This window comes from Pezoporus flaviventris, unplaced genomic scaffold, assembly GCF_033815535.1.
Source record: "Pezoporus flaviventris isolate CSIRO_AGI_PZ_B2104156 unplaced genomic scaffold, CSIRO_AGI_Pfla_v1 ptg000007l, whole genome shotgun sequence".
Lineage (NCBI taxonomy): Eukaryota > Metazoa > Chordata > Aves > Psittaciformes > Psittacidae > Pezoporus > Pezoporus flaviventris.
In genome coordinates this window covers 89,105,012-89,222,052 of record NW_026892555.1, presented here as the reverse complement: position 1 = coordinate 89,222,052, position 117,041 = coordinate 89,105,012, and the positions used below count along the sequence as shown (strand labels likewise).

The 117,041-nt window shown below is 44.6% G+C and overlaps 4 protein-coding genes and 2 long non-coding RNA genes across 18 annotated transcripts; 4 read left to right on the top strand and 2 right to left on the bottom strand.

Moving 5' to 3' along the window:
• Positions 1-6,974: 6,974 nt before the first annotated feature.
• Positions 6,975-36,369, top strand: MAK (male germ cell associated kinase). 7 transcript variants are annotated; one of them, XM_061449447.1, is made up of 16 exons: positions 6,975-7,102; positions 8,267-8,384; positions 12,121-12,456; positions 14,174-14,228; positions 15,154-15,275; positions 16,314-16,393; positions 18,066-18,198; positions 18,288-18,459; positions 21,600-21,767; positions 23,490-23,810; positions 24,788-24,978; positions 25,524-25,654; positions 27,382-27,513; positions 29,431-29,505; positions 31,815-31,943; positions 34,865-36,369. In XM_061449447.1, the coding sequence occupies exons 3-16, from the start codon at positions 12,356-12,358 to the stop codon at positions 35,014-35,016; spliced, it is 1,962 nt and encodes a 653-aa protein (XP_061305431.1). In that variant the 5' UTR covers positions 6,975-7,102; positions 8,267-8,384; positions 12,121-12,355; the 3' UTR covers positions 35,017-36,369. The 7 variants fall into 7 exon arrangements, with proteins under 7 accessions (XP_061305431.1, XP_061305432.1, XP_061305433.1 ...); XM_061449446.1 differs by having other exon boundaries at positions 7,016-7,126; XM_061449448.1 differs by lacking the exon at positions 8,267-8,384 and having other exon boundaries at positions 6,988-7,102.
• A 2,259-nt stretch (positions 36,370-38,628) lies between these two features.
• On the bottom strand, positions 38,629-42,330 carry LOC133267269 (transmembrane protein 14C-like). The gene is made up of 4 exons (XM_061449453.1): positions 42,018-42,330; positions 41,555-41,656; positions 39,655-39,739; positions 38,629-39,429 (listed from the first exon to the last, which is right to left on the bottom strand). Exons 1-4 carry the CDS (start codon positions 42,313-42,315, stop codon positions 39,372-39,374), a joined length of 543 nt encoding a protein of 180 aa, XP_061305437.1. The 5' UTR covers positions 42,316-42,330; the 3' UTR covers positions 38,629-39,371.
• A 5,987-nt stretch (positions 42,331-48,317) lies between these two features.
• GCNT2 (glucosaminyl (N-acetyl) transferase 2 (I blood group)) lies at positions 48,318-67,563 on the bottom strand. Its single transcript, XM_061449444.1, has 3 exons — positions 66,407-67,563; positions 49,354-49,446; positions 48,318-48,915 (listed from the first exon to the last, which is right to left on the bottom strand). The coding sequence occupies exons 1-3, from the start codon at positions 67,326-67,328 to the stop codon at positions 48,725-48,727; spliced, it is 1,206 nt and encodes a 401-aa protein (XP_061305428.1). The 5' UTR covers positions 67,329-67,563; the 3' UTR covers positions 48,318-48,724.
• On the top strand, positions 57,889-59,515 carry LOC133266427 (uncharacterized). Its single transcript, XR_009742403.1, has 3 exons — positions 57,889-58,663; positions 59,005-59,153; positions 59,233-59,515. It is a non-coding gene; the product is annotated as an uncharacterized LOC133266427 (long non-coding RNA).
• An 8,305-nt stretch (positions 67,564-75,868) lies between the features above and the next one.
• Positions 75,869-81,221, top strand: LOC133266426 (uncharacterized). The gene is made up of 3 exons (XR_009742402.1): positions 75,869-77,986; positions 78,660-78,807; positions 79,756-81,221. It is a non-coding gene; the product is annotated as an uncharacterized LOC133266426 (long non-coding RNA).
• Positions 81,222-88,627: 7,406 nt separating this feature from the next.
• TFAP2A (transcription factor AP-2 alpha) lies at positions 88,628-109,140 on the top strand. Of its 7 annotated transcripts, none has more exons than XM_061449442.1 (8): positions 88,628-88,824; positions 96,778-96,835; positions 96,937-97,212; positions 100,166-100,217; positions 102,031-102,262; positions 103,244-103,362; positions 105,670-105,811; positions 107,347-109,140. In XM_061449442.1, the coding sequence occupies exons 1-8, from the start codon at positions 88,751-88,753 to the stop codon at positions 107,633-107,635; spliced, it is 1,242 nt and encodes a 413-aa protein (XP_061305426.1). In that variant the 5' UTR covers positions 88,628-88,750; the 3' UTR covers positions 107,636-109,140. The 7 variants fall into 7 exon arrangements, with proteins under 7 accessions (XP_061305426.1, XP_061305423.1, XP_061305422.1 ...); XM_061449443.1 differs by lacking the exon at positions 88,628-88,824 and adding an exon at positions 91,693-91,983; XM_061449441.1 differs by lacking the exon at positions 88,628-88,824 and adding exons at positions 94,261-94,391; positions 95,135-95,439 and having other exon boundaries at positions 96,778-97,212.
• The last annotated feature ends 7,901 nt before the right edge of the window (positions 109,141-117,041 follow it).

Sequence of the window (117,041 nt, the reverse complement as noted above, 5' to 3'; positions counted from 1 at the left end):
AGAGACTGTAGGGGAATAAGGCTGAACAAAATCATTCAAAAATCTGGAAAGATTCACAGCAGATGCAGAAGTCAAAACTTTCAAGCAGGAAGTTGCTCCATTTTATATTGTTTTTAGAGGAGTTACACAACAACTCAAGCTTCAAGTGTATTAAAACACTCGGACAAGCTGTGGGGGTTTTGTGCTGTTAATATTGCTCATATAAAATGAAACTTGTCACTGTAACTGTATGCTTAAATCATTATGCTATGCTTTTAAACACAGCCTTCTAAGCAGAACCTTGTGCATCAATTAAGAAAATGCAACCAGTTGTGTTAAGATGCTACTTTCTGGGTGTGGATTTGTTCCTAATAAAAATGACAGCTGCTTAAGCACCGTAAAAAGCTATGGTAGCAATTGCCTCACTGCATCATCTGCAGCACTAGAGCAAATAAAACCACTTTAAAGGTTATTCCAGCCTTTCTTCACTTTGCTCCTTTCATTCATAAGTGTCTGGGACAAGATAGCTGGATGTTACCTTTGTCAGATAAAAGATCAGATGGGCAAAGTGTAGTGCTCTGCATAGTTTTCTCTTCAAAAAATATATATGTAAAGGTAGTGTGAGTTTGTGTAATAAAAAGCCTGAAATTGAAAGCCTCCTTGCTGGTTTATATAGCTGCAGAATTGACTTTAAAAGCATGTTTCTCAAGCAAAACAGTATTCTGAAGAAAGATGTGTTCCCTTTGGTCCCTGAATAAGCAGCTTCTCTTCCATTAATTGTCCCCTTCAAGCACATGAGAGGAGCCCCTTGCCAGCCCGCATCCTGTACTACAGCAGACATCTTCACCTAACAAATTCCAGTTGTTACAGTGAAGCCACGGAGGAAGGGGGAAAAAGGCGCTTTCAAACCTTGGCCACCTGTGGCTCCAGGTTCATAGGGACTACAAGGGCCCTACTGAGGTAAAGGGCCATCTGTTCCCATGCTGAAGCTGCCCTTTGTACTCAAAGAGCAGCTTCTCAGTGGCAAATCTTAAAAGCACGAGTGTTGAATGGATGCCTCCCAGAGACAAGGGGCCATGTGAAAATGTTTTTGAACTGTGTACCTACCAAATGCAGTGGTATGTCACACATCTGATGAGTGCAACTACATGCGGCCATCATCTTGTGGTTCCCATCTCCTCGTGCTTTTAAGGCACAGCTTGGCACACTATCCTTCTCCACAGCCACCTGTGTCCACCCAGTCCTGACAAAGACCTCTTGAGAGTCTGAGCAGTTTGCTTACCCTTGCTCCTCTTCTGAAAGCAGGTTACCTCTGGGCTTCTCAAATACACCAAAGCCTACAAACAAGGTATGCAGACACACAGCTGGTTTGGCTTTACTGAACTTGAAGTAGTTGATCTCCTCATTTTGGGGTGCAGATTTTATCATTTTTAAAGGCAGAGGCAAGCTTTCTCCCAAGTTCTACAGGTGGAAATGAGAGCTACCCTACAGATGCTGATAATGCAACAAAGCAAAATATGGCAGGATATATCCAATTTGGTGGCCTTCATAATGGGGCTGTGGAACTGATAGACAGGGGCAGAGCAGTTGATGTCATCTACCTGGACTTGTGCAAAGCACTCGACACTGTCCCACACAACATCCTTGTCTCTAAATTGGAGAGACATCAATTTGATGGATGGACCACTTGGTGGATAAAGAACTGGCTGGATGGCCGCGTGCAAAGAGTTGTGGTCAATGGCTCAATGTCCAGCTGGAGACCAGTAACGAGTGGTGTCCCTCAGGGATCGGTGTTGGGACCAGTCTTGTTCAACATCTTTGTCAGTGACATGGACAGTGGGATTGAGTGCACCCTCAGCAAGTTTGCTGATGACACCAAGCTGTGTGGTTCTGTTGATACGCTGGAGGGAAGGAATGCCATCCAGAGGGACCTTGACACACTTGTGAGGTGGGCTGATGCCAGCCTCATGAAGTTTAACCATGCCAAGTGCAAGGTCCTACACCTGGGTCAGAGCAATCCCAGGCACAGCTACAGGTTGGGCAGAGAAGAGATTCAGAGCAGCCCTGTGGAGAAGGACTTCGGGGTGTTGGTTGATGAGAAAATGAACATGAGCAGGCTTCAGTGTGCGCTCATAGCCCAGAAAGCCAACCATATCCTGGGCTGCATCAAAAGCAGCGTGACAAGCAGGTCAAGGAGGTGATCCTGCCCCTTTATTCTGCTCTCGTGAGACCTCACCTGGAGTATTGTGTGCAGTTCTGGTGTCCTCAACATAAAAAGGACATGGAACTGTTGGAACAAGTCCAGAGGAGGACCATGAGGATGATCAGGGGACTGGAGCACCTCCTGTATGAAGACAGGCTGAGGAAGTTGGGGCTGTTCAGCCTGGAGAAGAGAAGGCTGCGTGGAGACGTCATAGCAGTCTTCCAGTATCTGAAGGGGGGCTATAGGGATGCTGGGGAGGGACTCTTCTTTAGGAACTGTAGTGATAGGACAAGGGGTAACGGGTTAAAACTTTAACAGCGGAAGTTTAGATTGGATATAAGGAGGAAATTCTTTCCTGTTAGGGTGGTGAGGCACTGGAATAGGTTGCCCAGGGAGGCTGTGAATGCTCCATCCCTGACGGTGTTCAAGACCAGGTTGGACGAGGCCTTTGGTGATATGGTTTAGTGTGAGGTGTCCCTACCCATGGCAGGGGGGGTGGAACTAGATGATCTTAAGGTCCTTTCCAACCCTAACTATTCTATGATTCTATGATTTCTAAGATTTTGGTTGGTATTTTTGTTTGTGTTTTGTTTGTTGTTTTTTTAATTCCTGAGATTTTTTTCTGGTTTTCTGGTGTTTTTCTTTGTGTCTTTTTGGAGGAAGCTATCTAATACAACTGAGCTATACCCATTCACAAAAATAGATCATGTTTCCTGAAAGACACCATTTAGCAGGATGCACAACGCAGTTCTAGAGGTGCATCTAGGAAAGTTTGTGTCATTCCCAACCTTATCAGTAGAAGTTACATGCAGATAAAAGGGGAGGAACTGGGACATTTAATGTTGGAGTAGTTCCTCCCAACACACAGAGTAGAAAGTTAGATGAGGCCTGTTAAAAACCCTGCCTGAGAATTAATGAGAGCAGTGTAAGGTGGTGTTCCATGTCTGGCATAACGGCCTTTGGTGTCCTAGCTGCATAAAGTAAATATCTGCCTGTCACTCACAAGCAAAGGGAGGGTGAGCCAGTTGCTGTTTATGTAGTGCTACAGTTGGGATTGTGCAAAATAGAGAGTGCATTGCAGCACAACACCTCTGTAGGCTCACAGGCAGCACAAACATCAGTGGGACAATTCAGGCACAATCACGTATCACACAGAAACATCACTCATTTGGCTGAAACTCATTCAAACAAACAGAAATCAAAGATTACACAATCCCCATTAGCTTCAGTGTGCAGGCTGGCACTTGTGATGGTGTTTGAGAGAAGCCAGTTTCAGGTACTTAGGCTGGCATTTGAGCAAAGCATCAACACCTTTAAGGACCACAACCAAAGAAGGTTCTTTCAACAGAAAACCAGCAGTGGGTCTGCTCATGTTGTTGTGTAAAACGAGCAGGGAAGCAGGTGCATGAGGATGTTCTTGGAGGTCCTTTCGCAAGGCTCACAAACATCACTGCAGTTCCTGGGTCTCTTTGTTCGAGCCTGTTGCCTTCCTTTCAGTTTCCTGGTTCACAGCAAGAGCACAGCACAGCACCTCTCCCCTGTCTTTATGATAAAATGAAGTGTTAAGTGACTGGGTTGCAGTGCTCGTCCTGCAACTCCTCACCATGTTGCAGTTTAGCTTAAACACTGGCAAGTTCTGTCTGCAACCTTTCTGTCTTAATGCATGTGAAATGTTGGGGAGAATTTCAGAAAGTACCAGCAATTGACAGACACAGGTGCACAAATCCATGAGACCTGATGAGATGCATCCACGGGTCCTGAGCGAACTGGTGGATGAAGTGGCTAAGCCACTATCCATCATATTTGAGAAGTTGAGAGAGTCTGGTGAACTTCCAACTGACTGGAAAAGGGGAAACATAACCCCTATTTTTGAAAAGTAAAAAAAGAAAGACGCAGGGAACTGCAGGCTTGTTAGCCTCATGTCAGTGCCCAGCTAGATCATGGAGCAGATTCTCTTGGAAACTATGTTAAGGCACATGGAAAATAAAGTGATTGGTGACATCAAATATGGCTTCACTAAAGGCAAATCATGCCTGACAAATTTGGTAGCTTTTTATGACAGGGTTATAGCATTGGTGAATAAGGGAAGAGTGACTGACATCATCTGCTTAGACTTGTGCTAAGCAGTTGATGCTGTCCAACATGACATGCTTGTCTCTAAACCGGCAAGACATAGATTTGACAGATGGACCACTTGGTGTATAAGGAATTGGCTGGATAGTCACATTCAAAGAGTGGCAGTCAACAGCTCGATGTCTAGGTGGAGGCCAGTGACTAGTGGTGCTCTTCAGGGTGGTGGGGACAGTATTATTTAATATCTTTGTTGGGGACAAGGACAGTGAGATTGAGTGTGCCTTCAGCAAGTTTGCCAACAACAGCAAGCTGTGTGGTGCAGTTGACATACTGGAGGGATGGGATGCCATCCAGAAAACTTTGACAGGCTTGAAAGATGGGCCCAGCTTCCTGAAGTTCAACAATGCCAAGCGCAAGCACATGAGTTAGGGCAATCCCAAACAAACACAGGCTGGGCAGAGAATGGATTCAGAGCAGTCTTGTGCAAAAAGGACTTGGAGGTGTTGGCTGATGAGAAGCTCAACATGAGTGTACGTTCACAGTCCAGAAAGCCAACCGTATGTTGGACTGCATCAAAAGAAGTGTGATCAGCAGGTTGATGGAGTTGGCTCTCCCCTCTACTCCACTCTTGTGAGACCCTGCTTGGAGTACTGGATTCAGCTCTTGGACCTCCAATGTAAGAAGAATGTGGGCTTATTTAAGCAAGTGCAGAGGAAGGTCATGAAGATGATCTGAGGGCTAGAGCACCTCTCCTAATAAGACAGGCTGAGAGTTAGGGTGGTTTGGCCTGGAGAAGAGAAGGCTCTGAGAAGGCTCTTATAGCAGCCTTCCACTACTTAAAGGGAGCCTACAAGGAATCTGGAGAGGGGCTTTTTACAAGGACAAGGGGGAATGGCTTTAAACTGGAAGAGGGGAGATTTAGGTTAGATATTAGGAAGAAGTGCTTCACTATGAGAGTGGTGAGGCACAGGAACAGGTATCCCAGAGAAGTTGCAGATGCCCCATCCCTGGCAGTGTTCAAGGCCAGGTTGGACAGGGCTTTGAACAACCTGGTCTAGGGGGAGGTGTTCCTGCCCATGGCAGGGGGTTTGAACTGGATGAGCTTTAAGGTCCCTTCCAACCAAAACCATTCTATGATTCTGTGAAATTGGGTGACAGCACCATCATGGGAGTGCCCATCACTGGGAAAGAAGGGCAGCTGTGGGACAAAAATAAGCTGTAGAGAGGGAGAGGAAAGAACAAAAGAGCAGGGAAGGGACATCACAGGACAACTGCTGCACCTTTTCCACCGATGGTGGAGAGGTACTTCTACACACGTAATGCATACACTTAATAGGGTTCAAACGCATCCACACTGGTGAATCTATGGTTCAGTGCTTTGCTATGTATGACCAACTCCTCTTGAATCTCTGCCTGAATTCTGCCTGTGTGGGTGATGATACCTTCTGCCTTTTCACATCCAGGCCTTACCTTTGAACTTCATTTTACCCGGGAGGCATCTCTCATGTTTTATTTCATTAAAGGAAATGGGCATATTCTGTTTCAGAAAACATAGTGTTGTTTTTTGTACTTTCATTTCAGCAAACTATGGTCAAATCTTTTGGATTCCAGAAAACCGATTCCCATAGCCCCACCTTCCACCCACTTGACTTGAGGTAGAACCAATTAATCTGTCATCGGTGCTTAAGGCATCACAAAGTCACAAAGTTACCACACCAGTTAATGTGGAACAGGGAGGCAGGGAGGAAAAAAGGTATAATTAAGACAGCTTCCCGTTTTCGCTCTGCAAGCTTGACCCTCAGCTTGATGATGCAGATATGAATCTGAATTTCTAAAACAACTTTCTGCTTTTTCCTCCATGGTGCCAAGTAGTTGTTACCATGTTGAAAAGATCTCCCCCTTTTCTTGCCCCTCGCTCTCAAAAACATCAAGAGGTAGGAAGGTCAAACTAATGTTGAGAATTAAAACCTAAAATGAGACTTCACTGACTTTGACACTGAATATGCCACTTTTATTAATCATGCCTTTTGAAGGCACTGGAGGCATGCAGGTTACAAGAGATTAACGTTTGTTTTTACAACAGAATTTCGAATGCATTTTCCACCCCCACATCCATATTAGCAATGTGCATTTTAATAAATTGCTTACAATAAAAAGAAATTGCTTTGAATATTCCTTACAATGATAATAATTTAAAAAAGCTGCTAGAGGAAAAACAACCTCAGGCTTCACTGCAACTGTCAGTATTACAGAGAGGAGTTCCTGCGCAAGTCCAAAGTATGCGGTGGCTTACCTAGTGGCTGCATTTAATATATCAAGGCCAGGTTGGACAGGGCTTTGAGTAACCTGGTCTAGTGGAAGGTGTCCCTGCCCATGGCAGGGGGTTGGAACTGGATGATCTTTAAGGTCCCTTCCAACCCGAACCAGTCTGTGATTCTACTGACCATTAACAATAACGGCAATAAAGACACCCTCACGCCGATCTGGTGTATCACGGTGCCACCTCTAGGCAGCGTGCGAGCTGGCTCTTGCTCCTGCTTCACACCACTCGCTTTCGTACCGCCTTTTGGCCGGTCACCGCCTCCCGTCCCCTTCGCTGCCCGGCTCCTAACACCCTCCTGGGCAGCAACAATACCTGCCCGCCCGCACGCACGGCCCTGCACCTACTCATTCTACCTCACACACGCTCCCCGCAGCACCCGCCCGCCCCCCGCCATGGGCCACGTGACCGTGGCGGGAGGGGCGGGGCCACCGGCAGGCCCCTCTCTCCCCGGCAGCCCTGCCCTGTTGTCCCGGCGACGCGGCGGAGACCTGGTGCCGGTTGGCGGCTCCTCCCGCAGCGCCACTGTGAGTGGGCAGCCGCGTTCGGGGGTAGGCGGGGAGGGGAGGGAGAACCTGGGTTGGTCCTTGGTGGGCGTCGTGAGTGGGTGTCCCCCGGGGTCGCGCCGACTGCGATGGGGGATGCGCGGGAGTGAAGGAGCTGCCGGTGTAGGCTGGAGCGGGAGCAGCCCGCGGCCCGACATCCGTCCCTGAGCAGAGTGGCTTCTCCCGCCTCCAGGGATGGTATGGGCTGGGTCACCAGAGCTCTGGTGCTGTGGGAGCTACTCCCCTCTCCAGGGCTGGGCTTGGGAGCGGGAGGTTTGGGTGTGCAGTGTGTGGAGATGGGGTCCTGCCTGCTTTGGTTTCAGGAAGGCCGGTCCAGGCCTTGGCAGCCCGAAATGTGCAGGTTTATTGAAAGGAGGTGAGTCTTTATTCATGAGAACCAGGGTGGAACTTCCAGGGCAGGCAGTCTTGACTTTCGTGGCCTGAATAAGCAAGAGGAAGGTTGTGCTCCCCTTTCTGCCATGAGTTGGTATATAGTTACCTGCACGATTTTGAGAGACAACTGAGTGTCATCAGGTGAAACTAAAATTGGTATGGGAACGGGCATTTATGGAAATTTATAGTGGTGCAGGGACATTGAAACACGAGAATAGTCCCTGTTCCTTTTCCAAGGCACGATGCTGGATAGTCCAGCAGCAGGTCTCGCTGAAACCATGACTATCCTGAAACTCACTGTGCCGCACACTGCGGTGCAGAAGGAGGTTCCACAGGGTGGGCAGAGGTAACCTTCTTGGCACAGAGTGGCACCATCCAGGCAGGTCGCTGCTGAAACATTCTGAAAGAGTTGGTGTGTGTCACTTTGGTTTGAAACTTGAGCTGCTTCAGAACAAACCAAGGGAAAATGTATTCAGCAAACTGGAGTTCCGCCTTTTCAATATGTCCCATCCTGAATGGGGCATACCAAAATACATGCAAGTGTTTCACAAATAAGTGAAACAACATATTAGATTTTCAAAAATACCTTTTTTTGGGGGGGTGGGGGGTGTTTTTTTTTTGTTTTTTTTTTTTTGTTTTTTTTTTTTATATTTAACGCAGTATATTTGAAAGTACAACTTTTTGTCAGTGTTATTAATTCTTGCTTGCAGCGGAGCTGTCATGCTTTTAAATAACCACTCATCTTTTGATTAGAGTAATGGATTTGGGGTTAATCTCAAGAATTGGATCCGCCTGTCAAGAGGCCTGATTAGCGTCAGCTTTAGCGATACATAGTCACTACGAAGAAGGTTCTTGTGGCAGCAATTTGTTGGTTGTTTGGTTTAATTTTTAAAATCTGTACAGTACATGCTGTGCTGTGCGATGCTGCCAGATTTGACCCTTGAGAGTAGTACCATGCTCTGTGAATGGTTTTGGTGATTTCAGCACTTACTGTAAACAGGTTGGTGAAATTGGGTTGAAAGTGCTTTGCTTATCTGTGTGGGAGGTCTTTATTGAGTCATGTATCCTAGTTTGTATTTCAGTTTGAGGGTAGCCTGTTTACCATGCAAATGTAAAACTTTTGGTAATGCCTGATACTTGTGTAGCAGAAATGCAGATGATTTGCTGTTACCCATTATATTCTGAAATGCAATTCAGACATTAAAATAAATTGAAGTTGCTGCTAGTGCTTAGAATAAACCAGCAGTAGTACAGTAAAAGTAAGAACTTGCTTAAATTATTTAGTACTTGTTCAGATTTTCTAAATTTACACCGATAACTAGATTCTTTCAAGCTATTGTATTTTGTCCTCTATTTGTCCCCTACTTTAATTCTTCTTTAATCCTGTGTGAAGAGATTATGGGCAGTATGTCATTAAGATTATCAAACAAGCTGTTGTTTACCGTAGGATTTCTCTTTTCAGTTTGGTAGCTGGCTATTATGACAGTTTTACATTTCAGAGCTTCATATCACTGAAGAGATATCATCATATAAGCTTTAGGATGGGAAAGACCACTTCAGGGACTTGTGTTAACCAGAAAAGGTAGATTGACCCATTCCTTTTCCCCAGGTTGGTCCAAAAGAAAAAACTGAACTGCAAATCTGAAAAAAATAGAGACCCCAGAGAAAAATATTGCACATCTGAGATGAGTACGTGTGGTGCAAAGTATGAAGTGTGCAGAAGTCTGTTGTAGCGAAATGTGAATCCCTAGAGCATTTACATTCTAACTCCTCATGCACTGTAATTCCAGTAAGAGTAGAATAAGCCCTGATCCTGATGTCGCAGGAGGCTGATAAAAGCAAGTACTTGTCAACATCATTATTCTAATATTAGTGAGTAGTAGAGTCTTGCAGGATCCAGTGGTATGCTTCTTGGTCAGCAAACCTCTGTCACCCCACAGCATTTATTTTGGGCTACTGCATGCCATAGCATTGCCATAAAATTGATCATTTACTTGTCCACAGAACTCAATGCTTGTAGATATTTCTGTATGAAGGATAAATTCTCAAAAAGAGTCACACGTGATACCTGCAGTCCTTTTTTCACTGCATTTGGTTAGTTTTCAGTTTATAATGTCTCATTATAAGAATTCCCTTGTTTGTTGTTAACTGTAAGTGACCTAGATAATTCTTTCGTAAGAGTCATCGGTGGAATATCCTAGCATGGATCTGTGTGGTGGTGAGTGTATGTGATGTATATGGTGGTACATAGATGTTGTTGTTGGGGTAGGTAGTTTTCACGCCTGGTTTTGTGCATTTCCGTAGAGTGAATTTGACGCTTCCATTTGACTGTCGAAAGAACATGCTGACATTTCTGCACTTTACTTGACCAAGCTTTTTCATAGCCTAAAAATTACAACGTACAGCAGAAAAGGAATAAGGTAATAAAATGTATTACAGAACAGACAAAATGCATAATCGTGTGTGTGATGTGTTACATTACATAGGACAACTGGAGGGAAGAAAAGCTGTATGTGTTGTTGTTTCAGATGCACATGCTGAAATAATAGAATTGGACAAAAGGAATAATTGTAAAAGCATGTGATTAATTTATACTCCAAAAATAACTAGGAAAGCTGATAGGATTTAGGCACCAAATTAGATGACTTAAAGGTCAAAACTTGAGGTTTGTGTCTAGATCTGGATGTATTTATTGCAAATACAGAAGTTCTCATCTTGACATTTTGGCTCATTAGAGAGCAAAAGGTTAGGCATGAAATGCATGGATGTTCTCCAAATTTTTTGTATGTGTAACTCTAGGCTCAGGCTCTCTTTGGCTGATATTGCTGAATCCCCTCCGAAAACCGTGTCTTAAACAATGTACAATGACATTTGTTGAAACAGAGAAACACAGGCACCCAAATCCTGTTAGGTTTAACTTTATGTTGTATGAAAGTGCAGTTTAGAACTCAGTCATAATTTGACTTGTCTATGATTGTTACGTGTTAAATCTGTTTTTTAGCTTTGTTATAGAACATGCTGTTAACCAGCTATCTAATTTTACTATAGTGATAGTTTTTTGGGAGGGAGTGGATAAAAAGTTCTTTGTTTTTCACTGCCAAACTGGTGGTTGTCTGGTGCAAAGATTATAAATTGAGATGTCTACTAGGTCACCTGTTACTGGCATATTGACATGGAGTATCAAGGTATATGTTGCAACTTCTCCAAAGAAGCAGCATTTCAAGTAATAAGATCTTAGAAACATCAGTGTATTGTCAAGGCAGATGTTCCCTTTACGCAGCAGGCTAGTCTGCCTGAGAATGCTGCATTCACTCTTGTAAGAGGCCAATTTTATTGTTGAATTTTGCCAGGCCTGTAAATCTCAGGCCTGAGGCTTGTTACTAGCTGAATTTGAATTCCTTAATCTGTTTGGACAGCCTTACTAGCCTGTAGCTAGTTCTGGTGTAAGGATAAGGACAGCAGAGTTGCATGCTGAATCCTGCATCTTCTATAGAAGTAGGCTAACAGTGGATGCCAGTTGATTTGAGCTTTATTTTGCATTTTGAGACAGCAGAGACAAAATGTAGCAATAAGTCTGGAATTTGTTTAGCAAGCCATGGTTTGTTTGTGCTTAAGCCGTTTGGGTTACAGTGAATAAATGGTACAGTGATTGGTTGCTATTTTTTCCTAGGCCTGGATAAATAAGTGGATGACTATTGTGAGTTTGCTTGAGTACCATAACAACAGTTTTAGGGTTACATCTAGTGGTCAGCTGGTGCTAAGGTTAGAATTGGGATTTGTACATAGGACTGATGGGAACTGGCCTTCATCTGAAGTGGTGACAGATAGTATTGTGTATAATGAAAGTTAGGGATCAGATTCAAGTTTGGATCAGGATTCAAATTAAGGTTTACATATATTTGAAGACAAAGATTCAACATTGATTAATACAAATTCTTTTCCAAATGACAGTTCACATCTAGCCTTGCATGCCAGTGCATGTGAGCTTTATACTTCATTCTGCAGGCCTTGTAAAATTAAACAATAAATTGAACTCTTCAGCCACTGCTGTGCCTAATCCTAACTATAGCTATAGATTAAGAATTCTGTGCCTTCCAGAGCAAGGTATCCAAGTACATTTAAAACAACTCAGTTTATGTTGGTGAAGAATGCAGTGTTTATTTTGCTTCTTCCCTAACTTCACACACAGCAAGCCTGCTTACGCTACCAATCCAAAACACAGCATTCAGCTCTAGGTTTACCACAGCACCCTGTGCAAACTTCGGGTTCTTCTGTTTGTTTTCCCAAACTTCAGACCTGCCTTCATTACAGATTAGGAACCTGCTGCTGTCTGCAAATCAATAATAAGTTCTGTTAGAAGGCACCAGGCTTAATCACACTTCTCTGGTTCTTGGGAATTATAACAGTAATCTTGATTCTTCAGTCTCTGTTTACTATAACCCTAATCCTAGACTGAGCACCTTCTGTGATTTGAAGATTTTAAAGGAACTACTTGCTTTGAAGAGTTATTTAAAGAAATGGGGGTTGTTATTGTTGACAAATAGTAGACTCTCTTTCCTAAAATACTGTAAAATTACTTACTAGCCCTTTTTGTTTGTTTGTTTTAGGATCTATATAAGAATGACCATGTTCTTCTGTCTCTTGAATTTTACATCTGGATCTCAAAGTAACTGTAATTTGGAGAAGACTAGTGAATATCCTGTACCATTATGAGAAGATTTTCACCAACCTAAGACAGTCTGGAAGAAAATTTCTCTAAGAAAATCAAAGATCATAGAATCCTTTGATAAGACAGAAGATATTTAGAATTTATAAGGTTTTGGTTATCTAGGTCTTAAAAAAATGAACCGTTACACAGTCATGAAACAACTAGGTGATGGCACCTATGGCAGTGTGTTGATGGGCAAGAGCAATGAGTCAGGAGAACTTGTGGCTATCAAAAGGTATGTGACATCTCAGTTCAGTAAAGGTACTTGCCAAAGCTTAAATATTTTCGCTTTTAACTTTATTGTTGTCTCCATCTGTGTAGAATAGAAAGAAATGTCCTTTTTAAGGAAACTAACATAACAGAATTATTTTTTTAATTAAGATACTTAATGAGGTGATTGTGGGTCAGCTTTCAGCTAACAGATCAAGAGAGAGACTCATTAGTTTGTATAAGTTACTGATTTATCTTGGCTTATAAAATTGCATGCTCCTTTTGTTCAGTCCAGACATACTTTCTTCTAAAAGTGGTATTGGTTGCTAACACAAGAGGAAAAGCAAAACTGAATGTGCAGTTGATTAATTAGGGTGTTTGTTTATTCACATGACTTGTAAGAATAACCATCTTAATGAGTGGATCTGAAAGGCCTTCCCACCCCCAGAGATCTTTTTAGGTGCTGCAGTACATTTGAGATACTGTTACAATGATAAATGCCAGGTGACAATCTGGTCAGGTAAACAAAGGCTGTCTCCTTGGATCCAATAAGGTTGTGTTATGCGTAGCCATCAGCATTGTCATACTTGTTTAAGAAGATTTTTACAAAACGACAATAATTGTACTACAGGAATGGGGAGTTCCCCTTATATTCCTACAGAGCTGCAAGTTGAAATATCGGAAATTTTTTTTTTTCTTCTCCATTTATGGATTTATTGCAGAAAAATAATTGTAATATAATTGACTTCTGTTTTAAGAATTTCTGAGAGTTTCAGGTTTCCCCGTATACTGCTAGTACTATTAGTGAAGTTGTTAATATTAATCTAAGCTAAAAAAAACCCTGAAATTTATTATTTTCATTATTTTTAGGCAGAGGGAGCAACACTTTGAGAAGTGTTTTTCATTCTCATGATTTCAGGATTTGGAGTTCTTTTGTGTGATTTTTAAGTCTGGAATTTGAGGGGGGTCAGTTTTGATTATTTTAAATATATATTATATATATTAATATACAATATGTTAAATATACATTATATATTTTAATATATTAATATAAATATTTATATATATTTATTTTTAGATATGTTTATTTTAAATTAAAATCATGGGTTTAAATCTCTTCACTCTAGCCACTAGAACTTTACAGCAATACAGCAACCCCATCCCAAGATCTCAGCAACACCGAGTATCTATGTTTGCACCTATACAAGACTTACAAATAAATGTGTTGCACTGTTATATATTAGACTGTTGTGTGTATGAGTATTGCTTGATGCTTGTAACCATTTCTGTTTTGTATTTAATACTTTGGAACAGGTTTGTAAAAATGATTGAGTCAGATGCTTAATTATAATGTTAAGCAGTCAAGATACTTTGCAGATTTCAAAAATGTAATTCTCCTGTTTTCATAGAGTCTGCATCTTAAGCACAAAGAAGTGACTTTTCTGGTTTGAAATATCTCTCTCTTATGTGCAGTCTCACTCTTGCTCTCATTATTAAGAGCACAATTCAAGTAATACAAAGGGATTTGGTGTCCCTGATACTTTGGACTATCGTGGTTTCCCTGGCTCTACTCCTCTAAAACAATGTTTGCAATCATCAAACACATTTCTAGCAACTCTCAGAGTTGAGTTTGGTTTTAATTATGTTGCTGATGGGTATTCTAGAGTGTTTTAAATTAAGTTCAAAATACAGCTAATCTGTGCGGCTCACTTAAAGTATTTTATCTTGGACTTGTATTTCAGAATGAAAAGAAAGTTCTATTCATGGGATGAATGTATGAATTTGAGAGAAGTCAAGGTAAAATGGTGAACATAGCGCACTTAAAAATACGTGTTTGGTTGCATATGCGTGAAGGAAAAGGGCATCTAAAATGTCCAAGCATAAGGCCAAACTTTGTGAACTCTTTAAATGGGGGTGACAGATTCCACAAACCACAAAAACTCCTAGAGCTCCTGCCACTTTGTGAAATATCCCACTGTTCTCAAGCAGTGGCTATGTCTCATACCCAACCTCTTCTCTTTGAGAAAAATAAAGAAATGGATTCTCTGTGTGTGTTTTTGAGTTTTACCATCCAGCTCTTTCATTTTACTAGCAGATTTTCAGGTTATATATCCAGTCCTTATATCATGTATTTGGGGTATTTGTAAAAAGCACTGTGAGTTTTGGCTAGCTGAATGACAGAATAACACTTGAAATTCAGGGCTTAAATTCCAACTCATCCCATGTTTCAGGCGTCTGATTTTCTGTATGTATAAAACTCCCTAACAAAGGAGTTAGGCATACATAGTTTAGGTTTAATTTATTGGAGATGCACATAATTAGTATCTCCAAAAAGAACACCTGTAAGAGAATCTTTGTTCCTTGAAGTTTCATAACAAAAAAATTGTTGGGTTTTCTTATTCAGTTCTGTGAGCAAGAGCTGTTAGAGCTTCAGAACTGTCTTTGACTGTAGGGAATTAGGCTTTTGTGTTAATCACTCCAGCTATGGTAAAATCCTTAGAAGGTTTAAACTACTATTAGTATTGTTACTGTTTTGTTTTGAGATTAATTTTAAATGCTATTTGGTTGTTCTTTGAAACAGAGATTACAAGATAAATATGGCCTGTCAGAGGGACATGTTTTGTAAATTCTGTTCTAGAAACTTCCACGTTAAAAATCTAGTTCTGCTAAGGAGTCAAAATCACTGTTGAGTTACCTGAAGCCATATTTTACTCTGTTACAGTCTCTGAAGAAGCTAAATCATGCCAATGTAATAAAATTGAAAGAAGTCATACGAGAAAATGACCACCTTTACTTTGTATTTGAATACATGAAGGAAAATCTTTATCAGCTAATGAAGGACAGGTATGTCTTTTTCACAAAAAAAGTACCATGCCATCATGTTTTATTCAATTATTGTTATACTGCCTTGAAGAACACATTGGAATTTCTGGGCTTGGCTCTTGTTGCAGCCCCACTGATGTGAACAGGAGTTGCTGCACCTGCAAAAGTCTAAGGGTAGAATTTTGTAATGCTCTTGGAAATAACAGTTAGTTAGGTTGTTTACAGGGTAGTTTGCATATCTTTGGGTGTAGAGCCATGAGAGAAATTCCAAGTACTTTTTTTTTCTTTTTTTTTCTTCATTAGTCTTCACTTTAATATATGAAGGATTGGATGAGCACTGTTCTTTCTGCTTTTGCTCATGGATTTGGCTTAAGGTGGGGATTGTCATATGCATGTACCTGCATGCACACTCGTAAGACCTATTTACAGACTATGTGGTGTTGCAATCTTGGACAAACAGTACCTAGCAAGGCTTGAAAGGTGGACTTTGGAATAGGACCAGCATTTTCAGTAGCATTTTTCTTTGTTGAATTCTTTTGCCTTTAACCTCTGTTTCCTTCAGACATTGTCATGACTTTTTATCTCTTTATGTAGAGAGCTCTTAGGTTCAAATCCTGAGATAACCAATAGCAATATTAGCACCATGTCACCCACAACTGGGAAGCATTGCTCTCAATCAGGGTTCCTTTAAGGCTACCACCACTGCGTGACACCCCTATCACAGTTCTGCACTTTGCAGTCTCTTCTTTGCTTCATTACTGTGCATTCCATGTTCATCTGGTCAAGCACACCACTGGCCAGCCGGCTTCTACAGAGAGGTAGGATCATGAGCCTCTCTGCAGAGAAGTTCCTCTGCAGCACTTGAAGTGAGTGAAATTAAGGCCTGGCAGCAAGTGAGTTTTGAGATGAGGGCTAGTTGTATGTCTGTCATTGTGCACAAGACTTGATGGGTCCATTTTCATCTGTTCACAATGTGTTATGCAAAATAAGAAACATGTATGTTCTGAAAATACATTATTCTTCTTAATTACATGATGTTGTTAATCTGTTTCTTCACAGAAACAAGTTGTTCCCTGAGTCAGTTATCAGAAACATGATGTATCAGATACTACAAGGGCTAGCTTTTATCCATAAACACGGTAGGTTTTGTGTTAGTTTAACTGTGTAGCAGTTTTTTAGAATATAAGATAACGCACAGCAATAACATGAATAAAAGTATCTAGCAAAGGTTGTTAATTATCTCAAAAATTACCTATTTCAAGTATGGTACATTTTTAAACTATATCTGAAGTTACACTTTGTTTTCCTATAATCAGATTTTCTTTTCTATTTGTAAGTACTGGATATTGTTCATGCACTATTGAGTACTTTTTTTCCCATCATAGTTACCAGGTGAATAAACAAATTAAAGAATCTTTTACCGTGCCATACTATGCATTTCTGTTTCCTCAAAAATATCTATTTATGGACCATTGACACTTTATTATAGCTAATATGATACCCTACATCTAAAAGAATTCTTAAAATAATTTATTCACTAAAAAATTCAAATGGTATCAACAGTTACAACCTGGATTTAAATATTTTAAGATGTGTTTTTTCTAGGAATTATAAACACAGACTGAGTAAGAGGTTCTGTGTGCTCGCAAAAACAACAAAAAGTTTCACAGCATTTACAAAACTTTTAATGCTCATGTTTAATATCTGTCCACAAACTACATTCTGAAATACTGGTATTAAGCTCATTTGCGTTTAAAAACTCGCATGCTCAACTCTTATTTTGTATTTGTCCTTCATAACATATTTCCAAATACAATGAAATGTTAGTTGAAAATGAAACAAGGAAGAGTGTTCCCAGTAATTGCTGACTTGTTTTCATGCCCCCTGATGAGGCTTGTTGATGAATTCAGATGATAGCCAAAAATTGTAATTACATGTCTTTCTGTTCAGGATCATAAATAGTTCTCTAATCAGTAGCATTCTCTTCCTCTTTTCTACATGAAATGAATAAGAAAATTAAAATTTAAGAAAAACTTCTACTTATAGGTCAGAATATTAGTATTTTGGCTTGACTGTAAGTGTTCAGGAATGACAGGTATGATAAATTTGAACATTTACACTTCACTGGAATAATTTCAGCCAATTTCTTGCAGTGGTTGTCAGTTTCTGCATGCAGAAATTGAATGCTTTATTGTAGCAAGTGTATTTCAATCAAATTGATGTATAGTATAGCAAATTGCACGTACCAGTTAAACAGCAGAATTGATTTGCTTAGTGATATAACCACTGTCCAGGTATGTAGGTGCTCAAGCCAACAGCAAGTAATCAAGAACCTTTATTTTGATATCTTTTGTATGTCTGTATCTGCAAGTTGTTGTCGCAATGATAAATAAACTAGTTAAAATTGTTTAGGGAATTATGTTAACCAAGTAAGTGTGTCAGAAGCTCAATTTTCCATTATCCAAAACTGACAAAGCAGTTGTAGTTTTTGCAACAGATTTCATTCCGATATTCTGAAATTGATTTATTTGTTAATGCTGCAATAGCCAATTCATTTTCTTCAATATGTTAATGAAAGTTTACATTTGTTAATTAAAGAATACTTGGTGTAATAATCACTTGGGGGGAAAATACATGTGCTTGTTGGGGGGAGGGTTGCCATTCTTTTCTGTTGAATTAAAAAAAAAAAAGACACCAAAAAAAACCCTATATTCTTCCAAAATATCCCATTTAGATTACTCTATTAAAGGTTGCTGTTTAAGAAGTGATGATATAATAGTTCACTGTTCTTTTCCATCTGGTGTTCTATAGGTTTTTTTCATAGAGATATGAAGCCTGAAAACCTTCTCTGTATTGGACCAGAACTTGTGAAAATAGCAGATTTTGGTTTGGCTAGAGAACTAAGATCTCAGCCACCTTACACAGATTATGTTTCTACCAGGTGGTAAGTATATTAAGTTAATACATTATTCTAACTAATTAGCTTTCTCTTACCATTTTAATTTATCTGTTATTTCTTTCCATCCTTAATAGGTATCGTGCGCCTGAAGTTTTGCTAAGATCATCTATCTATAGTTCACCTATTGATATGTGGGCAGTTGGCAGCATAATGGCTGAATTATACACACTAAGACCTCTTTTCCCAGGCACAAGTGAAGTAGATGAAATCTTCAAAATTTGCCAAGTATTAGGGACTCCAAAGAAGGTAAGACTCAAAAAAAAATGCACACAATTGTATTTAAATAAATTTTTAAAAATATTATAAAACATTGAATGTTACCTTTCTTTTGGAACATCCATATTAATTATTGGTTTAGTAAGTTTCCTGTAGACATAAGGTTTTATCAACTGTGTGTATCTTAAACTTCCCTTAAGTCATGTAATGCTAGTCTTTTGTTGTGTATCAGTATCTGATATATGTCATACTATTATGTGTAGGCTTGCTGTCCTCTAATGAAAGCGAGATAAAATTGTTTAGTTCAGTTATTTAAAGCTATACATACTGGAAAGAACATCGGAAGTCTCCTAGAATTCCATATAGTCAATTTGCTTCCCTTTCCTGAAAGTGTAATTCTTCTAGGCTGGCACCTAGAATTTAGAGCTTGTGGAAGATACCATAAATAAGATAAATTATGCTTTTCTTAATACTAAACCATAAAGGAAGCATTTGATCTCAAACACAGATCTCTCATAAATATTATTAGCAATAAAATGTAATGGAGGAAAAATGTGCAGTATTTTAGAGAAGAAGCAAATATTGTCAGTTATTTCTGAACAGGCTAAATACTATTTAAAATTACAAGAAACATTTGGGTAATGCATATAAAAATATGTAATTGTATTTACTGCAGTTAAAATGTTTTAACAAGTGGGTATATAAACATACAAGGAAAGAATAAGCTTATTTCAAAATACTGAATAAACCGAAAAAAGACCATATGAGTTTTGGGTTGTTTGGTTTTGTTGTTTGTTTTTGTTTTAAATCAAATAAGATATAGCAGATGTATATCGTTATTTTATGGGTGCAAACAGAACTCAGTGAGATAACTGACTGAACAGAGTCTCTAGGTGTGGAAAATGTATGAGTGGGAGAGAAAAACATCAATTTCATTAGTGTTCTACTGATTATAAAATATAGCATAATTCTTGACCAGTAAAGGAGCTGTTATCAATAGAGAAGTAAGGAACAGAAATGGATTAAACTACCAAGGAACATGCAAAGCTTGAAGTGGTGGAAAGACATCCAAGAGAACATACTGAGAAATAGGTGCAAACTCGTGACAGGTCAGAGAGTAAGAGGTTAGAGATAGAGAGTTATAGATGATATGTTGGGGAAATGAAAACGGAGTCTAGAGGAGTAAGTGCAGATTGCTATGATATGTAAAACAGTGATTGCTATGACAGTTGTGTGTCAGAAATAATGTTTAATGTGAACAGTATTGTAAGACTCAAGTTTTCAAACACAGATGGTAGGTTTCTTAAGCAGCTCGGAAGTCTTGGATAGCAAGAACAACATTTTGGTGGATATCAAGAGTGAGAAAGAGAGCAATGTAAGATCTTCTGGAACATTTGCAAAGTATAGCATAAACAAGTTCTGGAAGTGCAGGCTATGGGATCGAGAAGCTTCAATTAGTTCCATTGTGCCCCTGTCATCTGGTGGGCAGACTTGGGAATTTTATCTCCTTACAACAATGCAAAGACATCCCCTCTTTAGGGAGATTGCTGTAGGAAAAGAGTACTTAAATATTAAGTTATTGGAATGATCACAACAAATGATGTGTTTGTCACAAATTGTTCAATTTTTACAAATTCATTACATTCTGCATTCTGAAAAACATAACCTGTTATTTTCAGAGTCTGGTTTTGCAGATAGTTTTACAAACATGGATTTTTTTCAAATGTACATTTTCATTTATTCCATTTTCCTGCAATAAGGAATTACAAGATTTATGCTCAGAAGCTATCTTCATTCCAATTTGCCTTCCTTTGTTTAAGTCTGTAATACCATGCTAATGACATCTGTGAGTTTTTTTTAAATAGTGACATGCAACTGTTTTGCTTTATTTAATAAATGGAGTTGCTTTATTTATAAAGTTTTGGTTTATTTATTTTATAAATAAAACAGTAAGTTGTACCATTCAAGTACTGGCAGTGATGGTGCATTTGTACTATGCCAGTTTAATGAAAAAGCTGATGACAGTCTGAAAAGGAAAGATGAACTAAATGCATTTTCATTAGCTGAAGGTTGGCAATGGCACTTTCAATAATTCCAAATGATTTTTTTTTTAATAAATTGAAATGTATTTTTCATTTTTGCACTTGTACTCTTTTCATCCTATCCCTGCACTTCACTAGTTCAATGTGCAACCCTTGCTACTTAATTCTGATTGTTCCTTTGTCACTATCTCTGGCAGACAGAATGTCATCAAATCCAGTAAGGGAGGAAAAAAAATACCTTTTAATGTATAAAAAGGCTGGTTTAGAGAGAAGAAATAAATGCTCCTTCTTGGTATCATCTGATGATAGCACACTCAGCAACGGTCTTTTATAGTCATAAGAGAAACCTGCATTTTTCTATCTTGAGGAGAATTAAGCTCTGGAAGAAGCTGTTCAAAGCGGTTGTGGAATGCCACTGGAAGCTTTTTGAGACTAACACCTGGCAGGAAGGGACAAGGGCATGGATTAGATGATCTCTTGATGTCTTTGATAATCTAATGGTTCTATGTTCAAACAATGCAATTATCAGGCAAGGAAGGACTTTAGTGTTTACTTTTGGAAAGTTAAAACACTCAAAAAAGAAAAAAATTCTCATGTTTTTGGTTTGTTGTGTTTTGTTTTTTTTTTCATGCTGTAATAGTGTCTAATTGTAATTTAATCATTGACTATCTTAATGGTGGAATCAGTGGTATAGTATAGGCTACACCACCATTACACGACCATGTATGCTGGGTGGAAGGGCCTCACCTCTACTGTTCCCATAAAGAAGGTATGTTGAAGTCAGGTGTTTGAGCTCATATCTGTGGTAGATGGGAGGTTCAGTACTGCTTCTGGTACTGCTGCACTCTCTTCTCCTTCAGGTAGAATATGTCCAGGTGTGGTACCCCCAGTTATGGTTCCACCTTTGCCTACAGGAGAGCTTGAGAAAAACGACCACTGGAGACTGATGTTGAGATCACTGGTGTAGTAACTGTAATGGAAAATAGAAATGCCTGTTTTCCACTGTATGGGAAGGAGCTGTACAAACCAAGATGACTCAAGCTGCATAAAATTAAATTTGATGTGGTAACTTAAATATACATAGTCTTTGTTCTTTTTTGGTACTGATTTTAATTTTCTTTGGAACAGAGCGACTGGCCAGAAGGATACCACCTTGCTTCTGCCATGAATTTCCGCTTCCCACAATGTGTCCCCATAAGCCTAAAAACTCTCATCCCAAATGCAAGTAACGAAGCAATACAACTTATGAGTGATATGCTGAACTGGAATCCAAAGAAGAGGCCTACAGCAAGTCAGGTCTGAGCACCTGAATGATTAAGATTGAATTTGTTTGTTAAAAAGTTATAAATTTAGAAACGGATTCATTGCCATAATACTGATGGCCAGAGAAATGTCTCCTCATTTTGAACACTTTGGTGAGAACGAATCTAGCAGTGAGAAAGTTCTAAACCTTACTCAGCAGACAGCATTAAACTCTTTAGCTGTTCCTGCTATGTTGTTTTCTATATTGGCATATTCTAAAATGTTCTCTGTACAGGATAGAGAAAAATCTGAGCTGCAAGTTTCCTCAATTGTAACGATGTCACTTCTGCTGCCTGTTTTTTCCTCCTCCATCTGTACAAAGAGGGGTATTTAAAATTAACTTTTGTGAAGTTGCAGATGGAATGCAGTATGGAAGAGCTAAGAAAATAAGACTAAGAGCTATTTTTAGTTGGAAATGGGATGTAAACCGTACTAAGTGCTAAGAACTTTGTGAAGAACATACCAGTTGGTCACAAAGGTTACTGTTTTTCTACAAGTTACTTTTAAAGAACAATTTCAAGTACCAAACATGGTTATATTCTCCCGATTTTTCTTTTTTTTTTCAATCCAATATTCATACCTAGTGCAATCCTATTTAGAAGGTATAAAAGGAAAATACAATAGGGAAAGGAAAAGGGCATTTTGCAAGTTATCCTAGGTGGATGTAATGTGATTCAGAAGTGGTTAAGCAGATGGTACCAAGTAAAGCAACCCTTTCTCTCCACTTTATAAAGCATATCTATTGTTACAGTCACTAAGATCTAAATCTAGTCCAGTGCTATATATCGCTGTTCAGAATACTGCATGGTGCTTTATGAAAGTAAACAACCAGCTTTTGCCCAAGTGAGTTATCAAGGAAGCAGCTGCAGCATTTGTGTAATCCACAGCCAAAAGGAGAGTTTAATGTATATACATTCAATTGTGTACAAAGGTAGCAATTCTCAAGTGCAGCTGAAGCGAAACATCTCTTTGAGAACTAACAAAGAGTAGGATCATACCCAGAAGGAGTAGCAGAGTGTGTTGTTTTGACATAGGAGGAGCTGTGTTTCTAAGGTATGTCCATGCTTTTTGTCTAGAGGTGGACATTAAAAGATCAGAGAAAAAGAATGAAATACACATCTGCCTGAAGACAGACACTGTGTTCCTGATAAATACCATGAAAGCACAGCAAACACAGTGACTGTACTTCAAAGCAAAACAAAAACAAGGAAAGCTAGTGATAAGAAAATGAAGGAAAAACTTTAATTGTAAAACCCGTACATTAATGTTAAATGGCAATCATCACAGTTATGGGGTTCTGGTGTTTTGTTTGATTTAATCTGTTCATCAAGTTGCCAAAACATACTTAGCAGTGGAAACATGTAATAATGCATGTGGTAAAGGTAGTAGAGACTCCCTTGTCTAAGATTGACATTTGTTGCTGCATGAATATAGAATGGTGTTGAATGTAAAATGCATGGCAAAACACAGATTCTGCAAAACCTAGAAGAGGAAAAGAAAGGAGGTGACTGCTGTTAACATGTTACAAGTGGACCCATCTTACTAAATTATAAGATAGGAAGAGTTTAAAATACAGAATTATCAATTCATGCTGTTTACACATGATCTCACTATGCATTCGTCTTGCATCTCTGCCTTATGGCTTGCTCAAATGCTTCAGGAACCTGCTTAAAGTAAGCTTTTTGAAGTAAAATTAATATGTTGTATCTTCTTCAGGCTTTGAAGTACCCTTACTTTCAAGTTGGACAAGTTTTAGGACCTCCTCCACAGTATCTGGAGAAGCAGACTCCTATTAAAGCAGTTCAGCCAACAGAGCCAAAGCCAATTTTACCTAAACTGGAAGCTATATCCAAGCCAGAACCTCTGTCTTCACCAGATGTACCTGACAAAACACAGCCACAGCCCTTGTCAAAGGTTAACCACCAGCCTCTCCAGCAAATTCAGGTGCCTCAGAATACTGCTAACCAGCAAGTACCAAAACAGCAGCAGCCACAGGCACAACCATTTTTACCAGCTATCAATAAAAACTCATTGCCAGTAAGTTGTCTTCAATAAATATTTAGGTGGTTTTATTAAAGGTTCTTACTATATTTAGCCAGGCAATCCCTTGAAAATTGTCAGACATTTTATTAGAGGAAATATAGGCAGGTCGCTAGGGACTCATAAAGGATACAACTGGCAACTTACTGAAATTTCACAGCAGATAAGAATAGATTGCTTCTAACAACAGTGTATGTTTATTTAGAATAGCCTTTACTGTCATGCCTGTGCAGTAACAACAGCTAAGTAGTTACAATAGCTATCGTTTACTGACCTTTGAGAAACAGTTCCCAAAAACAGTGTTAGTGTATAATAGAGAAGTGGAAAGGGAGAACTTTGCTTGCTTCAAGCAGTAAAATATCTGAGAGTTCATCCAGTTACTAAGCTTGTAAGAATTTATCAAGGAAGTTTTTTAGCAAGATGAACGTTAAGCTTCGTAACCTTTGTTTTACTTTCCACTTATACTTGCTGAAATAAAATATGGAGTATGTTATCAATAATAGGTATTCAGAAAATATAGGAAAGCAAACTACAGTCATACAGTTTTAAAATCTAGTAATTTATTTGGAAAATAGTGTTAAAGAAAGGCCTGATAACTTTATTTGCTGTATTTACTTTGGGGCCACTGCAACTGGCATGCCTAAACCCTGAGTATAATTGCTGTGAATGTTCTGCACTAGTGTGCTCTACTCCTTGACAGTTCATCTATATCACTATTGAGAGCATGAGTTCAGCAAGACACAAGGAGTAGAGGCTGAGCACTGAACTGGGTCTGCAAGTTGAACATTAACTTTGGTATTTCAGTAGATTTGAGAAGGATGACAGTCTAAATGAGCTACACTCAAAATACTTGCCAGCATTATTGTTATGTTTTCTGCTTAAAATCATGCCCTCAAAGTTCACAAGTGTAGTCGGGAAGTGAACTAGATGCAAAATATAGAATTGAATTGAAGCTTTTTTCGTATTTAAAATAGAAACAAACAGCTAATGGCCCTCAGAGTGGTGCAGTAGGTCCTAAAAGCTGCAGAAGACGATGGGGTCAGACTTTGGTAAAGGCTGTGGATAGCTGGGATGACTTGGATGACACAGAATTTGGAATGTCATGTTCAAAGAAACCTAGCATTGCGCTGTTAAAAGAAAAGAAAAACAAGGAAAGTCTTTTTAGGTAAGTCCTGTAATTGTAAAATCACATTTTTTAGTAAGCAATATCCAGTAGATCTATAGATTTATTAAGAAAAATCTGCTAAAATATAACTCGCCAAACTTCTGCAGGAACGCAGAGAGCTGTATAAGCAGACTAGCTTTGGGTGTGGTGTTGAGATAGCACCAGTAGTATCCAAACTGAGTCAGATTTGTTTTCAGGGACTGTATGGTTTAGGTGTTTGTCATGTTATTAAGAAACAGTGTGTTTTACTAAAATCAGATATACTAACTTCATTTCTTTTGTCCATTAAGTGTGGCTGTCAGCTCTGCCACTGTTATCCACATTTACCTGAATTCCATAGTGTTGGATACGCTTTTTTCTTTGTCCTAGGTCAAACTCCCACGAGGTATGAGATTTGGCTGTTACTTTGTGGGAATCAATTTTACTGATGAAAGTAGGGTAAGAGAAGAGCACTGTACTCTTCAGGCTAGGGTCAGCTTGTGGTGTTCTATGCTGGAGTTGTTGGTCATATCTTGATTTTTGTTTGAACATCTTGATTTTTTCAGTGTGCCAGAACCAAAAACTTCATTCTCTATCCAGCCAGGAGGGGAAAATAAGGTTCTGATGACAAATGATTCTGGAAGATTAAATACATCAGCAAAACAGTACTATTTAAGACAATCAAGATATCTACCTGGTAAGGGTAAAAGTTAGTACATATGGAAAATACAAGTTATGAACACTCCAGGTACACTACATTAAAACTTCAGATTTCACGCTAGATAATTTTGTTGTTCATAACCAGGCTAAATTTTCAAGTTTTGGTCTAAATGCTTTTCCCATAATGTCTCTCATCATAATTAATACAGAAGTTCCTGGCCATGTGAATGTGGAAGGGAGCTCAGTGCTGCTTGTACACTACAAAAGCTCACAGGCCTTCTTATGACTACTAACATATAAACCCCTCAGTAATACGAATCCAGTGTCTCTTGGATTCCTAGGGATATATCCTGATTTGACCCATAAGCAAATGTATCTGAGGACTAAAGAAACTACATATATATATATATATATATATATATATATATATATATATATGAAGAGAGAGCATAGTTCTCAGTTGTCAGGAGGTTAGCATTTTTTTTAATTTAAAGTTCTGGTAAGCACAGTTACCCTTGTGATAGGAAGTGTTTAGAAATACCAGCTACTCACATGCTCATTTCCCTTCCCAAGGCAGTCATCTTCTTTAAAAATTAATAGCTTAGTTTAAATCTGGGTGATTTTATAAGGAAAATAACATGAAATGATGAAATTGCTAGGAAAAAGAATGGGAAGGAGGACGACAAAAAAAGAGAATGTGTCCTTCAGTTAGTATTCTGCATGTGTTCAATAATCAAATTATTTCCTTGGTGTTCTCTTGGTGGTTTTTTTATTGTAACAACGGTTTGCACAGTTACAGTAAGTGTATCTTGACATCTACTGTAACCCATGTATGAGATTTTAGGTGGCTCACAGAGGTATTCCTGATTGTCAGACAAGTTTTGTGACAATGTATCACTAATTTCTCAGGAATTCATTAGGCCAGTGATGATTTCTGAATATGAAACCACTTCCTGAATGTTAAATAGGATGCCCAGAGAATAAACAGCTTAAGTCCAAAAGAAATAAAAAAAGGGGGAGCGGGTGCAGCTTCCCTGTATAAAGGAAACATAAATGGAAAGGAAAGCTCATCTTTATTTCTTATCTTTTTTTAAGTGTGCTTCTAATGTCTCTCTGGTTTTAGTAGAACTTTCAATGATAAAGGCATAGATGTAAAAAATAATTTCAGCACTTAAGAAAATGATACCTCCAAGGAGTGCATTTGTTATTTAGGCGTAGTACTGTAGTTCTGTTACCACTAGATCTGGGAGCTGCTTTCATGCTGTGTAATCCTATTAACTCTTGTAATGTTTATAACACACTGAGGTGACAAGAACCTCTGTGTTCTACTTTAACTTATTCCTTGAAGAAACAGCTTATTTTCAGCCTTGAGAACCCTAGTTTTTGATAGGCATTTTTAATCTGTGTTAATTGTTTGAGAGTCAAAAATATCAATAATGAGACTATGGATTTATAGAAATGAAGTAAGTGTACTTAAAAGGCTTTTAAAAGTTATCTTGAAAGCACAAAGGGAATTGTTCTTAACAATTAGCAATGTTCTTAACTGTGTTCCTAGTTTTCATGGTTTGGCTGAAAAATCTAACCTAATCGATGGGCATTGTTGTTTAAATTAGTGGTAGCACTGTTGTTTAAATTAATGGTGTTTACATTATACCGCAAACAATTCAGTGTTGTTCTACAGTTCTAGAAATGTCCATTTTTCATTGGTTGAATTATATTTGAGAATTGATATTTATAAAATTTTCTCTATTTTTTTTTTCTAAGGCGTAAACCCTAAGAATGTCTCCTTAGCAGCAGTCAGTAAAGAAGGATTACATGGAACCTGGAACAACCAGTTGTACTCTAAACCACTGGCACATGCTCGAGGAGGAATGACTTTCAACAGAAATACTACAGGTAAAAGTGTAATTAAAAGTGATTACATTATATCTCATCATACTTTAATTAATTGAGACCATCCAGTTTAACTTCCGTTGTCAGGCTTAGCTTCTAGGTCGATCATTTTTTGTCTTCTTTTAACAACAGACAAAATAACAACTTCTTCAAATGTAAACTAAGTATTTTGCTTTCAGATCATAAAGGAAATATAGACCAGCCCCTATTATAAATTTGTGTCAAGATAAATTTTGTTCATAACCCTTGTAGACCATTATTTTACTGTGTTAATTTAAGCAAATAGTTTGACATCATTACTGCCTGGGCAATGTGCCATGAACACTATCAAACAGTAGTCTTGCATATGAAAACAAGATGGTGAGTAGCGTGCTCATGCAATAAAAGTACTGCCTAATATTCTAAACTTGTCTCTTAACAATCTACTAGCCTTGTCCTAAATGCTTTGCTGCATGAAAAGTCCCTTTATTTTCAGCAAGGAACTTTCAGTAAGGTGCCTTTTGGTATTGCATTTTGTGAAGAATGCCATTATCAATATTTTATAGAGTAGGACTAGTTAAAAGGTTTACCTAGGATTTGACTGAGGAAAGCATCAGACTCAAGACTAAAATCTATCTTCCGACCACTAAGCCCTGTACTTTAAGTATACAGTCACATCACCGTGTTATGGGAGGTTACCTTATTAACAACTTCACAGTATTGTCCATCTAGCGTGAGTCACTCCCAAATACTTTAATGCCAATAAATTGCCTAGCCTTACATGCTTGTACAGAAAGAACTTCAGGTTTGTTTACACACAGATGCTGCACCTCTAGAAGTTTAGTAGCCATTCTGCAATGTCAGCAAACCTGATTTTCCCTCTGAAGGTCACGTGAGCTGTAAGTTGTTCATCTGAAATTATGTGAAAGATTTTAGGAAGTGGAAAAATGACAGCACCTGTGAGAATTTTGATAGAATAAAACAGCCTTTTTTTTAAGCAATCATCGTATGTACCTTTTTGTTTTCCAAAATATAGTATCTGGATGCCTCAAGATTAATTAATATATTCATAACATAGTCGTGCAAGGGAATAAGACATAAAAAGGCCAAGAACTGTTTCCAAAAGTATGCACCAATAAGCTGGACATCTGCCTACTCAATAGCACTGAAAATAGAATGAAGGTGCATGCTAATGGTAAAAATCCTGCATTTGTCTCACTGGCTTACTTTGTGTATCTGTCAAAAGTCTGAGGGAAAATAAATACTGAAACTGATTATTTAGTGTGGTGTGAAAATACCTGGTATTATTTCCAGCAGTATTTTAATTTGCATGTGATGTTTCATGTGCTGGGAAGCAGCAATATTTAAGACACACATGAAACCAGGATAGCTGGAGCACCAATCATGGAAATACAACACACATAAATTATGTATGTGTTCTTTTTTCATATTGGCAGAACCAAAAGTTGACACTGTGCTGGTTACTGTTTAAATAACCATGTTTAGTTTATTTAAGTCATTCTTTTTTTTTTGTTTGTTAACTCATCCACAACATTGCCTTAAGGTGAATAAGATAAAAGGAAATAGTTATAAATTTTTTATGAAGAATTGTAAGGTTATGATCAGTCAACTTTGGAGATACACCTGAGTGCTTAAACTTGTGATTTATGTATTTGTGTGACTGGAATGTGATTGCACTGTTGGTAAAAACATTTTTATTTTATTATTACAAAAGAACCTTGTTACTCTAACAAGTTATTTAACATTTCCTGCTTGGAAAAAAAAAAAAAGTAGGAATAAGACATAGTTACAGAGATGTTAGATATTTCTTCTTTCTTGCTTTATTTTCCCTCATTTCTTTTATATCGCCTAACCACCATACACTTTTTCTAAAGTTCTGTGTTTCCATCTTTCTCTTCCTTTCATTTTCCCTGTCTACAGATGAGAACTTAATTATACCTATTGAAAAGCTATCATGCAAAGAAAGTTTGAATGAAAAATTAGAGGATCTGAAAGGTAATTAATAGCAATTATAGGCTGGATCTTTGCATGTTTCCTATTTATGTTTTACATTTCCTTGTAAAAATTGCACGTATAATGCAGATTCCTGGTGATCATATACTTTATTTTCAGTTGTAATCTGTTTTGTCAAACCTTGTTGTCTTCATTGTGACTTCTGGACTCTTGACACTGACTGTGCTTTAAAAGACAGAGAATGTTTTATCACCCTGGTTATAATCCACAGCATATCGTTGCACTGTTGATGGATAAGGGAGAAGTGATCCTAAAGAAGTAGCACATACATCTCTCTTGAAGGACTGCTTGTCTGTAACAGCACTTGGAACTTGCACCACTGACAGCATTCTGATTCCGTTAACACTGATTTTACAGAGCATAGATTTTTTTGTGGAGTTACGTTAGTGTAGGAAGGTAGAAACTCAGGTTTCCAGGAGTCTAAACACACTGCTCCAAGAATTGTAAGGCTGCTAGAATGTGTCACCCCTCCCCTAGGTCCTGGCCCTTCTGGTGTGTACTGCCTGTGTGATGTGTTTCATGGCAGCTATTCATAGGGTTTTTACACTCGCTACCCAACTCAAATGATTCAATGACTTCATCATTATGAATTATCATAAATTCTTCATGAATTCTTCAATTCTTGATGAATTCTTCATCAATTATTTGTTATGAAGAATCACATATGTGTTGTTTGAGGTAGGGCATACAGCCTGGGACACACACTTGCTGACATCTTGGCTAGGAATGCTTGTCTGTACACCTGCTGCCTAACCTCCTGGATGCCTGATGGATGAATACTTCTACAGCAAGAATCCTTTCTTTTGTACAGGAATGGTCAGAGGTAAGAACTGTGCTTTTCAACAAGATATTTTATCTGTCATTAGTCTGTTATTGTATACTGCTTTTTTTTCTTGTAATTTTTTTGTTCTTATCCAAAAACGGATCATCCCTGCAGACCTCTCTGATCCACCCACACTGTTTCTCCTGGCTGCACATTTCCATTTCCTGCAGAAGGGTTCGTAAAGGACACTGGACATTAAAAGGTAAGGAGAACCAAATAATAGTCGAGCAATTTTTGACAGGATAGGCAGCTTTGCTGAGCTGTAGGTAAGAAGCAGGCAGAAGTAGTCTTTCTGAGATTATATAAATTAAGACCTGTCATGTTCTTATCTTCAGGCCTCAGAATTTTAAAGAATGCTACTGAGCTGTTAGAGCTATGAACCACTCTCAGTGAAATAATTAGGAACTGAGGGAATAACATTCTCTTATGTGTGTGTGTGTGTGCATAAGCAGGTGAACAAACCACTAAAGTTGTGTTATTTTGTTTTTCAGGCAAATTCCTGAAATGGAAGAACATCTTAAAGACTACAAGAAAGTTCATTTTTCTTAGAATACTTTTATTAAAGTTCTATTTTTCACCAAGGCTTTTGTGTCATTCTTCATTATGCTGGAGACTGGCATCAACTGGACACAGGGAGCCTACATGGAAGCCCAACTATTTGTGGAACTGATAAAAGTAACACCTGGGAGAGGCTGACGAAACTGAGTTAGCTAAATGTTTTTTGTTGCTGCTCTTGAACAGGGAGATATGCAATATTACATAGCTGTAATTAGTTGCGGATACCTTTTTGGGTTTGCAGTTGACCAGTTTTACAGCTTATAGATCCACTGCTCTAAGCTCTGAAATTATCACAGAAGACTGGGAGTGTTTGTGTGATGAGAAGCATTTTGGAATTGCACTGAGGCCAGAGACTGAGGAGGCAAAAAAGGCCATTAAATCAGCAATTACCAATGAAACTGTTCTGAGTACTAGTATGATAAAAATGCTCATACTTGATAAAGGTCAAATTAAAACTACGGTGCATGGCCTTGTAGTTCACAGATTTAATACTAAGTACAGAACCACACCACTAGATAAAAGGGCTTAAAGCAGCTTTCAGTAAAGCAAGCAGCTATAAGCAAAAGGTAAGATCCTACCTTTCTCTAAAACTCAGTGTAAATGTTCTACATGGTCTAAGTTTAATGAAAGTACTAATGAAATGTTTGTCATGCTCTGTTGTCTTTATTCCCGCTGAATTGCAGATCAGATGTACTGGATCTGCAGCTTAGCAAGTCTCTTAAATGCTGTAAAACGTCTAATACACAAAGCAAAGAATTACGTACGCTTTTTTTCCAACAGACAAGTACTATGGAACTTTTAAAGAACATACTTGGAAATCTTGTGGTACTGCAAATATATTTTGACTTTAAAAAGTAGGCAAGGTTTTCTGAACCTAAGTGAAAATATTAAACCTCTGTAATGTCAACAGGAAATCCTGGCTTTGTAAGTGGTGCTGCTTTCAACCCATCAGGAGTATATACCTCTTCTTTTCATAAAAAAGAAGTTGGATCAGCAGGACAACGGATACAGCTAGCTCCTCTTGGTGCACCTGTATCAGGTAAGAAACATCCTTTTTCCACATGTATCCAAGACAAAGAGAAGTGTCCATTTCCCACACTCCCTAAACTTATTCCTATAAATTTAGATTTATTAGCCCTTAGTAAAGTTTTCCTCAAGTTTTGTAAGTAAAATTCTTGGGCATAAATCATTCTTAACATAAGTGAATGTAGATGTCTAGAGGCAGTCCTGATAGCTGAAGAGATTATAGTCACTGTTATTTGTTAGGTAAAAGAGAAAATAAAGGTGCAATTGAATGATGCTGATCCATGCCTACAGTGGCCTTAACAGTTTCAAAAAAGTCAAAGGACTTCATCAAGTGACTTAGTAAATTCACAGATAATGTTACAGTTCTGGTATAACCAGTAAATTAAAATTATTTTCTCTCTTACTTACTGGCCTTATCGAGTTGGCCTGTGGTTTCTGCAGTGGTCACACAGGCAGTTTTTCACTGTCTTCATCTCACTGTGCTGGCTATGTAAGTCTGTGGATACTGAGATGACACTTCTCTTGTACCCATGAAATATCCCAAGAGTGCTTTGTGAAGTCAAACTTACAATGTTGCTACATTATACAAGGGAAAAGACAAGAATGCAAATGACAAGTTCTTAATAGTTATGATACATTATGACATAACTGTACATTACTGTACATTAAAAGCCTGCTTTATAAAAACAATGTGAAATCCACTCTGAACGTAACTGTTACCTTGGATCCTCTACGGTATGGATGACATTCTGAGCACCTTCCTTCCCGGCATGTTTCCAGTTCAGAGGAGATGGGCAGAAGTGCTCAAGTATGCAAGAGAAACTGGTTTGTGAATGAAGATTTAGACCCATTCTCCAAACCTAACAGTACGCTTCACTAGTTACTTCCAAGGAAATAGCAAGGACCTAAACTAATCAGAATTGTTTAACTAAAGGGCCTATGGCAGACCAATCTGATATGGTCCTGCCTAATGTTGTGTTTTGCTGATGTGCTCTTTTTAGTTACCTGTTCCCCTTAGACACTCGCAAGTAACCTCTGAAAAGGAGAGAGGGAGGGAAGAGATGGCATGCATATATCAAATATGCTTAGATATATGCATATTCTGAGTTTATCAGAAGCCCATCACAGAAGGCTGGAGCTGCACTTCATTATCTTATCAACTCACAGCTGAAACACAACAGCAAGAGTTTTGATTTGTCACAGTGTGTTCACAGGACAAAATCTGCAACTATCTCTAGACTGCTGTGAATAGCAAGAACGAAAAGGAATTACATGTGGTGATCCAAAGGGAAATAAATTCACTGTTAATCTGTAATTAGAAATTGAAAATGTGTAGTAAAGGCCAGAAAGGCTGACAGATGTAGGTCAATTAAGAGACCCTTCCATGTCCCGGAGAAGAGCAAGAATCCTATTGCTTAACCCCCTCGTATTTATCCTAAACTCTGCATACTTGCACAGAAAGAGAGATAAGGATGAAGCAAATGGCAGGTTTTATCTCCTATCTGTCAATATTTGAACATTAGCATTTTTGGTGACCCTTTGCTTTGTATTATCCAAACTGAAATAAGTTATGCTCTCAATTGTTTTTATTCTGTCCTCATTTGTTAAATTTTTAATGCCGTAATTTAAATAATTTAATGTAGCAGAGAAGATCAGTTTCTCTGAGGAAAATGCTAACACCCAAGAAAAATGACCTTTATTGCCAAGAGAGGGTAGGCTGGAATTATACTTCTTGATGAAAGATAGGGAATGCCAGCCTACAATAAAAAGGAACAGTACTGATTTTCAAAGAGATAGAGACCTGACGCACCATTTCAGTTCCCTGAGATTCCTCTTTACATATCTTGATCCTCACCTGGCTCCTTAATGGGTTCAAGACACTGTTGAAAAATACCACAAAAAAATAGGTGGTTTTCTATAAGAAAAAGAATGATACATAGGCAGGAAAAAGAGAATCTGTAACATGGTAAATTTAAAAATAAAAATAGTAGTATCTAATAGAAGATTAAAATATGAAAATAGAAATGGAAAGGGCAGGATATACTTTGGGAATGCTAAGGAAACAATAGTAATGTATAGTAGGAGTCTGGATAAGAGAGATCCCAAATGACCGACTTTAAGGGATTGGGAAAATGGCAGAATTGGTGAACATGAGAAAAACTATGAGCTGTCAACCCCTGCAGCAGGACAGTTACTTTAATCACATGAAGCTTGGGGTACAGGCATCTATCTGAAATGCCGGAACAGGAAATCTAAGTAGGAAGGCGGGGAATACAGTAGTGCACATCTCAGTGCCTGACAGTAGGTGGATGCCAATATTAAGAGAATATTAAGGGATTAAAAAAAAACAACCAAACAAACAAAAAAAAAACCAAAACCAACTATACACTTGGACAGATCCAACAAAATCAATAGAGAAACAGGAAATGGAGATGAAGAGGACTCACCACCAGGTACCAGGAGTTCTTAGCTAAGGAGGAAGGAAATAAAAGGCATAAAATCTCAAAAGGAGCAAGAGGATCTCCAGAAGCTGTCCTTCAGTCTAGGCTGTTTGGGTCTTAATAATTTTACCAAAGTTCTAATTACATGCTTTTTAAAATATTTGAGATAGAGGAAAGAACACTTCCATTCTGTAGCAGTTTTGTAATAGGTGATACAGACTTGTAAACATACACATCAAGTTTTCCACTGAATTTCAGTCTTAATGTTTTCTTAAGGAATTGCTGCAAAAAAAGTATCCATTGGATGAGAATTACTAATAAGATACACAAATTATAAAAGACATTAATGTCATCTATAAACAAGCATAGGCAGCACGTCAGAGAACAAAGCATCCTGCTGTGTTAGCATCCTTGAGCACAAATTGTCTTCAAGCCCTTTAATTTGTGAAAAATACCTGAGTCATAATTAATTCTGAGTTCTTGTTCCTTTCAGATTATTCATGGAAAACCAAAGCTGCTCGTGCTCAGTTACCAGGTCCTACTTTCAATTCAGCAGCCAAAAATTTGAATATCTTAACTCGCCCACCAATTCAGCCAGTACATGGAAGAACAGACTGGATGGCCAAATATGGAGGAAACAGATAGAAAATGCCATCCTGTATAGATGTCAGCTATGTTCAGCTCTGCACTGGAAACCTGAAATGCCTATTTGCTCTAACTTGTCCTAAGACTATGCAGTGGTAAAGAAGGAAAAAAGACCTTGCGTTCTATTACCTGTATATGATACATGTAATACCATATAAAATAGTGTCAGTAAAGTAGGATTTATTGAGGTATTGTATGACACATATTGCCAAAACTGCAGAGAAGTAGATTTCACTTGACACCTTTCTAAAGATGGATCTCGTCATACTCTTAAAACAACTGCTATGGTTGTTCGCCCAATGCAACATCCACTATTGGCATGTGTCTGAAATACACAGGCAGCTAGAAGCAGGGCTATAGCAGAGCAGCACCATGCTTTCAGGTATTCAGCTGGTTCCTTACCTGAAAGATCAGAGTGAAAGCACAGATCGGGCTTTGTGAAGGGCACCAGCCTCTCCTACAAGGATTTCGGAGCTCACCTGTACTTAAGAGTTACTTAGGGTTTGTAATGTGCAAATATTCATAATAACAATGAGAACTTAACTTTTGGTGGTAGGATATACACAATCCACTGATAAATACTACACAACGAAGGTCTAAAAACAGCCCTTATATGGCTATGGAATGATATCGCAATACTGCAAATAGCTAAACAAGTACTGGATGCTAGACTTACATCGCCAAGCAGTAGTGAAGCCTGAAAATTAGAGTCTACTGTTATAATAAGCTTATTACCATTTTTGGTCAAAGATCTGTGGAGATTAATACCTATCCTGTCAAGGGGGTGTCACAGTGACATTTTAAGGAACCCGAACCACTGCAGTCTGTCACTTACTTTAAAAGTGACTTAGTCAAAAAGGCATGAATTCTTAGTAACCTCCTGTTTCCACGTCTTTATTGGGTGATCCAATTAAACAACACAAGTTGAATAAGCTATGTGAGGGAGGATATTGGGCTGTTCTTCAAAACCACTGATTTCTGGTTTAGCTCTTAGAGGCTAACTTAGGTACCTGAAAGCACACAAAAACTTTAATAATGCAATACCTCACTGTTTATATTCTTATTCGGTACTTTCTCTGGCTTCCATGCTAAGCTTTATAGTAATATCCTGCAAAGGACCTTGCAATGTACAATAAATTATTTTTAGAGCGTAGGGCTAGGCTACTTCTGTTAGCAACTGCATTTAGAGTAGATGCTTGAGGCCTAGTAGTTACATTAAACCTGCCATTTTAAGTACAAAATGAGTATGTTCTTTAAAGATGCAAAGCTGTTAATGATTACATTAAGCATTGTAAAAAATGTATTTGTATGGCTTTTATAACTGCATATAAAAATTTAAATTCCTGTTGTTGACCTGATGCGTTATAATATATGGGTTACATTAACTTCCTGGAAATAAATTTAATCTAAACCAGTTGTATTAAAAAGTCAAATATTTTGTTATGAAAATTGCACCTAAAGAAAATGCCCCTTTCAGTACTGGAAGACCTAGATAAGGATATCTGCTTAGTAATGCACCAGACAGTTTAATTCAATTGCCATTGGTCTAGGCATAACTGTCATTTCCTTATGCTATTTAAATGCATCTGAAGTTATCTATAAAGTATACCTGTAACTGGCTGTGGCAATGAAGGACAGCCTCAGACTTTCAATTAACAGGCATAAATGCACTGGTTTTGTAATTAAAAAAAAACAACAAACACGAGAAATGAATCACTTATCTCTAGTACAAGATGCTGTGATTTAGTTGAAAGCACAGTCTGGTCAAGGAATTGACTAATAACATGTCCATAGGTCACACGTCCATAAGTCACGTAGAGCAATAAACCAAACAGCTACTATTTATGGCACTAAACATAGCTAGAAGAAACATGCTGTCCTTACCATATGGAACAGCTTTGACATAAACTGTAACAGCCTTTACTTGTCTGTAATCAAAGCATAACAAGCGTTCAGAAATTCTTCTCACAAACAGCAAGAACAATCAGCGGTAAGAGTAGATATGCTTTATATAGTCGTTTTAACTCCGATTCATTGATACATGTTGAACTGTTAGTGCAGAAATACCATCAAATGCTTAAGACATTTAATATATATCCTGATGAAGTTCCAAGGGGGTAAAAAATATGTAAAGCTTTTCTCTCCTCCCTGGTTTACTGCTGTTTCTCCTGAACATGGAAAGCAGTAACAAAAGTTCTACCAGCTGTTCTGAATTCAAGCTGCTCATTTCCAAAACTCATGAAACAGCAGCAAGTCTTAAGAGTTTGGTCTAAGAGTTTAAAAGCTTATCAGTCTAATTCCCTGCTTTCTGTTGTCTTTATTCCATTGAAGGACAGTTGCAACCCAAATGTGAAGTTACCTGATAAGAGACCAGCATTATAGAATTAGAAAACTGCTGAATCGTGGCTGTTCTCAATTTACTGCAGATGTATTTATGTTTGCACCTTACTTCCACAGAAAAGAACTACTTCAAAAGCAATATGAAGAGGCAAATAACCCATACAGTAGTTTAAAGAGAAGTGGCTTAAATTTTAATGTCTGGCTTACGAAGCTTTCTGAGCTAGAACAAAGGTTTTCAGATACCTGCCCACCAATGCTGGGTCCATCCTGGAATTAGGCACTTAAAAGGATGATTTACAAACAAAATCATCTGCTGTCCTGCACACCCTTTGTTTCTGTGCAGAGAGGAAAGAGGTGAAAGTGAGCACGAAAAGCTGAACTCTGCAGGATGATGAATACCCTAGAAAGGTGTGCAAGTAGTTTCCCCTCAAGAAATCTCACTGCCTGTGCTCAAGCCAGCTCTTACCCAAGCTGTGTGGCCTGGGACCAAGGCTGCTGAGACCCATGGCTTGACCTCAGCCCTGCCTCACCACTGCCACTTGTCTGGCAAACCACTGTGTGGGTTGGAGAGCCTGGCTACCACCACAAGCCTAACTCTGTGTCTCCTGCCCCGGTAGCACCAGATCACTGCCCAGCCTGTTTTGCTGTGTCAGGGAAGGAAACCCACAAGATGTTACCCTCCTGCTAAGGTACTGGCCTGATATCTAGAGAACTCTGAGCAACTCCAGAGGCTCACCAATCTAATGCACCAACCCCACTGCTTCCATTTCTCTCAGTACCAGCACCAACGAAGAATGACTGAAGAAAGCGAAGCTCAGAATCTGCGCAAAAAGGGACATAAGCTAAATGAAACCAGAAAAGGGATACATTACCATCTACATGCAGCGTCCAGGCTTATTTCTGTATGGCAGGTTTATATTTCAGGCATCAGTGGAATCGACTGAAGGCAAAGATTGATCAACTTCAGTCTTTAAATAAACTTTGACAGAGCAGTTTTCAAATCTAAACTAGAGGATTCCTCCCAGAAAGAAAACAAAATAGGAACCAAAACAACTTTAACAGAACACTTGTCTGAGTATGTGGTCTGCATGCTTTTGTTCTCTACATCTGCCCCCCAGTTCATGGGATTTTTGTATTTACAAGTCACTAAATTCATGGAATGGAGTAAAGATTATTTATATAATTCATGTTTGCAAATCCAGCCACCCTGCAGAAAAGGTACCGAAGTGTACCAATGCAGATAAAACAAATAATTGTGTAGAATGCAAAAGCTTGTAATAATAATTTGTTGGTTTATTTAGAATAACATTCTAATGCTCATTAAATGCCAGAGCTGTGCTAGCAGTTCAGCATTATCTAATAAAGCGTATTTTCTGGTTTATGAATAGTAATCGTAAAAATGAAACAAATTACATTTAGCTGGGCACTTTTGTTTACAAGTAATTGCAAATAACAGGTTTGCATTCATTGCATTGACAGCTTGCTCCATGACTGTGTTTTGTGGGACCTGGTTCTAACACACAGTGCTGGAAGAACAAAGTCCCTGGCTGACAAACATCATGGCTGGATGAACAGAAAGGGAGAAGTAACACAATAAGCACATTTGTTATGTTAGTTACTAGTGATAAACTGGCACCTCTTCCCCCACTGGTTTAGGGGTATAGATGATTTTAGAATTGTAAGTCCAGATAAGTACATTAAAGCTTCAATCCTGCAACCGTCTTCGTGCGAGTGCCAAAAGATCTTTGCCTACAGTAAGCTGCAGGACCACAGGCTAACCTAATGCTATAATCAATCATATTTTCTTGCTTCAAAGAAGCAAAGAAGACAAATACTAGTTTGGAAAACATAACAAGGGTTCTGAATGCTTGCTCTTTAAAAAGACAACCCACATGGTAGGATATAAAAAGTACAGTGCACAGGTAGCCGTGCCTTTCCCACTTTTGTGTAGCACGTTTAGGCAGTTGCATTTTCAGGCTTCTCAATCACATATCTTCAAGTGACTTGATGTAGACTTATGGCTTAAGAGGCTTTTCCATGAGCTGCAGTCCAAGCCGTCCAACCATCAGTAAACTGTTGAATAGAATAGTTAAGTAAATAGAAAAAGTAAAGGTGGTGGAGGTAAAAATCCCGTAAGAAACAACAAGGAAGAAAACATTTACATGATTTCATTTAGCAGAACTTCAACAGAAGATTTCATTTTCACCACACAGAATTTTTAAAACAATATAATCCACAAATAAGTCAAATAAAATGCTTATACAAAGATACAGGCAAGAACAAAAAAGAGGTGACTACCTGGCACCAGCAACTATCCCAGGCATTGGTTTTCTGGAGTTGTAAAATCTCATTCCCATAACAGCAGACAAGGTCCCAGATGCCACTGTTGAAAAGAAGCCCAGTCAGAACAGAAATAGCAGTGCAGTGCTGCAACACTTGGACATTCAGCAGCACCAGCCCAACAGGCTTATGTCCACAGACAGGAATGCCTCCCTCTCTCCCTCCTCTCCCTAGGGAAGCATATGCAAACATTTTATTTATTTGTGTTGAACAGCAGAGCTGTTGCAAGCTTCTCAGCAGCGTTAGTAAGCTCCACTGCTCAGCAGAAGCCTGCAGACCTCATCAGGGCTGAAGCTACTGTCTACCCTCCGATCCTCTGGGCAGATCACTATCTCTCCCCACTTTCTCCTTATTTGCAGAAGAACCGTTATTTCCTTGAATGCAGAGAGGCTCAGAACTGCCAGAAAACTGGGATGGTGACTAAGATCACTATGTGGGAGGCAAACATTACTACGGTTCCCATTTCTCTGTGACATTCTGGTCTGGAACATAGCACTAAATACTACAACTAGAAATTAGCAAACAAAAAGCCATCCAGGGATCAAACTGAAATAGCGACTAATATTTTAAATGTTACTCCAAATTATTTAATCTCCAAATCTGGAAAAAAAACCACCATCAATATTCACATAAAGTTACAGGGCCCTTGTTTCTCTGAGGAAGAAAGGCAGGTAGAGGTGTCATATACCTTTTCCAAAGCTTCAGGTTTGTTTGCACCAGAGAGAGCAAAAGACGCTCTAAAGACATCCTGGCAAGGTTCTTTTTCTGTATTTCTACCTAAAGCTCAGTGGAAGACACAACTGCACATCACAGCAGGGCTGAGGTGGAATGGATGAATAAAGAGTTGCGCTACAATGGGACATAACACCACTTTCAAGAGGTCTGCTTGAAAGCACTACATCAGGATACACAGAAGCTGCTCAACTTTCTGTCGTGACACTGCTGACACTTGTGCTGGAGATGCACAGCCATTCCCACAGCATGCCAGAGAGGGAGAGACAGTTCACAAATAGAAATTCTGACTCACATTAAGCTGTGTTTTACATTTCACCCCTTACTGACAAGACAGTCTGGGCTCTGCAGTATCTACCAGGGGTTGTTTCATAAGGCCTCTCAGCACGTTACATGATCAAGTCCTATAGTCTTAAATCACTGTGATGCTAGAATATCATAACACTAGTAATAATACGACATAGTTACAGAACTAGAAGGAACCTCAAGAGGTCACCTAAGCTAACCTGGTGCCCAAGGGGAAGACCAATCCCTGACAGATACTGGTTTAACCAGGTATTAAAGTCCTGTGGTGATGGAAGTCCCCAAGGTCCACCTGACCTCTTCCAGTACTTCATAATACTTTCCACTGTCATTTTATCCTTTACCTGAAGGATTAACTGCAAGCCAACCCACCACTTCTAGCAGAATAGATCCTTGCCTCCTTTCTTTTATATACTCCAAACTGTTTCTTCCACAGCATATGATGCTTAAACATGCTCCACTCTTCTGAGATACTTGTGCAAACCGCTTGTCACAGTGCTGTCACTACTGAAAAAACACTGATTCTATGACCACAGGAAAATACTGTTTCACAACCATTTTCCACATGTTTACTGTGCCTACATTAGTTTAAACAGTACCTGATCTGGCAGAGGAGACAGGTATTTCTCACCAACTCTGGCTTCAAGGACAACCTAGGTTTTAGAACCCGGTACCACGCTCTTATACAAATATCTCCTGGCTGTGGGCAGGAGGCCCTGCCACCACTTAAAGCATTTGTATAAATAAAAGGGCACGGATCAGCTGAAATGTGGTAGAAAGCAGGCTAACAACCATGCTTAGCACTCAGGTGCCGAGCACTTACCAAGGGAAAGCCACACACTCTTTGGATCTTTGGACTGCTGGTAAGCTCCTAGCCCTGCTAAGCCACCGAAGAGAAGACCAGCAGCTAGAGAAGGGACGCTGCCTTGAATAAAATGAAAGATAAAGCAGTCAGTAAAAGAACATACACACAGCTGATCCTGGCAGGCCTCGGCCGAGCACCGTGTCTATGCAACAAGGACTCAGCCCGGCCTAACGGGGTCAGCCCCGGCTCTCGGCCGGCACACAGTGCCGGAGCCTCCCGCGGGGCCCTCAAGGGCAGGGCCGACACCCCGACGGCTCTCCGGACGGCACTCTAGGCGCTGAGGTCCGCCCAGCGATGACACAGCCCTTCCTTCCACCAGCAGCGCTCCAACACCCGCCGACCCGGGGCCGGCCGGAGCGGAGGCTGCCTACGGGCAGGACCGGGACACCCCCCCCCCCGCCCCGCCGGCGCTGGCACCTACCTGCCTTGGCGTATCCAACGACGCCGCCCGCCGCCACCAGCGCCGCATAGCCGAAGCCCAGCCAGTCGTACTCCATCGGCGGGCAGCGGGCAGCGCCTGGCCTGGCCCCGCCGCCCCGCGCTCCGACCTTGGGCCGCCCTCCCCGCGGCCTCGGCGCCGCCTCCCCCGGAGATCCCGCCCGCCGGCCGTGACGGGCAGGCGGGGAGAGGCCTGGAACGGGCTGCAGGCAGTAGCGGTGCTGGGTGCGGGGGCTGCCGAGAGTCCCAGTGCTGCAGTTCCTCGGGAGCAAAACTGCCATCACCGGTTACCGATGGGGGTAGAGCCTGCAACAGAGCAAGATAAAACCATCTCCTCCTCTTCTTCCAGGGTTCAACATCGCGCCGGGCTCCCGGCGGGTGGCGGTCAGTCCATAAAGGCGCTTCTCCGTTACTCCTTCCTCCTCACACTCTTGCCCTGCTCCAGCATGAGTCCTTCCCGTGGGCTGCAGTTCTTCACGAGCTGCTGCAGCGTGGGTCCCCCGCGGGGTCACCAGTCCTGCCGCAAACCTGCCCCACGACCGCTTCTCTCTCCATGGTCCTGCCAGGAGCCTGCTCCCACAGGGTCACAGCCTCCTTCAGGCATCTCCCTGCTCCTGCGTGCGGTCCTCCATGGGCTGCAGGTGGATCTGCTCCAATATGGACCCCCGCGAGCTTTAGGGGCACAGCCTGCCTCGCCGTGTGCTGCAGCGAAATCTCTGCTGTGGTGCCTGGAGCATCTCCTCTCCTCCTTTGCTGACCTTGGTGTTTGCAGAGCTGTTTCTCTCACATATTCCCACTGCCTTCTCTAGCTGCAGTTGCTCTTGTGCAGTTTTCTTTTTTCCCTTCTGAAATACGTCATCCCAGAGGCACTGCCACCATCAGCCAACAGTGGGTCAGCCTTGGAGCCAGCTGGAGCTGGCTCTGCCCAACATGAGGGCAGCTCCTCGTGTCATCTCACAGGTGCCATCCCCGCAACCCTCCCATCACCACAACCTTGCCACGTGAGCCCAATACAGATGTCAAAAGAAGGCAACTGGCTTCCCCAGAAACTCTGCTGAGGACACAGTGCACATGCTGGGTGACAGTGGTGATGTGCTACAGGGCACAATCCCCAGCACCATGTGGAGCAGCTGCCCCAGCACTGTACGGAATACAGTCCCAGCTCCTGAGAGAGGGTGCAGCTCTCCCTGGCTGGGGCTAGCACTGCAGAGGTGCTTGGGACTGATCACTGCAGAGCAGCTTTGCAAGAAAGGCCTTGGGTATCCCAGGGTGTCACAAGAAGTTGACCATGAGGCAGCAACATGTCCTTGTAGCAAAGAAGGTAGATGGCACCCTGGGTTGCAATAGGCAGGTTGAGGGAGGTGATCCTTCCCCTCTGCTCAGTGGTGAGACACAGCTGGAGTGCTGGATACAGTTCTAGGCTCAAAGAGCAAGGCAGAGAGAGACATACCACAGCAGGTCCAGTAAAGGGCTATGAAGATGATTAGGGGTTTAGAGCATCTTTCATACAAGAAGTGGCTGAGAAAGCTGGGACTGTTTAGCCTGGAGGAGTGGAGGCTCAGGGGCAGGCATCTTATCAACGTGTAGAAGTATCTGATGGAGCACAGTAAAGCAGATGGAGCCAGGATCTTCTCAGTGGTACCCAGTGACAGGATGAAGGGCAATGGACACAAGTTGAAATACAGGAAATTTCATTTAAACAGAAGTAGAATACTTTGTGCTGTGAAGATGACCAGTCACTGTCATCTGTTTGACACTGTCATCTGTTTGACACATTTGTGTGTCAAACACAATGAACTGTCTTCCACTCTTGCCTCCATAAAAGACTCTAAAGAAGTGTTCAGGCTAGAACTTTGTTCTGTTGTAAATGAACACTTAAGAGACTAGGACAAACATATTCTGCCCAAAAGAAAGTTACTATGGTTGTCAGGCTTTCACTAAACAAAACAAAACCAGAAAGGGCCGCCTATTGCAGTTTTATGAGCTCTATGGCAAACCAGAGTTTCCCCCAGGTTATCTGGAAAAGAAGGATTACAATGAACAAATGACATTTACCAAAACAGTATTTTTATTCCATTTAACTTATCAGTTTTTCACATTCCCAGTTCATTCTCCCACGTGCTGTGTTTACCTTTTCCCATCTTTGTTTTCCTTCTACCTCCACCCAACCTTTGTCCTCAGGCTTTCTTTTCTGTTGTCCTCCTCTGAGTTCTTGGGTCCCACTTACTCTGAGCTCCTATTTCCTCTGAATACCTCCTTGACTGCCCTTAATAGTGGGTGCATGAAAAAGGCTAACACTACAGACCACATTTGATGAAACTTCCTGCCTTTTGTGGAGGCGATTTGCATTTTTGTGCCATTACATGGGATGCAAATGTTTGGTTTAGGCACATAGGGTTTTCCGTGGGGCCTGAAGCATCTAGCCAGTATAGTGCTAATGGCTGTCTGCATGACTTGCTGATCAAAACCAGGAAGGCTCCTTTGTTTAAAGCAGGACCTTTACTTTTGGTTTGACATATTTGATCAGATTAGATAGTAAGGTTTACCCGTTACCTACTTAATGCCATTGTTTCGCCTTGATTGCCTGTTTCTCCTGCCAATTTCCAGCCTCTTTGGGTGCTCCACCCAGAAATGACATTCACACACCAGCCAGTTGTTTTATCATTCCTACCAGTGAGCCTTTCTGCTCACATAGCAAACCACCACCATGGCAAAATTCCTGCTGGTAGTCAGGAGCCATGAGCTGGGAAAATTTGCTAGGCAAAGACCTTTCTTGAATGGCCCCTTGTTAGCAGAGTTCTAACTCTTCCCTGGCTTCTCTGGCATGGGGAGAGGAAGGAGATGGCAAACAAAACCGTAGCTGTAGTGTGGCACTGTGAATCTGGAGCAATGAAAATCCACCTTCATACAGATCTATTAAGAATGGATTTATTTGCAGAGGGCCAGCAAAAGTGCCTCTCTGCTGTGACATAATGCCAATAACTCTTTTTTTAAGCCTTATGTCAAGACATAGATATTTGCATGTTGGCAGGCTGGTTCCTGGTGGAAGCTGAGGACGTTACTGTATTCCTGCGCTTTTACAGCATAACAGTGTCTTGACCTCTGAATCAGTGTGTGCTAATGGGCAGATCTTGACACCACCCCCCATGTTTGCAGTACCCACAGTTTCTACTTCATTCCTTGTTTGGTGATAACTGATGTCACTGCTGACTTCACAGCTCACAGAAGTTAGGTCCACCAGCATCTTTGGCCCTTCAACTGGCTCAGAAATCAGTGAGAAGACAGTCCTACTGGCTACTTTAGTTTTATCCCTCCTGTGGCTATGCAGTTATTTATTCCTGTGCATCAGAACTTCCATCTTGCAGTTGTGAGTGCCAAATGGTGGGTTTGCAGTAGCTGTGGTGCCCACAAATGGTGCCCACAAATTAAGTGAGACACAGTTTGCAGAACAAGGCTGTGTGTACTTTAACAGAAGAGTGGGATATTGCAAGAGAGAAAACCAAACCAGACCACAAGCACATTAAGGCATGTTTGGCTTTTGCTCCCTTCAATAATTTCAGTGTCACCTTTCCTTTCTTTTATACCATTTCTGTTATTCATTTGGAGTGAGGGTGGTTCAGTATTGGACCCGTATTATCTAGCTACTATATGGCCTCTAAGGTGATGTGTAATAGCAGAGGTAAAACTGAAAATATAAATACATTCACATTACTTCCATTGCTTAAGTGAATGTAAAAGGACACCTGCTGCCAAACATCGAGCCACAGGCTAGGCCTAGAACTTGCCTTCCCTTCTCTTCAAAACATCGAGGGAATTTTTTTCAGGCACCTAAACCAGAGCCCTAGAGCAGCATTTGTGGTGTTGTTAACGCAAGTGAACACAAGGAGGCACAGAGCTGTATGTTGCTTTTCTTGAACCTGCTCTCACAACTGTGTTCCCAGAGACTGTTGCGCAGTTGCTGCAATCTGGCGCACAGTGACAGACATTTTTGGCTGCTACATATTCCTCCAGTGTTGCTGGCACACACAGATTACACATCTTCTTAGGGGTGGGGGATCTTTGGAAGTATTTGGGTGTGTTCAGCTGAAAGGGAAACAGTGTGAAACTCGCCAGTTACTCACAACAGGGAACAGCAGACCTGTGGCCACCAATACTGTATAAGACCGAAATTGCAGCTCCTGCTGATGTTGGCTGGCTCTGGGAAATGTGTGGCCACAAGGTCTCCAGTGGAAAGTCTGACTTACTTGGAAACCTGTTAGAGAGCATGTCCTTTGCGTGCCCTGTCCCGATCAGTGAGAGACTGAACAGAGCTGAAAACTTTGCTTCTCTGTTCCTACTGATTTCGAAGGTAGGAACTTGCTACAAATAGCACTGGGAAAGAGTTCACCGGTTTAGTGCCTTGCCATAATTGTAGAAAACAAGGTGGTGCAGGGAGGGGTTACTCAGAGGGCAAGCTCCCTCTATGGAGGTACACCACAGCTGCTAAACGGAATCACTGTTTTTACCGTTGTGCACAGGAGTCTAACCCTTCTTAATGTCCTCCCTACCAGCCATCTCCTCCAGTTTTTCGTATTTGCCTGTATTTTATTGCTGTGCCAAAGTACCGATAGATCTCATTGGTATAGATGCGTTTCTGAAGCTCAGCTGCCGGAAATTGTTCTTTTCTCTCTTTTATAGTGATTAACTGTAATGGTCTTTGTTTAAAAAAGAAAAAAAAAAAGAGTAGGCTGATGAGGCAGGTATTGCACACAAAAATCAGTCACACCATGAAAACATATTCATTTACTTACAGAAAAACATAATCTGGAGTAGCATTCATGAATAAACAAACATCCTAAATCACAGCTGGACAGAAATCTGTGATGTTTCTCTGTGTTCTTACTTGAACAGGTAATATAACCCAGAATTAAAATATCTCTGTTTGATCAGGCTCAGAGTACAACATCTTTTTTATATCCAGAGTTTCAAACTGCCAAGCTTATTGCTTCTGTGGTTGGGTGATATTTTGTCATTCACCTGTGGAGTCTGAACAATGAAATATCATCTTGTTTGCACTCTCAGCAAAATTTTAAATATTTTCACAAAACACTGAGAATGCCTTTATCTTATTTGGGATGTTTCAATTTGGGGGCAATTCATCTTCTCAGAGCAAATGGGAGCTACTTCCAGACCTCTCTTGAGTTGGACATCCTAAAACTCACTCTTTAGAAGAATTACGCCCTCTGAAACACTTCTCTCTCCAGCTGCGACCATGGCAGCAAGTTAGCAAAGCCCTTTTCTTCTTCCTTCTCCCAAAAAAACCTGAACAGGATTTTCACTAAAGTTTTGCTCCTGCGGTAAATTCTCCGTGCTTTTCTGCAGAGATCTGCATTATTAGGTGTTGGCAGCTATACTTGCGGAAGAAGCTGACTGATGCAGAACCTGCTTCCTGAGAACCTTCCCTGCAGGTTGCTAGCCATGCTTCAGGACATCTAAATATGATGCGTTGCCATTTCTGAACTGCTGCAGTTTGCAATCCAGTTTATTAAAAGACCCTGAAATCAGCAATGGTACACCATATATACAGCATAAAGTTGCTATTATCCAAGAGGTACCCTGTGAGCCACGATCGTTTGTTTAGAAGAAAGACAGGAGGGCAGCACACCCCCTCCTTACATTCAGGCATCTCAGTTTATCCTGCCTTCATGCTGCTGGTTTTGTCACTCAACAGTACTGCTAACATGCCATGTAAACACAACCATCAGTTACAGGAAGAAGCATTCATAGTTTTACTTCCTTGCTTTGTTTTTTAGGACACCATAACCAATACCAATAACTTTTACCTTCTGTCATGCTAAAACATTCCCAAGCACTGATTTTTTTATTTGTGGCATGCCTGGTCTGCTGAGATTTTGTGTGCCTTACAGGGTTATGCAGACTTCGAAGGGAAAGTCTGCTCAGATATCTAATGGCCTCCCTCTAGTGGCTGTTACTAGGGAATAAAACTAGGGCTGCGAGGAAGTGAACCCCAAGGTTAAGTATGTGCATTAACCACTGCATGAAGATGAAAGGAAGTCAGCTTGAGAAGAAGGCTTATGCCATGTCCAAATATGACACAGAATTACTGACTTATTGCAGAATTACTGACTTATTGCCAAAGTTCAGTTATTGCTTTTTCAGTCCTGAAAATATCTATCTTGCTACTTCCTTTCCCGCCTTCCATCTCTCCCTCTGTGTCCTTACACATGACGATTTAAGGACAGCGGTGAGCCAAAATCTGCATGTAGAGAGTTTTTTGTTGCATTTTTGCATACCAAATGTACACACTTGTCTTTTAGATGGGAAAAATGCTGGGGATGCATGACTCTGTTTATATTTTTATAGAAAAAGATAGCAATGACAGTGTAGCAAGACAAAAGTTTGGGCTGGAAAACAGCCCATTAAAAATGGCAAAAGGTCAAAGCTCCTCTGGCTGCAAGAGGACCTTTGGCCTGGTACCTCTTTTTGTATCTCCTGCACTTCAGCTTCTGGGCATTAAGTGGAAGGTGAGCTTTGCAGGCTGTGTGAAATAAGCTGACCTGAGCTACATCTGCAGAATACACTAAAGAAACACGTCTCTTGGGTTTACGCTTCTAGCACAGCAAAAATAAAGACTGCTGCAGCTATTCTCTTGACCACCTTTATTGATGTTGTAGCTTGGGGTGTTGCTAGCTAAAAATACCAACTGGGTTCTACCTGAACCTCACTCTGTGACAAGGTTCTCTGCCGATGTCTCAGCTCCAGGCACTCCACAGTCAGGGGGTACGTTTTAAGCTCAAACTTATTTGCGAACATACAGGTGGAGTTAAAAAGCCACTTGAGGTCACCTGTTCCATATACACAAATGCCTCTGACATAATGGCCTGACAAAAGAAAAAGGAAAAAAGCAATGTCAGAATCAAAATCCAAATAATTTTGAAAAGTTTTATCTGCAAAGCCACTATAAATGATCTCCAATGGAACAAACATGCTGAAAGGTCTATTGGATGTGCAGTGGGAGTAAGCGTGAACAATGGGATGAAATGAAGAAAGTTACTTCAGAATAAATAATGAGCAAAATAAGGAGACAGAGCAGAAAAGAGTCATTACTAATTCAGACTCTTTTTCAGACAAGACTAAGACACAGCAAAGGGGAATTTCCTTCTGTCAGTGAAGAGAAACCGATACTTTTACTCATACTAGATTTTCCACTAGGTGATTCTGAGTAATATTGGTGTAATTTCACTGACTACAATGTAGTTATGCCCATGTGAAACTGCTATAACTGAGGAAGAAGTGACGGAGAAGCATGTACACATTACCATGACAACCTCCATGTGCCTTTTCCATATCAATCCACTTCACTGCTTTCAAGTCACCTTCCCATGATGCATTGGGCATGGAGCCTGGGACACCTGCAATTAGGTAACAGAATATCAAGTAATTAGTCCTTTTAACATCTGTGCGTTCAGGCTTATGTCCACTCTCTACGACCTTTCTCCACAGAACTAGGATGAAATACTTAGGAATATGCATCAACACATGCCTGGCTGCTAACCTTTTTGTCAAGCTTCTTCACAAAAAGCAGCTTTTGTGATATAAATAAGATGTCAGCCCAAGAGATCTAAAAACTTCACTTCAGAAATAAGCCTCCACTTTTGCAACAGCCTCAGTAGGATGCATGTGTGTACAATCACTCATAGAATCATAGAATAGTTAGGGTTGGAAAGGACCTTAAGATCATCTAGTTCCAACCCCCCTGCCATGGGCAGGGACACCTCACACTAAACCATGTCACCCAAGGCCTCATCCAACCTGGTCTTGAACACTGCCAGGGATGGAGCATTCACAGCCTCCCTGGGCAACCTTTTCCAGTGCCTCACAACACTCATAGTAAAGAACTTCCTCCTTATATCCAATCTAAACTTCCCCTGTCTAAGTTTTAACCTGTTACCCCTTGTCCTATCACTACAGTCCCTAATGAAGAGTCCCTCCCCAGCATCCCTATAGCCCCCCCTTCAGATACTGGAAGGCTGCTATGAGGTCTCCACGCAGCCTTCTCTTCTCCAGGCTGAACAGCCCCAACTTCCTCAGCCTGTCTTCATACAGGAGGTGCTCCAGTCCCCTGATCATCCTCGTGGCCCTCCTCTGGACTTGTTCCAACAGTTCCATGTCCTTCTTATGTTGAGGACGCCAGAACTGCACACAATACCCCAGGTGAGGTCTCACAAGAACAGAGTAGAGGGGCAGGATCACCTCCTTCGACCTGCTGGTCACGCTCCTTTTGATGCAGCCCAGGATACGGTTGGCTTTCTGGGCTGCAAGTGCACCCTGCCAGCTCATGTTCATTTTCCCATCAACCAACACCCCCAAGTCCTTCTCCACAGGGCTGCTCTGAATCTCTTCTCTGCCCAACCTGTAGCTGTGCCTGGGATTGCTCCGACCCAGGTGTAGGACCTTGCACTTGGCATGGTTAAACTTCATGAGGCTGGCATCAGCCCACCTCACAAGCGTGTCTAGGTCCCTCTGGATGGCATTTCTTCCCTCCAGCGTATCAACAGAACCACACAGCTTGGTGTCATCCGCAAACTTGCTGAGGGTGCACTCAATCCCACTGTCCATGTCAGCGACGAAGATGTTGAACAAGACCGGTCCCAAACCCATCCCTGAGGGACACCACTCGTTACTGGTCTCCAGCTGGACACTGAGCCATTGACCACAACTCTTTGTGTGCCGCCATCCAGCCAGTTCTTTATCCACCAAGTGGTCCATCCATCAAATTGATGTCTCTCCAATTTAGAGACAAGGATGTCGTGTGGGACAGTGTCGAATGCTTTGCACAAGTCCAGGTAGATGACGTCAACTGCTCTACCCCTGTCCATCAGTTCTGTAGCCCCATCATAGAAGGCCACCAAATTGGTCAGCCAGGATTTCCCCTTAGTGAAGCCATGCTGGCTGTCACCAAGCACCTTGTTGTTTTTCATGTGCCTTAGCATGCCTTCCAGGAGAATCTGCTCCAAGATTTTGCCAGGCACAGAGGTGAGACTGTCTGGTCTGTAATTCCCCGGGTCATCCATTTTCCCCTTCTTGAAAATGGGGGTTATATTTCCCTTTCCCCAGTCATTGGGAACTTCACCTGACTACCATGATTTCTCAAATATGATGGCCAGCGGCTTCGCAACTTCATTCACCAGCTCCTTCAGGACCCGCGGATGGATTTCATCAGGACCCATGGACTTGTGCACATTCAGGTTCTTAAGATGGTCTTGAATCAGATCCTCTCCTACAGTGGGCAAAAGGTCTTCATTCTCACAGTCCCTGCATCTGCCTTCCAAGACTTGGGTGGTTTGGTCAGAGCCTTTGGCAGTGAAGACCGAGGCAAAGAAGTCATTTAGAACCTCAGCCTTCTCCAAATCCTGCGTAGCCAGTTCTCCCGAGAGCTTCCGGAGGGGGCCTACATTCTCCCTAGTCTGTTTTTTATTTGCTATGTACTTGTAGAATCCCTTCCTGTTATCCTTAATACCCCTAGCCAAGTTTAATTCTAACTGGGCCTTAGCTTTCCTAACCTGGTCCCTAGCTTCCTGGACAACATCCCTGTACTCTTCCCAGGCCGCCTGTCCTTGCTTCCACTTATTATAAGCATCTTTTTTCATTTGAATTTTCCTCAGGAGCTCCTTATCCATCCAAGGAGGTCTCCTGGCCCTCCTGCTGCACTTCCTTCTAGTTGGGATGTAACCTTCCACCTTCCCAATCAGCAGTACCCTCCTGGTGCTATTTGAACGGTAGGCTACTGACACATAATAGCTTCACATGAATATAGGCTCTGTGTAGCACTGCTCAACAACGAGAAAAACGTCCCTGAATTATCAATACTGTTTCTAGCACAAATCCAAAACATAGACCTATCCTAGCTGCTATGAAGAAATTTAACTCTTTTCCAGACAAAACCAGCATACTCTATATACTATATATACATTTTCATCACAATGAGATGGGAACAAAACCTTGTCGAGCTTGCGTGAAATGCGTAATAGCACTGCTTTGGAGTTGTGGGACTTGTGCAAAGAGAGGGATCCTAGGCCCTTTAAATATGATTTTAGCTAAAATAAACTTTTAACATTTTAATCTCCAGTTCTGACCTCTCTTTTTAAGGCTAATTATCCTGTCTTCCTGATTTTGTAACTTCATTTAAAGCATGGATTAATATAGGCTATTTATTTTGCTGGTTAACCACAATCCTAAATGGGGTGATTACAGCCGTTCTGTAAAGCACATTTTCACCTTGTGACTGCAATACATGCAAGAAGCCCTCGGTGCTGAAATGGTAGCTGAAGGTGTCATCATCCTAATCCTGGGGTTTTCTAAAAAATAAAGGTAAAAGCAAAGCAAGGTTTTGTAGATATTTAGTGCTATTTCTATTCCTTTCATAGATGGCAACAAGTACAGTATCTCCACAGTTACCATAACCCAACAGCTATTTTGCTTGTGAGCTTGAAGGGAAGCACAGTGGAGGACAAACAAGACCATGAAGGCACTGTATAATGTCAGGAGAGACTGGGGCTTTTTTTGAGAAATTGGATAGGAGAAAGGTTAAGCATCAGAGGTTTTTTTCTGTTTGCTTGCTTTGCACTGTGTTTTTAAGAACAGCTTGTTCTTGGTAAGTAAGGATGGATGTTTGCAATTACCAAGTCACAACTTATATAACAGATGCAAAAAGACCATCTGATCTAACAGCAGAACCACCATAGCACTTTGCCATAAACAGAGATATGTGGCAGCTGTAACCAGAACTTACTACTTTATTTCTCCCTCTCTGTATATTGGGCTGTTATCAAATAAAATAACATGCCAAAAAGTGTGGGTTTGTCCTGGGGAAAATTCAGAAAATGTTATTTTTCTGTAGAAAGCATTAAGCTGAAGATAACACTTCATAAAAGACAAAAAGAGGAAGTGATGGTAGGGGAGAGATACTTTAAATGGCCTGCGATGTGTATTACCATCCTCAATTAAAAACCTGTTCATAACAGATGGCAGTAAATGTGGTGTGCAGAAAGACTTGGAAAATGCTGACACAGTGGAGAAGCGGCAGGATGACTGACAAAACAGGAATGACCCCAGGACATCCACAGAAACACTGGAAGGCACTGCCTTCCAGGAATACAAAATTACTGACTTCACATTATTCACCATCTCCCAGATAGAGCAATCTAAGCATTTTTGTAAGTTAATTCAAGACTGGGGGAAAGTATGGCTCAGCACTGAGAAAAAAATGGATTTAACACATTTTCTTTTAAATATTTGTTTGAGCAACTGACTTCAGATTCAAAAGCTGTTCTGGGGTCCTGTTTGTGTAAATAGTTTGTTTGAGAATTGGTGGTGATGTGAAAGTTAATATAAACTTTATCATAAGTTGCTCACTCTCCTTTTATTCAGCCCTCATTTCCCACTCTGTCTTGGTTAGTAGAGTTTTGTTCTTGTGCCTGAAAACAGGGAGGGAGGAAAAGCCTCTTCATGAGCAGCCATACTGAGCACTGTTCTAGAAACGAGTTTGCCACCACCAAGTCTTAGAAATAGCCACTAGCAGAACTGCACTGCTTGGGTATGAAGACAGCCACGAGTCACTGGAAAGACAGGCCACCTCCTCCAGAGCCTTTAGTTTCATGTCTTTCCTTGTTAGCGGAAGCTAACAACACTGGAGGTGCTTTAGCTCCAGCTAAAAACACTGGAGCTCTTCATAGAACAAAAGCAACACAACCTGTTTCTCCTTTAAGTTCTTCCTGTTTTTTTTTGCCACTGCAATTCAAGTGAGAGCTGATCTGTATGTGTTGGCCCCAAGAGACAGCCCACTCCCTTTCCACCTTGCACTGGTACCACATATTACGAAGACAAACATAAGCATCTCACACAAAACGAGCCACTGTGTCGGAATTTCTGTAATACACACTGAATGTAAACTGACACGGGGCTGGGAATCTTGCATCATAAAAGGCTGCCTGATTTGCTGTGGCCTTCCAAGTCCTCTCTCTGTGATTATAGGATCAAATCAACACATCAGTTAAAACCTAGCTGCCAACAGGCTAGTCTCCACCAGTCCCCTGAAGCAGCCTATGTTTCCTCATTGGCATCTCTCTCTATTGAAGGGGACAACTTCTTTACATTTCTGTGCCACAAAGTGATTCAAGCTTTTCTCCTGCACTTTATAAGCTGGGGCACGGGAGTTTGTACTTCACATATCTGCCTGAAATGCTGTACATATGACCCTTGGGAGTATTATTCTGCAAGACCTGATCGAAATCAATCCTAACTTTTGCTGGCTTTTGGGGCCATGTGTTTATGTTTGGGAATATGCAGGGCCGTATATAGTGGTTCATGTATAGGCGGGCAAGCACATACTCTCAGCTCTATAAGTGAAGTTGTGCAGCCCACCAGTGTACGCAGGCACCTGGAAATTCACAACCCCCTTTGGTGGCTTTTGGAAAAGCAAGATGGTATAAGGAAGTGCAGGTGGGACTAGTGAGGCAGTATGGCCAAAGAGTGTGTAAGCCAAGGGGATGCCATGCTGCACCTCTGGGCCTTCATGGGGCACAGCAGCAGCTGCTACTCAGGAAGGCATGCAGCAGCATCCTTGAATCTGTCACACTGCAATGCCCACATCCATCCTAGGATGCCCCTTACCCAGTCATGGGTGCTAATCTTCCAGGAGACAGCTCAGCCAAGTGGATGAATGTCCAGGATGTCACACTCAGGGGGGCACAGTGTGCCTTCCTCACTTGCCACTAGCGCTGCAAACATGGGCTCTCACCTGCTGGGCAGTTTTTCCATGTGAAACAGTAGAACTGGTGAAAAACCTGCTGGTGGACACCACCAAGAGCCACCAAGATCTGGAAACACCTCCTTGGAGATGTGAGCTGTGGTGGCCATCACGGAAGAGCTGTCACTACGTAATGGCCAAGTGGCAGCAAGTGCTGGGTGGTAGGTGCCATGGTGGGGACATCTGTGCACTCCCCAGACCTGATGACCGACCTGGGATCCTGTTGAGCGTCACCCAAAAGTGCTCATCAGGGCTGTAGGTATCCTCAGACCACGCCAGCAGATCGATGGCACGCTGGTCCTGCAGCACAAACTCCACAAATGGACGGGTGACGGCCACATACGCAGAGCCAAAGTAGATGGTCAGGTTGTGGGGAGGGGGTGTCTTGCGCACAAATGTCACAAGCATGAAAGAAAAGAGAGAGTATAATTGCTCCCTGTGCACATATCTGGTGCGGAAGGTGATGTGGGGGGGTGGCAGCACGCCGGGGGTGACGTTCTTGCCCCCAAAGCGCTTCAGCAGCTGGACGATCTCCCGGTTGGTCTTCAAGGGGAAGTCCTGGCCGCAGGTGTTGAGCAGGTAGCGCCAGGGCACGCCCGAGGCCAGCAGGTCTCTCATGCAGTGGAGGTCAGCCCGCAGGCGGGAGATGCCACCGTAGACCACCCGCTCCGCCTGGGAGGCGAGGAAGGCGTTGGGGAAGCAGCCCAGTAGGCGCTGCACTGCCCGATGGAAGTGGGCCGGTGCCTTGGCATCCACGTGGATGCAGTAGATGTTCTGGGGCATGTACACTGCCCTGAAGAGCTGCTCAAAGGTCTCAAACTCCTTGTGCAGGGTTATAACATAGGCAATGGGGAAGGCGGCCTCTTCAGCTGAGAGGGTGCAGGTGATGTAGTGATTCCGGGTGATATACTCCGTGCAACTGGATTCTCTGGATGAAGCTTCTAAAGCATTTTCCTTCATAAAGTGCACCTTGTCTTCAATCAGTGCTTTGCAGGTTTCTGCTAATGTTGAATTCACTGAGAAGTTCAGCCTCCAAAGAGATTTTTGGCTGTGGGACATGTACGTACCACAGCTTCCTGCCCCTCAGGCGGAAGCCCTGCCTGACCAGCAGTATGCTGCACACCTGTTTCAGAGCCATGGTCTCAGGGGAGCCCATACTGCCCACCACTTGCTGCCTGCCATGCCACAGCAACATGGCAGTGCCCATCAGTGCTGTGGCAGCCATAAGCAGTCTCACCACCTGTTGACACCACATGGTCCACACTGCCAGCCTCAGGCCACTCTTAGGCTGGTGACACCTCCCAGTGGTCCCACTGTGAGGGGACACAAGAGCAAGGCTGACCTGTCAAAAGCACTGCCACAAGACAGCTCTGTCCCCTGGGAAGGGCAGTCTTGCCGCTGTCTGCAGCTGTCCCAGCACCCAGGGATGCTCCCGGCACCTGCTGCCTTCATGGCATTTCCAAACACAGCCCTCAGGCCAGTTCTGGGGACAACAGGACATGCGCCCTGCGGGCCGTCCCTACCTTCTGGTGGTGGCCACCATGCTTGCGACACTCCTCGGTGCGTATGAAGTCCAGCTCATGGACACAGAACTTCACTCCCAGCTACGTCCAACCTATTTTAGTCCCTTCCAGGTTCTCCAACAGTAAATTAGGTTTGTTTTGATTTGTTTTGTTTTCAGTTGTCATCTTGCAGAACTGCAGTCAAGGAGTTAAGCTGCCAGTGTTAGGAGGATGGAGAGAAGCTGATGAGCAAATGCAGGTAGGACTGAAACAATCACCTCTTAACTCTGTATGGGAACAAGACTTTCTCTGACTGGGCTCATAAGGCAGCACGTAAGAACAATTTGCTCCGAAATCATGGTTTATCTGTCTTCTTGCTTGTCCTGTGAGACAAGTTCTCCCACCTGTTCATGGGAGGGAGGTGGCTGGTAAAGATATGGGGGAGTCCTCAAAAGAAGAGATTTTCTTTCAAGATAAGATTGAATCAGTGGAGAAAAAAAAACCACATCCCTCCTCCTTAAAAATGTACAGAGGCTTAATTTTGTATTTTGACCCCATAAATATTCATTTCAGTGGGGTATGTGAATGCAAAAGTATGTGCATGGAGGGACAAGGGGTTAACTAATATAAACTCAAGGTTATCAGACCTTAAAGCAGACCTTAGAACCTGGAAAGAAGGAAATAAAACTCGGGGGGGGGGGGGGAGAGGAGGGGTGTGGAGAGAGGGGAAGTTATTTAAAACTACTTCTTTCAAGGCAGCCATCTGAATTAAGGCAATGCCATCAGGCTGTTGACAGTCATAAGAGGGCTAAACTGCACCTCATGTCTTGAATCGTCTGATAGATAGTAATGAAAGAGTCTCCGTTATAGTACCTTCATTTGAGGATGTGTTTTGAAGGAGGTTTTTCTGAGTTGTTAGTGATCCATAAACTAGTGTCTTTGGCAGGGTAGTCCTGCATCAGAGCAGCTGGAATCTACAGGGCTGATCAGGAAACACCTACTTCCCAGAGCAGGAGTGAGCTGGACCTGTGGGGACATGCTGGGCACCAAGGACAGAGACAGAAGAGTTGCTGTGCAGGAAACACCAGTGCCCACCCCAGCACCCATTCAGGCATGGTTCTGGCAACTTCCACCCTGACTGCTCAGGCAGGGTGCTGGCAGGAGGGTTTGTATCTCAGCAAGTGCAATGTAGCTTTAGGTGTGGTCAGATGAAATTTGCTTGTAGGTGAAAGGAGGGGACAGGTTCGGGTTGCTTGATGGGAGTTCCCCCCCCTAAACAAATACAAGGGCTGTTGTCAACTCAGTATCTGGGAACATCAAGAAAAGCCTCTGTTACTGCAACTGGACTGACATTTAGTTGGTTACATGCATGAACAGTGACAGACATCACCTGATGCCAGAATTTAGAAAGAAAGAAATTCTTTCTTAAATTACTGTCATCTGATTCTCTTCTTCTAGGAGTTGTGCTGCTTGAAGCCTATGTGTGATAGATCAAGCAAAGGAGCACAAGGCCATTTATTAGCTATTACAGGCTTTTCAAAAAGACTTCTTGAAGACATACCCTTCCTTATCCCATCATCACTAAGTAGTGTTTTACCGAGAAGCAAACAACTGGTTGTGAAGCATTGTTCCTACTGAAAACAGTACTTGAATTCCAATGACTGCAGATTGCACAGAGACCAAACCCGACTTTTAAGTTAGCTTTTTTTCAGATGAATTATGAACTACCTGAATGGTAGATAGAGGACAAAAGTAATTTTTCAGGAAATTCTGCCATGAAGATGGTGGCTTTGTGATTGATGTGATAGTGTTGCAACACCTTCCCTTAAGCAGGTTTTGATCATGAGATTACACCGGCTTTGTGGGCATAAGACTCAGTCACAGGAAAATCCCTTCTTTTTTTAATGCCTTATTCCTATGAGAAGTTCTTGCTCAATAAAGAAGACTCATTAATGGAAAATATGATCAAGACAATAAGGATTAGTAATATGAGTAACACTGCAGACAGAGGTACAAAATATATCTTTTCTAGAACATGGCTTATTCAACCAGCATCGTTGTCTGGAATCGTCAAAAAGCTTCTGCGTCACTGTCTGTCTGTTGAAAGGTGGACACTAAGCTAAGGAAAAGGAACAATTCTAATAGGCAGCACAGAATTACTGTAGTGCTTACTGGTATGATGCTTGCATTGCAGAGAAGGCTGTCCAAGAGGCTGCCTACAAACAACAGTGGGATGGAGAGGTACCAAAGCAGTTCTGAACTGTGAAGTTGCTGTAGTGAGAAACTCAGTGCAAGCTAAATTGCCTGGAAAACACACAGGTCTGTTTGTACAAGCAAATGGCTTTATAAAAACTTAAAGAATTGGCTAACGTGATTGATTAGCGTTCTAACAGTGCTGCTCAGAATTTTCTAGTATTATTCTTGTATCCCACTCCTACATCCAAGGGATGTGAATGAGATGTTCCTTGAGAGCCACCAGCTCTTGTTTGGATGTAAAGCTACTGCTTCCAATAAACTGCAGTGAAATTTTAACAAAGACAACTCCCATCTGTCTTAAGAGAATACTAGCTTGACTCACAGTATTACCCGCCACATGCCTGCTATTACCTGAGACATACTGTATGCCAACCTTCTTCCTTATTTTTCTGTCTATCACTCAGCTCCCAAATGAGGAATTGCCATCAGGATGGTACAGATAGACTTTCAAAGTTCGGGGGTGGTTTAACACTCACCTTACAAACAAACTACACATCACTGACAAAACAAGTGAATACATTCACAAGCTTCATGCTGCTTGGAGAGAACTGAGGTGAGTCTGACCCTTTGCACTTAGACAGACACAATATGTAACTATATCAAAAACACTTAAAATCGTGGTTAGCATACAGCTAGGTGAATCCTTGGAAAAGTAAGAACAAGCCAGAATGAAACATCATCTTCCATGGAGTCCCAATTTCTGTCATGTTAGCTGCAACAAGAGAAAAAAAATCACTCAAAGATACCAGGTTGAGGTTGCTGATGTTCCCAGTCCACCGTACTTGACAGGAAGCTGCTGGAGGCCCTGTGATCTGCCCATTCAGACCAGAGAATGGTCTGGGTTTTGGGCTTGTACGGCTTATGCTCCTTTCCCCTTCCCTTCCTCTGAGACAGATGACCTACAGCTGATCACCATTCTGCAGGCTTCTTCCAGAAACCAGGAATAAAAGTGCTTATGTCCTGGCACTTTCTCTGTAAATCCCCAGCTTCCCTTAAACCGAATGTCTGCCAAGCACCACTCATGTTCTCTGTATATGAGTGGGATGTGCATGACCAAGGCATGTCCCAGAGGTGGGACCATCCTGTCTATGAGTAACTGAATGAAATTTGTGCCAGCCAGAATGAGAGCAGGGAAGAGAGGTGTGTTACTGTGGCTAATGGCTGCAGAGCTGCTAACCACCTTGCGCTCCATGTAAGGTCAAACCACCCCAAACTTGTTGCTGTTGCACTCTGCAGTGACAGGAAGCAAAGAATTGCTGACCATGGCACCATTGCTACATCACAGCATTTTGAGGGAGAGAAAGGAATCACATGTTAGGGTCTTTCCATGGAAGCTTAGAAAGGCTGCTCTAGCATGCCAGGATGTGTCTGCAGCCTTGCTCAGCTGCCAGAACATAACTGAGCACTCTTACAGGGCAGACAATGAGTGAATGATTTTTGTAACAGCCAGTTGTTACATGTAGACTTTCTCTTGCAGCTCGTATCTTGAGGGGATTGCTAATGATTTAACAGCTCCTATATTAGGACTAGCAATACTCATTTCATCTCCACAAAACGAAGGCTGATGCCCCAGTAGCCAAATGTGTCCCCACACTTCTCTGCTGTATGCCATAGTTGGAGACATGGGTAGTGGGATGAAGTTTTCGATGCTGGATTTGGGGTGACAGAAAAAGCAGTGTGTATGGATGTGAATGTTCTCATGCTGGGATTTTTTTGGGTATCCAGGACAAAGGATCCTGGATGAGTGCCAGGACATGCAGTCTTTTTCACTTATTGTCAGGGAAAGAAGGCAATAAAAAAGCACAGCATTGAAACACAGGTGAAGTTCAGCATGGGGGAACTGGTAAGAAACAGCAAGGAAAGAAAGTTGAAGCAGGCATCACCTAGCTACTTACACAACAGAAGTCCTTGATATTTTGGAGCCTTCTACTGGCACATACTTGCTGGTGTGCACTTCAGGACCAGTACCATGCTTGGCAGCGGTGGGGCTGTTCCTCGATTGGGATTCCTGTGTTCCCCTTAGCTGTTGTAGTGCACTATATGTGCGCTAATGTACATCTTCTGGTTTGCTTCCACCAGAGAAGGAATCCAGCCCTTCTGTACTAAGGTCATTATCTGAATAAAACTAGTGTGCCATAAGAAAGAGCAGTTGGATGGAAAGGACTTCAGAAGCAAACCTCTGCTCCCAACTACAACATTAATTATGTAACCACAATCAGCAAATCAAACTTGCCTGTGCAAAGCCTGCCTCCAGAATGCCATGCTCTGTGCAGCAACACAGTGCCTTCTGGAAACACACCAGCTAGTTGTGTAGTGGTGATTCCTCAGCATTTCCCTCAGCGACGATGCCACATGAAGCATATTCCTGAAGTTCTTGCTCCTCTTGTTCATGGCTCTGCAAAGGACCCTAAGCTGCGCTGATGCGATTTCTGTGGAGCCATACAGCAGCACCCTGTTGGGAATAATCCTTCCCCAAAAGCATTAGAATGCAGGTGCAAAACCCCATTTCTCCTGGTTATGATTAGGTTTCTTGTTATGCCTAGATTGCTTGTAGCATTTGGCCAGTTTGGATATTACAATATACTCCACTGTGCATATCCAGTGTGCTTCCTGAAGGGTTGTTTCCAAACTTCTCTGCTTCTTCACTGAGTTTCTTGAGTCTTGCCTGCCGTTCACTTCTAAATCCAGCTGCAGCGGTAGCCCCAGATGTAGCAACTCCTGCCACTGTGAGTGGAGAGGACCTTCACATTTGCTAGTGAAATGCGCTTCAGGGCTGGCTCTGGGCAGAGGCCCTGTGGAGAAGAGGATGAGCTGCCAGCATCTTTTCATTACTAAATAGCTAAGACTTCACTTGCTTCTTCAGTGGTATGGCATCTTCATGAATGCTGGTTAAGTTCTGAAGCTAAAGATGACAGCTATTAAAACACATCTGTCCCAACCACAACAGCAGCAGCTGTTGCACATACCCTGGTAGAGCAGGTAAGAGACAATGTCTTGGCTATGTTTCCCAGGCTGCGGTAACAATTCTTGTCTCTTTGTAACAGGGCAGAACAGACAGAGGCCAACTTGCTAAGAAGCTGTCAACAGGGACTCTGGAAAGGGTCTGGATAAGAGGACATTCTTGCACACCTGAATTTGGGAGAGATTCCTAAATATGAAACCTGAAAAAGAAACTCGGAAAACAAGTGCAGGAGACTAGGAAAGAGGCTTACTTTGCATATGCACAAGTTCATTCAGCCATAGGTTTGAGAGAAGGGATGAGGATGGTGGTTGAAGTACTCTGGGAGATGAGCTTCTTACCTAAATATGTACTGCTGATCTCTGGTGATTTATTCCCTGCCCCTGAACACCCTGGCTGGTCGTTCCCATAACCACCAAGCCCCTTCAGCCCTGCCAGCACAGTCACTTACAGCACTGTGTAGTGATCCAGAGCAGGACTGCTTACAAATAAACTCTTTTATGCTTTCCAGACTGGTATTAATCCAGAACCTGGTGCCAGCAGCACCTAACAGAAAGGTTGAAGTAGAAACTAATGCCATTTTTACAGGGCAGTAAGCTACCTGTGGCACACAGATGACATTTGTTCACCAGACTATGGACTGGCCCTCTTAACATATTTGTTTTGGCTTTGAGGATGCACTCTTGAATATTTCCTTATAGCTTACTTGCCAGTTGGAAGGTGCGCATAGTATAAACTTGAAGATTAAAGCAAAGCTATGATTTGTTTCATTGGAATCAATGTGAGAGAACTTACTATAGGTAACAGCTTTAGAACACAGACCTGTGCATGTGAGTTTTAAACAAAGTCTGTAAGAGTGATATAACCCATGGGACTGTAAAGTTTGTATCTCCATATTGTCATTTCCTAGAAGTTTGTCTTAAATGCAATAACAAAAATATGTTCAACTAGCAGTGTTGCATTTCCCAAATACACCTCAGCTGCACTAGAATGGAAATTGTACCAAAACTGTTGATAACAACTAAGCATACACGATGCCTTTAAATATTTCTGCCCTACCCTTCCAAGCTCAGATGTTAAAAAGTGCCCATATGCAGGCGGCATTGTAGAAAATGGCGTAAGCCAGGCTCATGGCTCACCAGCACTGAAAGGGGAAGGTCTGGCTCCTGTTCCTCCTCTCCTTCTCATTTTCCTCTCCCATTTCTCACATCTGCATGTTCACCCCCAGCTTTAATTCATGCTTCAGCGCTGGCCAGATACTTCATCAAGCCAATTAAATTCACAGATTGAGGATAGTACACTGCTTTTCTTCAGATCAGGTGACTTAAACTGGCAAAGCTCCTAGCACAGGTCTGGTAGGCAGGAGGAAGTAGGAAGGGATAAGGAGAAAATTTCCTATTTTGGGAACAATGAGCTTTTAGTGCTCAGCTGTCTTGTGCACCCACACCCTTAGTAAAGAAATGGGACTGATGCAAAGGTGACAGGGCAACCATGCTCTGTTATTCTTCAAGTGAGCCAATTCTGAAGATAAAACAGTTTAATCCAGTGTGTTAGAGTGGGAGTTATGTATCAGTGCTCCAGTGCTGGCTTTGCCCATGGTCTAGTTTAAGACACTAGGAATATAGTTTCATCCTTTTCTGCCTGCTTCTGTGAAAGAGAAATAATAGGACCGACCTCCCTTCTAAGAACATGTTGGTATCTCTGAATAAGAAGTGCTTCTATTACTCCTTCTGACCTTTATTTTCCCACTGAACAATGTGTAAGTTACTAATGGACCAGCATATGTGTATGTCAATGTACATATTGGTGTGTATCCTGAGGGATTATCATTTAGGACTGCCTATATCCCAAGTCAAGCATATCTTGCACCTTTGCCACATGAAAGTGGGGACAGGAGTTTGGCTTGGAAGAGGATCCAGTAAAAACTACCCTGAACGACTAAATATCATTAACTCTGGATACACACCTCTCCCACAGCAACCAGAACCCACTTTCTACTCTATGTAGACAGAGAGGGAAAAGGTGACCCAGTGGTTATGCTGCTGGCCTGGGAAGTAGCAACTAACCTGCACTGTGGTGGTGCTTGCTTCATGTGAGACCTGGGGAAAGTAATTTAGGGCCAGTCACTTCAAGCCTACATACTTTGCAAATACTTTCCCTTATTTTCCTCATACTTCTCTTTGTTATCTGAAAAGTGACTTTCAAGAATTTTCTGTCACACAGAATTTATGTGGGAGATAAGTGGCCTGAGAGAAATACCAAAGATAAGTTAAGACTGTTATTTGAAAACCAACTGAATGGGACTTGAAAGACTTTAGCTTTAAGGGGCTAAAAAAAAAAAAATAGCTTGGTCTTCATTGCATGTCTCTGGGTAATAAGCTATTTTAAGATTTGGGAATCAAACAGTCTTTTTTAATCTTTTATCTGAACTGAGAATATTGTGAGAGTCCGAAATATCAAATCTATTTGGTTTAGTTTTTTCATGATACACTGTCCATCCAAACTGGTCCTTAAATGATCTCTTTGCTTGCCTGGAGACCTGCAACTATTTATTCTAACAGCTGGACAACTGCCTCACACCATTATCTGCCTCTGATATGCCTGAAAAGCTGAAAGGACGTGACCTGGTCAAACTTGGATAAGAGGTTTTTTTAGAGCCAGGAACTGAGTCCCAGTCTAACACCCTGTGCATTGAGAAGGGTGACTTCACATCCCAGAGTCTGGATCTGTCTTGGATACATTCAGATGAGTGACACCCTGTGCTATGCTTACAAGTTTGGATTCAAAACTGTGGACAATAGCAGCCCCTGAATACATCTGCGAGAGCTGCATGGCCATTTTTGACCAGACACGCTAATGTAATGGCAGAGAAAACAAGGAGGAAGGAAACATACCTGCTGTGGAAATGTTACATCTTTTGAATGCAAAGAGAAAAAGCACAAAAAATGTCATGCCAGTGTGCAACACTGGAAAACATACAGCAATAATCATAGAAATATACAGTGAAATATGCAGCCTCTGTAAGCTACACAGTGTAGTACAACAAATGGCAACCACCTAAAGCTTTCTGCTTGTGGAGGACACATCTGGTCCCAGGTTTATTGCTTCTGAGGCAATAGACTATAACAAGATCACAACAACCAGCTTCTTGGAAAAGTCATGTAACTACAAATAGTATCTGACGATGATCATACTATAAATATCTCAAACAGTAATCATTTGTGCACCTCGTGCATGCCAGTTGTAAAATACTTATGACAAGAGCAAACACTGTTCTCACAGAGTTAAGTGATAATTTGGCCTTGCAAAATGGACCCACAGTCTACTGCTTAGGCTAAAGTAGACATGCTCTGTCCCACTGTTAATGCTCCCTGTTTTTGTTTCCCACAAGTTCAGTAGGGAAGGGGTGGAAAAACAGAAGAAAAAATGACAGGAGAAGAAATTTATCCTGTTTCCATTCCTAACAGTTCTGCTTTGGGCTGCTGTGAAGCTCTAGGGAGTTGGGTGCAGTAAAGTCCTACCAGATGCTTCTAAAAGCATCAATGTGCATGGGGGAGAAGTCGCAAGCATCTTCTAACCCTTTCCTAGTAATTTGAACAAAGTAAAACTAATTGTAAATATCTAAGGTGAGAATGAAAATACTCTGTTTCACTAAACAAATCCTCGACCTTGCACAGTGGGGTTTAGGCAGTAGTTATGAGTACATGGGGTTTTTTTGCAGGTGTTATGTGAGAGATGGCATGTGTGTGCCCACAGAAAAGCATATGAAGACTAGAAGCAGATTCTAGCCTGAACTCACATTGTTTTCTGGCTCTGGAGTAATAGATAGGGAGCAACTGAATTCTATTTGTGAAAAATAAAATTCCTCCTAGAAAAAAGAAGATCTTGTTGTCGTGGTTTAAGCCCAGCTGGTAACTGAGAACCATGCAGCCACTCGCTCACTCCCCCCCAATTCTTCCCCCCCTGCTCCTGAAGGATGGGGAGGAGAATCGAAATAATGTAACTCCCACCGGTTGAGATAGGAACAGTCCAGTAACTAAGGTAACACAAACCACTACTGCTGCCACCAATAATAATGACAAGGGAAATAACAAGGGAAGAGAATACAACCGCTCACCACCCGCCGACCGATACCCAGCCCAACCTGAGCAGTGATCTAGCCCTTCTGGGTAACTGCCCCCAGTTTATATATTGGCCATGAAGTGCTGTGGTATGGAATACCTCTTTGGCTAGTTTGGGTCAGGTGTTCTGTCTCTGCTTCCTCCTGGCTTTCCATGCCCCTCCTCACTGGCAAAGCATGAGACTGAAAGACCTTGATAGGAATAAACATTACTGAGCAACAACTAAAAACACTGGTGTGTTACCAGCACTGTTCTCAGGCTAAAAGTCAAAACCACAGCACTGCGCCAGCTACTAAGAAGGAGAAAAATGATTGCTACTGCTGAACCCAGGACATTTCTAAAAACACTTTCCCTACAATGCTTACATATTTTAAACTTTATTCCTTCGCTTTTCTTCATCTCCATTTTTACAGATAAAATGTTTAACACCTGAAATGTCCAAGGATTGCAATTTGAACTTTGATCCTCTGAGTTACTTCCTGCGTGGGCACAGAACAATAAAGCACATCTTGCACTGCTCTGTCACGTCTCCCTCAATGGTCAAAAAGGGCAAGTAAACTTATTTGATAGACCAGCCTTTTCTTATCAGTTATGATCCAATTAAATTTTTCATCTAGTCTTTGTGAAAATCAGCCTTGGATATATGTCTTTGTGTGTTTGCATGCATGTGCACACCTGTGCATGCACCTGTGTATCTACAGAAAACAGAAGCGAAGGAGTACTCACCTGGGATCCTGTTGAGCGTCACCCAAAAGTGCTCATCAGGGCTGTAGGTATCTTCAGACCACGCCAGCAGATCGATGGCACGCTGGTCCTGCAGCACAAACTCCACAAATGGACGGGTGACGGCCACATACGCAGAGCCAAAGTAGATGGTCAGGTTGTGGGGAGGGGGTGTCTTGCGCACAAATGTCACAAGCATGAAAGAAAAGAGAGAGTATAATTGCTCCCTGTGCACATATCTGGTGCGGAAGGTGATGTGGGGGGGTGGCAGCACGCCGGGGGTGACATTCTTGCCCCCAAAGCGCTTCAGCAGCTGGACGATCTCCCGGTTGGTCTTCAAGGGGAAGTCCTGGCCGCAGGTGTTGAGCAGGTAGCGCCAGGGCACGCCCGAGGCCAGCAGGTCTCTCATGCAGTGGAGGTCAGCCCGCAGGCGGGAGATGCCACCGTAGACCACCCGCTCCGCCTGGGAGGCGAGGAAGGCGTTGGGGAAGCAGCCCAGCAGGCGCTGCACTGCCCGATGGAAGTGGGCCGGTGCCTTGGCATCCACGTGGATGCAGTAGATGTTCTGGGGCATGTACACTGCCCTGAAGAGCCGCTCAAAGGTCTCAAACTCCTTGTGCAGGGTTATAACGTAGGCAATGGGGAAGGCGGCCTCTTCAGCCGAGAGGGTGCGGGTGATGTAGTGATTCCGGGTGATGTACTCCGTGCAACTGGATTCTCTGGATGAAGTTTCTAAAGCATTTTCCTTCATAAAGTGCACCTTGTCTTCAATCAGTGCTTTGCAGGTTTCTGCTAATGTTGAATTCACTGAGAAGTTCAGCCTCCAAAGAGATTTTTGTGTGTTCAAATTAACAGCATAAAAAAAAATTAGAAGCGAAACACTGAAAATTAGAACAGCAAAGAAGCAATACCTGAGTCTACTCATTGCTGCTCAGAACCATGAGAAAAACAGTCTCACTTGAAATATTGCAAAGAGGTCAGATCAGACACCACAAACAGTTTTTTCTGCTGGCTGCTCATGTTTTCTGCTTGAGAATAGATGTATCCGTCTGATGCATAGCATACAGCTGCTGTCTTCACTTTCAATATTAATAGTTTCATAGTCATCATTGATGTAGAAGCAGCATAAGTAGCAAACAATGTGCAGGCAGAAGCTGCTCCACAGCACCCTGAAGATCAAACAGACATATTGCATAATTACTGGCTAAGCAGTGAACAGCCGGCAGTATATATTGTATATATTTCAGTGTCTCTGAATTCAGTTTACAGATAAGTTCTTAACTGCTCTCTGACCTAGTAACTTTACTAGCTGAAAAAGTTCCTGAGTGTGCACCTCATGTCAGGAACCCTCATATTTACCTTGTGTGTAAATCCTTTTTTTTTTTTTTTCCTTACAGGAACTTTTTTTAACCACCCAAGTGTATCAGTCATCACTGCTTCAGAATTACAAAAAGGCCTGTTCAGCACACTGTGCTACCATGTAAGGCCACCAACATAATCACATCTAAGAAGCAGGAGAATCTTTTTAGCCTCTGAGTTATATCAGAGCCATCATTATTCGCAGTCATGTTTTCTTTATTTGTAAATCCAAAATCTGCCATATAGTTTCTGCCAAGTGTCATGGATGAGTCGTGATGAGCTCCAGGCTTACATCCACCAAAAGGAATTGGGTTAGCAAAACCTGCTATTTAAACTACTTAAGCTAACCTTAGGCTTTCTGATGAATAATTCTTGTTTCTAAGAGCCATGCATGCATTTGGTATAACAGCATACTTATGCAATGAAAGCTTGTGGCACAGCTCTGACTAAAGTGAAATGCCTGTAGCTCTCTCTCTTCCAACTGTGCGTCTCTTCATCTGGATCTCCTGCCATGAGGCAGCACATTTGGGGCATATAAACTTTTTTCAACATCATGTCTTTTTGCTCCAGTGTGAAGTAATGATAAGTCAGTATCAGATGATCTGAGGTTATGCCTGTAAATGTTTTGACTGGGCAGTCCAGCATGTTACAGAATCAGAAACACCATCACCTGCCTTCCAACTCATGCAGACAAGTCACCTCAGGTGCTGGCAGGTCTCTCCCAGAAGCTGTATTTTCCTCCCATCATGGCTCCAAACAGTCTCCAGGATTCTGTGTTCAAAGAGATTGTAGACTGCAGCCCATCAGGTACAGTCATAAGCTGTAATGAGGAGAGGAGCACTGAAGAAGCTTTTTAAGGGTTTGTGGCCAGAGCATCGCCCAAGATGGGCACTGGTGCAGGAAAGGCCTTGCAGTTAGGTTTACCCAGAGACAGTGAGCAGCAGAGCCACCCCTCACCAGAGAATCATCAGGGACAGGTAGGGATGGCTATGGTCACAGCCACCTTCCTCATGGACACCAGTGCCTTCGGAAGGAGGATACCTCAGATGGATTTGAGGGGACTGAACAGAGGTGTGCAAAGTTCCAGGGAATAACAAAGACCCACTTGGTTCTGCTGAGAAATCACCTGGAAAATGCTGCCACAGCCCAGCAGTATGGATTGTTAAATGAGGATTCAGAGAGATGAGCAGGTTAATGCTTAATGAGCAGGTTAATGGTTAATGAGACCATTAACCAAGTCTAGCAAAGAAATGCACAGCAAATACTGCCATGAGGGTAAAACATGTCCCAGCTCAGTTACTGGTGAATGCTGTCCTAGGGAGCACAGAGCTGTCCAGAGTGCTTCAAAACACTGCTTCTTCCGAATTTGATTGTTACAGTGAATTATAGCCAGGAGTGAAAAACACTCCCCCACCTCACACCTCAGTAACACAAACTGCCATGAACACAGCTGACTACAAGGCCAGCAGGAGCTTGCTGTCCTCTGTGCACAATATAGATCAAGTTCAGCATCTTCCGACCTGCTCACTGTGTCAGGTAGCTGCAAGACCATTTCTTCCCCTGTGCTATGGTCTTAATATGAGACCTCCATCCAGCTGGAAGGAAAACGGGGAAAGGAAGAAAACCAGAGGCAGAGGCAGGTGCCAACTTTTCTACAGGAGTCAGGATTTTCTTGGGGGAGTGTCAGGGCAGAGACCACACGTAGATTTTCCAGACACCAAAGGCTGATATTGTCCAGGGGACTTAGATGAATTTGAAAACATCTGCTCAGATGCTTTTAAAACCATTTTAGGCACTATGTAACCTGCTACACAGCTAGGAAAACGTTTAAGAACTTTAAATATATATAAAAAAGATACATACATATATATATGCGCATACATATATATGCAGAAAACAAGAGATAGGCCAGCTCATCATAACAATGAAATGCAAGATTTTAACTTTTCCTCAGTGTGCTTCATTGTGGTTTTGTTTGGATGTTCTTGCAGAGACATTGCTGCAACACCCTTGCAGCTATCCAGACTAAACATGATCCTTTGGCATTACTAGCCTTTAGGGAAAGAAGGCTGCATGCTTGCTGCTACTTCTTCACCCTGGTGCGATTCTCTAGAATAGTTTGTATTTAAAAGCCTGAATACATGCAAATGATCTTGTTTTCTTGTTGATCATGTAACTTACCTGTTTGCTATGAACCATGCTAGTAAAGCAAACTTCAACACCTAAGAGAAAACAGCCTCCTTAGGTACATATATATGTGTGTGCATATATGTGTGTGTGTGTGCATATATGTATCTTTTATATACATATTTAAGTTCCTAAAAGTTTTCCTAGCTGTATAGCAGCAGACAGTTTCCAAGGCATCTAAATGCCCTGGACAATATCCATACATGCAAATGATTGCCGTGGAAAACAAAGCTCTCAAAATCTTTGAGGTTTTGTGGTTTGGGGTTTTTTACTAGTTCTGCCTTGTGCTGCTCTTTGTGAGATAAGATCAATGCCTTGGATTAGAGGCAGATATTGCACATGCACACAGAAAAAAAGAAAAAAAAAGAAAAGAAAGGAAATAAAGATAACATCAGTGGAATAAAGAAACAGAGTGTGCAATTCACATGAGCCACCTGAACAGAAAAACTCTCAGGTATTACTGAAGTGTCAACTTTGCAGACTCATCTGAAGTTTAGATGCAAGGAGCAACCAAATCGAGATGTAAATCTGAATTATATTATGGCAAGTGTCTGTGAAAGAGCAGCAAGGTCCAGGAGACCTTAGGATGCCCATGGGTTCTCCTGCTGTGGATTGTATTGGACCTCAGCACCTTTCGGGTGCAAAGACAGAGTTACTGGACAAAATGATGATAACAGATCAAATTTACCATGCTGCTTGACAGAGGCTGTGTAAGAGGGGTCTGTGCTGGTAGAACAAAAACTGTTGATGACTGATGCTTGTGATGCCACTCCTTTCTATTGTTCCCTGGACCTGAATTGTAGCAATTCTCGTTATAACATGAGAGGAGGACGTTTCTCTACATTCTGTCAGCATTACAGGTGTGGCTCCTACAGTGGAAACACACTCCCCAGTAGGACTGGCGATTGAAATGGCTTCACTGTGGATAAATAGGAACAGACCTTTCCATACCACAAAGATAGCATCTTAGGAATATAGTTCATACTCAGTAAACTACCGATAATTTGTTTCAACTAATTTGTTAGCTAACTTAAAAAGCAAGATGCACAGTCTTTTAGATCTTTTTTTTTAGTTCTTAGTTTTTAATTCTTGTTTGGCCTCAGTCAGTAGTGACAAGCATCATGCATTTCATGTCTATTTGGGGTCACTTGACATTTTCTATTCTATTGTTAGCACTAAACCATCTGTATCATGACATTCTTTTTCATGACCCTCACATGCAAAGCTCTCAGTCTGCACTGGCACTAATGTTAAAATCACAGTGAAGCTATTACAAGCTATTCTCCTCAGTGTTGTTTTTCTGGTTAGGAAGTGCAGGTAGCCACAGCCCACAGTTTTGTGCCTAAGAAAAGGACATCCTCATCCCTCACACCTCCTCACAACAAGATGGAACTTCTTCGATCTTGTGCTGATCTGGAATGTCATGCAATGCCCACAGTCTCCCTAAAACTCTTCTCTCAGAGCAGCCCTGCCTGGCAGCAATCTTCTCTAACACATGCCTTACTCACATGCTCCTCCTGAGCTGGAAGGTATATATGTGCTCACAGCCCAGAAAGCCAACTGTATCCTGGGCTGTATCAAAAGGAGCGTGACCAGCAGGTCGAAGGAGGTGATCCTGCCCCTTTACTCTGCTCTCGTGAGACCTCACTTGGAGTATTGTGTGCAGTTCTGGTGTCCTCAACATAAAAAGGACATGGAACTGTTGGAACAAGTCCAGAGGAGGGCCACGAGGATGATCAGGGGACTGGAGCACCTCCCGTATGAAGTTAGATAGGCTGAGAATGTTGGGGCTGTTCAGCCTGGAGAAGAGAAGGCTGCGTGGAGACCTCATAGCAGCCTTCCAGTATCTGAAGGGGGCCTGTAAGGATGCTGGGGAGGGACTCTTCATTAGGGACTGTAGTGACAGGACAAGGGGTAACAGGTTAAAACTTAGACAGGGGAAGTTTAGATTGGATATAAGGAGGAAATTCTTTCCTGTTAAGGTGGTGAGACACTGGAATGGGTTGCCCAGGGAAGCTGTGAGTGCTCCATCTCTGGTGGTGTTCAAAGCCAGGCTGGACAGAGCCTTGAGTAACATAGTTTAGTGTGAGGTGTCCCTGCCCATGGCAGAGGGGTTGGAACTTGATGATCTTAAGGTCCTTTCCAACCCTAACTATTCTATGATTCCATGCACTGTATAACAGAGGGAAAGAGAAAGCAGAGTCTGAACACAGGAGCACTTAAGCAGAGTCTGAACACAGGAGCACTTAAAGTTTATTCCTACCTCTTCTCCTCTGCCCCTGCTTTTTCCTGTTCAGAGCAACCGCTGCTATCCCTGCACTTCCCAGCCAGCCACAATCTGACTATTCAAAAAGAAAATACAAGCCTACCTTAAACAGAAGTTCCCACGCAGACACACTGACACTGGATAGTCACAAGGCAGCAGCACTGGCAGCAAATGGGAGGAGAAATGAAATGACATATGAAGGCAAATGCTAGCTCAGCTCACATGGTCCAGTAAAATCATCCAGTAATCTAAGCGTATGCAGTTAGTGAGCACATCTGTCTGCAAGACAGCAGGGGCCAGACAATACAGCATCTCATCTGCTTTTGTCTTGTGGTGCTCTCAAGCTCCAGATGCAGAGCTTCTTATGCAGCAGGAACTTCACTGCTTGTCTGAATTTGTGGTAGTCTTTTAGCTATAAAGGTTTCAGGAACAGAAACACTGCCTAGTCTCTAGCAGAGTGCATTTTGCGAGTCAGATATGCTACTGGTACTAAGCAGAGCACTCTACTACTCCCTTCTCCAATTAATTTCCAGCAGGGACACGTACTCACCTCTGTGCAAACTACTCCTCATCAGCTGCTTAGGAGCAACAGCACGGCATTCTCTTCCCAGCTCATTTATCCTCCTACACAGAAAAAGCAAGACATAATTAAACATGTCCTAATAGATGACAGGCAGGCTGTGGTGGCAAAGCTGGTTTTCTTCTGTTAAATATGTCTGGATTTTATAGATGACACTGGTGTAGTCAAGGCACTGGGAGAAATCTGTTTTCTTGTTACAGATTAATGTATAGTAAAGTACAAATGTACACATGCAGCTATTATTTGCACTGGAGAGGTATCCAAAGGTAGCTTACACTGGATTTTGCAAAGATATGGGTACTTGCCAACTTTATGAACATGAGCCCAAGGTGTTCCCCTCAGTTGCTGAATTGTGGCAGTTGATGTCAGACCCATAGTGAGATGCCAGGGCAGCGTCCCTGTAGCCTGGTTGGTCCCTGTGTGACCAAGGGCAGAAGTAACCTGCTCTGCCAAGCAGAGCTTACCACAGCCTTGCCTGCTGGTACAGGTGACTGGCTATTCCAGAGAGTGGCTCTATGGATCACTCCTTTTATTTCTAATGGCTCCACTAATCATTTAGCATTATTGTGCTCTTTATTCTGGCAATATAACTTGTTGCTAGGTATGAAATGACATGAGAGTCATAGGGATCTCAGAAACACCCCCTGTCAGGAATAACTGAAATATACGCATGGTTATTATGCCATAAAGAAAAAAAAGCAGAAAGTCTTTAAATATGTAAAAAAAAGGAAAGCCAGAAGCAAATCCTGGTGCAAATAGGAAGGGAGTAGCTGATTCTCCCTGTTCTCTGTGTGTAGGACAAGAACTAATCATCTTAGATAGCATCAGGAGAGGTGAAGATTAGAGTGAGGGAAGCTTTGTAGTGATAAACAGTTAAATGTGGATTAGATTGTCTGGAGAGTTTGGAATTTTCCTACTAATGGTTGTCAGAAGCAGGTTAGGTGTAGATTTTTCAGCAGTTTTGCAGGTCATACTGGTCTGGACCTGGTAATTTTCTAGGTCTTTTCCAGCTTTCTTTCCTATGATTGTCTATATTACAGTATCACCTAGCTTGGTTGCAGCTGGGTTGGGGATCCTATTACATTTAGAAACTATAACAAAAGTATTTTGACATCATTTAGAAATATGCTTATCTCTGCTAATGACCATTAGCATTGCAGTTTGGGTAGGCTCAGGATAGTCCCAGACTACTCTAGAAGGAAAAATATTTGTATACTTTGATGATTCATCCTAAGCATAAAGAAAAATCATTTAATAAATAATAAATTTATAACTATTGACTGGTATTTCACCTCTCATGTCTTTTCACGTCATTAGGCAAATTACCTTGATGCCTGTAACATCTCTTTGTTTAGTTTTCTTTCAGTGAATTATCAGTATCCTCTTTCAGAGGGCTGTGGTAGGTATGCTTCCTTTGTCCTTAGCACCTTCCTACCTGGGACAGATGTACTAGGTTTAGGTAGAGCCAAGCCTGGACTTGGAAAATGTCTTTTTCCCACACCATCAAGTTGTAAGCAGGGGTGAGGTGCCACCTGGTTTGTGGGGCTCCAGTTTCTCCCAAAGGGCTTTTAGGATTGAAAGTATTCCCATCACACTGCACTCCAGGTCTGCTTGAGAGATAATGTTAGACATCCATGATTGTTAAAGCCTGCCAGGTTCTTAGAGAGTAATGACAGACATATCTGGCAGACATAACGTGTAACAAGTGACAAATGCTGGCTGTCAAACTGGGAAAGAAATTGGCCAGTGCCATGCAGCTGCAGTTTTCTTCCCTGAAGAAATGCCACATTTTGTAGCCCAAAGAATGATGTTTTTCTTAAGGTTTGGACTTTCAGCTTCTGTTGCCTCATTTTCCCTTTGGAGCCAAGGTGTCCTCTTTGTATAACCAGCAGTCTAGACAAGCAATCTGTGTTGATGAGCCATCTGTCTCACACTGCATAAGCCCAAAACTTGTGCTTAAAATTGCCACTGTCTTACCATGAAGATAGTATATTATTTTTCCTTTTTTTTTGCTGATGTACAGACAACCAAAACAATTCTCAGTAAAAGCCTTGCACTCCACTCCCAGGTATTTCAAATTGCCAAGCACCTTCCTGTTTCCTCTTGCTTCGGGTGGAGGCTCATGCTTATGTTTTGGTCCCTTGTTCTACTGCTTATGCAAAAACATTTTATGGCTCTCTTACGGGAAGGGCAGTGGCTGCAATCACCACTTGCCATAGGGTCAGAGACAGACCCTGATGGCATTACTGAAGCTGGGACAATCTATTCTCCCCATACTGGGTCACTGGAAAGTTGTAAAGAGGATAGAAAACTACTGTCTTGCACAACATTGCATTCCTCCGCTCCTGCAGCCAGCCTCATCTTGTCTGGTCCCTTCCTGCTAAACTGCCTCTCCCAGTCCAGGTTTTTCTTGTTGGGCTCCTCAGTTACCATACATACCTTGGCAGCTGGTACCCTAGCATGGGTTTTCTGTCTCATGACAGGTTGTTCCACAGTGCTTTCAGGGGCCTTCTTTTGCAGTGTACCTGGATACTGCCTTGAACTGCAATTCCACTCTGAAGCCTCAAAATTCAAGCGCCTGTTTCTTCCAGTTTGGCTCAGTTTCTGTCTTTGGGGACTACTTACAGATTCTTGCCTGTTGTTCACAATGATGACACTGCTTGGCCTGAACCGCAAGCCTATATTAGGTTAGATTTTGCTGGACTCCTTTCCATTTGCAAAGAATGTGCACAAAGGCCTCTTTTCCCTGCACCTACAGCAAGCAGAAGAAAACAGGCACTTTACTCCTAAGCCTCTGCTTGCTCAATGCTGTGTGAGCTGTGTTAAAGTAACTGGGCAAGTTCACGGGACAGGACTATTACTGGGTATACAGCAATGGTGTCCATCTCACAAGCCTCCATCAGGATAGCTGGAGGCTAGAAGGGTGTAAGGAAAAGTGCCACATTTGCTTTCCCTGCTCCTTTGCTCTTCCATAGGCATTAGCACCTGCAGGGGACACAACACTGGGCTGGGATGCTATGGCCTTCCTAAAGTTCCTGCTCCCTCTCAGAGGTTCACAGACAGCAGTTTTTCTCACTCTCAGATCCTTTTCATATACATGCCCATAGCTTAAGACAGCTGCAACCACTGCCTGCTCCAGGCTGTTGGTTGTCAGTGGATACTAAGGTTTCTCCAAGTCAGGTCTTGCTCAGGGCATTACTTCAAGTCAGTGTCTTGTACAGTGGCTTCTGTTGTTTCAGTGATGACTAAATAGCATGGGAGTTTAAGTTGCTCCTGGCGGTTAGCCTGAACAGACTATAGAGAGGCACATTGCAGACTCAGGTTTCTTACATATCTAGTTTGCCTTGTCCAGCATGAGGCCACCATGTTCTGTAATCAGTGCAGCAGTTCTTGTGTGACTTGGCTGTTATGTCTGAAAATAGTGGCTGAATTCATGTGCCTCTATTCAGACAGTCCCATCTCAAAAATTTCAGCCGGGCCATCTCATAGTGGAAGTGAGACTTTTTCCAGGGGCATTAACTGTGGGATCTCCAGAGTTATAGCCACATTAATCATGAATTCCCTGAGAAACTGCCCTACCCCATTAAATACACTGGCATATTTTTTAATAAGGTCACCTGCCTTGTGTCAGCTGAGATGGAGTAATTCCCACTTTCATTACCAGTTTGATCAATTTAATATCCAGCCTGCTCAGGGACCGAGCTCTAGTGATGCTGCTGTGTGTACAGCATGAAATTTGTGGTGTTTTACATCCTGTTTGATTGGGTCTAAAAGCACACCATCTGCCAACGTGCCCCTGCTTTACCTTTCCCTTGTAAATGTGGGTTCTTGCTCTCTTCCACTCATCCTGCAGTTGCCAGACCCATGTGGAAAACTACGTACCCAGTTCGGAAGCTGTGGCTGAAGCCTCTACAGGTTTTCAGTTTCTGCTGGGTCCTGACTGCTTCCACAGGGACCCCAGGAGGGTGGCCCTCTTCCTATTGGCTGCAGGGTCATAAGTATCACGTATTCCACCCTAGTTTCAGCTGCATAGACGCTGGGATTATGTATCAGTTCTTTATGGCAAACCTTGCTGGCCACCATGCTGTTCCTAAGCTGCCAGTCCTTGGCATTCACCAGCCAGCACCTCCTGTCCTGTGGTGACAAACTCCACTGTGGCAGCCGGACCTGCTTCACAGTGTGGGGTCAGCAGCTGTACTGGGGTTTGCAGAGTAACCTATGTGCTGTCCTGTCTACTAGCTTTGGCAAAAAGAAAACAGTCCTTTTTTCTCTCTTATGCAACCACTTAAGCCCAAGCAGTTGTTCTGGGGTTCGTGGTTTTTATTCATGACATTAGTAGCGGAAAATTACTGTCATTGCCTCCTTTGGCTTGGGCCTTGTTCCTTTGCAACCCATATGATTGAGAGAATTTCCCTCTGGGCAAGAAGAAATGGCAGCATGGCCAAGCCATGAAGAGCAGGTGGGCAATACAAACATTTCAAAGCCCAGACCATATTGATGTAAATATTGCAAGTTTTCTTGGGGAAAGAATGACCCTATATTTTTACAGATTATTTTACCAGTAGTCTTATGTACTGGTTACTTAATGCTTGAGGTTTGGGGGAGCATCCTGGCTAGCAGCACCTCAGAAAAAAGAAAACTGAATGACCAGGTGACTTCATTACAGCAACCATCTGAGTAATATACTCAAATCTACAATCTATAGAACAATGATAAAATTCTGCCTGCTAAAGCACAGAGAATTTACAGAACCCTAAATCCAAACACAGTCAGGATTTAGGGTTCACTGACATCCATTCTCTGAAGTGGGCTGTGTACCCTTCAGTTAGCACACCATCCCCTAGTTATGTTAAATAAATGTTCACTGCTTCTCCGCAGCATCCTGGCTAACAGCAAGAGGGTACTGCACAGTGGTGCTGCACGCTATCAATATATTATATATTACACCCAGCCATTAGGTTGCTGCTCAAGTTCGGTCCAACCTGTCCAGCCGGGTATGGCGATTAAACCTATCAAGAGGGTCCCCGCTCCTACACGCGAGCCTCTCCGCTGTCATTTGTCCCCTATGCCGCTGGATGGCAATGCCGCCTAAAGTATCGCCGCGCTTTCGCGGCCGGTATAGAGACCCGGCAGAGGAGGAGGAGGAAGACGGGAGGTGAAGCAGCCTTCTTCCTGCCGTCATGCAGAGTCTGTAGGAGACACGTCTCTCTGAGACGTCGCCCCCTTTGCTGTTATTTCCAACCTGACAGAAGATGCACGACTCACGGTGCGGGTGATTTCTCAGGACCCTTACATTTGGAGAACCTCGAATCATGGAAAACTAGTATTTGGCGTCAAGGTTCTAAGCGTAGGAAGGGGTTGCAGGCAGGAGTGATTAAGAGTCATGCATTGGCACGGCTTGCTAGAAATTGCCCAATTTTTATACTCAAAAACTGCACTTAGACTTTGTAAAAACGACTTTGTAAGCATGGCATGGCTAGGCTCAATGACTATTCAGTGAACTCATTTGAATGTGCATAGACAGGGCTTGCTTGAACTGCTGCATCAAAGAGAAATGCTGAAATGAGTCATTTCTGAATCACGGCTTATTTTCTGTTGTTAGCTCATCTGGAATCCCATGGTGATCAAACGGCCTTTTACAATGTGTTAATACATCGCTACTCCATGTGTTTAGCAACAGCTCAGTTCCAATAAATCGTAGGTACTCACCCATTATAAAGAGGTAGTGTTTTCTGCTGTGTGTAAACTGGCTGAGGCAAACGTGGAGATGAAAACACATGTGAAATTTCATGCTGTTCCAAACACTGTTTTCCATGCTGCTTCCACTCTGATTTCATACATGTTTTCTGTCTCCTTGCTTGCAGGGCACAGTCCAGCCAGAAGAGATTGCCTGCAGGAGAGAGTGCTCTGGTCCTCCAGGAAGGGGGGAAGGCAGCCTGGCAGCAGCAGCCTTTTCCAAGCACAGGAACAGAAGGAAGGCAGAAAAAAAGCCACCCTCAACAGCAGTTTAAGGTAAGGCCCCTGTTTCCAAATCGGTGGCCATCCCTGTCCTACACCTTCAGCTCCATGGGCTATAGAGCTTGCATCAGACTATGATCAGATTCAAGAGCTGATCTGCTTAAATTTGAAGGGGAGGGTAATCCCCCCTTTGTTTTTTCTTTTTCTTTTCTTTATGAACTGAATCAGTGGAGCAGGTCTGCAAAAAGTTGACAGGAGGCTGAGGTAGAGGGTGTGAATCCCTTAAGGCTGCTATTGTCATTGAACTGCTCGTGGTGTGAAACTACAGCCTGAGGTGCTGAGCTTCTCTCCAGAGCGACTGAGGCTCAGGAACCAATTCCCTTCTGCCAGCTCTTTTATAGGAGTGCACGGCTGGAGATGGAAACATCTTCAACCAGCACAGCAAGCTCCACTACAACCCGTCTGTCAGTGCCGTAAGCCCTGTCTGCTTCTGTATGAGTTACATGGCCGTAAAGGCCAAAAACTCTCTGCCATCAGTTACTTAGGCTTCTTCTGTCACACATAATTGTAGCTCAAAGGTCCTGCATAATTACATTCATATTGGGCCTGGTCCAGCCCCCAATAATAATCTTAATAATGCTGCTCTTAACCAGCCACATGAATCCCTTTCAATCCCCAACGCAGGCTCAGTCATGCTGTAATTCAGTAGAGGAGGCCATTCACTGTGGGGCTAATTTGGTTTAAAATGCAGACAGCCTATTTATGGGACAATTTTTTGTTCCTGCTCTAAATTCTTATGTTCAATCAACAGCCTGTAAACTGGGTCAAGCCAACACACGACCCATTAGCATAGGCAGTTGGGGCTTACAGCCCTTAAGAGCTGTATTTGTGCTGTGCTTCCTCACAAGTGCAATATATCCCCTGCTTAGCTAATGGGCCCGATTGTAAGGGAAAATTATAGAAACCCCTTTCCTGTACTGGAAATCAATTTCACACAATTAGGGTTGAGTTTGACCCCACGCTCACCCACTCAATTAGCAACCGCCTTTTGCAACCAACATTGGCCTTCCAAAATGAAGCAGCACCACTTCCCCTCTGTGCAGGAAGAGCACAAAATGGAGGTAAGAAAAAGAGCTTCATCATGTTGAGATGAAGACTATCCTCCCACCGTTTATGCTGCCAGGAGAGGGATTTCCAGGAACACAGGGAAAGGCTTTACTTCTGGGGAGGCTCCACATGAGCACAGGGCTATTAACAAAGCCCAGGTTCCTTAACAGGCCTAAAAGAAGATTAAGAAGTAGCTTATTCTCAAGTTTTGAAACACAACCCGCAATGTGCAAGACCAGGCAGGGGTTAAGACATGCCCATATCCATCAGGGAAGCAGGCTGCAAGGCAGATGTCTTAGGTCCTTACACAGGACAAGTTCCCCGATTTAAATACCTTTCTTTTTTCTCTAGGGTTATTTTTAAGCTTGCTGCCTGACTTCAACAGCGTTCCTTACCAAAAGCTTTGGTGGGGCAACCTGATACTGCATGAAGGGAGGGGAAGGGTTGAAACAGAACAAGAAAGGAACAAGGTGAGAAACGTTTTTTAGGACAGGTTCCCCGGGTGTGGGGAGCTGTGGCCTTAGGGGCCAGATTTAACTGGACAACAGAGGCTGTCCTGGAAGAGCTGGTGAAAGGAGTAATAAACACTCCAGGTGGGAAACAAAGGGAGGGCAACCACCCACCCATAAATATGGGCAGGGCAGACCTGCATCTACATTGCCTACAGCTGGGGCCATCTGTCTAGAGGCAGGGAAGGGTGTCAGGAGGGGAGGGCCTGCTCCAGGTTAGCAAGGTTAAGTGTGAAGCAGGTGATGCTGCCTCTGGGGCAAGTGATAGCCTGTCTGTATTTGCATGCCATATTTTTCCAGTGACACTTAGCTCACAGAGTGTGTGTGTTTTCAGCATAGTTCCAAATAAACACCACGCCCCTCAGACATGCACATCTCTTACATGTTTTGAAATAAATGCCTGCAGCTGGAAGACAGGAAAGGGGAAAAAGACTTAGGAGATTCATTTCTGCATAGCCCGTTTATAGCGGGACCTGTGACAGAGTAAATCTCAAAACTGAGGCTGGTTAGGTTTCCTTCCTCTCTGTCCAGCTGTCTCTCCCTTAGGCTACTCACTTAATTCCTTTGTGTCCCAGTTATCTTGCAGATACAGAATAAATAACACCATCTACCTCACAAAAAAATATTTACAGTTTGTCTCAGGATTTTCCTAAGTTTTTATACTGAACTTTCTCTGCTTCTGCCTTCACCTTAGAAGAACACAGAGGTTTATAGAGCAATCCTGATGGAGACATACAGATGTGTATTTCCCACAAGTACCATATTGCCTGTCCAATTTGTAAATCTGACTCCTTGAGTGCCTAAAATACTTGAAATGTTTTATTTCTGTTTCTTATTTTCAAGGTTATTTACAGCCTGCACCTCATGAGATACAGGGAGATACAGCCTGCACTGGGAGATACAGGGACTTAAAAAAAGATTGTGATAAACGCCATGACTCCAGGAAGTGGTGCTTTAAAAACATTAATCACTTCGGATAAAGTTGCCTAAGAGGGTGATTCCAGCATATAAAAGGAGTACAGGTAAGGAGTGGAAATCGCAGAGCTCAAATCAGGGTCAGGCTGTTGGGCAGTGCTGTCCAGAGCAGAGCTCCACCACGTTCAAGCACAGCCTTTCTGGTGCTGGAGAAATAAAGTCTGAGGTTGTTCTGCCGCTGAGTTTCCCCCAAAGGAGACACACAGGGGCGCCAAAGACTGAGGAACAGACATGTAAGGCCTTTCGCTGCAGGGCTCCTGTCTCTCCTGGCTCCCGCTCCGTGTAGTCAGAGTGCTCTGCTCCAGGGTGGGTGGTGTTAAGGGAGCAGCTTACCAGCCCAGGCCTAATTTCATTTGCAAAAGCGCTGGGACTTTGCAGTCGCTTACACTTGCGTGGTGTAAGCGGGGTAGGCGGCTGCTGGTGACCCTGCGCCTCTCCCAAGTGGACATCACAAGAGCGGCCGTGGAGGAAGGGGGAGGGAGGGAGGGATGGTGTGTGCCTAGGGGTGGGGACCTAACCGCTATAGGTGCTTTGCTTTGTTCTTCTTATGCCACATTTGCAAGTATGACTTCAAGCTTCCTCTGCACAAATTTCCCATCTGAAGCTGGAAAAGTGCCATTGCATCAGTACGGTAATACCACCCTTTGGAAAATAGCAAGTTTGCTGTCTGTTGTCTGAGTAATTGTTAGGTTTCCTGGGTGCGATGCAACAGTCTGGATGCCCATCCAGTTGGCTTGTCCTTGTGAGCTGACTTTGATGTGGAGGTGTCTGCAGCTGCTGTAATAGACACCTGACTGAAGATCCCTAGTATGGCTGAAATGTGGATGCACATCACCCACAACCTCCATCCTCTAACCACACCCTCATTTCCCTTTGACATAGGGAGGAGGCTAGCATAAGAGCAATTGCATCAACTCTTGACTGCCATCAGATTATGCATATAGCGGGTTGGTACTCCTGCAATGGCTACATGGAATGATTATGTCGGATTATCCAGTGCATGGCCTGCTCTTTCACTCACCTCCAGAGGTTTTACTCCATAGCAGTCAGGGAGGCAGGCAAGACACCAAATAAACACAACTGAGCCAAACAAACCATAGTATAGGCTGTCATGGAAAAAGCCCCATGCTGTTCACTATTTTGTTTTGGTTTGCTCTCCACTGAGTGATTTGTCTTATTCACAAGTTGCTCTAGCCATAATGCATTGCTGTTAATACCATGAAATGCTGTGGGGTGTAGGCATGTGCTAGGACAATAGTTAGAGCTGATGTTAAAGGCTAAATGTATTGCAGCTGTATGCAAGCTGGGCTAGATTAAAGACTACAGAGCTTTGGAAGTTTCTTGTTAAAAAAAAAAAAAGTCACTTAAAGGGGGGTTTTGTGCAGATTAATTTTGTTATGGACATCAGAGCCTCCACCAGTCATTTTCCAGTAATACGGCTTTTTGCAATTAGTCAACACTTTAAAATATATGCCTTGCAGACAGCAGTTCCAATGTTAGCCTAGACATATCAAAGTAGATGTTATTTAAACCCTGCTGTGGGTAATACCAGGCTTTGTTTTTTAAACATGTCTTGGAATTATTAGGATGGATGCAACACCAAAGCATCGTTAGTGAAACAGAGAGTTTCAAATGTGGGTGCCAAAGTTTAGGTACCAAAGAGCACAGTTAGGCACCTGGTTGGAAATGACCTGTTTTATAGAGATCCTGAACACCTGCTGCTCCTCTTAATATAGCTTTCCTGGCTATAGGACATGTTGTCTTCAGCAGTAGCAGTAGGAGGAGCAGATACTGGTCTGGTGGTAAATTCAGTCACAAAAGGGAAGTTTCCTTTCCTTCCCTTGATCTCCAGCAAGCCAGCTGCAAGACCTTGGGGAAATTCTTTATCTTCACCTTGCATCAGTTTACTTATCTGTAAAGCAGATAAACTAATAACACTGTACCTCTCGAGGGTTTGTTGAAGCTTATTATACAGTAGCGAGTGTTTTAAAAGGGAAGTCATTATAAAAAAGACAACGTTAATATGACATGAAGGTAACATGAAGGAGCCCCATTCTGCTCCATGCAAGTCAGTAGAGCTGTTATTTGCTTTAGCAGAATGAAGGATTTGGCCTATGCTTAAATGACTTGCATTTGTTTTTCTTCTTGAATGTTAATATATAGTTAAGAGATAGCATTACAAGGAAAGCTCATTCCTGCCTATGTGTAAATATTTAGCAGCTGAATAGGCATTATTTAACAGGGCACAGTTTCTGCTTCTGTACAGTTTCTAAGGATGTTAGTACAGGCTTATTCTAAGCTGCCACAGATCAGAAGATACACCAAATTACCAGATCAAAATCCTTTCCAAAGTGTACACATACAGAATTTATTTTACTGGGCAATTAAATGTGTAAGATAAATATCCCTGGGGGAGGAAGGTTGTTTGAGGTTTCATGGCATATCTTATTATGGGCTCAGTTTCGAAATTTTAATTCAAACAAAACTCCCCGTGTAGAGACTTAATGCCAGAGCATAAGTTTGTGTTTTGTATTCAGGGTATGTGCTGTTGCATCAGTGTATTTGAGGGCAGGGGATGGAGTGAAGGCAGTGAATCTTTGTCTAAAGAAAAGTAACCCTTCCTAGAACAAATATATTAGCTCTAATGTTTGATCAGGCAGGTCACGGTGAAGTACCTTAGGCAGCATACTGTTTTCTGGATTTCATTTGACAATGTTATTGATGAAAAATTAATAATAAATGTCAAATTAAACTTATTTGTATTTATTTTTGGTAGCACTGTAAAACTGCAACCTACTGCAACTATGGGATTGTTGGCAAAATACTTGCCAATGTTTCAGATGCGAAAGCTTTTTCCTACGACATGTGAGCAGTCAGAATTGCCCAGAAAATACTCCAATTATATGACTGAGTTGCAAATGCGACTATTTCCTTAAAATTCGGTGGGTTTTTTCTGTTCAGGAAATGAAATGTACGATAGAAAAAGTGGGCAAGTTACAGTAAACACTCAGATCTTGACATGCTTATAGTGGATAGATATCTTTTTCTAAATGCAATGGTGCTGTGTGTTTTCAGCATAGGTTTATTGTGCTTTAAAAAAAAAAATCCTCACAGACATTTGTATTTGAGACCATTCAACTGCTCCCTGAGTAATCCAAAAAAGCTGAAGCACAGTTTTACCACACCAATGCTTTATTCATAGGGATGATCTGAGGAGCTCCAGCAATGACAGTACCTAGCCCTAAAGGCCCTAGGTTGAGAGAAAAGGCACCTGGTGAAGCAGAATGTACCTGTTCCATTTTCCTAGGTCATCTACAGCATGGGAACTTGTGCCATGTGGTTGCTCATGCAAAACCCTCAGTGGCTGGATTGTGTTGGTACCGCAGTTTGCACTCAGTTTTAACTCTCAATTACTTCCCGGTTTTGCTCGTTTAGTTGCTTTAGCGGATAAATATTTAAGTTAGTTCAGCAAATTAATGTTAAAGGAGCAGGTGAGTCCCGTGTGCTCCTTGAAAAAACTTCGCTTGCCTCTCTAAAACCCAGGTTTTCTGCTCACTTCCAAAAAAGTTGCGCTGGGGCACCCTCCTGTCCCTTCATTCGAAATCGGGGGGAAAAAAAGCTATTTATACACAGAGCTGATTTCCAGACTGATCAGCCCCTGGCAACACTCTGGGGCTTCAAACGCCTGGCCGGGGCCCCAGGGATGGGAAGATGAGGGAAGCAGAAGTACCGCAGGGCTGTACTCAGGGCACAGCATCCTCAGCATCATCATTCTCCTGCTCCTCCGCGGAAGCTGCCCAGGGGATCTATGCGTGACACTCCGCAGGCGAGACGCCCGCATCCCCATCCAAAGCGTGTCCCGGGGCGGGGGGTGCGAAGGGGAAAGGGACAATGGTTTCATGAGGTCCCGGGAGTGGCTGAAGCAACCTGTTGCTCCCAGTGGGCTTCACTCCCGCGAGAAAGGGGCGTGAAGGAAAACAAACTCTGCTAAAATGAATGGCCGAGGACAGCACCTCTGGCAGGCGGACACGGGCGGATTTCTTCTCTTATCCTTTCTTTCCTCCACACCATCACACTTCTCTCGTGAGAAGGTCTTCCCCGGACCTGCCGCCGGGAGGAATGTTGCCGCTCCAGCCTGGAGCCAGCTCCCCCTCAGCAGGGCACAAAAACGGGACACAAACCCTCAAATCAACACCCGAGAGGCAGCACATCGCCTTCCCTGGCACCGGCCGCCAGAACCTCATTGAACCGTGTTGGACCGCAAAGTAAGAAGCAAGGAAGGGCGGGGAGTGTCTTTCCTTCCCCGCCCCCCTTTCTTTTAGTCTTTGTTATGTAAAGCTTGGGCTGTTGGAATCTTTCGTGTCCTGCCGGGTTTTGCCTCTTCTGCTCAAAGGTGCAGGACGCCACGTACTCAGGGTGGACTCTACTCTTATATTCCGGGACAGCAGCTGCCCGTACAGGCGAGCCCAGGACCCCACTGGAGCCAGCCCAGACCACCCCTCCTCAGCCCCATTCATTCAAAAAATAATTTAAAAATGAGAAAAAAAGTGATTTATGTGGCAGCAAGCCGGTGACAATCAGCAGCGCTGAGCCCCTCCCCAGCGGGCAGCACTGGGGCAGTGAAAAGCAACAGTGCGAGGAGTAACCAACCCTTAACTCCGCGCAGAGCTTCGGGAGCCGGCTATATCCCACCGCTCCTGCGAGCTCGCATCGGGAGCAGGCAGCGCAGGCGGGAGGGAGAAGGCAAGAGCTGGCTGGGGTAGGTGGGGATGCACCCGGCTCCGGGGTGCCAGGACCCGTCGGTAACTCTCACTGGCTGGGGATACTCTAATCCAGGCAGGGGAAAGCCCCGAGAGAGCATCTCCTCTTCCCCTTTCCCCTGGTTGGGAATACGTACGTGGGCCGGTTTAGGAAAAAGGGTGGTGGAGGGGATGGAGCGGGCAGGGCTGCACCCCGTCTGCTGCCCGCGCAGTGACACACAGGGAGGGACCCGGCGCGTCCGTCAGGAATAAGTCAGAGGGGATGGAACACCGCTGTGACTGTCTCCCATCCACCTGCCAAAAATCACCGCCGAGCTGTGAGCCAGCCGGTGTGACACAGAGAGTGGAGGAGGGGGGGGGACGGGGGGGGGACGAAGAAGAATAATTAAAAGAAAGAGGTTGCATCTGTCTTTGCTTTAAAAGAGACTGTTTCGTCTGGGAAGAGATGTTTCCTCCGACTCATCTTCCTTTCGCACAGTGAAAGGCAGCGGCAGGGCAGGCAGGACAAGGAAGACACCCACCCAGACCTGGCACCTCAGGGATGACAGCAGCCCAGGAATCGGTGGCTTCAGTTTCCTGCACCTTTCGGTGACCGATTTGCTTTCAAGGCTGTGAGGGAAAGGAGTCCTCTAAACACCCGGGACAAGGAAGCCGAATTAACCCCCGAAGTGAGGTCACCAAACTCACTGGGGAGGGGAAAAGTAGCTCCCGACAGCCCCGGGCTCTGCAGCATGCCCAGCCCATGCCCTCCTCCCCGGGGTAGAAAAAGCGGAGGGATGAGCCCGATGGGACCCAGGTCTGCCTCGTAGCCCTAAAAACCCGACTCCCTCCCCACAGAGCCAGGTCCCGGCCAGGGAGATTTAACCCTGCGTAGGGAGCCGTGGAGGCAGGGAGAAAGGACACATCCCACCCTGAGTATAACAGAAAAGTGGCACCTAAGTTTACCAGGAACTTTTCGCCAAAAGCCAGCCTGAAATCGGATTAATTCCCCACCCGTCCTCTCAAGATAGTAAGAATTTAAAGTATCATTTTAAATTATCGTGCCAAAATTGCCGTCTCCTGGAGCGGGCTCGGAGGGGGCAAGGCGCTCGGAAAGCTGGAATAGGAGACGCGGCAGAGTCCTAAAGCTATGAACTCTTCGCGCATCATCCCCATCTCTCCCATTTTGTCTTTGCTCCGCGTCTTCCCGGAGCAGCCTCCCCGGGACGATAGAGAGGGGGTGCGTGTGGAAGAGGCAGGGCTGGGTAATTAAATTCCGGTGCCCGGCTAATTGCTGCAATTTGACGCTAACTGTACACGGCGGGCAGGCGCTGGGAACGGTGGTGGCAGCGCGCCTCGCACGGCCCGTTGACCGCGCTCCGCCCCGCCGGTCCTTGCGGAAGGGGCCTGGTCCCGACGAGCCCGGGTCGCTGGGGCGAGGGGTGGGAAGCAGAACCGCGTAGCAATCGAGAGTTCAGCCGCCCGCGGCCCCGGCGCTCCCCCGGGGCAGAATGGCTGAGGGTGCCAGCTCTCGCCGCCTCTTGCCACCTGCCTGGGGACACGGCCTGACCTCTAAGGTTCCTGTCCGCAGACTCTTAGCGTGGGGTGAGGCGTGTACTCCCCTTCCTTCCAATGGGGCTGAGACCAGGCCAGGACGCCAGACCCAACCCAGCACAGGCTAATAGGTGGGAGGCAATGAGCTCCGGCTTTTGGGAAGCCTCAAAGTGACCCACACCCGGGACACGATGCCACATTCCCCTCTCCCTGAAATGCAAAGGGACAATTTATTACATCCTTCCCCAAAATGCTGCAGCTGGAGCGCTGCTTGCCACCTCTCACAACCCCTGGAGCTGAGTCAGGGGCCGCGCTCTGTCTCTTTTGGGGTGTGAAATCAGAGCTTGCCTGCACCCTGACAACTTTCCAAGGCACTTCGGCACCTGAAACCCCAAAGGGGGTGGGGGAACACAGCTGGGGACAAGGGGAGGTCCAACAAGGGCCACAGGCTGTCCCAGGCCACTCTTCCCGGGGGGGACCACAGCATCCCTCACCCACATCCCCCCGGCCGCTGCTGCCTGCCCCCAGCAGAGCACCGTCTGCATTTTGGGGGTCCCTTTGCTTCCCCCTGGGCTGCCCCAGCCACTTGCAGCTCCCCCGTTACCCCCTTGGGCAAGTTCAGCTCCCCCGCTGCTTTGCCTTTTAGGGTTGTTACTGCTATCATTATTCTTACGACTATTATTACTATTACTACTACAAGCACTCACTCGCTGGCAACCTACCCCAAGGAAACCCAGCACCCCCCTGGGGAAGGCGGGGGGCTCGCCCGTCCCCACCCCGGCCGCAGGCACCGGGGCTCGCAGACACCCCCCCCCCCGGCTCTGTTTTGGGGGAACAGCGCAGAGGACAGAGGAGCGGGCGGCTGCAGCGCGGCCGGGACATGCCCGGTGGGTCCCGGGGGGCTGGTGGAGATGTACCCCAAGGGGGCCGCGGGGCCGGGAGGGCGCCATGGGAGTGCGACGGCGGGGGGCAGCGCGCAAGCAGCGCGGGAGCAGCGCGCAGGCGCGGGTAGGGAGCACCCAGCTCTTTATGGCCAGGTGAGAGAGTCCTAGAGCAGGTAAGGGAAGGGTTTACCCACAGGCGTCCCGGGCGGGTGGCTTGACCTCGCAGTCCATGACCAGCAGGGGCCTGGGGATCCGGAGTCCGCACCCAGGATGTCTATCCTTGCCAAAATGGGGGACTGGCAGGTAAGGCGACCCTCCTGCCCTGGGGGTGGTTATTGTTATTTTGGGACGGGAGGCAGTGCTGCAGCGGGAAAGGTGACGGGCTAGCAGGGACCGGGACAAACCTGACGCCGGAGTTGGCGATTATGCGGCTGCTTGTGCTGGGAGCTGCCCCAGGCCACCGGCGGGACCCGGTCGCAACAGGTAGAGAGCGGCGGGCCGGGACAGAGACCGTGGCCGGGAGGGACGAGAGTTGCTCCACCGTCGCCGCTGGGGCCGGCGCGGCCCGGGCCTGAGCTGTCCGGCAGCGTGGGCCGGGGAAAGGCGGCGTGTGCCCGCCCGTCCATCCGGCCGGGGCCGGCGGCGGCCGCCGTCCTGCCGCGGGGCCTGGGGCTGCCCCGGAGCGCGGTGGACTTCATCGCGGGGCAGAGCCCGGAGCCCGAGCTGCGGAGGTTAAAACATCGCCGTGAGCTCCCACCCGAGCCCTTCCCGCGAATGAAGGGCGCTGCCGGATCCCACCCGGGTGCAGACGCGGAGGGTGCGCCCCTGGAAAGCAGTCCCGCGGGGTGAGCTGGAGGGAAAAGCAGCACCCAGGGGGAGAAACACGGGCCCGGCCCTGCCGTACTGGTCCCGCGGGCGAGTAGACACGCGTGGAGCTGCGGCGGCTCCCAAACCGGGAGACAGTGGGAAATCCCTGCAGCGGCTTCGTGTCTGTCCCCTCGGGCCGAACCGCAGCTGTTTGCCGGCTAATACAGGGGAAGAAGAACCGTCCTGTTCAAACACCCGCGCTCGTATTATCGAGAACGACCGTTTTGTTCGGTTTTTTTTTCTGGACGTGCCAGCTAAAGATGTGATCCTAGATGTTTTTTCTGCTCCTAGCCGTTCAGATCTCTCGGCTAAGTCTTTCTTCGCTTTGTCTTATTTAATTTTTGTTTAGAGTAGCGGGAAGTCTGCAGAACAAAAAAAAAAAAAAAAAAAAAAGAGGGAGAGAATGAAGTAAATAAAGACTTATTTTTAATTTATCATTTTTTACACTTAGAACTGACCGCTTTTCATCAGGTTGGTGTGGAAAAGTGATCAAAAGAGCATTTTAATTTTTTTATTTTTTTATTTTTTACTGAAGACAACTCGCACTTACAGTCTATCTGCCTTGAAATTTATTCCGACTTTTCCTTACAGCCCCGGCTGTCCGTGCTCCAGCTCCCCTGTACTGCGGCCTCCTCTGACCCACTGCACCCCCCGTGCCTGGCGGAGGGTCCCCTCCGGGCAGACACGGTGAGAGGACAGCAGGAGCCGTGTCCCAGTGAGGTTCTCCTGGGGAAGCCGCCCTATACCCCTGCACACCGGGGCTGGCAGAAAGAAGGGGCAGGCCTTTGGCCCACGGGAGTTCAGAACGGCCGCGGGTGGGAGGTTTCTCCGGCTCCGACTTGATGGCACTAAGGGGCGATGGGCCCCTTCGTTATCTGCCGCCCCTCCTCTTATTCTCATCTTCCCCCCCCCCCGGGGGCATTAACTAGGCTTAATCTGCCTGTTCCATTTGAAGCTCAATGGGAGTAAAAACAACAATTTACTCTCCTGCCACTTGCAGACAAAAGCTCTAGTGAAAAAGAACGTCGGGGGAGGAGGAGGGGGGCAAGGGGAAAAAGAATAAAAGAAAAAAAAAAAAAAACAATCCGTTTGGGGGATGTGGATGTGTGCGTTTGGAGGAGCAGGCCCGGAGCCTGCAGGCTTTCCCGACCTTCCCGGCGCTGGGACGCGTGTCCCGCCCCCCCCCCCCCCCCCTCCGGCTCCGCCGTGGCTCCCCACGGAGCGGAGGGGCTGTTGGCTGCTGGAAGCAGTGCGTTATTCCCTGGGCGGAGGGGCCGGCAGGGTCCCGCTGGCCCTCAGGCTGCCAGGTTCTGCGGCTGGCAGAGGGAAGTTTGGAGGAGCAGCAGGGCAGCCAGGTGCTTTGCCTCCCCTTTCCGTGGGGATGTTCCCCTCCGTGGAGTGCCCGGGGAGCCAGGCTCAGGGAGAGGCGGATGCCTCGGTCCCCGTTAGAAGCTGCGATGGATCGGAGAGAAGGGAAAACGAAGCCTTTCGGTGGATGGATGCAGGCTGGGCACCCGAGGACGTAAAGGAGAAGGGTGGAAGAGCAGCCCCCCGGGAGAGCGGGCTGAGCGCCCATTTAGGGGTACATTGTTAAGCAAACGAAGTGCTCCACCTAAGAAAGTACCGAAGTTTTTTTTATGGTAATTGTTTTGTCCCTTTGCTCAAGTGCTTGCAATAGACTTTCTGACTCCTGCTGCATTCACATTAGCGCTCGCCCACTTCTATCTGGGAGGTTATGCTGGGTTTGTTCGGTTACCTTTTTTTTTTCTTTAAGACCAATAGCCAACAGATCCGAGAGGAACCAAATACTTTGCAAATGAAAGAAGCTTTTCAAATAGCCACCTAAAAGATCACATCCAGAAGGCAACAGGAGCCTTCGCAGACAATAACCTCGTTATAGCAGGACCCGAGTCTCGTTTCTTCTCGCTTTGGTTTCTTTAAAATCCCTGGGGAAAAGAAAAGAGGGGTGAGGGGGGAAGTAAGTCAGGGGATGGCTCATGGCTAGCCCCAAACTCTACAGATGAAGGGACGGTCACCTCTTCGGCCGCTTTCCTCCCATCCTCCCTGGGAGCCAGGGGAGCGGGGAGAGCCGAGGCCGGAGAGCCCTGCTCGCCCGCAGGCAGGGATACAGACAGGGCCAGCTACCCCCTGTGCAGGGGCTCGGCGGTTTGGAGAAAGCATTTTATTATTATTATGTCTCTTTTTTATTATTATGTTTCCTTTCTTTTTTCTTTTTATTGTTGTTTTTGGGTGGGTTTTTTGTTTTGTGTGTCCCCCCCCCCCCCTTTTGCTCGTGGGTCCTTGCTACCTGTGTCCATCGCTGCAGGTTGTTGTGCTGGCGAGCAATTGGACTGTTGTTGATATGCTAATGAGGCGATTAGGTTGTGGGTAAAGAGCTGGAAAAGGGAAAAGTTTCCACCATTAGAGGGAGATCTCCGAGCGCGGACGGGAGCGCTGCGCAGCCTGCGCCAGCCGCGCTCCCCACGCCGCCACCGCAGGGAAAGGCAGAACCAAACCCTCTCCCTCTGTCTCTCACGCCAATCCATGAAAATGCTTTGGAAACTGACGGATAATATCAAGTATGAGGAATGTGAGGTAAGCGCTTCACTCCGGCCGGGGTACAGCCCCGGTACCGCAGCTGCAAGCGGGAGCTTGCAGCATCCCTCCGTCTCCCAATTTCGTTTAGGAAAACTTCTGCTCCTTCGCCAGGCTTCCTTGCAGTCCTGCAGCTGGAGAGAGGCTGGGGTCCTTCCCCAGGAACTTCGGGGCTTGTTGAAAGCCGGCTTTCTCGGAAATGTATGAGGAAAGGCAAGCAGGATCCAGCATCAGTCTGGGCTATAGGTAGATCTTCTGTAGATAAGGCTCTAGGATGCTACACTCATCCGGATGGATGGATGGATGGATGGATGGATGGATGGATGGATGGATGGATGGATGGATGGATGGATGGATGGATAGGTGGATGGCTAGCTGAATGAATGGACTAATGAATGAATGAATGAATGAATGAATGAAAGGGCAAAGAGACAAAGGGAAGAGAATTATTCCTACACGCCAGGTACCCGAGACATCCCAATAAATCGGCTCAGCATCGACGCTTCAATTCAGTCTTTTGGATGTAGAGGCATGCCGATTATACCGAGCTGCACAGATTTTTCAGGGGTCAGCTGCTGAACTGAAATCCCAAGGTTGGGAACGGTTTTCCCCAACCCTCCAATTTTCAGGGCCACACTCCCACGAGTTTAAGAAATAATATTTTTCAAAGTGGAAAATTAAAAGGAAAAAAATTAAATCCACCTGATTTGGTTTTGGAGCCGTTCAGCACCGATTGTGTGCATGCATCTCTCAGTGTGTTTGTGTGTGCATCCATATATTTAGAAAGAGGGGAGATTCTTTTACTCTGGCAAAAAGAAGAAGAGGAGGAAAAAGAAGAGCGATGTCCAGGACTCATGCCTAGTCTCAAACCAACGAATATCATTGTCACCCGTTTCGCAAAAGTTGCCTGTGCAGCGCGTTTACACCGCCCAATAAAGGACTCCACTTTGCAAATGAACGCAGTTATGTGGTCGTGACCCGTGCCGAAAGGTGCCCCCAGCCTCGGCGGAGCCCTGCCGACGGGCAAAATGGGGAGCCGTGATCCCACCCGACCCTGCCGCTGCTTCGGGCGGTGGAGCTTAGGGAAGGGATGGAGGTCCGGCCAGGCTCGCCGGCAACTAAATGATGCGGTTTAGTCCCGGATAGAGGAGTTTGAGATAAAGATGTCTCCCGGTGAGGAAGCTGAGGTCTTAGATGCACTCGCTGGCGGATGCTTGATTTCTAGGAACGAAGTGTCAGGGGTCTGGTTTTATTTATTTATTTTAAACAGGGACGAAATATATATGTATATGTATGTATATATATTGTTCAGCTGGATTTCGGAAGGAAAGAGTGTCTTTCTCCCCCTTCGTCCCCCAGGCTCGGTGTTGAAGTGTGCACACGTGCGAGCTTATGGATATCATCGCCAATGGCTTTTTGTTGCCTTGCGCTAACGGGACTTTGCACCGAGGTGCTCCCCAGCGCGGCGGGAGCAGCGGTTGCTCCGCCGGAGCCCGCGGGCTGTTGTGCGGGAGGGCGCGGTACCGCTCGGCGTTCTGCTCGGAGCGGCGGCGAGGTGACTTGCAGAGGGGATGGAAAAGAGGGTGACTGTGCCCTGACGGGGGGTAGGACCTGCCTTTAAAAGGGAAAGAAGGGGGAAAAAAAAGAGGAAGGAGTGGAGTGAAGCCCGGCCAGCCGCGCTCAGCCCCGGGGGCCGGAGCAGGCGGGCGGAGCGCGGGGCCGGGCGGCGGCGGCGCGGCGGCTGCGGTGGGGCAGCAGCGGCGGCGAGGAGGAGCGGTGCCTGTTTGAGGGAGTTGTTTGGGAGTTGCACAGCCAGTCCGACGGGTTGCGCCGGAGCCCCGGCTTGTCTGGGCCGGGAGAAGCGCTCGCCTTGCCTCTTTTCCCGGCTCCCTCTCCCGCTGGCGTCCCTCCCGCCCTCATTCCCTTCCCTCCCCGCCTCACCGCCTCCTGCCTTTTCCCCCCGTCTTTTCCCGGATCCTCCGAGAGGGGGGCCGCGGGGAGCCCGGCGGATGCTCCTTGGGCTCCCCAGCCCCCCCGCCCTGGGCGCCCGCCGGCCTCGGCGCTGGGCTCGAATCGGAGGAAGAAGAGGAGGAGGAGGAGGAGGACTGACACCCAGAAGGGGAGACACCCAAAAAAACTTTCCCAGCCGGTTTCCGGGACGCGGGGCACGGAGGCGAGCCGGCTCGGCGGCGCGGGGCGGCCGCCGCGGGGGCAGCGGCGCGGGGAGCCCCTCGGCGGGGCGCCGTCGAGGCATGGACGGGGCGGCGGCGGCGGGGGGCGGCCCCGTGGAGCCCACTCCGCGCAAAGGCGGTGGCGCGGCCGAAAGCGGCAAGAGCCAAGCGGGGAGCCAGCAGCCGCTCTTCTCCCTGGGCTTTGAGGCCGGCTACGCGCAGCAGCCGCAGCCCGAGGTGCGCTTGCAAAGGACAGCGGGGCTTGGGGCACGGGGAGGAGGCGACGGCGGTGGGGGGAGAGGAATTGAGGGGAGGGGAAGAGAAGCGAAGGGGAGGAAGGGGTGATCCCGCGCCCCCTCCCCTCTCTCCTTCTGCTCGCACCCCACCCCCCTGCACCCCCTTCCTGGCTCCCACCCTCTCTCTCCGGATCTCTTTCTCTTTCACTTTTGCATGCCCTGCAACCTTTTAAAATGTTGCCCCTTCCCTGTGATTCGTCAGACGCAGCAGCATGTGCCCCCTCTCTCTCTCCCGCTCCCTCTCTCTCCCTTTTTGTCTCTCTCTCTCTCTCCCTCTCCCCCATCTCTGATTAGATACACTGATTCTTCATTCAATGGACGTCATTTAGAACAGGCTCTGCCTTGAGTTGCCTTCTCGCTTCACGCTCGATTTCCAGCCATTCTTCCCTTATTAAGTGTTCGTGTAATATTAATAGTCATGAATATCTGCTATTAGGAGTCTCCAGGAAGGCAGCAGATCTGTTATTAGGAGCTCAAGTGAAGCAGCAGCCTAAGTCAAAGGAGAAAAAGAGACAGAAGGGGGGGAAAAAAAAAAGGAAAAAAAAAAGGATTAAGAAACAAACACACAAACGCTAAAAACAAAAAAAAAAAAGGCAAAAAAAAAACGCAAAACAAACAAAAAAAAAAAAAGGAAAAAAAAAAAAAAAACAAAACAACCAACTTTGACTCCTCACACCACGCCAGGATAGAGAGCTCGCCTTGGCAACACCCGATGAAGGGCAGCAGAGATCGGTGCAAGTTCTGATGGATTATAGTGGCGTGCCCGTGGTGCAGGAGCAGCCCCGGCGTCCTGGTCCTGCCGCCCGCGCCTAGCGCCGGGCTCCGGCCGCGCTCCCTCCGCGCCGCGCCCGCGGGGTTCCGCCGGGGGCTGCGCTCTCCGCCGGTCCCTTTCCTCTGCCTCTTCTGGGGTTTTGGTTTTGGCTTTTTTTCTACCTTGACTTGTAACCCCCGACTCTTCGCAGATGTTAGTGCACAGTTTTTCGGCTATGGTGAGTTGCTTCGCGTTTCTCTCGGAGGGGGTTCGGTGTGCGCTGGGTCTTGCTATTGTTGTCGGCGGTGGCGGTCGGGGTTTCGCACGCAGCTTTCCGGAGAGGGCTTTTTTTTTCCTTCATTCATTTTTCTTCCTTTCATTTCCTTATTTTTTATAAATTCGTTGGTTTACCCCCCCTTTTTTTTTCTTATTCTCTCTTTTTTTTTCTCCTAATTTAATTTTGTCTTTTCCTTTTTCTTTTTCTTTTTTTTTTGCCTGCTTCGAGTGAACGGCAAAAAGCTTTCCTTGTACCCTACCGTTTCCATTTCCTCACCTTGCCACCTGCAAACGGGATATTTTCAGCTTTCTCGTTTCCCTTTTTCAGGATCATGTTTTTTTTTCCCCTTTACCCTTCTCCTCAGAGGAGGAGGACATGCCTTTTTCCCCGGACATACCTGGGGGCTGTTCTGCCCGGCTGCGGGAGCCGGCAGAGCCGTGCCGAAGCGCCCGGGCGCATTTCTGTGCCGCTTGCCGGTTGCGGCCCGGGGCGGTGGGGCTGGAGGGCAGCTCCCACCCCGGCTGCCCGGCGCATTCCTCCGCTGCCCCGGCCGCCGCCGCCGCAGTTCTCTCTGCTCCCAAATGGCCCTCTGGCGAGCGGGGAGCTCGGCTGGGCACTGTGGCGGCTCTACCCGTCGGTGGGGACCCGGGGCCGTACCTTCGCCCTGAAACATGGGTAAAACCCGCGGGGGGAACGACCAGTTTGTTTAGAGCCTATTTTGGCGTCTTCTAGTAACAAAATGGCAGTGGTCTCGGATTTTCCAGGGTTTCCCTGGGATGCGTTACCGGTAATCCCAGCCAGGGTATTTTGTCTCGGTTCTGCCCTGAGCCAGTGGGAGGGTTTCGGGTCGTGGGAGAATTATTATTTTAATAATGCCGGCTTATGGATTATTCTTTTTTATTTGTGGGAAATACCTGCTCCTGAAAAGCCGGGGCCCAATCGGGAGTTCACGCTGTATCGCCGCAATATTATGAGCAGTTCTGTTATAATTATTGCTATTACTACTGCTATCGTTGTTGCCGGTATTTTATTATTATTATTAATTATTATTATTATTTAAAAAGCGAGACTGCTTCTTAATTGCGTGCAAAGGGAAATCAGAGGCACAGAAACCCCAGATATGCTGTTCTCCGCCTCGGAGCGGATGAATTGTCCATCTTTGCCTGATAGGTAAAAATTTGCAAGGCGATTTTGGGAAGAAACAGTTTGATATGATCTTTGTTTTTCTTTTCTCCCCCTCCCCCTCTTCCTCCGCCCCCCCCACTCCCACCCCCCTTCGTCACCCCCCCTTCCCCCCAGGAGCGCCACGACAGTACCAGCAACGGGACAGCCCGGCTACCCCAGTTGGGGACCGTGGGTCAGTCTCCCTACACCAGCGCCCCTCCGCTCTCCCACACCCCCAACGCCGACTTCCAGCCCCCCTACTTCCCTCCGCCTTACCAGCCCATCTACCCCCAGTCTCAGGACCCCTACTCCCACGTGAACGACCCCTACAGCCTCAACCCCCTCCATGCCCAGCCGCAGCCCCAGCACCCGGGATGGCCGGGACAGAGGCAGAGCCAGGAGACGGGGCTGCTCCACACGCACCGGGGATTGCCCCACCAGCTCTCGGGGCTGGACCCACGCAGGGACTACCGGCGGCATGACGACCTGCTGCACGCCCCGCACGGGCTGGGCTCCGGGCTGGCCGACCTGCCCCTCCACTCCATTCCCCACGCCATCGAGGATGTGCCGGTAAGCAAATGATACAGCCCCAGTGCCCGCTGCGCCTCTCCCCTGTCCCCCGACCCCGCAGGAACACAACTTCGGGGGGAGGGAGGGGGCCCCCTCCCCAAGAAGAGAAGAGGGAGGGAAGAAGAGACACCCCCACAGCCCCCCGCCCTCCAGGGAAAGGCGAAGCCCCCACCTAGAACAATAGGCTCTCCCAGCCTGTCCCTGTGCGATGCCTCCTTGCTAAAGCGCCCGCTAAAATATAAATAAATCAAATTACTGTCATCGTTAACAATATCTTTCCTTCTCAATGACAATAAGCTGTTACGATTGGAAGAATATATAATATCACCACAGGGCCGTGCATTTGGGGATTTCTCACTGCCTTGGGAAAAACACGGATCTGAAACACGAGATCTCATTAAATGTCCTCCCAGGCAAACGGAAAGGGGGAAGGAAAGAAAAAAAGAAAAAAAAATGTGGGTGAAAGTGGACTAAGAAGGGAAAATCGGTGTCCTGTGATTACAGAATTGGCATACGGGATAACCCCATCCTAAATTGTGACAGAGTACGGGCAGTCCTCTTCTCTAAAGGAATTAATTGACAAATCAGGGATGAGGTATACTAAAATGCTGCCGCCTTCTTTTAGCAGCGGTGTGATGGGATGACCTCATAAATCATTAGCTATAGGTTATCAAATTCGAGCCAGACCTGCTACACCCTATATTAAATTAAACGTTGGGAGTCCATTGGAGGATGCATTATTTGGGGGACCTAATTCTGTTATCGATAAATACAGATTTAAAAAATGATTTCTAATTAAGCATGACATTATCACACAGACTATTTACAAAGCAAGCCAGGGCTATTGTTCAGTTAGGCAAATGGCCTGATGCAATATGATGGGTCCCGATCAAAGTTCATCTTTCTGGGTTTCTCCCTGAAAATGGAATTAGAATATGGCAATAAATATATCAAATCCCACAGAGCTCTTGCTGAGGGGCTGAAGCTGCTCGACTTGCAGGAGGAAAGAGGGAGGGAGGGAAGTGTGGTATCTGGATGTGATTTTTGCTGAAATGCCATCCCAAATTACAGGATCAAATATTGCAATAATATATTTGATGACAGTTTAATGAGTACAGCTTCGTGTTGCAAGGATAATGTTCAGATGAGCTTACCTATTTTGGGGGGTCATTTTGAAATCTTTTGTAAATTATACTTGGGCAAAATAGTGAATTTATTACAGCCCTCATCTGGCTAAATTAGCCACAGAAAATTGCTGGTTATGTTTAGCAGTTTTGCAATAAACTCATACGTTTCCCAAAGTGGAGGATTTAAGCAGCAATCTGAATCCGTTAAAAGCGGGTCAATTCTCTAAACCTCATATAAAATAACGTGGAGGTAATAGTAAGAATAAAGTAATTTGTTGACTGCAAACCCCTGATTGCTGTAAGGAGGAACATCATCTAAAATGTTCTCTTGGATTCTCCCTCTCCTCCGTGGTGCTCCGTGGCAGTGGGCTGACTTGGGAAGCCTCCTCTCTCTGCAGTTCTATGAATTAATAGCATTGCTATACTTCGGGAAAACCAAATGCCATCTGGTTTAAATCCTTAAAGCAGCCCAGACATTTTTATTTTTTTTTTTTTCTGTAAAACTGAATCAGCAGGCTGCAATGAGGGAAGGCATCAAAATAAGAGGATGTATCTTTAAATAGTATTTTGTCTAGTTATTTAAAAAAAAAGGAAAAAAAACCTTTACTGAAATCTGGGTCAGGAAAGGGTCGTTTTTGAATTTTTCCATTGCTGCAACAGTTAACCTTTAATAAAAACGACCACTAAATATTTAAGAAAATCAAGTACACGTTGAAAATTATTTAATCATAAATATCTCTGTGGGATTTTAAACTTAACAGTCCTCCCTGTATGGAATATGTGTAGAAATAACACAAATAAAAGTATTATGCCACACTACATTTACTTTATGGGTTTAGGGTGCATGCATAAAGGGATCATATTTCCCCATATAGTTAAAACACAAGAACTGCAGCAGTAGTCATTTCTGAACATTTCTCAATTTAATTATACTTAAATCCAGAAGCACTTTAGGCAAGTTACAAATGAGAGCATTGAGTATAATAAAACCTGTAATAAAGCAACTTAGTACCATCCACCCGGAATCATTGAGATCAGGCACAATTAACAGGAGCATAAATCCAAGACAGAATGGAAAATGTTAGAATCAGTATTATTGTTGGACAAAGACTAGAGAAGGAAGTAATAGTTTTTTAAATGGTAATGCCTGGGTTTTGTAACGATTGTGAAATCTTCTATCTCAGCAGCAGTGGTGTTAATTTGTAAACACAGCCAGACATTATATTGCCTGTCATTTTTTGGAATTAGAAAACATGATTTCATTTGACTTTCTAATCACGTCGTGGCTCTGCCGCGGGAACCCCAGCTGTAGCCGCCACGGCGGAACCTGCGAGGGGACAATAGTGGGGGAGCCCAGGGGTGCGTGGGACCCCCCTGGCAACCCACCACTCACAGCTCCTTTGTGCTTTCCCTCCCATGGGTGCAGCAGCGGCGGGAAGGGTCGGGATTGCTTCCTAGGAAAGACAGGAGAAGGAGGGAAGGGAAAAGAGGGGAGAGAAGAGAGAGGAGGGAGCCGGCAGAAGCTGTGGAGGCCACTCGGGTGTCGGCCTCGGCTGCTCAAGCCCCGGGGGCATGTGGGCGATTTATCATTTATTTCTATTTCTTGGGGAACTGGGGAAGAGCAGGGAGGGATGCAGGATTCCTCCTGATAAAGGAAATCCCTCCTAAATCCCATCTGCCCTTGCCGCAAGACCTGTTTTTTCCCTCCCTGCACCGTCCCCTGGGTGGGGGGACACAACTTATCCTGCACCCCATCCCACCCCAGCCCTCCTCCACCTTTTGTTGTGGTTGTACATTTATATCCCTGCCTGTTCCTTCTGTTACAGCACGTAGAAGACCCCGGTATTAACATCCCAGATCAAACTGTAATTAAGAAAGGTAAGCCGTTTCCTTGTGCATACCAAACATGTCATCACAAGCCGGGGACTGCTGGCAGGGAAGACTTACCCGGCCTCCCACCACCCCCCGGCCCCGGGCTCCTTCCTCTGGCACGTACTGTTGGCCAAGGGATTGGAGGCAGAGAAAGAAAAAGGGCGATGCGGCTTAAAATCCGTCCTTTTACGCGGCCACGTTTGCCGGGTCTTTTAATTATTGTTGTCGTTAACGAGGAAAAGAGATAGCAGATGATCTAGAAAATCGGAGATGGTATTTTAGGGCATTAGGGAACAATTCGGTTCCTTGGTTTGCCCCACTCATCTGGCTGAGCAGCCGGAGGGGTTTAATCGTTTTTGGTAAACCGGGCTGTGAATAAGAAAACAAAACGTTGCTCCTCCTTCTTCGGGTTTTCTTATTTAAATCGTGGCTGTGATGAGGTGGGCTGTGGGAGAGCAAGGGGCTAGTTTCTGGAAACTGGTGTTTGTCAGGCGGGCCGTTTGCTTTTCGTTGCCTTTGTGTGCTTGCTTCACTTGGAATGGAATTGCTTGGAAGCCGGTCCCAGAATCGCGCAAAATATTTCTGGTGTGTTTCCACTCGGTTCTCTTTTCCAGTCTTCTTCGGGTGACTTAAGGATTGGGGAAGGTGGCACAGGGTGTTTTGCAAAGGGGAGTCTCAGTGGAAAGCGAGTGGTTCACGTTTGGATCCTGTGCAGGGAGCTGCTGGTGGAGTGAAATCCGCTGGGCTGGTGGCGTAGGCACTGCCTACTTCGAGGGGTGCCACGGCCGTGCACCCGCCTGGAATTCGGGTGCCCCGGCTGCCACTGGAGCGAGGTGCCGAGCAGAGAGCCGCCCTCTTCCCTAACCGCTGCGCAGACTGCGAGCCCAAAGTTTAATATTCCCCCCCCCCCCCCCCTCCCCCCGCTGCAAAGCCTTTGTCACATCAAATTAGATGTGCACGGGGTAAATCTTAAGAGATGCTCTTTCCAAGTCGACATGATAATTGGCTCTTTTATTAGTAATCTCAAGAGTTCGTTTAACTCCTGTTGTATCTATTAGCCTTCCCAGAGCTATTAATGTCACAAGCGATCTATCCAAAACGGAGAGAGCCCCCCACTTGGTTTGCCTGCGCCCGCGAAAAAGTACCGGCGTCGGGCGGCGTGGGGGGGTTTGTGTGTGAAGCGGGAAGGCGGCCGAACGCTCGGAGCTGGCGGGCACCGCAAACCCGAATGGCAGCACGGCTCGGCACAGCCCGCCCTGGGGAGGGACCAGGCTTTTATATCTGGGGGAGAACGCGAGCCGGGGCACGAGCGTGCCGGATCCCCGCTGCGTTACGTGTTTTCTCACGTCAAAAGTTGCGCGCCGGGAAAGCGGCGGGGCGGGCGGGACGGCTCCCGGGGGAGCCTGTTCGGTGCCCATCTCCCGGCACGGGTCGAGGGCAAGGCAGTCGGCGGCTCCCCGCTGCGGGCCGGCCCTGCCCGTGACGTCTAACGCGGCAGGTACTGACGTGCTTTAACAACCAGCACTCGCCCCCCCCTCGACGGCGTGCCCCGCTCCGGGATGGGGGGAAACGGGGTAGCGCGGGGCCGCCGCGTTCCTTCCCGATTTCTGTGCTGAGGGATGAGGGCTGCCCCGCTCCCCTCCCCCGGGGAGCCGAGGGTGCCCCCGCCGCAGCCCTGCCCTCGCTCCCCCCGTGCGCGCAGGCGGTGCGGGGCCGGGGCTGGCCGCACAGAGCGGCCCCGGTTCCCGGCGGCGGTGACCCGTCCCTTCCCTTTTCCCCATCTCCTGACCCTCACCTCCCTCCTCCTCCCTCCCTGCAGGCCCCGTGTCCCTCTCCAAGTCTAACAACAACGCCGTCTCCTCCATCCCCATCAACAAGGACACGCTCTTCGGCGGGGTGGTGAACCCCAACGAGGTCTTCTGCTCGGTGCCGGGCCGCCTCTCGCTGCTCAGCTCCACCTCCAAGTACAAGGTCACGGTGGCGGAAGTGCAGAGACGCCTCTCGCCGCCCGAGTGCCTCAACGCTTCCCTGCTGGGCGGAGTGCTACGGAGGTGAGGGGCGGGGGAACGGCGGGAGGCGGGCTGACGGTGGATAACGCCCGCTGCCGCCGGGCCGTGCTGCGCCGTGCCGGGCGGGAGGAAGGGATGGAGGAAGGAGGGGGTTGATTGATGATGGTGATGACGATGATGATCATGAGGGTCCACACGGGGCGGCAGCCGTTGATTGGGGGGGGGGGGGGGGGGGGTTGCGGGTCCCACCGCTAGGGGTCGGGGTGTGCGCGGCCTCTAGGGCAGCGCTGCCAGCTGAGGTGGGGGGGGGTGGAGAAGAGGGGGCTGTAACCATGGCAACGCACAGCCTTCTGTGCCCCCCCCCCCCCGTGTGTGTGTGTGTCCCGGGCACGCTGTCCCATCACAGTGATGAACCCCAGCATCACCCCATTTCCCTTGAAGGAGGAGGAGGTTGCCAGTGGGCCCCCACCCTGCTGTCCTGGGCCTGTGGCCTCACCCAGGCAATTACGCAGCTCCTGAGCGGGGAGTAGCATCCAGGATTAACTAAGCCAGCTCTCACCTCCACAGCCTGGGTTGGTTTGGCTCGGCCAAAAAGCCACACATGGGACATGTGAATGCAGTGATGCTCCATGGCAGTAGTGGGGGCTGCTGGCGTATAAATCAGACACGTTCCGTAAAAGCCTGGGCCAATGCCTGGGGCTCTGGGGAGAAGCTACCCCGGGTCTGTGTTACCTTGAAGCTCTGATAGCTGCCTTGGGTCAGGGCTCCCCCACCACCTGGGGGCTGATCCAGACCTCAGTGAGGGCCCCTGTTCCCTAGACATGGAGCCACCCAAAGCCCCATCCCTATGTTCGAGACTGCTTTCAGCAGCATTCACTCTTCAGCTCCCCATGACTATTCTCCTCCACCCTCTCACTTCTCTCCATGGGAAAGTGATGTCGGGGCAATCTGTGGCCAGGACTCAAAGTGGGAGTGAGTGCCCCGCTTCAGCCCCATTTCTTAATGCCTTTCTGTGTGGAACAGGGCGAAGTCTAAAAACGGAGGGAGATCTCTGCGGGAGAAACTGGACAAAATAGGATTAAACCTGCCAGCCGGGAGACGTAAAGCTGCTAACGTTACATTGCTCACGTCACTTGTGGAGGGTAAGTGACTATGAGGGCTCCTTTGGAAAGTATGCCTGTTGCTTTTGTTTAATGGGAGAAGACTGGGTGTTGGGGTGTGTTTTGTTGTTTTTTGTTGGGTCTTCCGCCCAGAGTCTGTGCCATTTGTTGGCAATTGGAAGGGTGTTATTTTCTGTGCCCCAGACAAAAATGTTCATTGTGTGCCTTTCTTTTTGTTTTAACCTGAAGTGGGCTTGTGTGAGTCCTACAAACTTAGTGTTGCACTCTACCATTTACTTGCTTTTAAGTCTCTGAGCTAGATGTTTTCAGGGTCCTATTTTGCTCCCTTGTTCAAGTGAGTCATCCCTCCCCAGAGTAAGCAGAACTCACTGGGAGCAGCATGGGAAGGATCCCTCCTCCTGGGGGTTGTGGCCTCAACCTTCTAAGAGACCCCTGAGTGTTGAGTTGGAAGTTACACGTAGCAGAGCCTTTAATGCTTCGCTGCACTCATTCTGCCACAGGTGGACAACCAAGCAATTTTAAATGTCAGAAACTGCAGCTACTTTAAGTTTATTCTCCCTCCCTGCCTGCAGCCACATAAAAGTAAATCATTTGAGTTTTCTGACATCTGCATTTGAGAAATGCGTGACCATTACTTCCTGAATTAATTTGGGAATCCTTGACCTCAGCCATGAATTAATGGTGTCCTGAAAGCCTCAAAGTTGCACCACCACCAGCCCCCACTCCCTTTTGGTTCTCATTTTCAGAACACGTGTTCCCTTGCCTATATCATTCCTTTCTGCTTTGCTCTGGCAAGAAAAGGTGCAACTTAATGTCTAGTGCCTTGGGATATCATTCTATGCTGTCGTAACCGGGAGGTGGGAAGCTCAAGAGTTTGCAGTCATTTAGTTCTGAAGTAGTTGCTGTTGCAGTTGCTGCTGAAGCAGCCTGGCACAAAGTAAGAAGGCCAGGGAATAGATCCTCCTCCTTTCCCCTCATTTATGGGTTCAGCTGTGTTTTGGACCAGCTCAGTCTGCAAAGTGCTTTTAAGCAGCCTGGGCTGCATGGGTTTGCTGAGTTTGTTTGTGTAGGAGGGAATTTGTTGCTTTGTTTTGTCGTCGCTTTGCATTCTGTGAGATGTTTCATGTTCAAAGGGATGGGGAAAGAAGTGCTGTGTGGTGCCAGGCTTCAATTTATTTAAACACCAGGATTAGTGGCCCAAATATATTTATGCTGCATGAAAATTACCGTTTTCGTGTTTCTGGAAAGGCTTTGCCATCGCATCCATGTGCTATAGTGGAAATCATGTGAGGAAAACTTTTGTAAGAAGTATAGCTTTGGTAGATGGTTGACATTTGTGATGTTAGTGAATATGGAGCAGGTTTTATGGCAATCTATTGTTCTGTTTGGCTTTAAAAGAATGATTTTTTTTTTTTTTTGTAAACCAAAACAAAACTGGAGGCCCATCTCTGGATAACAGCAATGGTGGCTAATTTTTGGGGGGATGACAGTATAAACATTGCTGGGGCTTTGAGTCCTGTAGCTGTGAGGCAGTTTCTGGAGTACTGTTATTGTTTATGATCCGCTCCATTTTATGGAAACAAGCTCACTGGACTGAGGCTTTGAAGCTCTAATTGGCGCATGCGTTCTTCCGGAGCTAGAGCTAATGGCAGGAAGCCCTGCAGTAAAAACCAACTGGTTCAGGAAATTAAAACCAAAGATTTGAAAATCAACAAAACAGACAGACTCAGTGGAATGACCCTAAAATTCTCATGGTTAATCGTTTGGGGGTGAACATATAATTATATGCGATCAAGTTAAATTTTAAACACTTAGCTGTTTAATGCATTTTATTTAGAAGAGCTCTAGGAGTAATTATGATCAATATTAATCATTGATGCATTGCAAAAGAGTATAGAGAGGTGGTTGAGGCACACAAACATTTCCAGAGTAAATAGCTGTGAATGAATGTAGGTAAATGACTGTGTAAAGGTATGGAGATGTAAATCTCAGCACGTATTCGAGATGGATGGAGCCTGCCTGTCTAAAAGTATCTGTTATTCAATGTAAACTTTGAAATCTCTCAAGAATTTTTTTACTTGTAAGGATTGTAATGAAAATACGCATTTGCATTGCCCTGACTGAAGCAAAGAAAACTCCTCCAAGATAAGATGTGATTAGCATTTCTTACCCTACCTTTTCCAAAGCAAAAAAGGACCAAGCCTTTTAGAAGAAAAGCCCAAGTAGAATGTAGCCCACTTTTCTTTCTAATGGATGTTTGCCTCTGTGCCATGTGTACTGATGAGCTGTGTGTTTCCTTCCCATCTCCGCTCATGCCTCCCTTTTCAGGAGAAGCAGTACATCTAGCTAGAGACTTTGGGTACGTTTGTGAGACAGAGTTTCCTGCCAAAGCAGTAGCTGAATTTCTCAACCGACAACATTCCGATCCAAACGAGCAAGTCACAAGAAAAAACATGCTTCTAGCTACAAAGTAAGACATTTACCTTTTTGGTGTGTTGCTCAGGAGTGAGGGGTGGGCAACAACCCAGGGTTTGGGGCTTTTATTTGTGAGCATTTGACACATAGCCAGTGGCTGATGGTTTTGCAAATGGTGAAGGGGGTGTGTTTGCCCTCCTGCTATAGGAAAGCTCTGTCACCCAGCTTGGTTTCCATCAAGTGAGTTTGTGCAGATTACCTTGAAAGCAAGCCGTGAAAATTGTGGGTGGATGTTTAGTTAAAGAAAAAGCAGTAATTCTTCAGAAAAAAAAATTTCCAGGCCTTTTCACTTAGCTTCTCAATTTAGGTAGAAGGGCAAGGCTTCTTTTCCATTGACAGTAAAATAGAACCGGCACATTAAACTGATCTGAGTTCATTAAAATTGGCAATGGTTCTTTCTGCCCAAGAGTCTCTCTTACTCACTGTATACGGGGATATTAAAGATATATTTTCATCTCCAATCTGCACACAGTTAAAGTGCTAGCGGACTTTGCCATTGGTGGGGCTGCCTAGTTTTCCAGGTGACATGTAGACAGAAAATGATAGTTTTGATGTGTTTGCTGGAAATGAAAAGGGTTGTTTAGTAGCCCTTAATTACCAATGGAGGTGTCACCAAAGGGCATGGTGCCATAGGATGCAGACAGAAGATTGGAGCTGCTTTATGACTGGAAGACATTAACATGGGTTTTTAGAATACAAGCTGTTTCAACAAGCCTCTGAGCTCTTTTGCCTATGAGGTGTGTTATTTCCCCAACCGTTTGTGCAATGAGGGGATGGTTTAACCTAACTTCCACACTGTGCCCTTGTATCCTCTCTTCCCACCTCCCTGGAAGGAAATTTCCAGACCCCAGTTAGCGTCAGCCTTCCCCTGTGTGGGAAGGTCCCTTTGGATTTGGAGATGCAGATGTACATACATAGATGTCTCGGAATACCCTAATTTAAAGCCTCAATTCCCCTCTTTGCCCTCGCTCTTACTTCCTGACACACAGGCATATTTTAGCCTTGTGAAGGAAGAGGCCCTCACCTCTCTCCAGTTCTCTCCCAAAATAGTGTCTTCCAAGATGCAGATAAATCCCTTTGGATATTGCACCTCATCTACTCCCTTCTGCCATGCTGGGAAACTTCAAACCTTGTGCCTGCTCCAAAACCCAGCTGGGCAGGGACATGCATTTGTGGGGAGGATACAGGGGGCTGCGATGCCGGAGATGCATGTAACTGTGTCCCTTTTACTTGCCTGTGTGCTGGCCAGGCCCAGGGCACGATGTGTGTGCAAGCTTGTGTGCGCATACGAGGCGAAGGGAGAGGCTTGTGTGTGCCAGGGAGGTGTGAGAATTGGGGGGAAGGATGTGTAGAGAGGAAAGGGAGAGGCAAGAGAGCGAGTGTGCGCTCGGGGCCAGTAGCGCCCTTGATCCAGGGGCTTGTGTAATCTAGCAGGGAGAATGCACAGGCTTTGCTGCCGCCAGTGATGGTTCATTTCTCTCCCTCTCTCTTGCCCTCCCTCCCTCTGTCTCTGCTCCATTTGTGCTGCAGACAGATCTGTAAAGAGTTCACCGACCTGCTGGCTCAGGACCGATCTCCCCTGGGGAACTCACGGCCCAACCCCATTTTGGAGCCGGGCATCCAGAGCTGCCTGACCCACTTCAACCTCATCTCGCATGGCTTCGGGAGCCCGGCAGTGTGTGCTGCCGTCACTGCCCTGCAGAACTATCTCACCGAGGCGCTCAAGGCCATGGACAAAATGTACCTCAGCAACAATCCCAACAGCCACACAGACAACAGCACCAAAAGCGGCGACAAAGAGGAGAAGCACCGAAAGTGAGGATCCCCCCCACTCCTCTCCCTTCCCCCTCATAGCCCATCGATCCATTCATTTCCCTCCTCCCTCTCCCCTGCACCCAGCACCCCAGGCTACAGCAACAGAATGAGCGTCCTTCTGCCAATCCTGTTCTCTGACTCTGCAGGACTGCTCTGCCCTCTCCCCACACCCCTTCCCAGCATCCACATTTCCATTTGCTCCCTTTTAACTTCCCCCTCCTCTCTCTGCTGCCACCATCGTTTTAACCCCAGTTTGGAGCCTAACAGAACAGGGGGACGGAGCCAGCAAAGGAAAAAAAGTTCTGTCTTGAGTTTGTGAACTTTTTTTTTTTAAATAAAACAAAAGGAGGAAAAAAAAATCACAAAAGCAAAACAAAAAAGAAAAGGACTTTTTTTTTTTCTAAAAATATATTAAAAATTTAAAAAAAAATTAACAAAAAGAAATAAACAATACTTTAAAAATTCTATGAGCTTCACCGGACTGAATCACCACCTTCCCTTACATAAACTTCAGTTAAGATTGTAGCCATATTAAAAAATGAAAACCATAAAAAAAAGAGGTGAAAAAAAGTACAACAGCAGCAGCAAACGAAAGGCAAAAAGGACTGATGACATTTTATCAGTATTGTGAATAAACTTGAACACAAAACACAAGCAGTTCCATGTCATATCTTCAGTTGTAGAACTTTTTCCTGTCCAAGGTAAAGCGACCAACTTGAACTTTCTATTGCAACACGATTCACGGTTATTATATAAGGGAATCAGTGTTCATGTATGTATATATTTATTTATGTGTAATTTAATGGGAATTGTAAATATGGTGAGTCTGTTTTAAGCCTTTTTTTATTTATCTGGTGATCTCGTTTACCTCTTGTTTAGTGGGTTTTAAATCTTCCCCTCTTAGTTCATCATGTGGTTCATGGTACTTATTTAGATATCAGAGGTTTTTTGGGGGTTTTTCTCTGGGATTCATCATTTTTAGCCCTGTTGTAGCATGTTAAAGGCGACAATGAAGCAGCTGAACAAATAAAAAACCATGAATTTTTATATATAATTAGTATGACATTTAGTTTCTCATTGAAGATAAAATAAAGTGATGTTGGACCCTGGCAAGGTTTTTAAACATGTTAGCGGTTTTACAACCCTTATGTGTTGTGGAAAATGAAAGAAGTTATTTTCATCCACTGTCCTTTTCCCGAAACCACCATCAGAGCAATAAATTAATATTGTCTTTTAAAACAAGATTTAGCTTTTCTTTCCTTTCTCCCCTCATTTTTCTTTTCTTTCTCCTTTTGTTTTTCTCTCTCTTTTTTTTTTTTTTTTTTTTTTTTTTTCTTCTTCCCAAAGAACTTCAAACATTTGGGACCACCTGGTATCCTGTATTTCCACTGGCCATATTGGAAGCAGTTATAGTTGTATTGTATTGAGTTGTGCCGGCAGTAGTCTCCATGCCTATCAATGTATCATAGTCCTTTGTTGCCCAGATAAATAAATATTTGATACGCTTTATGTCGATTTTTTTTATTCAGTGGCTGTCTTTACCCAGGCGTATTTTTGTTCTTGGCAGTATTTTTTATTCAGTATGGTTACAGTAATTGAGTTTAACTCTCCCTTGACAATTGCTCCTTGCAATAAGCAGCTGAACCCATTGTTTCCCTCAAGTATAATAAAAACTTACTTTCAACTTGGAGTTCAGAGCAGGGTATCATTTAGATATTCCACTGAGTCTGTATTCAGACAAATGACACAATAAAGCACAATGTATTCTTTTGGATAAAAAATTGTCTGTACTACTAACAAAATGACACACTATCTTTTCTTTAACCAAAACATAATTTTATTTAAAGAAAAAAATAAAGTTTTATTTTATTTATGTTGACCTCTAGGTTTTTATTTATATTCATATGTAGCATGCAGAATTACAAGCCTATAATATTTTGTACATATAGTTGTCCAAATGCAGAGCAGAGATTTAAAAAAAAACATTTTGAGAAAGGTGTTTTAACAAGAATCGTTACCAAGCAAATACCAAAAATTAGGTGCTATGAAAAAAATTATATACTGGTGAATCAGATCTGGGTGCTCCCTCCCCCTCAACAAAAAAGAAAATCTCTGTAGCTGATGCCAACAAAATCATCTCACGGTTGTGAACTTTAGTGAAATCTTGCAGGAGACAGATTATTTCTGATTGATAGTTAATGTTTTAGTGGAATGCACAGGTTGACATTTGGAGGTGGTTGTGTCAGTTTATAAGGGCCTGAAATTTTTAACCGGAGTTTCTTATTGTGGAAACCGGTTGTAAAATAGGAAAGCTTGCTTTGAAAAAAAAAATAAAATTGAGTGTGCATCTTGGAGATGGGCTGTAAAAACGTGAGAACGCAGACTTCAAATCTGTTTTCCTTGGCCCAGGGAGTAAGTGAAGTCAGGATAGGGCTGGATTATATCATAGGAAGGGTGGTTTATGTGGTTCAGAATGTAAAGGCATTTTAAAGAGATGGTCTCCTTTAAGTGGTGATGATGTTTTGGTGGTGGTGGCTGATTTTTCTCTCTTTCTCTTTCCTTCCCTCCCTCACTCTCCCCCCCCTTTTTTTTTTCTCTTTTGCTCAGGCAGGAATTGAGGCGGTTAAGAGGGAGGTGTTTACAGTAAAGCCGCAAAGAGAATTAACATTTGCTCATATATTTTGACGTTTGCTAGGGCTGGTGAAGCAAAGCATTAGATAAAGACCAAGATGTTTCATTTTGCTTTGGTAATCTACTTATGGAAGGCAGTGTAAAATCAATCTTGCCAAGCAGAAAGAGAGTTGGTGGAGTCTAAATTCTATTTTCGAGAGCCAGCCAGTTTATAAAAATGGTGAATATTTTTTTCCTATAAATTGAAAGTGGATCTTTTGAATGCAAAGCTGCAATTGTTTTAAAAACAGTTATTTATTATTTCCAAGAGAGACTGGTTAACCGTAAAGTAGATGTAACAAAATAATGAGGTGAATGAACCCTAACTGTACATATTCTTGACATAAATGAAATGCACAGTACTGTAGCAGGTGAAGTGAAGCATTGTCTATCAGGGCTGTTTTTCTTGGCTGCATCTCAGATTGTGTGTGGGATCCTAACCTCAGGCACAATAGCATTCATAAACAGCAATACATTGCTGCTCTTTCTACAGCAACACATAAATACTCATTTTTAAATGAAAACAATCTTATTAAATACCATTCATTCATATCTGGATTTACAGATGCTTGTTACTTTTTGAAACCTGTACCCAATATAATCGTTTTACACTGGGCACTGTATAAAGCAGTCTTATGCTTGAACATTGTAAGGTCAGAATAAATAATGTTTTAAAGATATAATTAGCTACTTTATGCTAGGAGAGCGCATTTTGGGTATCCTGCTGCTGCATTAGCAAGCTACCAGAAAACAGAAATGAAATGACCTTGCATGGATTTCTTTATTACTGTTATTTCTAAGGAAGGATTTTACAGGCAATAATGGAAATCAGACTAGCTTCGGTTCAGCCTCTTCTGCTGTGACCAATATGCAGTTACTAAAACGTGCTAATTACTTTAGTGTTCTTTGGATGCATTTTTAACGTTGTGATCAATGCGCAGCGGTGAAATTCTAGGTCATGCTTTTATACACCAAACAAAAATCTGCTGTTATTTTTCCACCACCATCCCCCCCCTCCCAAAACCGGCTGCAAGGAGGGTGAGCAGTGGCTGAATGTTAGACCATCACTGCCACACTAAGCTAATTCCTACATGTGAACCAAAATACAGCTCGGTGCTCTTTCACCATGAACAAGGACAGCCCTCCCCTTTGTACCGTAATTTACCCCACCCTCCAAAAATCAAATATTAATATAATTTGAGATTTAACTGGTGGAACAGTCATCAGGACGGCAATGCCCCGCAGCTGAAATAATATTTAAAATAGAAGGGATTTGACATTTGAGAAGTCAGTGGCTTGAAATACCCAGTTGTACTTAGCTAATTCAGTCCTTAACCTCTGGTTTCAAATAAATCAATTACAGTCGATTCCACTTCAGTTCAGAAGTGCACAAGGTTTTTAGTTAATTGAATACATTTTATTCACTTGCTAGGAGTATTCATTTATCCAAACCCTTACATTTAAAGGCGATTTCTTTATTGTCCATGATAAATTCAACTGCGTAATCAGATCAGCTCCTTGTTTGTTTACCCGTCTTCTGCCTCGCATTTAAATTCCAGAATGTGCACTTCCCTTTCCCTCCTTGGTATGTGCCTGTCTCAGCCCAGACCAGATTCTCAGAGCGTGAGCTCTGGCGTTTGCAAAGTGTAGCTAAAATAACAAGCGCCCTTCCAATGGGAAGCAATGCAAAGCCCATCCCAGCTAGTGGGGGCAGAGTGATTTAAACCAGCTCAATAATGCAACGCACAGGGTCATGAGTGTAAAAAATAAATGATGCCTCTGATTCTGTCCCATGTACCTTTCCTGAATGTTTCTGCTCCCTGCCCTGCATGTGGTGGGAGCTGTTAGCTCTTAAAATGGATTTGGAGCCAGTTCGGTGCTGGCAAGAGAGGATTTTTGTTGTGTGCTGGGCAGTGAAGTTGTGTCACTTATCCACTTTGAATGGATATTGATATATGCTGTACTTTGAGTGTGTTGTTTGCTGAGTCCTGCTGGCATTGGTTTGCTGTTTTGGAAAGGAAAGGGGTTAATTAGCGTCATTATCAATCACTAATGCTTGTCTAACGTGTCCAAAGAATAATCAAGTTAGGGGACTGCATGAAGCTAACATCTGCTTCATTCCAGCTAAAGATTTTTCCTTATATCGTTCAATTATTGGGACTCCACACCGGTTTCAGGCTTTGTCAGGGCCATAAAGCAGGGTCAGATCATTAGAAATCTAGAATGGAGGGGAAAGTGCAATATAAATAACAAATGGCTTCATTATTTGAGTTACAGGTGCAAGAACAGCCGTGAAAATGAGCAGGGATTACTAGAACGTGTTCCTTCTTTTTATCTCCAGTATGGAGGAAAACAAAAGTCATCCAAGCCCAGTTCTTAAGTAATTTATTCTGCATAGGTTGCAGCCTGTTTGCAATATTTAGTTAAGTAACCCTAACCTGCCAAAATAAGTAGTTTAAAGTAAGCAATCGGAAACAGAGAAAAAGGAAAAGTCTTCCATGACCCATTACTAGTGCAGCCTTACCGGCTTCAGAATAGCAAAATATCCTTGTTTCTCTTCTTGTAGTTGAAGTTTCAAGGCTTTCTTGGGTGGCTGAAATAGCTGATATTTCAGGCAGGGTAAATAGAAATACAGCTTACGGTGGTGATGAAGGTTTTTGTTCTTGAACTGTTACTGGTGCTTGGTGATGTAGATACAATGGTGACAGATCTGTGGTCTTTTATTCACTCTTACAACCACTGTAGTCACATCTCTCTAATGTTGAGTTCAGCTTTGGTAGCCGAAAGGGCCAAAATTTCTTATCTAACCAACAGAGTGGTTAGAGCACCGTCGCTGAGTGAAGGCAGTGTGGAAATCAAACCAAGGCTAACGAGAGCTTTCTAGTAGGGTAGGAGGCAGCTGTTGATTCCTGACGGCACTTGTCTTCTAGGCCCTGATTTTGCAAGGCAAGTGCCAGCATCCAAAGCCTGTGGTTTTCCCATGTAAATATGAGTCCCTCCCTCTCCAAACCAGGGCCCGGAGGTTACTCCAAGCTCCGTGGTTGTCCTGTTCATAGTCACAGAGCTCATTTGAGCAGACATCTTCCAACCAGGGTAAGGAGGAAAAGCACAGCCTAAGTGAGGAAGAAATACTTTTCCGTTTGGGGCAGGAAGGTGGAGGACTGCTAGTTGTGAAGTATGAGCCATTTCACTGTGTCACTCCATGAGTGTGCTGCTTACACACACATCCTAGTTTCTATAGGAGATCTGCAGTGTCTACAGGAAGACCGTCCATGTCCAGAGATGCTCTTAAGCCCCACTGCTGCTGTTGCTTGTGGTATAGTTAATTCCCTTTGTAATACTCTATTGAAAGCAGATGCAGGGGCTCTGAATAGAGTTGTTTTCTAGCAGGAGTGTGTGCTGTGCTGTTGCACTAACAGGCTGAGGGATGTGTGTTTCTTCTACACGATGTTTTTGGTTATGTTCCTACCAGCTTATTCATCCTGCAAAACTTCCTGCCTCAGTGCTGCTTCAGGCACAGCCTCCTCCTCTCTGTGTATGATCCACCCTGATCCCCAAAGCCGAGGATAAGGAAGCGGAGGTGTGAAATATTTGGGGCACGTTTCTGGTTGTAGAGCAGAGCATTTTTTTGAGCTCCCAGGAGAAAGGGAGCTGTGTTCTCTTTCCTTCTCTTTCTTTCTTTCCCTCCCTCCCTCCCTCCCTTTTAAGCATGTTGGCAGGCTTTCCTCCCTCCAGCACATCCTCAGTGCCCTCTGCCTTGCTAATGGGTGCTGCTCCCTGTGCTTGTCCTGTCTCTCATCTTGTGCTGTGGCCATTTCTCTCCTGTGATAGAGGTTATCCCTCTGCCCTGCAAGCAGGGCAGCTTGGACGATAGCTAGGGAGATGCCCCATGCTACAGCACATGTTGGTGCACCCTAGCAGGGAAGGGCTGTACTGGGGTGTGATGACTAGGGTCTGTGCCTTGCCTCAGAACTCCTTTCCTCATTAGGCCTAATGAGCTGCGCTATAATAGTGCTTAAAAAGGTGCTCCTGCCATCCCTGTCCATGTTTTGGAGCCTATGGCTCTTAGTATGGGTGTAGATGACCCAGGCCAGAAGCTAATGGGTGTCACTTTGCCACAGGGCCTGGATGCAGACTGCTCCTTGGGGTGTAGGTGTTTGGGGTGGGGATGGGCTTCTTCCCATCCCTGCACCCTTGTGAGAGCTTGTGTCTATCCTGCCGGAAAAGGTGGGGTTTTGCAGGGAGCTGGAGAAAGGGAGCAAAAGCAGGATGGTGGATGTGGCTTAGAAAAAAATCAGGTGGAAAGGAGGCAATTGAGGTTTTTGCTTTGTGTCTCCAGGAGAGCCTGGACAGGCCCCTGGTAGCAGGGATAGAGATCACCCTGGCCCTCACTGCAGCTGCTTTGGAAAGTTTCCTGGGAAAGGTTTGGGGAAGCTGAAGCCTCCAGCAGAACTGGCTGCTGCTACGACTCTCCTGGGAGGCTGGCTGTTTATTTGTTCTCATTGTCATACCCAGGGAGGTTTTCCACCTAGGGCGCCTCTTTCTCCCTGTCTATCTGTGTGCTGGTGTGTAGAGCTGTGCGTGATTGTGGCTGTACACAGACGTGTGCATGCCTCTATGTGTGTTTGTGTGCATGTGCGTACTATCTGTTTATCTTTATGGGTGTGTGTATTTATCTCTTCATCCCTGAGACTTTTGGAGAGGCTGGGAGAAGAGGGGGTGGGGTGGGTTGTCTCCTGGATAGTTGATATTCCAGGTTCAGCCTCTTTCTCCGCTCTCATTCTCTAAACCCAGCCAGGGGGAGTGTCGCCCCAGGCCGAACATATGCTTCTTTCCATTGCACTAATCCACCTTCAGCGTGGAGGAATAATTGCTCGAGTGTCCATGGCTTCTCGGCGCTTTGTCCCTCGCTGGCTCCCATCAGCTTGGCACACGCCATTTCAATCAAATCCTTTCAGACCCCTGTCTCCTTTTATCACGTCCCCGCTCCGGCGAGAGGAGGGAGGAGAGGACCGGGCTCCCCGCAGCCCCGGTGGGGCTGAGCCCCTTGTCCCCCCGCCGGGAACAAAAGGGGCCACCGAGCAGCAGCACCGGGCTGAGTTTGCTCTGGCTGCAAAGGTGTTTGAGTATGTTGTTGTTGAGGATGATGGAAAAAGGGAAAAAACAAAAATAAAAGCCATCTGCCGGGTGGTTGAGCTCTGCGCTGGTGAGAGGAAGAGGGACAGCTCCTGTAGCCAGCTCGGCCATCCCAGCCGTGCCGTCGGGGCAGGAAGAAAGGCTGGGGGCTGTGTGCGTGAAACCTCCACCTCTCCGTTGCTGTGCTGCTGATGACAGGGCAAGGGCTGGACATTAGCGGCTGGAAAGCTCCCGCCACTCTCCGTGGCCTGGGGAAAGGGGTTCTGAAGGAATCTGCCCTCTCCCCGGCTCCCCCCCTCCAACGACGGGACAGAGCTGCTGGGTGAAGGAAACGGGCAGGGATACTCCTGGCGCCCGTTCCGGCCGGCTCCGAGGCCCCCGGAGGAGCGGCGTGGGGCTGGTGCTCTGCCCGGCAGCAGGAAAGGGCTCCGTCTCTTATTCGTTCGTTCGTTCGTTTGTTCAGTTTTTCCCCCTTCGCCTTCAGGCTAGAGGATCGTGAACGTTCTGACGGGGGTAAAAACTGCTCCTTGGAGCCCCGAGCTGGGGGAGTGAAGGGAGAGGAAAGTAGGATGGTTAACCGAGGGAAATTTAAAATTAGCGGAGGGGAAGAGAGAAAAAGGTGTGCGGATCTTTATATCCTTGCGGGACTGTTCAGCCCTTTCTCACCTCTTGGTCTGGCGCAGCTGCCTGGGACGGCTGATGGGGGCAGCCCCCACCTCAGGCTGGCTCCGCCACCGTTTCCGGGGGGTTCTGTTGCCCTTCCTGGGGCGAGAGCTGCCACCCAACCCTCCCGCCTTGCTATGCTGGGGCTACCGGGTATGGGGATCCTGCTTCCCCCATCAGCCCTTTGGGATCCCCGCAGGTGGGGACCGAGGTTTTCTTAAGCGAGCGGGGTGCCGGGCAGTGTCGAGGTGCCCCCTTTTCACCCACCACAGCCCCTCCACCCTCCCTTTGCAGGGACACACCGGGGAGAGCCGCCCGGCGTTTTCTCCTCGCAACGTTTGCCCCGTGAGTCCGTGAATAGTTGTTTTACTAAAGCATGGGTCATCCCTGCTGCTGAGAAAAATTACTATTAAAAAAAAAAAATTCCCCTTCCTTTCCACTAGGTTTGGATTTAACCACAACATCCACAGAAACTGCCTTATGAAAACCAGACTTTTGTATGAAAAGAGTCTTCTGGCAGCAATTAGTCTGGCTTTCTTTAACAAAATTCTTTGTAATGTCATTCAGCGGGGAAAAAAACAACAACAAAAAAAAAAGGATAATTTTTATTACCAAGTTAAAAAGAAAAAAAGTAAAATAAAATAATTAAAAATCAGCATAATGGGGTTTGCCCTGAGCAGCAATAATAATAAAAAGAGTTTAATTTCCCATTGATCGAAAAAACTCGCTGAAGTCTTGTGAGGGTGAGCTTTCACGGGAAACGGGCTCTTTCAGTTCCTGTCTGATGGGCTTCAAAGGCATTAATGCACACACTCGTTACCGACTTACTGCAGGGCCTTTGCCCCGGCCGCACCTGAGCTGGGGAGCGGCAGGCGGGCAGGAGTGCTGATGCCTGCAGAGGGAGGCTCTGGTGGGGCCCCCCGCAACTGCTCCCGCCCCCC

Bases quoted from the DNA above. Each gene is read 5' to 3' on its own strand.
- MAK (XM_061449447.1), top strand. From the start codon at position 12,356: ATGAACCGTTACACAGTCATGAAACAACTAGGTGATGGCACCTATGGC. The intron at 21,768-23,489 runs GTCTGAGCACCT...TATCTTCTTCAG, and splicing joins AGAGGCCTACAGCAAGTCAG to GCTTTGAAGTACCCTTACTT. The intron at 25,655-27,381 runs GTAAGGGTAAAA...TTTTTTTCTAAG, and splicing joins ACAATCAAGATATCTACCTG to GCGTAAACCCTAAGAATGTC.
- TFAP2A (XM_061449437.1), top strand. From the start codon at position 93,993: ATGCTCCTTGGGCTCCCCAGCCCCCCCGCCCTGGGCGCCCGCCGGCCT. The intron at 94,392-96,777 runs GTGCGCTTGCAA...CCTTCCCCCCAG, and splicing joins CGCAGCAGCCGCAGCCCGAG to GAGCGCCACGACAGTACCAG. The intron at 103,363-105,669 runs GTAAGTGACTAT...CTCCCTTTTCAG, and splicing joins GCTCACGTCACTTGTGGAGG to GAGAAGCAGTACATCTAGCT.
- GCNT2 (XM_061449444.1), bottom strand. From the start codon at position 67,328: ATGAGTAGACTCAGGTATTGCTTCTTTGCTGTTCTAATTTTCAGTGTT. The intron at 49,447-66,406 runs GTGAGTACTCCT...ACCTAATTGCAG, and splicing joins GACGCTCAACAGGATCCCAG to GTGTCCCAGGCTCCATGCCC. The intron at 48,916-49,353 runs GTAATGTGTACA...TTCTTTTGTCAG, and splicing joins GGCACATGGAGGTTGTCATG to GCCATTATGTCAGAGGCATT.
- LOC133267269 (XM_061449453.1), bottom strand. From the start codon at position 42,315: ATGGCAGTTTTGCTCCCGAGGAACTGCAGCACTGGGACTCTCGGCAGC. The intron at 41,657-42,017 runs GTAGGTGCCAGC...ATTTTATTCAAG, and splicing joins CGTTGGATACGCCAAGGCAG to GCAGCGTCCCTTCTCTAGCT. The intron at 39,430-39,654 runs GTAGTCACCTCT...TCTATTCAACAG, and splicing joins GGGATAGTTGCTGGTGCCAG to TTTACTGATGGTTGGACGGC.